The 144179-nt window shown below is 36.3% G+C and overlaps 6 protein-coding genes across 10 annotated transcripts in view; 5 read left to right on the top strand and 1 right to left on the bottom strand.

Moving 5' to 3' along the window:
- The window catches only part of LOC140156014 (protein rogdi homolog), a 26203-nt gene extending 7143 nt beyond the window's left edge, over positions 1–19060 (top strand). Inside the window, exons 3-12 of the mRNA XM_072179102.1 lie at positions 1137–1170; positions 5730–5781; positions 7126–7183; positions 7831–7914; positions 8934–9029; positions 10159–10257; positions 12266–12379; positions 13302–13345; positions 13978–14104; positions 14966–19060. Of these exons, the coding sequence (XP_072035203.1) occupies positions 1137–1170; positions 5730–5781; positions 7126–7183; positions 7831–7914; positions 8934–9029; positions 10159–10257; positions 12266–12379; positions 13302–13345; positions 13978–14104; positions 14966–15007 (750 nt within the window). The 3' untranslated portion in view covers positions 15008–19060. The remainder of the gene's footprint in view (positions 1–1136; positions 1171–5729; positions 5782–7125; positions 7184–7830; positions 7915–8933; positions 9030–10158; positions 10258–12265; positions 12380–13301; positions 13346–13977; positions 14105–14965) is intronic.
- A 9784-nt stretch (positions 19061–28844) lies between these two features.
- On the bottom strand, positions 28845–31020 carry LOC140154336 (protein ANKUB1-like). Its single transcript, XM_072176907.1, is given in 2 exon segments — positions 28845–29259; positions 29262–31020. Coding segments are annotated over 2 exon segments (2004 nt in total). The 5' UTR covers positions 30886–31020; the 3' UTR covers positions 28845–28879.
- An 8560-nt stretch (positions 31021–39580) lies between these two features.
- LOC140154335 (uncharacterized) lies at positions 39581–46658 on the top strand. Its single transcript, XM_072176906.1, has 4 exons — positions 39581–39698; positions 40164–40302; positions 42897–43103; positions 45168–46658. Exons 1-4 carry the CDS (start codon positions 39584–39586, stop codon positions 45292–45294), a joined length of 588 nt encoding a protein of 195 aa, XP_072033007.1. The 5' UTR covers positions 39581–39583; the 3' UTR covers positions 45295–46658.
- A 7412-nt stretch (positions 46659–54070) lies between these two features.
- Positions 54071–60770, top strand: LOC140154334 (EGF-like repeat and discoidin I-like domain-containing protein 3). Its single transcript, XM_072176905.1, has 7 exons — positions 54071–54156; positions 54395–54505; positions 56234–56356; positions 57037–57174; positions 58337–58585; positions 58915–59016; positions 60023–60770. The coding sequence occupies exons 4-7, from the start codon at positions 57165–57167 to the stop codon at positions 60229–60231; spliced, it is 570 nt and encodes a 189-aa protein (XP_072033006.1). The 5' UTR covers positions 54071–54156; positions 54395–54505; positions 56234–56356; positions 57037–57164; the 3' UTR covers positions 60232–60770.
- A 9037-nt stretch (positions 60771–69807) lies between these two features.
- Positions 69808–138831, top strand: LOC140156016 (uncharacterized). Of its 5 annotated transcripts, XM_072179105.1 has the most exons (27): positions 69808–70480; positions 85383–85641; positions 86577–86650; positions 88023–88082; positions 88505–88594; positions 89191–89292; positions 90768–90860; positions 91640–91735; positions 92764–92880; positions 93596–93709; positions 103361–103498; positions 105151–105273; positions 107377–107496; positions 108360–108473; positions 112641–112766; positions 113823–113933; positions 114714–114824; positions 115350–115460; positions 115808–115921; positions 131438–131554; positions 132854–132970; positions 133149–133256; positions 134021–134128; positions 134786–134917; positions 136613–136729; positions 136975–137106; positions 137974–138831. In XM_072179105.1, exons 1-27 carry the CDS (start codon positions 70234–70236, stop codon positions 138153–138155), a joined length of 3333 nt encoding a protein of 1110 aa, XP_072035206.1. In that variant the 5' UTR covers positions 69808–70233; the 3' UTR covers positions 138156–138831. The 5 variants fall into 5 exon arrangements, with proteins under 5 accessions (XP_072035206.1, XP_072035208.1, XP_072035207.1 ...); XM_072179107.1 differs by lacking the exons at positions 92764–92880; positions 93596–93709 and adding an exon at positions 100978–101094; XM_072179106.1 differs by lacking the exons at positions 92764–92880; positions 93596–93709 and adding an exon at positions 98210–98335.
- On the top strand, positions 121284–128665 carry LOC140156017 (uncharacterized). Its single transcript, XM_072179111.1, has 8 exons — positions 121284–121768; positions 122615–122728; positions 124963–125076; positions 125376–125489; positions 125771–125890; positions 127075–127188; positions 127465–127584; positions 128176–128665. Exons 1-8 carry the CDS (start codon positions 121522–121524, stop codon positions 128319–128321), a joined length of 1089 nt encoding a protein of 362 aa, XP_072035212.1. The 5' UTR covers positions 121284–121521; the 3' UTR covers positions 128322–128665.
- Positions 138832–144179: the final 5348 nt, after the last annotated feature.

Here is a 144179-nt window from a genome sequence, read left to right as displayed (position 1 = left end):
CATTACTGCTTCTAGATGAATTGCGGGTTATGGTTTGTTGAACTTTGCTCCTTCAACAAAATGGTACCTTACTTCAGTTCTACATAATTTGTCTCTTTTTCCACATTGCTTGTAATAACTATCAAACAGTCATAACTCTTGGTCATTTCAAATCATCCCTAAATCAACAAGGTTCAGGAATGTCCTTGTTATACATACCTAGACAAAATACAATGCTTTGTAACCCACCACTTGAACATGATTTAGCCAAAGCAAACAAAGACAATAGCTTTTTAAGAATTCTATAGACATAGGTAGAAGCTTAAAATATACTCTTCAACAATAGGATTATTGATTGGTTTAAAAGGTTTTGTGACTGGCACTAGCCAAATGAGATACATGTAGCACCAACCTGAGGAACCTATGAATATGACCTTCATGCACATTTTACACTGTAACTCAGAATACAATTTGCCGACTTTTATGGCTCATTCATGGCGTAGGGTCACATAAATACAAATTTGATGACTAATGATTAAAAAATGATTTGGCCCTGCATGTAAGAAATTAATAAGAATTGTATGCAAAGTGAAACATTGGATATCATTGATTCTGGTGTGACATTTAAAAAAGTTGTGTATCAATATATTTTCAGCAGATGTTATTGCAAGCAATCAGTTTTAATGTGTTTTGGTAAAGCTGATGAAAGTCGGGTCCCAGTTTTTTGTTACCCAACCCGGTCCGGGAAAATTGTTGGTCATTCGGTCAAATGATGTATTAAATCCAAAGATTTCATTATTTGATATTTTGTCAATTTTTAAAGAAACAAGAACTGTTTGAAACTATTGTTCACCAGGAAAAATTTAAGTATCTTTTTATGGGTACATAGGGGTATAAATGCATTCAACTGACATCATGACGACCAATACATTGATTTCTTAATATGGTTGTCACATGTTGGTTCAGATATGTACAGTATTTACTGTGTCACATTATATGAATGATGAAAAAGTCCCTACTCAATCTTGAAGAAAAAAATGTGACAAGAAAAAGGACTTGACTTTCATTAGCGTAATGTTCAACATGCATAGTCCAAACAGTAATAATGCAGCATGTGATCCCTAATGACAACTCCTGATGTGTGTTATTAATTACAGGAATGTAGCCGCCGATTCAACTTACCAATATCTAGTAAGTATCTCAAGTTATATGGAGAGGTGCTCAGAATAATATAAATGTAAATTTGTACAGAGCAGAGTTGTTAAAAATGTTTGTATTATGTGTTCTAGGATCTATCACTCATGTGATATGCATGATATATGTGTGTATAATGGCTGCAATACCAGCACTTTCGGTACATGTACATGTACTTCCTAACTTTATTTGCTTCCGATTGATATTTGCCTGTTTGCTTTTAGTCTTAAACAAACATGCATACATTTTGTACTTTGTGAAACAGCACAGTACAGTATTTTCCCTCATAATTGGGCTTTTTTATTTTTTTATTTCTGTGTTTTTTATTTTTACAAGATATCACACAAAAAAAGAATTACAAAGCAATCAAAACAAATCACAAAGATCACAAAAAAAAAATAGCACAAATTTAACACCAATGATACAATCCAGCAACAAATGTTGAAAAATCATAGCATACCTCATAGCATACAATGTAGATCATGCAGCCTTTAAAACAAGCTTTCTGCCCATTTCCGTAAATGGAGATTTGATTTGTAATTTTAGCTGTATCTATTTTATAATTGGGCTTTTTTGTGGGGGTGGGTGATTAGGGTTAGTGTTCAAAATACATTGGGGTTTAATTTCACAAAATAGTTCCTGTGATTATATTTGTCAATGGCAAATGGAAGTACACATACATTGTAGTAATAAAAAACCAAATGAGTAACTTGTGTTTTTAGCACAGTTTGGATAGAGGGATCAGTTGTGCATCATAAATTATGTTTTCAGCTAGAAAAAGCAATTCTCAAACAATACTAGCAATCAAACTCAATATATTATATTTTGCTACCCAGAAAACTTCAAGTACTGTATTCATTCCATTAACCGCCCCATGCCCCTGTGAACGCCCACCTAGTTGACAACAAGCAAACTGTGATAATATTAACTGCCCATGCAAATCTAGATGATGATCTGAAACATACGGCATGCACACTGATGAGGACAGATGAATATTTTGGGCCATTTTAAAGTATGCAATTATGTAAACATGTAAAAAATAAATGCCCACCCAAAATGACTGTTAAACAGCAGCGTAAATCAATTTCATATGAGGCTACATTTTAATTAAAATTTGACAACAAAATAAATCTAATAAATGGTAACTGATTACACACAAACTGAACCGGAATCATTTACAGTTTTGTTGCTACTGGATCATGAGTAAATGCCTCTTTTATGCAAATCAATTAACCCACTTGTCATATGTGATTAATTGCCGGTAATAATGAATATTTCTGAATTATAGAACGTGCACATGATATAGCACTTAATACACTTGAAGAAGGGAAATCAAACATTTGCTATCTCCGTAAGCTAATAAGCTCATCTTGGTGCAAGATAAATGTCAGTAAATTAATGTGAGATAATTAAAGATGTCAAATAGTGACATGTTACATGGCGGATTCATTTTTAATTTGTCTGCAGTCAATTCAGACTTAACCCAGTCATGTGTAATGGGATGTGAGTGAAAGCTTCACTATTTTCTTTAGCTGTATAATTTTTGTAAATGCAACTTTTTTTCCAAACATTTTGCTTGTTTGTAATATTTCCTTTCTATTTAATATTTCAAACTTGATGCCCAATTATATATATTTTATGTACATATTTTTTTTAAGCTGAAGAGAAAGAATAGCTCATGAAAATAGAGCACAATCAATGTATACCTACATAATTATGTATGTGGTAACATCACAGAATTACAGGCATGGAGCAAAAATTGGGGTATTCAGTTTCCCTCGGAATGAGCTTGAGGCATTCATTGTTATGCAAGCGCGACATGGATGATGGGTGCATTTAAGAGACGCACTTGATGTGACTTGCATGCAAGTACAAAGACGCTTCAGATGAGACACAGAATTGTTTTTGTTCGTCTCCGCGCACCGTTGGTAAGAACCTGAATACCCCCAATTTTATCCCCATAGCTGACGGCGCGATTGTATGGTAGCTGTTGCAGAAATGAACCATTTCTGCTTTCAAAATCCATGTGTGTTTTTTAAACATGACACAGTAAATACAGAGATGTAAGTCTTCACGGAATTCCGGAAATGTAGCAACAAAAAAAGGGGTGATACCTTTCGTCTCAACCCTGCAACATATTCCCGGACAAGCCCCCTTGCACTTCCAGAAATGTGGCGAGGTGCTCACCTTAGGCTCGCATGTTTTTCAGGAAGTGGATCGTTACCTCACTTACATCTCTGTAAATAAATTGTGTAAAGGTACATCATTGCCAGCTGACTTGACACCTACTATGTATACCTATAATTATTTCACAGCATTTGCTTGTGCATAGTTACTTGGTAATGTTGTAAAGGAAACCTTGAATAAACATGGTAATTAAATGACTAGGAAAGAAAAGCATGTACAAAATGTATTTCACCATTGATAATGCTTATAAATTTTATTTCTGTTTTTCAAACACTACTAAATGAATTTACAGATATAGTTGAATGAATAACTAGGCTATTGATAGACTCTTGCATGCCAAGGTTAAAAATATAACTTAATTAATGAAATCAATACAGCAGGTAGCTGGCATTAAAAATTGATTGATTTCAATAGACACTGTTGGAATTATGTTGAGGTATGCAATACCTGCACTCCACTGGTCTCTATGCATATGATACTATTAAATAATAAGTAACACACCGGTACTATGCATAATATTTAATGTGCAAACTGAAATGAATTATCAATCATGATACAATTGACTTTTGGTATACGCTTATACATTGTATACATTGCATTTGAAATACCTTACTCATGTACTGAAAATGTCTACAATCCTATAATATTATAAAATTTAGCACAGAATTATTTATGAATTTCACATTTTTATTTGATCTTAATGACCATTTGCAGTATACTCAGTTCAAGTGAGTACAATTAGAATCATTCATTTGTATACTAGAATTATATTTAGCACAGGTCAAGTGCATAAACACTAAAACAAATGCCACAGCATGCCAATCATATTTTAGGAGTGTGGATGGGCGTTGGGTGCGTGTGGGTTGGGGTGTGTGTAAGTGAGTGCGGTGATAGGTTTTCATTTGTGTTTCTATTTTTGTATTTCCTCAAACAATTTTGAAAACAACACAGTTACAAAATCTTTCATATATTTAAACAGGGGTAGAAATAAGGGACCATTTCCTGATAGCCATCCGGGCTATCTAGCCATTTTTTCTGATAGCCCTGAAGAAAATTCAATAGCCCTGAAAAAGACATTGTTTTCGCACAATTCAAACCAATCGTTTGTTCAAATATTCAGTTATTAGTGAGTAACCCTTACCCCCATAATCAGGGGTAGCACTAGAACCCTGAACCCCTGAAAGTGTTAAAATCTGCGCTCAAATCCTAAAATGAAGGGTTCTTAATCTCGAATCTGTCAAGTATTGAATGTACCGTTTTAATTAATTGGTATCAGATTTTGTGATTTTGGTTACAATGATGTGTTACCGGTATAGATTCATGGTATAAATAGTTAAAGCCCTGCAAAAAATGTGATCTCGCTTTTCACGCCACGATTCTCGCCTGTAACCAACTATCTCGCTTTTTAAGAAAGTTCCCAAGCAGTTTACTTACTATAAAACTGTTGCTTTACGCCATAAAAGTTCGCCGAATTCCACAAAATGCAGTAACTTCGGCAAAGTGCAGAATTCAACACCATTGGCACCACGTGGAACCCATGCATTTCTCAATAAAAAATGACATTTCATTGCAAATGAGTTCAAGTTTAGGCCAAATATTATGATATTTATTGAATTACTGGAGTATGATGACTATAAAACATAATTCAAGGGCAACTTTTTGTCATTTTTTTTTCCTTCTACGGCCGATCATTGTGTCAGTATTTCACCGATGGCATATCTCTACACACCACCCACAAAGCATTTCTTTCCGATCCCTAGAATTAGACAATTTTCCAACTCATGTACGTGTCATCATTCAGCACTGCAATAACTTAGCAGCAGTGGTTCTAGACAATATCGCAATCTGTGTAATTATGCCGGCGGAGTGTATTTTATTTCTATTTTTAAATTATGTTACAATGCTACGGTGACTTCACTTCAACAAATGTCGTTATATTGCATTTTATGTTACATAATTTCTGGACAGGCCGTAAATATTGGAGATCGAAGCTCTTTCACATGTTTTCATTTTTCTGTGCGCATGAAAACCCCTGTAGCCCGACGGGCTACATGGAGATAAAACCCAATAGCCCGACAGAAAACCTAATAGCCATGGCTATCGGGCTATCGCTTATTTCGACCCCTGTTTAAAATACTGCTTTTAACCTGTAAGGCAATATTAACCCCATAGAACTGAGTAGCTTGCATACACTGGTTTAGTCTGAGAATTCTGATTCCTAACTAATAGTTCAGTATAGTGGAGGTTTTGCATAGTATTGTTTCAGTCAGACTCCCAGTCATTATCATTTCCCCATTCTAAAGCATTTGTGAGAATTCAAAGAAATTTACCATCTGGTATTCTGTTTTGTTTCTTCCTCTGTATTGCAGCTGGATTGCCAAAGCTAATAAAGCCTGAAACATTTGTACTGTCCAGTGCCAAGTAAGTCACTTAATTTTGTTGTTTGATATTATTTTATAAATGGATCATTAATACATAAATCATCTCTGTTTCTGTAATGTAAGAACGCATAACTGAACTGTACAACTCTTAATTTTGGTGAAATATGTAAATTCAAGAATCAATCTAGGTAAATGTAGATGATGATCATTGTTTGTTCTCAAGCTAAATGATGTTGACCAGTTGATTGCTGCGGATGGTCAAATTTAGACACCAGCAGCAAAATACTGTACATATCATTTTTCATTTCAAACAATGCAGGTTCAGTGCTCTACTGTAGTTTACATGCATACTCTCTGTCCAGACTCCATTCTAGCATTTATTGAACAGGATATGTTAAAAAAAATCGGTCCATATGGTGATTCTCTGACAGGGAAAGTACATTACCAGTATTATTCCATAAAATATTCCATAAAATCAGTAATAAACCAAAAGAAAAATAGTCCATAAAATCAGTATTAGACCAAAAGAATTGTTTTACATATAAGAGTATTACTATATTTATGAGAAAATAAACATGATTAAGGGAAATATAAATCAAGGTGACATTATATTTCACAAAGCATAATCTGGTTCATGGAGGCCAAAGGAGGCATGCTTGAAAATTGAGTTACTATAATTATAATTTTCAATACATTAGGCATCATTCAAATACTGAAACACTAAAGGTTTAGCATACATGGTTTTAACGTTATGAAGTTTTGTGATGTGTATTTTCTTATGTATTTATGTTTTTGTACTCCATATTTTTGCCTTCATCTCAATTTCAAATTTGCCACCTTTGGTCTCCATGGATCGTGTATGAATATGCAAAAACTGATATCTCAACTTGAGATATGTGACACGATCTGGTCCATGGGGGCCAAAGGAAGCATTTTTGAAAATTGAGTTACTGTAATTATTACATTATACATACAATAGGCTATCATTTACTGAAAACACCAAAGGTCTAGTATACTTGGTTCTAAAATTATGAAGTTTTTTGATGTCTATTTTCTTATGTATTTTATTGTTTTTTACTCCATATTTTTACCTTTTTCTCAGTTTCAAATCTGCTGCCTTTGGCCACCATGGACCAGATCGTGTCACATATAGGCAAATGTAATTGGTCAAATATAAAGACAATGTTGAAAAATATGTGCTGTGTTGATCATAGTTTCTAAAACTTACCTTGGAATTGTTAAAGTAAGGTGTCAACTTAAAGCTAGCATCATAGGGCAGATGTGGGTAGCCATAACTCAAACAAAGGTTTTGCATCTGAATTCTTCATATTGTTATAGCAATATAATAGAAGTTGTAATATTATATGTCTGTTTGTTGTTTCAGTGGGGCAGATTTAGCCAAAGGAGTTGTCACCCTGGTGGCTGATAGCATATGCAGAGCAGTAAGTAATGCAACACATTCTTTTTTTAATGATTTTGATCATTAAATAAATAACTTTTATTTACAATATTCAGATTTACAACCGGACACCCATAACATCCATGTTGCACCTTGAATGGCAAGGGTAAAACTCTCAATTGCCTAGGCAAGTGTAAAATATGAGTCCTTGTGCACATTACATTGCACATTACTGTGTATGTGTATATGATTTTCACAGTGTCATACATATAGCATAAGCTTCAATTATGAACCAGAGATGTCCATATGGCACCAGCTACTTTCTAGGGCATATAAAAATATTTAAAAGCATACACACACTCAACATGAAAGCAAAGTGTAGTTACTGGTAACAATTGCTGTTGCACTAGCAATTTAACCAAATGATTCAAATTGTTGAAAAAATATTTCTGTTCCCTGTGCCTGCCCTGTCAGATTTTAGGCACGGGTGAAAACAATTTGGGCAACCATTTCACAATAAACTCTTTTGAAAAAAAAGGGGAGCTTTCCTTTATTAGATCTGCCTGCTTGCTACTCCTTCTTTTTCACCAGCTGCTCTGAAACTTGGGGACATCCCTGGGTGAACATCTCATTTAAAATAATTTGTCAATAGTTGGTTGCAATAAACAAACTTTTTTTGGTTATTCTCAGGATCTGAGCCTCAAAGTACACAGGCACACCAGTCAGGTACTGAAGACCTATATACGTGAAGACATTCCATGGAGACTCCAGCAGGTAAGTCACTCCAGCTCCAATGATGGGTTGTCATAGCAGACAGAGAGAAGAAAACTGGACTGAAGTTTAACATTAGAATAAGATTAACATTACTGAAGAGTAACTTTAGAATAGTAGTCGGCACCCTAATCATAATCCTATCCTTAATCCTTTAATCATAATCTTCATCCTAACCCGAACTGAAACACTAAAACCTATGCGTAATTTTGATCACTTGGGCGCCCACCGGTTGTGTAACCTTTTCTGAAAGATGAATATTATTATCAAATAATGTCGGTGTATGTGACGGGTTCGGGGTTCCACAAATTTATTATGCAATAATTGGAAATGGTTGTTTTCATGCTTTGACATTCCTATATGTGTATTTGGGACATCAAGGGTTTTTGGGATACCGGAACTTTGTGAACTGAAATACGTTTGAAAATGTTTGATGTTGTTACTCTTGGAATAATTGATCATGAAAAGTAATGCCTTAGTATTATTGATATGCTATATTATGTTGCGTTACAGGTGCAAGATGCTGTACTGGCAATCATTTACAGTCTGCTTTGGATAGAGTTAGTGCGTTGGTATTATTGCTATATTATGTTGTGTTTCAGGTGCAAGATGCTGGCAATCATTTACAGTCTGCTTTGGATAGAGTTAGTGCCTTGGTATTATTGCTATATTATGTTGTGTTTCAGGTGCAAGATGCTGGCAATCATTTACAGTCTGCTTTGGATAGAGTTAGTGCCTTGGTATTATTGCTATATTATGTTGTGTTTCAGGTGCAAGATGCTGGCAATCATTTACAGTCTGCTTTGGATAGAGTAAGTGCCTTGGTATTATTGCTATATTATGTTGTGTTTCAGGTGCAAGATGCTGGCAATCATTTACAGTCTGCTTTGGATAGAGTTAGTGCCTTGGTATTATTGCTATATTATGTTGTGCTTCAGGTGCAAGATGCTGGCAATCATTTACAGTTTGCTTTGGATAGAGTTAGTGCCTTGGTATTATTGCTATATTATGTTGTGTTTCAGGTGCAAGATGCTGGCAATCATTTACAGTCTGCTTTGGATAGAGTTACCAGTAAAGATGTAGACTATGAATTCAGTTCAGGGGAAGAAGTCTTAAAGGTAAGCCAACATGCACCAAATACATCAGGGCATCAGGAAAGGCCTATGCATGTAACTTTTTCCTAACTTCCACTTGAACTGTATCTATAACAGTACTCCCAGCTGTGATGCTAATATAAAACTTGGTTAATCATTTTGAAACCTATACTCCTCTTGTATTATGACATTACCTATATTTTCCACAACTGGAGTGAGTATTTCAAATAGAAGTTACCCATTTGTCTATTCTATTCAAAACTCATACTCCCTCTGTGGAAGACATTAGCTAAATCTGGTTGTGGATGAAATAGAAATTTTCAGACTAATAATATGGCGAGTAAGCTTATACTTGTTATGTTGCTACACAGCATTAACACTGTCACAGTGGACGATTCATAATCGGGGGTGTTTGTGCGAGTCCACTCGCATCTTTTTCTAAAACTGGTAAATGTTTGAAATGGATACTTTGTTTAAATATAATTTGTGGTCTTTAAACCCTCGCTATAGAACTGCTATTTCAAAATATGTCTATTTTGCTGCATATAAATTTTTTTCCATAGTTCCTTTAGCCTAAATCTTAATGTTATTGGCACTTTGGCCTCTAAGAACTATTTTGATTGGTTACAAAGAGGACTATATGTGATGCGATCAAGTAAAATCAGTCGGAACTCGGAAATATTAAATTTTCAGTTTCTTATAGGATAGTAAAAGCATTTACAAAGCTGCATTTTGTAGAAACCCCATTAAAATTGAACAACCAGTACCATCAGAGTTTCCAAAACAAGAGGAAACAAAAGGAAATATTACCTTTGTTTGGCTATATCTCAAAATCAATATTTCTGAGCTCCGACTGATTTTGGTTGATCGCATCACATTATTATGTATTTAGCCATTCAGTGATATGGAAAGAATAGTCAGAAGAGCTGTCAGGGATTATTGCCGAGACTAAAGAAAGCTCTATTTTAATTGGTTAATCCAACAATTTTCTCATGTAATTGACCAACCAGGGCCTCTGTAAGAAATGCAGTAGTGGAAATGGACCAAAGAAGATGAGGATGAAATGACACAAGAGTCAATTTAATTTCTCATGGTGATCCTGATCTAAGTAATTGATTTGGTTGCATTGAAACTTATTTTCTTGTCATTACAGCTGATGGATGAAATCATGTGTCAGTTAAAGAAAGGACGACAGAGGCTACTTAATCCTTCTATTCCTACACTACATGAAATATATACAGGCAGATATATGGTAAGACCATTTAATGTAATTCTAGTCATATGTACAGATAGCCATGTTAATTAATATACAGAGTAGAAATTGATCTAGATCATCATTAAGTATACTTGCTGTATGCTCCATTTTTATTGCAGAAAATTTGTTTGCAGAAAATTTGTTGAATTGTTGCAAGTGTTCGGAAATTGTGTTCTTTATTATTAAGTCCAATTAAACTTTAATATAGAATATATTATTATTATTACTTCACACCTCCATATATATTGACCTACAAAAATTTGTAAAATAAAACCCTCGGGGAAAATAAGCAGTGCATTGTGAATTGCCAGGCTGTAATCATACGGCAAGAAATATGTGACATGATCAAGGGGAATGAGTCATATGTCAACCCTGGTCAAAAATGAGTGCTTTCAGAAATTGAAAATGCCATGTTAATACAACTTTTCATTTTGATGTTACATCAATTTATCAATCGTTGAAAACAATATAAAAGAAAAGAATTTTTACACTTTCTTTGCTAATATCTCAAAATCAATATTAGCGACATCCGACTCATTTCCCTTGATCGTGTCACATATAGTGCCTAATTGTGGCATAAATTGATGAATTATCATAATGGCTCATTCATTTTTCATAACACATGGCTACAAGTAACTCCTGTAGTTAGTTGATGGCTATCCATGTATCAGCTGTGTGAGATTAATGATGAGCATAGTGTTGGAATTCAATTGTCATACCAATGTGAGAATGAGAGTGTATGGTTACCTTTTATTTAATTCTGTGTACACGCAAAAAGGTTCATTGTGCAATGCACATGTAAGATATTATCTAGATTGCTTCCATTTTCACTGTGCAAGGTTTACTATAAGCACATAAGTGCTTGTAAAAAAAAGTGCCAAAATTGATCTGAATTCTGGTCAGGCAAATCACAAATTTCATGTGCCTAAAATGTTAGCTTGATCTTTCGGAATAATTCTGGTATATCCTGCGCACAAGTATAACCCTAACCCTAAAACACAGGGTGCGCAGGGTAAACCAGAATTGTACCAGTGTTTGATACTAGATAGACCAGTGTAAATATCCTTGTAAAAACAAGACAAGTATTATGTATTTAAAAAGTTTTTTTGTCTCAAACCGGAAATGGCCCCTTAATGACCTATGACCCCAAATAAAAAAATACCATATATACATTGGGAAAACACAATTCATGTGTGAACATACCATCACTCTCCTATGTTTTTCTTAGCTAATAAAATTTTTTGAAAATATTTCGATTTATACCGAAGTGACCCCTTAATGACCTTTGACCCCAAATCTGTGTACACCACATTGACACTGGGTAATAACAATGCATGTGTGCAAGTGGTGTCACTGTCCTACGTAATTTGTGGGAGAAGATGCATTTTAAAGGTATTTCGCTTTTATACCGGAAGTGACCCCTTAATGACCTTTGACCCCAAATAAAAAAATACCACATATACATGGATAACTGCAACTCATATGTGATACCGTTATTGTCCTATGTTTTCCTTAGATAATAAAATTTTTTGAAGGTATTCCGTTTTATACCGGAAGTGACCCCTTAATGACCTTTGACCCCAAATCTGTGTTTACCTTATAGACAGCTGGGTAATTACAATGCATGTGTGCAAGTGGCGTCACTGTTCTACGTAATTTGTAGGAGAAGATGCATTTTGAGTCGAAATCACGCTTTTGACCCCTATGACCCCTCGTGACCTTTGACCCCACAAGTTTCATGTGACATGTAGGGGCACGGTCAATGATCATTGTGACCAAGTTAGGTCAAAATCGATGTAAGCATGTGAGTGCTAGAGCAAATGTAATGGTTGACAGAAAGAAGAAAGAAGAAAGAAAGAAAGAAGAACCTGTAAGAAAAAAGACACAGCCGTGACTAACGTCACGGCTGTGTAAAAACATTTTTTAACACTGGAATGCATGCATTTTCCAAGTTTTTTTTTTTTCATTTTTAGATGATTTTGACATATTATTTGTTTTCTTTCAGAAATGTTTAAACCCACCCTTACCTCATGACACCTTAGTCAACTTTCACATTCATGGCAACAAACTTATTATGTGTACATACTATCTACATGTTGTATCAGCGCCAAAAACACATGTAAGTATCACCAAACATTGTGATATAATATTGTGTAATGTATAGAGTCCAATCTCCCTTATCCGGACCTCTTTTATATGGATCTCTCTGTTATCCGACCATGTTATCTTCATAGGAAATTGCCTTCTTAGGTTGTTTGAAGGAAAAGATCTTATGGCATCAGAAGGTTTTGAAATTTGTCTCACATGATTATAATTCATGGTGTTCACTACCCATATCTTAGTACCACCCACATGTATCTGTGACCGACATCCCTATGTTAATGCTTTTTATGTCTGAAGCATTTAGAAAGTAACAATACTTGCATAGCATCTTATAGTGTTAGTACACACACTGAAAACTACACATTATTCACTGATCCGCCCATTACATGGTCCCATCATGGCCGGGTAAAAGATGATGGAATTAGAGACTTCAATTCAAATAGAAATATCATAAGTATATTACAAATTTTAATCAAATTAAATCCTACATTTTATAAGGAACTACCTAGGGCTTAAAATCGATCAGTCCCGTTGTTGCTATCGCCTCCGATTGGTTCAAATAGCGAGCACGCCGTATCGCGTTGATGCACACGCTGACCCGTGTGATATCGTGTCATATCACACGGGTAAGAACCAATGAGATTGCAGGAACGTTCTCAAGTGTTTAAGAATGTATAATGTTACCTTGTTATGGTTGTGTATGGGTCAGTGTGATTTAAAGTCATTTTGTTATTTTAAAAAGTGTTGATAGCATGAAGCTATTAGATGCCTGTTTTTTCTAATCATAACGTAAAAAAATCTGTAAAATATTTAAGAGACTGGCTAACATACTATAATTAATGTATGTAGTAATATATGATGTGTGTGTAGTGCATGAGCAGTATTATAATTGTCAATATTGGCAGTGAAATATTTGTCTAATGTCTTTTATTTTATAGAGACCACCTGTACCATCAGCTGCAGACACCAAGAATACAACACTGTAAGTTAGCCATGTTTAAATGGATATCCATACTGTCATTTTTCCAGCCAAATAGATTACAGTTTTGGCATTTATTTTTCACATGATCAAGCAAATTACCTGTGTTTCTTTTTCAGAAGTTAAAAACATGGATTTGTAAGAACATGGGTGGTGTTTTTGATCATAAATACTTTGTCTTGAAAGGGGGAATAGGGTGATACATGTTAAAAGGTTGCCTTGAAAATACCTGGTCATATTACTTGTACAATGTCATGCTTGAGTGACTCCACTGGGAGAACAGTAAGATGAAATCAATACAAATAATTATGTAACCCATCACATCAAAACATGACAGTTGTCGGAAACTCACATTTAGATGATTTTGACCTGCTTTATTTTTAATTTTCTTTCAGAAATATTAAAAGCCACCCTTACCTCAGTGGCTCTTGTGTAAAGCAGTGCTTATTTCACAGATCTTGGCTATATGCTACCAACACCACTGTGTGAGATATCAAAGCCAAAAATCAGTTCTTTAACCTGGTCAAGAAATCTACATTTACATTTTCAAAGACAACTGACATGTTTTGGTCACATATGTCTGTGGAATAATCAATTAACCAATTATTATTTCATCATGTCTCTTATTGTTTCAGTGAGGTGGGACCAACTAAGTATGAGTTAACAGGTCAGCATTTGGTCACATGTCCAGTGCCATGGTTGGCTGAAGTATTAACATTCTTTACTGTAGCATTGCAGATGTGTCAAGAACTGAAAAATAAGGTACATTCTATATATGCAATCTTCTATGGCAGCAACTGTAGAGTAGTGGTCACTATCCCAACCGTTATCTAACCCCAATCATAACCTTAACCCTAACTTTAAGCCTAATACTCTAACCTTATTCCTATTCCTGATCTCTTAGGGTTGGGGTAGGTGTCATCCCATTAGGAGATCTAAACTTCAGATGCATGCCATAACAAAATAAAACTGGTTAAACTTTTGAAATGGACTTTTTAGTGGTTGTGATATTTTAATTTCAGAGTATGAGCAAAAAAATCTTAAAAACATTTTTTATATAAATTTGAGATTGGAGATCTGCATTGCTTTTATTTTGGGGAATTGTATTTACTCTGACATCCAAAGACCTGGTAAATTATATCATATTTTCAAATGTTTACATGGTATAAAAACAAATTGGCATCCCTTTATAATGAGTTTATTTACTAAATCTTACTACAAGTCAAGATAAGAAAAAGGAGGTTGTTGACATTTTGTGGAAAATGTCAAAATGGAATTTGACAAAATTGGTTATTGTTTGCGACAATTATAGACCCTATGTAATACAAAGTCACTCATCATTGAAATACAATTGTGTCCACCAGGAGGCCTCCATGGGGCAAGCCGCATGATAATATATACAATAAAACAGGTGACAGGTAGGAATGATTGTGGAATTGCACTAAAGACCTGTCCCTCTGTCATCGTACAAATGTCCACCAATATGGGCTGCCATTCAAATGTTATACCGTTCCATTTAGGTTATTGCATAATGTCTATACTGTCTTATCATGAAGTGGTAACTTCAAGTTTACAAATCCTCTTGTTTAAATGTATCATAATGGTATCTGCATTATCTCCCAGGTTGCTGTGTTTTCCACCTACTGGGAAGAAACATCATCATGAAGAGAAGGTGGCACATCAGCCAAGAAGGCAAGCAGTAAAGAGGTCAAGAGGTCAAATGTCAGAGGTAACATCGATGCAAATCACAACTAACTACTTAAGCCCAACTAGGCAGCTAGTATATTAAATTGTTATCAGTACTGTAGTATGTATGTTTAACATGTTTGTTCCCACCACCACCATCATGTAATTTGTAAGTAACAACCGACAAAATTACCAACTTTGTGGATGCAAAATATATATAATTATGTGATGAATGTTTTGATTGGTGCCATGATAATGCCGTGGACACTCAGTGATTTGTAGTTAGTTTAACAAAAGAATGGTTTGATGGATTTAGCAGAATAAGAAAACATGAACTTTTTGTATGTGCCCTTGCCCTCCTCAAAGTCCAAGGTCTTGGGAAGGAAGCTATTAAAGAGTTCATTTTAAAATTGAGTTTCCTATTTACTATCAAGTTGATTGGAATGGTTTTTTTTAGTATTGGAAGATGAAAATAGGTTCTGATGGTGACAGCATTTGTGTTCTGTGAACTATTCAAGTTGACATGGGTATGTGGATAATTTTCATTGATTGAAATACTGAGCATATTAACAAGGATCATCTGTAATAGCTGTCACCATTTCAAACTGCTAATGTGTCCCAGTAATGGCACACATAAGTGTGTATTATGTACTGATTTGAGTAGGATGTAGTCCAGCTATTGTGACCAATAAAGAAGTAAGATAAAACTTGGATAATTTCACATAGGCTTCTTTGGTTGGTAGCAGCCGACTTCATCAGTTCATTCCATTTCCACTGAGATTTATCCAAATCATAATTTCAGTTTAACAGGTGCAGTTATAATGGTGCAGAACACTTACTGAAGTTATGCAAACTGCTCCCTATTACACTTGGGTGATGTGAGGAAACTGAGGTAAAGCACCTTATCCAATGGGCAAGTGTCAGTGATCATTGCTGCAGACATTTAAACCAATACAAGAACTACAAATGTATGTTACATGATATAATGGTCATTATCTGTCAATATGTTTAGGCAAAACTTGGGCACAGTTTTTGGTACGTTTTTTTTCTGGAATGTTTGATGGTACATTGTAACTTAATTTAAACCTGCAGGTTTATGGATTCATTATCACGATAGTGTGTCTTGTCTCAATTCGAAAGTAACGCCATGTTGGATTTCACAGTGGCAAGTTCATATTGCGTGTGCTAACCTAATCCTGCAGGGTGTATTCATACGCGTAGAAGGGGGCAATTTGTCCATACACTAGTGATGCCACTGCGTAATGCACTGATTCGATCATGGTGTTACTCTAAACTTGAGACACACTATAGGTATGTGTAGCATTCCTTGCCCATGATCAGACCTTGCATAGGTATCATGATAATCAACTGTTTTTTTAACCATAGCAAACATCTTGACACCTGTGTGGATGTCTAGTCCTTGATAGTGTATCATGTTTTTAATCAAAGATCTTTAGTTATCACTGCTCTTTAAATCAGCATTGAAACCTCACAATTGTTTTGACACATCTCATGCCAATGTGGGCTGTGATTATATTGTGCATTTGAATTATTGTGTGGTTTAAATGGATCAATTCATTTACCTTCTTATGTCGAATCGAATGTGTTCTTGAACCACAACAGCTCTCTATGTCCTCCTGTCCTGCATGAGAGCTTCCATGTCAGATTGATGTATGCCAGGGATGAAGTGACTTCCATATATAGGCATTCAGTTATATTTTCAAAGTCCATGAAGGTTGATTTTATGGCTTGTGAGAATGCTCAGCTGAAATATGGTAAGCTTCCTTTACACTGTTTAGACTAACTTTCTTCTTTATAAACCTTAGTAAAGCTGAGGTGAACTTTGCCTGTACAAAAATCTTTTATTTTTAAATTAAGTATCCAAGGATACTCTGAATCAATAGGTATGCCTACTATACAGAACAGAAAAATCATTGCTATCCATTGATCAAAAGTATACTTGTGTGTATACTCATGCATTTAAGCAAGCTTTTTTTATTACATTTATCATTCAAAAGTGAACTTGAGTGGATCTCCAAAGGATTTAAGAATACAAAATGTTTCTTGACAACATGGTACACAAGTATCTTTATAAAATGAACATTCTTTTGAAACAGTTGCAATGACTTTGGCTAATCCAGTTGAAATTCATACACCCCCCTATGACATTAAGACATGACCTTAATCTTCTACACAGGGCATTTGGATTTCAATTTGGGTTACCTGAATTGGCAACTCCGTTAAGCCAATTCAGACATGACCTGAATTTCCCATCCCACACAGGGATGTAGATGTCAAATTTTGAAATCGACATCACTGTGTGGGGTGGGAGATTAAGGTCATGTCTTCCATAGGGTAAATGGAATTTAACTGGAATAGCTCATTTAAAAATGACTTCAATTAAATATTATCTTATTCTATTCCTCAAGGTTGCTCTAAGACTCTTTGCATGACTGCCTGAAAACCCACAACAAAGCTCTTTTGGCAAAGTTGTGTGTTATTCAAACCCATGCTTTAATTACCACATATACTTTATAAAAGCATTCTAGCATGTTGAATAAATGCACAAGAAAAAGCCCTAAAACTAAAATGCCCTTTGCATGGAGACATTCATTGTGGTAGCAAAATGGTGGATCCTGGCAAAGGATCAAAATTATGTGATAATGTCTTGTATATGATGACACATCCATCCCCATGTAGTAAAACATGTTGAGTATAATTTCTTAAATCATGTAAGTGTTAGTGTATATAAAATTGTATGACTATTCAATGACTTGTTCCATTGTGTTTATATATGACCAAATAATTAGTCTTTCCATGACAAATTTATATTGCACAGTTATATGTGTGTGTGTATTTTGAATTTTATTGAAACTACTTTATAATTTGTGATTAACAACTCATAGAAGAGAAATAGTTGTATTTTGCTACCCTGAAAGTGTGTTTTTATCTCTAGGGTAATATTGGGTAATTTCACTCCTCTGGAATGGCTAAAACAGTTCAAAAATCTATCTCAAGATTTTTCAACTTGAATATCTCAGTTTCTCTGCATGACAGCAGATAGAGAGAGGGTGAGTATATGGACATATCAGATAAAACAGATTGGTGAAAATACCTGAAACTACTCTATAAGATGTTAATAATAAGTTTTAGTTGACTCACTTTGCTCTATCTGGCATAGTGTGCTATATGTAGTGTTCTGCTCTCTGTTCTTTTTCTTTTTAACAGCTTTTCCTGATAAAACATATTCCTGATAAAACAATTTTCTTTAAATATATTTTTTAAAAAGGATTACAAGCTTGTTTGTAAACTCTAAAATGAGTCGACTCTTGATGGTGATTGTTTAAGATTGGCAGAAAAGCTGTTTCTGCTCTCAACTAACAGTAGACCTAGTAGTGCTGTAATAAGTTTTCTGATGTCAAAAGGTATGTACCAATCAACATACCGCTGTTTGTCATGCTTTATATTAACAGCGATGGTGCTATATTATAGGTCATATAATTTATTTGCTGTAATATTGTTTGATCAAAATACAGGTGGGAAATACTTTTTTGTTACCTGGTATTTGCACCTCAAATATTCATGTATTCTTGAATTGTGCAACAAGCTTGAGTTTGATCACCCAGGATTAGTTTAAAATGACAAGTGGTTTAAGAACTTTGCAAAATACAGCATTAAGTTGTATGACATAAAATAGTGATATGACTTTTGCAGTATTATATATTTAAGAAGTAAAAATAGTAATCTTGCATTTATGTTTATTAAGTAGTAAAGAAATGCATTCCCAATCAGTGTAATAGATGACAAAATGGCGATTAACTTCCTTATTAATGGAAGGTCTAAAGATGTAAGTGGAATATAGATGTCAGAATTAGTTGTAAATTGTAAATGGCAGAGAAATTAATATACTGTAGGTAAACCGATCCAAACAGACCAAAGGCGACAATTGTGAAATTGAGGTGCAGGCAAACAATGCATAACAACATGCCTAAAAATGTTATTATAAGAGTTGATAACATTGCAACCAAGTATGTAAAGATTTAGCAGCAGAATTGTTGGTAGCTATAAAATTAATTCAACTTCATTTTCAAAGTTGCCTTCTTTGGCCTGTTTGAATCCAAATCATGTCACAGATAATTTATTTACAGCTCAATCAGTTTTGTCTATTTTGCAATCATGACTTAGAGATGTGTGATGGAATATTAACATTTCATCCCTTTATTTGTTGACACAGACCCACTATATGAATGTACAGGGTGTAACAATAAAATTTGTACAATTGCATTTTGACTTCTCAGGAAAAAACTAAAAGAGTTACGGCACAAATGATATATGCAATAGAATCAGTAATATCTTGGCTAAAAGAAGACGTTTAGTTGGTTTCTTTACTAGCTTGGGTTTAAAAGTTATGTCCGATTAATTAAATCGTCCAGAAAACGTGTTGGGCCATTTTTGCGCCATGTTAGCGTATATCAAGTTTGAACCGCGTAGATTGTGCTTATCGTGCATTGGACATCAAAGAACTGACACAAAATAATTATAAGTGGTGTTTCTTCATATAATTAACATGAACTTAATAATAATATGATATTTCTTTAAAATCTATAAATGAAGTCATGAAATTTCTTTCAAATTATCTTATAAATAAAATAATTTCTCATATCCCTGAGATATCATTGGTAAAACTGAGAACAGTTTTTGCACCCATAAGTACAAAACAATCAAAATGTGAAATTAAGTTCAGCTGGGCTTCTAGCTGTTCTGGGGCGACCACTATTACCAGCATTTCTGTCAACAAAAACAAATTTTTACATACTTCTCATAGTTATATGTAATTGTATGCCTTGAAGGAAGACGTGAGTTTGGAAAATGAGCTATAAACAATCTTATGGTTTCTACTTGACTCCATGTGCTACCGAATGTCACAACCATAAAAATACGCTCTTCCAACGTGAATTGGGGTTGAAGGTGTTGAGCTGCAGCCATGATTTCTAGTAAATGAGGTTGTTATGTCAGTGCTTAGTTGTGACTTTCAAAAACTCAAGGAGATATTCTATTATGTAATCATTTCTACCACTTCGAATACCCCATTGTTTAAATCGACCTATCATAAGAGGACCGTCCAACTGGTCCATGGTTCAACTCTATGCAGTCACTTTTGTAACACTTAGACAAAAGTGGCCCAAGCGGTTTTAAGACTAGGTTACATAATTGGCTATATCTTCACTTGTATACCTACGGTGTTATTGGAACAAAGCTTATCTGGTGGCTAAAGAAATTATCTTGATAGACATATTAATAACAAACCATAAAATAAGCGGCATACTTGTGTCATTCTATTATCAAAATTGTACAAATTTTATTGTTACACCCTGTACATTGATTATATGCTTGCTAGGATAGTAAGTACATTTGGGTTGGAGGGATAAGTGTGATGTGAATTTGTTATTTTTCAAGTCATACAGTAAAACTGCATCTAGAAGCAGTGGCAAAGTCTGGTGCTGTGCCAATTCAGCTAATGTGATCAAGCCTCAATGTATGAATTGTTACTTGTGGTAAATAAATAATTACTCTGGGTCTGACATCTATAATCTAACTTGGTAATTTCCATTGTACCTGTTTCTAGCAAGATATTAGTTGTGCTAAAAACTATCTATAATTTTGCCAAATAGATCTTTTTGTAACATAATATGCATGTTATTGTAAGATAAGCAAAATGTAGTGATGTATGTGAAACTATTGACACAAAGAGCGTGTTTCTACAGAGCCAAATACCGTTTTGGAAACGGTATGGAACCGTTAATCACTCCTGTGGAAACAGCCTCCAACGCCTTTTTGCAACACCTTTTCAACGCCAACGGAAACCTTGTTGGAGTAGGTTTTTGCCGTTGATGAAGCGGGTTGATTTTCTGTAGAAACAGTCCGAAGCGGTAACTTGCCGTTTATTGAGCAATATCAGGCAAAATGGCTATTAATCAACAGATAAATAGGACGGACGACATGATAAAAACCTTAATAATAACAGCCTGGGCAACATAACAAGTCCAAACTATTATGTAAAGCCACAATTTCTCTGTGATACGGAAAAATTCACAGAATTCGGGGTTTGCTCACGCAAATTTATAAATGCCACAAAATAGTGAAAAACTGTGTAAAATATCGAACTTTTCTGTTGATTTGCAAAATATAACAAAGAAAATGATTATTTAGCAGTATAATCAACCATTAAACAATCCATTCTGGCATTAATTCTAGGCCTACGATGCAAGATCTTGGCCATACTACGGTAAAAGGTAAGACAAAATACACTTTTAAAACATGTTTGATGCAAATAACTAAAACCAATATTATATGTTAGGGTGTAGAGGGACATCACATGACATCATTCAGCTTAAACGGTATGAACACGCTAACTGCAAAAACCTGTCTGTGGAAACAGCAGGTTTAAACGGCAAGATAACGATAAGATACCGTTATCCATTTAGCGGTAACTTACGGAGCGCCTGTAGAAACACGCTCAAAGAAAAAAATAGAGCCAGGTATGCTGACTTAATCTGGGGGAACTAGCACATCAAGGAAATATTCAGTAAATGTTAAATTGTTCAACAAAATACAATGTCATGCCAGGTTGTTTCAATGATGGTCAAAGAAACAAAAATGATATAAGAAATTGTTATTAAATAGGGCAAAATTTATTAAGAAAGATATGAATCCCTAAACCTTAATGGAGAAAGTTAATATAAATCATCTAGTTAAAGGAATTTCTTTTGAAGATATAAAGGTGTTCATTTGGAACAATTTAAATGATGTATAGGCCTATAATGTATTGCAACAGATGAGCTAGGCTGTCTTACAGATCCTACACTTAATTGCTTTGACATTCACGTTAACATGCTAAAGCTTCTTGAAATTGCTGATTGAGTCACAAAGTCTGGTTTAATGTGTTAGACTCAATCAAGTCAAGATAAAATAATTGTGTATGCATGATAAAATTGATTACACTACGGGTGTATAGGCTGTATTATTTTGTTTCCCTTTTTTTAAACTTCTTGTAAAATTATGCCTATAAATTGCCAATCCCTCCAGTAAAAAAAAAAAAAAAAAACCTCTGCTTCCCCAGGGGTTGAGTTTTGTAGACCAGCTGTATATCACACTCCTGAATATGATCAGGAGAGCTGTCAGGGGAAAATGACATATTCACTTCTTTGCAAGATGATCTGAACTATGAGGGGATAGATACCAATTTTGTAGTGATGATTTCTTGACTATGACATCAAGGGTGAATCAGAAAGTGCTCAAAGAGGGCATTGCACACCATATCTCAGAACTCAACCCCTGCTGTTAATTATGATATAGTAAAAAATGTCAGCCATTGCATGGTTCAATTTTGATAAAAAAACATATATAAATATTATATAAAATATTAGATTGTGATTATAATGTAGTTATAATAATATTGTATCTATGAGTGTCATATTTTGTTAATTGTTACCACTGAAAAGTATTCATTTTATAATTAACATTGTAAATTTAGAAGAAAAAAATGTATCACACAAGATGTATTATTTCAAAGGTTGTAATATGTATAGGATAGAAGAAAGATATCCTGATGTTTTAGACACCTACATGTAAGTAATTTATATAAAGATGTATACTGTCAAATTTCTGGAAATGTAAAGTTGTAGTAGGTAATGAATTAACAAGAAACAAACAAAATAACACATTGTTTGACCCTTCAAATGTGGATAGCTGAATCTTTTTAATTTCCAATATTGGGTAAAAAAACAAAACCTCTACTCAACTACTTTTTTTTATGTTGGGCATACTGTTCTTTTTTAAAAACAAAATAAACAGATATGTTTATTTTTGTATTGCATTACTTTGACAATTTTAATTTTAAACTTACTCAAAATAGGAATATTTGAGTTCAAACTCCTAATACAGTTATTCCTGTTTTGTGTAAGTTTAGCCATTTTATGCATACAAATGACCAATAGCCTAAGTTGGGCCATTTACTTTAAGTTAAGTTTATTTGTTTTCATCTCAATTCACAATATTTGAGAATGAGACAGGTAAACAAACAAACAAAATACTATGACTAAAACTTACCTGGTCAGTTAGGTTAAGCATAAGAAAATGCTTACTTCTAAAGATGTTTTCTTTATGTTCTATGTAACATTATTCAAGCAATTACAAATGTGTAATGAAGATATTGTGGTGACACAAATAGGAAGTCAAAATCAGCCATTTCTGACCAAGTAGTCAAAATGAGATGTTTATATTAATTATGTATATCAAAAGATTAATATTTTGACCCTTACATAGCGATTTATGTTTGTTAATCATACTTTTAAGGAGAGATAAGGTAGTTTTAAAATCTGGGAAATTAAAAACAATATGGAAAAGGAAAGAAGGAGCAGTTAAAATGACAGGTTTATCTTAAAAATATTTTATAGTCATTTATAAGAAATGATAGTTATAAGGCCATCATAATTAAATCCTGTGTCTCAAAGCTGCCACGCGCTAGTAAAATCTTGCGCATAGTCTTTGAAAATCAAGAAATTCATTTTTTATGTCTCTTGATTTTTTAACAAAATGGCAAAAATAAAACCCAAAATTCATATTTGATAAGTTTCAGATTTTTTTGCAAATTTTGGACATGAAAACAATATAAGAGAAGAATAATAGTTTGTAGCAGTGACTTTATTTGTCTACTATTCCAACATTTGCAACATTGAATAATTTGTGCACAAAATTCTTGTCCGAAATCCTGAACAGACACATAGAAATAATACAATAAAAAAAACCGCATTCCGCATTAGGTTTTCTATTTCTCACAAGATTTAATTAAGTTGACCTGAGAAGTCAATGTTATTTTCAAAGTTGGCATTATGTTTTAGACGGTGTACTTGAAACAAGAATTTGTTGAAATGTCAACATTGAGAAAAATAGGTCGCTTGTGTTTTACAGAATAACTCAAGTTGGTGTGAATGTGTGAAACCACTATTTGGGTTATGCATGCAGACAAGCATGTTGCACCAACTGAAATTAGTAAGCCTCATGATATCCTAGAGTTTGTTATATTAATACATGTATGTATCATCCATATTTGATACCCAAAATTAGTGTTGTATCCCATTGTGCAATTATGATTAAATATGATTGTAAGAATAGAACATGTGGTTTCTCATTTTTATTCTAATATTTGTGGCATTTAGATGACTGCAAGAAATCACATCCTGATGGTTGTGTAACTGCAGTGCATCATAAACATCTCAAAAGAAGTAACTGACCCCCTTAAATAATGACCATTATTCAAAAACTGGTGATTGTATTACAAATCTGTAAAATGCGTTGGAAGCAGAATTTATTTCTGCACATTTTGACACCTCATTTGTAGCAATTGACTAAACATTGACATCACAGCTTACATTTAAATCAATGTAGCCCAAGATCTGAAAGTTGCAGTAAATTCTATTGATTTTGCATTCAGTGTAATGGAAGGAAATTTGTGTAATGATATCTGAGTGTTTTTGTATTGTAAAAATTTGTATGTAAGTGCAACTTTCAAATCTGGACCTCACTACATTAAATTGACCGGTGTTTTATTGTTTTCTGGGCTATCGTATCAAATGAGGTGTCAAAATGCGCAGAAATAAATTCTGCTTCCAATGCATTTTACAGATTTGTAATACAATAGCCCCTTTTAGAATAATGGCCATTATTCAAGGGGGGTTAGTTACTTTTTTTGAGATGTTTACTTCTGCATCGATTGCCATTCCATTTATAGAGGCTAAATGTTTTGATATTCCATCTAGGCTATAGAATAAGCCTACATTCTGCGAATATCTGGACTTCGCCGCATTACAAAAGAAACTAGTTTGTTTAGTGGAAAAGAAGCACACTCTGCGGTTCAACTTCATGCAGTGCCATAAGTGAGCGTGGTTGCAGGTTTTTGTTCGAGTACTCCCGAGTTTCCTTCTGCATTTTATAATCCTGACCTGGTCGGCCTATTCCCATGCAGTTCTCCATGCTGTGTTGTACTGCTTTGAAATGCGCGCCATAACAGATATAGCGCTCAAGGACCATGCAGACTTTCTGTACAAAATGAGACGATTTCTTGGCTACATACGACCAACAACCACCGGGCTTAGTAGCTTGTCATCCTTAGACAGACCTCTGTAAGCAGGAGGATTAGGGCCTACGTTCCAAACTACAAATTTGATTATAAGTTTTAACATTTAAAAATGTTCGTGTTAATGTTGACTACTACTTAACATGTTTAAATACCGCGAACCTCCCAAACCGTGCAAACTTAACTAGACTTGATGACCTACATTGGTTACTGGTAATTTGACTGACAGACACGATCGACAGATAATTAAGAGATATTTGTTCACAGTAGCCCTTATCATTATTTTTTCATCACCTGTGTAGACTAATTGATTATTGAATTTGATGAAGATACGAAAAGCTTTTAAGTTATTGAGCGATTGTATCCTTGAATAGTGTGCAAATAAGCCAATTAAATGTTGAAATAGTTGATAAGACTATGGCTCTCCAACCCCGGTCTCGAACCCACAATGTTTGGAAGGTAAAACTTATTTATATGTCCATCTTTCAATCGCCAAAATAGGCAAGCTTAATACTGGCATGGTTGATTTTGTGCAAAAATATGATAATTTTAATACATTTTTACCTCAAGTCTTGTCAACCTCGTAAAGAAGAACCTGTATAGGCCTAAAGTTATGTAGTATCGAATTGAACTGTGATGCAGCATACATAATTGTAAAACGATCCTCGGGTAACGCAAATAACAATTTTCCAATAATTGTCGAAATCGGTGTCGATTAATTGATCAGTAATCCCATTAGTGACTACAAAGTTAACCTTCCTATCTGATGACAAAAAGCAGACGACACGATCCACAATAGCAAACTTTTTCTTTCTGCTTTTTGTTTTCAGCGTTTCAGTTCAACATATTCGCACATATCTGCTATTAAAACTGGTCAAAGAGGTTGACATGGCACATCCAGTCATTTCAATTGAGGAAATGTTTTTCTTGGGGTAAAATATTTCACATTTTTTGATGAAATTTGCAAGGAATTTAAAAAGAAAAGAAGGAGCAAAGAGGTCAAGTTTCAATAGCCATTAATATTCGCTTGGATGAAGAATTTACTATTTTAAGCATGATGTGAGCCCCTATGTTTACTAAATTTTTTCATGATGGACTTGTCGCAAGTGCTGGTTGAAAAAAAGTGTAGAGACAAATGCTTCCAGTTTTGGAATTTTTGGGACAATCCCAAGGTGTTAGCAAAAGGCGACAAAAAAACAAAAACATTGAGTTTGCCGGAAATTGCTGTAAATCTGCTGTTTTGGAGGAAAATTAGATATATTTTGACTGAAAAATACACACAAGCGAAGCGAGGGAAAAAAATGCAAAAATATTTAGATTTCTGTAAAATTTTCAAGAGTCATTTGCTCAAGAACGAACCAAACAAACGCCCTACCCTCTACTTGAAAGTCCGCTCTTAAAATGTGTTCGTCACCTGTTGCCGATTTACAGACACAGACAAATAAATACACCCTATATTGATTTATATATGGAGTCCAAATAGTCCAAGGCAATCAAAGATCAAGAAAAGTAGACCCATGCATGATGAGCAATGGACACGGAATATTTACCAACAAATGACAATTCATGTAGAATGCATCAATATTCAATGGTTATTTGATATAATTTAATTTGCATCGAGACATGATAAAACATGCAGAAATAAATGACATGATGACAGTATACAAAATAAAAGTTTACTACAATATTGTAACCCCCATCTACAAGCATATGCCTCTAAACGAGTGCTGTTTTGATCAAAGAGACAAGCAGACAATATACACTAATACCAATAATAATATTATGCCTTTCGTTAAAAAAAACCCTCGTTTAGAGGCATGCTTGTAGATGGAATTCTACCGTGTTACCAAAAAATTTGTCATTGTATTTATGGAACATTTTGTATTTACACAAGTAAATACAATACCGTAAAACCTCGTCTACAAGCATATAGAGTGCTTTTGATGAAAGCTAGATTAATTCAGACGCTATCCATCGACAAAATTCTAATATTATGTAGTTTGAGCAAATTAATTACCGATACAAACATACAAACAAGTACTATTGTAAAACCAATCTATTGTATTGGCATATTTACGGCTGTCTCGTTTTAATTTCGCTTTCATCAAAAACTATGCTTGTAGACGAGGTTTTACGGTATAATTATTGGAGTATAATCAAAATCTTATTAAAGTACGTTTTCTTAAAAGGGCATTTCGTGATCAGCAGCCTCATCCCCCCACTTTTCTCAAAAAAAGTTGTACCACTGGAAACCTCTGGCGACATAATGTTTATGTACAAAATTTGAAATTCGTTCTGGTATACTATAACTCACAAACGCCAATTCGGAATCAACTGAAATTGTTGAATTAAGTTTTTTTCGTGGATCTACTGAAAAAAAGTCATAAAAAGAGGATGCTAGGATCACGTAATACTCCTTTAAAGGAATACTTTTATTCTGTTAGCCAACTTATTTGTTGCGAAATAAGTAATACAAAAACTATTGCCGGTGTAGATCATGCAATTTTGAGTTGAGGACAGAAATGTGTTAAATGGTTTTTAAATCGTCTTGATCTAACAAGAAACACTACGACCCAATTATGTGTAAACTAAATTACTATGATATGAATCATAAAATCATCAATCAAGGACCTACAATTTATTGTTATTGTTGATGAGGTTTTGCGGCGGCTATTTTACTTATTTTTAAGATGTTTTAAAACCCTTTATCAGCTATTTTGAAGCAAAACTGGGGTTTCTTCATGACTTCATGACGCACCACAATGCTACACTCTAAATAAAAAATGTATATACTCAATGTTGCGCAAAAAGGACACAGAGCAACAAAATGAGTTATATGGAATCAATATTGATATATATACTTAATTTGAGTACAAGTTACTCAATATTTAGTTCCATTGACCCATTTTGTTGCTCTGTTCCCTTTTTACTCAACGTTGAGTTTTTTTATTTTTTATATTGGGAGTGTTATAGAGTTATTTGTTCGGGTTGGAGTCAGGGTTAAGATTAAGAGTATTATAGGGTTATAGATAAGTTTCCAACAAGTAACTAATTGCGTTATTTGCGGCACAAATCACTTCTTGGATTCTTGTTTTTGGGAGTTTTTTCGCGGATTTGGAGAATGCTAGAATCAAAGAGCGAAGTTGTAATTTGTGTTCATATGAGGGACTCTCGAAATCCACATCAGAAATAATAAAATCGGAAAATCGACGTGCTTTTCTTGGCTTCCAAAATCGCGCTTTTTTCGGACCTAATAATAGTCAGTGGTAGGGTGAAGACGAGAGCTAATGTTGGGGTGCACCATGAATTTGTAATAAACGTGCAATATCAAAATACAATCTTTCCTTCTTTCGTTTCCACAAATGGTAGGCTTATCCCAACAAACACAAATGAATGTGTTTAAAACATTATAAACGTGTGTTATAACGCATTTTGGTCAAAACATTTTACATGAAAAAATACTACAACAACATTTTACAAATGTCAAAATGTTATTGCAAAATATTGTTTGCAACATATTTTGTCAACACTTAATAACAGTATGTTAGAGTGTTTTGCATACAGTTATAATGTTGTCAGAATGTCATTAAAACGTTAGGTCTATACCCATATAACCCATAATAACCCGACATTTAAACGTTTTTGAAAAACGTTACGTGTTTCCTGTGATACCATTACCATTATTGAGTCACTGTTCAAAAGTTTTCTGCAATGTCTTATCCAGAAACTGGTGGAATGTGTCGATGCCTTTCATCGCGCTCTTTCCTTGGACTAGGCAATCTTCCTGGCGTTTTCAGTGAGGCAAGATTTGATGCAATGGATTTCTTCTTACCCGCGTTTTTCACATGTGCCTTTGACAGACTCATAGCCATTCTAACTTGAGATAGCCATGGCTTCTCTTTAAACGTTGATGCAATGGTTAAAGACTCTATCGCTTGTTCCCATGTGGTACGTCCCGTAAGATTTTCATACAAATCAACAGTTAACCGAGGAAGATTCTTTTCTTCAGTCACCTTATGGAAAAATGGTCGAGTCGGGTTGATATCAATACTGGATGACGGTAATGGTATAACACTGTCCATACTTGCAGCTCTTTTCGCTTAGTTCTTTCTTTTTCTTTTTTTTCAACCATAAAGTTAAGATCACCGTACATAGTTGTAGAAGGTGCTGCTAAAGACATAGCACGACTAATACCCCCTTGAGTGTTGGACTTAGCTCCTCCCATGGTACGGATATAGGTACTTTTAACACTCTTAGTCCTACGCTCTGATTCATGCGTGAATTCAAGCACAGAGTCCGTGTCACTTCGTAAATATCGCGGCCTATGCGACTTAGCAGACCCTCCTTTTGTTTTAGAGGGTCCTTGAAGACAAGACTTGATTTGCGGTAAAACAGGACGAGATTCAAACACTCCCTTACTTCGAGGTCTTGCCTCCGGTAAATCATCGTCCTCATATTCATCCAGTCCGTATTTTTTGTTTTGAATTTTAAGTCTGTATTCGTTGACTAATGCCGGTGTTCTTACCCCACACATTCGCGGTAGTCTCGTATCGGCGGCCGATTGCAATCGCGCGCAGCTGGCGGCATCGTTGAAGGCGACGTTCTTCATTTTTTTGGAGTTCATGCTACTTTTTGTGAAGCCGTCAACATGAACACCTTGTCCGCTCAAAGCACCCGGTTGATTCGTTGTGTTCTTGTACCTAGTGCTAGATTTGGATGGTCCGTATACTAAGAGAACTCTGTCTTTTGCACGATCGCACCATTTTCTCACTTGTGCATATATAGTCAATGGCAATGTAAGTGCACTGAATTGTACATTAGACCACTGTTTTGTGAGGAGATACAGGGCGACTTCTCTTTTTTGTTTCCGTAAAGCGATATTTAGTCCTGTTAATCCGTTGCCATCTTTACAAGTCACGCAACAAATGTTAAAATGTACAAAGATCCTGAGAATACTGATCTTGCCGTGTTCGGCGGCTTCATGAACAGGTGTCCGGAAAGCTTCGATGTGCGGTGACACACACCACTCTTTGCTCGGATGGTCTCCAACAGCTTCATCTGGACGAATTCCTTGCTTCAACACAGTTGTGGCTAAATCCATGTGACCGTAATGCGCTGCTATAAAGAGCATCACTCGAAGTTGAAATTTTGCGACTGCATCATCATGAGATAAATGATGCAAAGCATGGCGTGACATACCCAAGAGAGTGGCTTTCAGAAGTTCATTCCACCCATCCCAAGTCTTCATCTTAACAGTCTCACCAAATTTGATTTGATATTGTTCCATAGTATTTGCATCGAACATTTCTCGACCATCGCTTGTGACTAGTCTGTACACGGTTACTGGAAGGCCAATCCTTCGTGTAATCATACACTTCAATAGAGCTACAGTTGTCTGTTCAAAGTCAATCTCCTCCAATATATCAATGGTTTCATCATTGAAAGCACAATACACGTGTAATTTAGGTTTGATTTCAGCTCGTAGACTTACTCTCAGCGTAGCACCTACATTGATACCCACATCCTGCAGGATCCAGTCGTTATCAAGTTCTGAGCCTTGATAAGTAAGAACGATAAATTTCTTCTGTCCTCTGTCGTTCGTGTCAATTTGAAACACATCTTGGACTTTGAGTTTCACTGAAGTGACAGTGTCAGTGTTCTCAACGTCAATTAGCTGCCGTTCCTTGTTGTAGCAGGTGAACACACGGATTGACGTTGACATGATTGTTGAATCTTAAGAATCCTTACACCAGAATACGATTGTTGAAAACAGTTGTAATTTGTAATCTTCGAAATTCAGTAAAGTTCAGCAATATTTGGTGACACCTTCATTGTTATTTTCACGTATACGCTTATTGTCCTTAAAATAGACTGTACATCTTCAATGTACAATGTACTGCCCAGTACTTTATGTGTAAGATGAGAGTCAAAAGTCAAAGAAGAAATTATAGTTTTCGCTGGTGTTGTTTTAGATGACTTCCATTGGTGCTTAATCTTGTGGATTCTGCTAGTCAGTCAGTATACATGTAGTGTTGAGAAGTACCAACTCAAGTCAAAATTCAAATTCCATTGTCATGATTGTCGTAGGAAGTCATAAAAATGATCATAAACTTTTCCGGTTTCTTAGCGAGATGTGTAGACCACTGTACTGTCAAGTGTATGAAAACAAACTGAGAGAGTCGGCCGGCGGTGATACGAACAGATCGGTAAACATTGAAGCGCAATGATAAACAAGTCATTGGTCTCTAAGCTCCTGTCAATAATCGATCAGAACCTAAAATGGGTCGATCATTACTTTGTATTTCGTACATTTTACCCCCGGTTTGATGTCTTTGATCAAAACAACCTATACTTTTCACCAATGGCACGGCGTCGGTGCGTTTGCCGAAATTTGTTGGCATATATAAATTGACCAACATTTAAAGAATAAAGAAGTTCTTATCAATTGGCAAAATATTATTTTAACCATGAACGGCCATGTTTTGACTTATGATTTCCGGTATTAAATGTATATGTATGTGAGTCACGTTTCCAAATCCAATGGTTATAATATATTCATGATTTTTTTTAAATGAATATCATATCCAAGTCTATTGCCGGGGTCTATTGTCACTGTATTTTATCATCAAAATTTGTATTTACAACAACACTTATCACATGCAGAACGACGTTTTGTGACCTTTATATCCCATTTTTTAAAACGAATAGCGATAACAAGTTAAAACATACCGTTATCAAAAAGCTAATACTAAGTTGTTTTTTAATCTTGTCAAGTGCTTACGAATCAGAAATTAGGGACAAATTTTCACCGATGCAAATCGATGGCACTCCACACAGTGGGGCATTTTACAACAAAGACATTAATGTGAAATATAACGGGACAATGTCCCGGGCTGAATCTATACATATATTTGAGAAGATTCTCGGGTATAATAGATGTAATCAGGCATATGATATTTTTGGAATGCAAGGATTAAGTTTTACCAATCCCCCTGGTGAGATATCTATCTGTTTGTACTTTTGTTTATAAATGAACTAGTTATTAATTTGAATTGTTAAATTCCATTGTTATTGTGTCCTTAATGAGTGATGAGTAACACTCAGTCGCTTACTCTACCATGTCTACTGGTTGATGAACATTATAAAATTCGTATTAGAAATCCCACGGCACATTTTGTTTTACTCTCAAATTCACCAACTATCCATCTTCATCGCTTGTTGCCTGAATGGTCGTATAATATCTTTTGAAAATTTATTTAAGCCTGAGACCATAATACCTTTAGAAAGGTATCTTAAAAGACCATGGTATTATGGTCTCAGATTTAAGCCGATTATTATTGAATCATAATTGTCTTTTAAGAAAAAAAATGCAATGTGACGTCACTGGTGCTTTCAAAGTGATTCGATTAAAATGTTTAACTTTGTAGCACGAGAAATTAAGTGAATTTTAAATGAAGATACTTCAAGATAATCGGAAATAACAAGAGTATTCATAATTAGTCGCGTTGGTCAAAACTTAAAATCGCTCAATATAAATACTGATTGTGTTGTAGGCGCCCGCCGATATTCAATTAGGTTAAATCTATTGTATTCTATTGAATTATGGAATGAATAATATATCAGCTTTAAAGACGAATAAAATATAAAATTATCATAAGGATGTTGGCCTAGAGGTCCGAACTAATCCGGTTTATCCTTATTGTACATGTTGTAAGAGAGCACGAAATGATTAGGGTTAGGGTTAGGATTAGAGTTGGGATTTGTTTGGTATTCTTTTACACGAAGGATACACCACTAATCCTAAATACTCTTTATTATACAATAGGAACACGTAGACATACAGTACATAAAAAACTATCGGGGTGCACATTAATAACAAATTACATAAAAACAAAACAACAACAAAACACATCTGCTTTCAATTTCTGTATACAATTTTAATTTGGATGGCACCCCAGAATGTTGGCGTAAAGATATCAAGTGCTCTGAAAAAGATGGTAAACAAGCCCTTATTCATTACTGTATGGTTTATTCAGAAATCCTAACTTCCCCAAATTCCATTCTCAATTGAAACAGCACCCTGACGACGAAACCCAAGCAAATAACGTCAGAGAAAATGTGACAGCGTTTGCTCAATAGGTCAGTGGTTCATGTAATGGTAACCACAATTTTGTCTTGCCAAATAAATAATAAAGACAAACAAAAGAGAGAACGACAATTAATTTGCGTGTGCTATTAATTTCTGGAAAGACTTTCTCCCATCCAACGACTTCTGTGCGTCATTCACACGTACTCGTCAAAAGTAGGATTTCGTGATCCTAGCATCCTCTTTATATGACATTTTTCAGTAGATATCCACGAAAAAAGCTTATTTTCAAAATTTCAGTTGATTCCGATTTTGCGTTTGCGAGTTTATGCATGATTAAGTGTATTACACTGCTCCATAGGACACTGTTGTAATTTCGTTCTGGTATACCAGTCCAGAACGAAATTCAAATTTGACGATATTTTCGCTAAACCTGAGACGATGTAGGTCGTCTCAGGCTAAACGAATTAATCTGCAAGAACTTTTTGGTACATAAACATGCAGCCAGAGGTTTCCAGTGGTCGAAAAATCTCAACTGTTTTTGAGAAAAGTGGGGGGATGAGGCTGTGGATCACGAAATGCCCTTTTAAATCCATAGAAAGGTCAATGTGCAATACATACTTTCATGGGAAATTGAACACTATTTTCCTGTTTATACGATCATGCAAACGGATGGTAGGTGGTTAAAAATGTTACCCCCATCCCCTTAAAAAAGTTTCCCCCTGGTAGCAGATAAAAGGTTCGACTGAAAGTTACAACGGAGTCCTCGTCTTGCTGCGCATAACCGCTACTGATTGTAAGATGGGATCAGAAGGAATGTCGACAGGTGAAGCGACAGTACTACCGTAAACGTTCGCCTAATGGCGCTTTTGGATTCTTAGAAATGTGAGAGCGCCATCCTTGTAAAATCTCAATAGCATTAAGGATACGTGTATGTTAAATTGAGGAACCTAAACATAATGCCTCGGAAAAAATATCGTGACAAGACCCAATACTTTAGGTCACAAGGTTAGTTGCTAGAGCAGCAAATGTTTTGGGGTTTCTTCAGGTATTCTTTCTTAAAGTGCCATTGGACTTAATTTGTAAATCAATTCATACGTTATACCTAACTCATTTCAAAAATGGTAAATCTTTTTATAACATTGTAATTTCTTCATATTTTTTTAATATTCTTTAGTTCAAAATTACACCCTTCTATTGTCTGACCAGTTAGCTCAGTCGGTAGAGGGTGCGCCTTGAATGGTGAATGGTACTTGTTCGAATCTTGATTTCTGCCCCCACTTTTATGTGAAGAAGGGTCCAGAAATGTTTTTGGATTTTGTCCCCATTTTACGAACGAATATTGTGATTTTTTTAAATTTAATTTTAATTTTCTTATTTTTTTAAAGATAAATAGACACTGTGAACAAACGGCAACAAAAACCGCTGACAAAATTTGCTCCACCTGCTACCTATCAATGCGTGATTTATTCCACTACATTTAACAGTTAAATGACCTTTGAAAAATGGAACGGCCTCAATGTTTCAAATTGTGTAACTGCATTACTTTATTCATTTATGCATTATAAATGATCAGCTATTTTTTCTTTTCTTAAAAGGATCGAAGCCAAGTAGATCAGACCATTGATCATATAACTATCAGACCACGAAGTAGTTACGTAACTCCGTGATGGTATCGGAACCAAGCACTGTTTGTATGGCGATCATTACGATCACGCTATTTTGGTATGCCTTTTTTGTGTACTGATTGTTTCGATCGTGGTTCATTACTTAAGCGCGTGATCCCGTTGACATGGTAACATTACGTAACTTCGATACCGGGCTTCGATACTGAATAGTTGTTGAGTGCACATAATATGGAAAGCCATTGGGGTATTGTATGCCTTCCAAAGCGCCTTATAACATGTTCTCATTGTGTTGTGGAATCCTAGCCAGTATTCAATGATAGCTATAGAGGCCTTGCGTTTATCGATTGGCTCCAAACAAAGGATTTGAACCGGTTTCGTCACCGTAATCATGGCGCAGTGCAGTCCATTCAATCAAATGTTGTCATCAACCTATTTGATCGTAGTGCATTTTGTTATGTGTGTGAGACGAACTGTCGCGGTAGATGCAATCATGCTTTTGTTGAATGCATTTGAGTAGATCGCCATATTTACGGGATGATACGTCATATGCGCAGCCTCTATTCAGTTGGTCGTTGTATGATTTTGTTCGTTCACTCATTCAAATTTTATTTATATCATTTGAAGACTGAGCCTATTATGTTACATCCTCCGTGGAACAGTTTCAAACAAATATAGCTAGGGATTATTGGGGCAGAGGTTATCTTTTGAATTCTCTTAGAGGGCTATCATTTTTTTTTCGGAAGGGGGGTCCCAAATTTACAAAAAGTCTGCATCAATAAAATTGCGCACCCCTATTTCGGCAACAAAAATTTTATGATCCCAAACCCCAAAATTGTATTGAAATCAGTCTTTTTAAATAAAATAACACACTTTCTGTGGTCATCGTGTGACTCCCTACATTTTGGTCCAAAAACATTTTTATGACCCCTCCTATTATTCTTTCCAAGACTTTATGACCCCCGTATATTTGGGACCCCCCCTTTCGAATAAAATGATAAACCTCTTATGACCACTGATGCATAGGCAAGGACGCTCGCGCGAATTGAAAGACTTGTAGCACGCGACACATAACAAATGCCTATACAATCAAATAGGTTCATTACAACATTTGATTGAATGGATTGAGTTACTCTAAAATGAAACGATAAAAACAAAGAATCATGAAAAAAGACGCATACAAGATAAAATAATACAATTATATAAACAATGTTAAAGATAAAATCAAGTAAATAGAGAATAAAATTTCCTCAAATCAGAAAAAAAGCAATGACAGACATCATAATCTGTCAGAAATTACTGCATGAGATTCGAACCATCAATCTTCTCCACAAGTTCTCTTTATCCTCGCACTATAGTCTAATGCTCTGCTCACTGGGCCACAACGTATCAAGTGAATGATTACCGCATTATCATGAACAAGTTTGTTCGATCTTGTTCATAATTGTATGTGTCGATAGGTTTCACTCTTTAACTACACGTACCCTTAATGATCAGTGATAATAGTCGGCTTTTACAGGGATGGCGCTCTCTCATTTCCACGAACTCTATAGCGCCATTAGGCGAACGTTTACGGTATTTACATAGTCATGATAGTTGTCTCACGACGAGCATTCATCCAGCACTCATCCAGTTCTGATGTGCCTGCGCCACCTCCCTGTCACAACCCCGGGTCGCAACCTCCGCCTTATAATGTCGATGTCTATGTTTGACACAGCTGATTGGAACCAACTGCTGGAAGACATTGGTCCGCAACGGATTGGAGTAATTGCTTCTCAGCGGGTGATGCCTCATCAGCATGGGATTCCATCATAGTAGTATCATGTCGACCAACTTGACATCACGAAGAAGGAGTTTAAACTTAAGGTCAGCTCTGCTGTCTTATGTCTATAGCAAACGTGACCTGTGCAGCTGCCGATAGAGACAACTTTTAACGTGTGCGTTGACGCAGTGGAAACAACTTCCCCAACAGAGGATACTGTCACGAGGCAGTAAACATGGTAAAGGAGGCCAGGGAAACTTATTCAGTAACCAAGAGAATTATTGGCAGACTGCAAATGGGGAATAACTTAGTTAGTCCCGAAGCTTCAAGTAAATGCAGGGTAAACAACACATTGATATTGCCAAAGGAGAAAGCGAGTTCCTGAATAAAGGCTACTCTGAATGAAACAAGACATTGCCAACTTTTGAATCTCGCACAGATACTGAACTTGCCACTGAGAGGTACGACATACCAGGCAAGCTTTGAAAAGCAACAAAGTAACAGGCCCAGATTGGATCAGTGCTCGAATTTTGAAACACTTTACAGTTTACTTTCATACTGCTCTTCAAGTTGTCCTTGAAAACAAGAACATGCCCTGAAGGTTTGAAGCAAGCCAATGTATATAGGCCTATGTGACGTGTCATGTCAAAAGGAGACACTTTTGGGCAGGTTATCAATTTTGAGGTTTTTACATATCTTAAATATAGAGATATTTTGCTCCACAATGTCGTTTTCCCCAATGAAATCGGACATTCCTAAGCGAGGATATTGAGTTCGTAAGTTATGGTATTATAAAATTGGAAATTGAGATATCGGCTTTTAAAAATATTATTGACCATGTTGAGAGTAGGAATTACCTAGAAATATGTCTAAAAAAATACAAGATGCCAGTTATATTCCGGTCTGAAACTATCAGACAATATTTTAAACATTAATAACATCACAAATTCACAACAAACCCAAATTGTGAAAAATCTCCCCCGAGCGGATGTTTGGCTATTTCTCCATTTACGATCCTGCCCAAAAGTGTCTCCTTTTGACATGACACGTCACATATAGTTGCAATCGTCAAACAATGGAAACGCTCGGAAACAGTCCTCAATAAAAGAATCCAAGCTCATCAACACACAGACATGTATCACCAAGGCATGATTTGCAGTCCAATAGATCAAAGATGGATCTTCTCTTGAATATCACCAATGCTGTGAAAATACAACTGATTGGTCGGGAGAGGTCAGTACTGTTGCATTCCATGGACATCAGCCGAGCTTTTGACAGAGTTTCGCAAAAAAGCCTTCTATACGAACTAGCAGCATATGGGTTCTGAGGAAACCTCTTAACAGACTGCATGCAGCCTCCATGAATGAAGATCTCCAGATATGCGGCGAGCTGGGCTTTTAACTGAGCGGGGTGGGCAATCCGCATATAACCAACCTAATTAATCTGGGTGGGCACTGTGGTAAAATTTCCTTAAAGTGGAATTTTATCTACTTCTCCTCTTTCAACTTCTTTCCCCTTGTTCTCTTCCTTCACACACCTCTTCCTATTTTTCCTCCCCTTCTCTGATAATTCTCATCTATCTCTTCTCTATTCCCTTTCCTCTTCCTCTCTTTTTCCTATCTTCTTCTTCTTCCATGTTTTCTCCCCTTTCCTCATTTTCCTCCTCTAGGTACAAGTTGCTCAACCGAGAATGAAGGGCTAATCTACGGCTATGCCACTATTCTTGAGCATATGGCGAGTCAGCAGTTGTTATGTAGCATATTTATGACCAGATCACATGCAGATCTTTTTTCCCAGGATACCTACCTACCAGTCAGCGTCATGCATTTCTGCACCTGCTGCCTGGCTCAAGAGATGCTTCCAAATCCTACGGTCCATAGCTGCAACCTCAGCCTCCTCTACAGTCCATCCCAGGCCCAGCCTCGAGATGTCTCTGTGAATGACGTCTCTCCACGATGTCTTTGGACGACCAGGTCTGCGTCTCCCATGGGTTGGCTTCCAAAGGTATAGCCTCTTGGGGATGCGATCTTTACCCATTCGCTGCAGATGTCCAAACCACTGTAGGCGGCGGTTCTGGATGACTGATGTGAGTTGGGGCTGTTTGGTCTTAGATCTTATATGGCTATTAGGTATATACGCGGTAGCATAAAACACGACACACCGCAGATGTTGGCCAGAAATACAGACTTTCGATATTATTGGCGTAAATGGAGAGGATACGAGTTTAAACAGTGTATGGGCGTAATGTACTAGTACTCTATTCCAGAAACTCCTTTTAAATGAGTATTCCGTGATCTTGTCATCCTCTTTTTATGACATCACATTGTTCAGTAGTTCTATAGATATACAAGAAAAAATCTTATTTCCAAAATTTCAGTTGATTCCGATTTTGCGTTTGAGAGATATGCATGATTATATGCCACTGTTGTAATATCGTTCAGGTATCGTAATTCAAATTTGACGATATTTTTTTCTTCACGAATTAATCTGCAAGAAATTATTTGTACATAAACATTATGTATCCAGAGGTTTCCAGTAAAAATCTCAACCTTTTTTGAGAAAAGTGGGGGAATGAGGCTGTGGATCACGAAATGCCCTATTAAGTCTCGACCGTGACTTAAAATAATTTAAGTCTTACATATTTATTTGACCGGTCTTTTGATATGTTGGTAGAATATGAGCCTTGAATAGCTGTACCAATATCAAATATTTGAAGAACGTCTTATAAAATCAACACAAAGTCAAGCATATCCCCATAAGCATACCTCCAAATCAAACTTACATTGTGCCTATTCTATATTGTTTGGTACTACAACATCATGGCTTCCAATCCCGGCTTCCAATATCATATACGTGTCTATGTTTATTAAGTATCTGATGTTTCAGTGTATAAAACGTCAATTAGTGTTGTATTCATCTTTTTAAATTGAAGTTAATAAAAATGACAATGGATTTTTGTCAACCTTCAAAGCAGTTGATTTGCTTGCTGATATTAATGCACCAATGGGCAGTAAGTTCTCCACAAAGCACAGTTACGCCACCAAGCAGTGAAAGTAACAAGGGTAAGCAAGGACAAGAAATTAATAGCTAATTTTTCTAACACAAACAAAATAATGTTGATATACATATCTTCTTGTTATTATTCGGTTTAATATGGTTATATCGCATTTCTAGGATCTTTTTGTTTATCCCTGCATGCAGTGACAGCAAGGGAAACTTAAAATGGATATGTTTAGCTAGTGTGCCGAAGAATTGCCTTCCACTACTTGGTATTCTGGATATAATATGTCACTACAGTAATCATTCTTAGACTTATTTTTTCGAAGCAAATTAATGTTAAGGGACGTATCGTCGATTAGGACTCAGGCATCCCATGACCCATTCGACGAATTTCAGATATACACGATAAACAAGCTTTTATAATAACCCTTGTGCCATTTCTGAAAAAGTAGACAAAGAGAAAAGATGTAAACTATTTTCATCTGAATCTACAATATTTTGATTGATTTCCCCTATTATTTATTTAGGAGAGGGTGATGACATGAAGTGGTTGGTGTATTCCATGGGTGCATTGGTAGGAGTATCCATCGTGGGTATCTTAATACTTCTCATAGTTTGCGTACGTCTACGGTATAAGGAAAGAAATTTGAGTAATATTTTCAAATGGTAAGAACTTTAAAATATTTGTATTATGCCAATTGGTGCAATATATCGTCATCGTCGTCATATCATATCATCGTCATATCATATCACATCACATCACATCACATCACATCACATCACATCACATCACATCACATCATATCACATCACATCACATCATATCACATCACATCACATCACATCACATCACATCACATCACATCACATCACATCACATCACATCACATCATATCACATCACATCACATCACATCACATCACATCACATCACATCGCATCGCATCACATCACATCACATCACATCACATCATATCACATCACATCACATCACATCATATATCGTCATCGTCGTCATATCATATCATCGTCATATCATATCACATCACATCACATCACATCACATCACATCACATCATATCACATCACATCACATCACATCACATCACATCACATCACATCACATCACATCACATCACATCACATCACATCACATCACATCACATCACATCACATCACATCACATCACATCACATCATATCACATCACATCATATCACATCACATCACATCGCATCGCATCGCATCACATCACATCACATCACATCATATCACATCACATCATATCACATTACATCATATCACATCACATCACATCACATCACATCACATCACATCACATCACATCACATCACATCACATCACATCACATCACATCACATCACATCACATCACATCACATCATATCATCACATCACATCACATCACATCACATCATATCACATCACATCACATCACATCATATCACATCACATCACATCATATCACATCACATCACATCACATCACATCACATCACATCACATCACATCACATCACATCACATCACATCACATCACATCACATCATATCACATCACATCATATCATTACATCATATCACATCACATCACATCACATCACATCACATCACATCACATCACATCACATCACATCGCATCGCATCGCATCGCATCGCATCGCATCACATCACATCACATCACATCACATCACATCACATCACATCACATCACATCACATCCATATCACATCACATCATATCACATCACATCATATCACATCACATCCCATCCCATCGCATCACATCACATCACATCACATCACATCACATCATATCACATCACATCATATCACATCACATCATATCACATCACATCACATCACATCACATCACATCACATCACATCACATCACATCACATCACATCACATCACATCACATCACATCACATCACATCACATCACATCACATCACATCACATTACATTACATTACATCACATCACATCACATCACATTACATTACATTACATCACATCACATCACATCACATCATATCATATCATATCATATCATATCATATCATCCTCCTCCATGCTTAGCATCCTGTAGCGACATCCTATATTATTTTGTTGAGTTGTACTTGGTCTTTCCATCTGGTAGCCGGGCGACCTGGTGGTCTAAGGACATGGACAATGAAGTTGTTCTGTAGGCTTAGATAGACAGACGGTAGTTGGGCATACGGACAGCATGGTCAAACCATTTCATCAGTCGTACGTCATTGGCTAATTTGTTACGTTCATCCTGCGTCTGATCTCTCATCCTTTATTTTAACCATAGTAGTCTATGGTCAAGGAAGAACAGATGATTAATTGTGCTTTCAACTGATTGAGTATCCCAGGTTAAAGAACAAATAAAACAAACAAACAAAAGTCTAACAGCAAGAATAGACCGATGACATGTCATCTCGAATACCAAGTTTGCTGTGATCTGATTTGCGCAAAGGCCAAGATTCGAGGATCATTTTGAGTGACCTTGAGATGTCACCAGATGACACCAGATAGTGCTTTTTAGTCTCACAAACTACTGCCCAGGCTGCTAATCTGGTACACCGGTTGACATCCACCTCTACCATGTCTACTGTGGGCACATTACTACCCACAAGAACCTTGAGAAAGTGTGTTTGAGGTCTTTTGATGTACAAGCTTTTGCCAATTAATTGGCAGAAGCATTTTGAATACACTGTCCATGAGGGTTGTATCATCATCAACATAGCGGATGTTGTTGCATGTCGACCATCTGGATTCTGCCATACCTTGGTTCTGGACTTCTTTCATCACTTCAAGATATATGTTGAATAGGCTTGGAGAAAGGAGGCAACCTTGTTTCACACCAGTTACTACATCAAGCCATTCAATGATCTTGCCATTAACCATAACTGAGCATTTGGCCTGCTTGTACGGTAAAGCAAAATCTTATAGTCTACTCCATCCAATGCCCGTATACATAATTTTCCACAGTGCATACTTCTCGCCAGATGATATCAAAGTTAATGCTGCCTTGAAATTCCAGTATATCGGTATACGCATTTCCCCTTCCGTTTCAATAATTTGCCGATCAACAAACATTCTGAGAATCGTTTGTATGCGGTGTCACGACAAATATTTGTTTGATATTTTACATTTACAAATTGGTTTTTACACAAGAATGTTATTTTCATGAATATATTCAGTATCAGCATCAGAAAATCGTTTTTTCGTTAACAGGGAAATAAAGCATAATGCTAAAAGTGGTCAACTACGCCCATCTCTACAACACAAGACACGCGAGAAAGTACCAGCACCAAGGAACAATAACACTATGAAATTAAGTAGACCAGATGCATCTCATCTTTATCAGCTTCCGAATCTCAGGGAGGACTTCACTGGTCATCAAAACCGAAAACAATTTGTGGGACATAGAACTATTCCCATGTAAGTATTGTGAAGGACCCCACCATTCTATTGATATACAGGGTGTCCCACAGTAATCTGTACCGAAAGATGGATTTTGTTAGGTAGGAATAGCTCCGGGGAATAGCATTGCTATTGGTCACATTGTTTCGAATTCTACATATATTTAGCTTTCCTCGGAGTTTCAGATTTTTAAAAATTCCAAGTTTTGCCAAAACAACCTATTTTGAATATCTGTAAAATTACTAATCGTTCAGCTCAAAGTTAGCTGGAAAACGTTATGCAGGTATTTCGGTTGTGTCCTATTTTCCAATAAATATAATAGCTTATAGTCGACATCTATTGTTTATAGATATTATAGGAATAAAGGATTTGTTACACTATTCTTGGCGGCAGTTTTGAAGTCATTGCAGTGTGTAAGTTTGATTTGTCCGAAGTATAGAGATGATTTGTCCTGAATGCCGCAATATGTATTTACGAGGGGCAGTCAGTATGTTTTAAGAGTTGACTCGTGACGTCATACGTGGATTGTTTTCATGGCATTTCTCAATGATTACATAAACACTGTACCTTTGTCTTTCAAACAACACATGTAAAAATTCTATCACACACATGATTACGTAACAGCATTAGCATAAAATCAATGGTCTAGAGTCACCTGGTGAAATTGAGTCGTTTTTGTTAAGGGAAATAAGAGGCTGAAATGGGGTATTGTTGTATTTTCTATATTTTTTCGGGAATTAAAGAATGGAGAATGCTGCCTTTTGGAACAGTAATAGAACACAAACTACCAGTTTATTAAATCATGTTTGTTGGGCTGTAAAGGTTTTAGTTTATTTAAAATGCGTGGTCAAATATGTCTTATTTTTGACAAAAACAAGGCTTTTCTTTCTTTAAAAATCTTGATATTGCCAAAAATAGCAAACGTGGAAATTTAAATTTTTTTTGCCAGTTCGGTTAACTAATCTCCAAACATTTAAACGGGAGTCTCCCTAGAAAATATTTGAATCCGTGATTGAAATATAACTGTTAATGTACCATTGTTACATTTATACAAAACGTAGAGAGGGGCCATCGTTTGAATGAGAAATTTATTTTTAAAACTTTTCTGTTCATTTCAGGTTGAGATCATCGATAAAAATTCATATGAATATTTAAATTACAATTTTCATAGCATTTTGTAATATTGTAGGCCCTATTTACATGGAATTTAGCAATTTTCGTGCATTTACACCATGTTGTATCGGTAATCCCACCTGCGCATGTGTTGTTTCATTTGCACCAGTTATCATCGCACTGAGTACCAGCTCTCACACGTGACCAGTCATTATATTTTAGTCTGTTTCATTTTTGAGATAATTAATGTCATTTGTAATAACTGCTTTTTCATTTTCGCCATTTTTGCAGAATAATTTTGCTTCCATTCAAGCCCTAAAGTTGTTGAAGTTTCCAGACGTCCCATTTCCACCAAAGTTTAATGGCAAGTCTCATATTTTACCAAATGCAAACGGAGGACCTAGTGTTTATTCTTGCCCAAAACTAGTCATATGCACCTTGTACTTTTGCTGTTTTGGGATATTGTAAACACGTGTTTTTTCTCTAATTTAAAATGCCCGCCTTTTTGCGTGATTTGGCAGTGTCCATAGTATATTGATTTTATGCTAATGCTGTTACGTAATCATGTGTATTATATAATTTTTACATGTGTTGTTTGAAAGACAAAGGTACAGTGTTTATGTAATCATTGAGAAATGCCATGAAAACAATCCACATATGACGTCACGAGTCAACTCTTAAAACATACTGACTGCCCCTCGTATGTTCACAGTATATCGGCAAGTCCGCAGTCACTTAAAGGTGAAGATTAGCTTTGCAGCAAGGGTTCCTTGAACTAGTTACTTTACAACCTGTAAAGTGTGCTGATGCTTGTGGATCAACGTTTGGTGTTGTGCCTACAGGTGCGTAGCGCTTATAAATCACTGTATTTTTAAAAATATTTATTTACTGAAATAAGTCAATCGCGAATCCATGCGTTATACCAAATAATATCTTTTTGTTTTGCCTAAATTTGTCTTACACTTACAGAGAAGAGGACGACGCAGCCTCCATAATCGCTACAGCTGGGTCAGTTTTTGCCGAACCTGGATCGGTTTTAGTCGAAGCTGGAACTGTTTTTGCCGAAGCTGAATCTACCGAGGAAAGTGGATGCTGATCTCATAGACTCATCCCCAGTGGCATACATCAATAACCTTCATTTAACTATCATAGTCCAAAGGTGTTACCTCAAGATGTGGAGGTGACGTTTTGTACCCAACATACCGTATTCAAATGTCAAATTATCGTGTACTAAATTAATATTATTTTGTGTTCTGATATTATCTCGGTCACCATTATACGTGCATCGTGATTTAGTTGATAATGAGGAACAGATCTCGAACTCTTCTTGATTTGATTAAAAATTCTTCACATTCTATAATATTCTGTAGGTCGGAGTATTATCATAATTACTTGGATATTCTGTGGATATTCTTTAACCTATCTGTCACTGGAGTGAAAGATTTTTATTGTGGTTAATGGAAAAAACAGCAGCCTCATTTTTTCATGAAACATTTCCAACTTCAATTCACAGCAGGACAAACAAAATCTTACCCGCTCTCCCCGTGGCTCATCTGGTAAAGATTTAGGGTTAAGTGTTACAAATGATAATAATATATTATGATAATATTTGACCCATCTGGGTCTTCTACTGCATTTGGCTATGATAACCTGTTTTTGTGGTTAACTTATAATGATAGATAGGTACCTCAAAGGACACTTAAGTTGTGTAATGACAAATTTGTAAGGCAGATGTAGCGTAATGGCCTATGTCCAATTACCAAAGACCACTGTTATATATAGCTATACTTCACACTATTCATATTTCTGAATACAATCCCTACTTATTTATTTTTGATCCTGAACTATTTGTTTTGATGAGGGGTAGTTCATTGGTAGATCAACAGCGTGGTCATCTTCGGAGTCTAATTTCACCCTTTTTAAGATGAGCACTCCTGGTGTAGTTCTCTCTTGACAAAATTGGAAAAAAATCACCTTGTTGGAGTCTAATCTTCTGGAATTTCTATTGTTCCGAGGTCTCTAGGTTTAGGACCAGACATAGGCATATCGATAGATACAGATAGATATATCGTTCATTTTGATTATGTATATTATCACGTATTATTTAAACAAGTAACTATTTAAATTGAAAAAATGTCCAACTCATTATTTGACAAAATTATCCATTTTAATTTGAAAAGGTTCTGCTATATCCCCCTCGGAGAAGACAAACTATTTTTTTATATTTCTGTTTTTTGTTGATAAGAACCTATTCATTTTTTGACAAGAACCTATTCATTATTTTTTAAATGACAAGTCATCTGATCCAAATTTCACGAGTTTCTTGTCCTTTTGATGAGAGAAATCTGCTAAATTTGAAGAGAAATCTGTTATGTCCGCCTTCGAATAGTCATACTTGTCATATTTGAATAGATTGTATTCATTTATGAGTAGTTAAATTTTAGAGTGTAGCATCCAGTGAGAACAAAAACGTTGCAATATGCTTTTGTACTTGCTATTATAATAAATAATTCATGAATTGAAATGTCAGCGAAGGAAACTTAAAATAAGTTAAATAACCTTCTGTATATTTTGTATTATTTTGGTCATCTTATTCGTAACATGAAGACACACGTCTTCATTATCAGGGTGTAGAAGCACGAAGTTCTACCGGTACTGATGTACTAGTAACAGTACTACGCAGTCAAGCAGTTAGCTAGCTCAATTAATAAGGTGTTCGACTATGGTGCGAGAGGTTGCGGGTTCGAACTACGCTCTCTTGGAAATGAGTTAGTTTGAAATTCCCCTGGACAAGGAACTTACTGCTAATTGTCTCGTTGTAACCCGATGTAAACACATCCATACTTGGACGTAAAACAGCCATTTTAAGAAAAGGACAACTCCAATTTTTATGCAACTTTCATAAATGGGAATTCTAGACATCAATTACATACAAATCAGCACCAACAGATTTAGCCATTTCTTTTGGCCGATTTGGATGAAAATGGTGTCAAAATGCTCAGGAGATCATACTGTATCAAATAAGCCTGTTCCCTGAGAAATATGAAACGTCACCCTTTTTAAAAGGCTGTTTAACCTACCCCTACTATCATCATGATCATTCTGGTAATGTACGAGGGCTGGTCAATAAGTTCCCGCAACTATGGTGTATCTCCGCTCATGCATGACTTGGATGGCTGTTACCAGGGGGATGACACTCTATTCACGTGGTTTCTTTTCCAACGCTAAAAGATTACGAATTTTGGTGGTTTCTAAATGAAAAGTGTCCGCACTATCGATTGATTACGTAACTGTTATGAATAATTTATTAGTTTTTCAATGCAATCGCCTCGACCCATTAATACATAATCTGTATTTATCAAAGTACTTGGAATAGCAATCTGGTGAGTTCACTGAACTACGCCCAAATACTGATGGAGTTTTAATGGCGCTAATCCTCTCCATACACAGATGAACAAATACAATAGGAGAAGGTCAACACATATGACCTCCTATATGACATGTTATATGAGATGTACAACAACCTGAATATCATAAAGATCAGTGTTCGTTTGTGCATATGAACTGCATATTTACAATACTAAATATTACTCGTTATATATTATGTCAAATATTGGTATTATGACAACACGGTATATACATTGTATATAAAACGACTAATAGATCCTACTATCATGGCGTCAGGTCATTGGTTCATCATATCCCGTATGTTTCTTAAAATGCATTCATATTTGAGACAAATTTCTGTGCCCATTTTATAGGCGTACAGGTGGATCCGGTTTTTTTTGTCATTTTCATTTCTTTTTGATGAAAGAATTAAGGTTTTCCACTGCACGGAGGCCACTATGTGATACTAATTTAATGCTATTTGTAAATGAATGCGGATTCCCGGTTGTTGTTTTTCCACAGTGTGACAACTGTCCACCCATCCAGACAACATCATCACATAATAAAACGTCTGTATTTTTACGATGAGTAAATACTAAACTGAACTTTGCCTTGGAACATTGTGTAAGACGGTGTAAGATTTTGTGGGCGCCCTCAACATTATTATCCTCTTTGTATCCGTAAATGGCATGGCATAGACTGTGTGAATTCTATGAAGACTAGGGGCCTACTTATACATGGGGTCATATCCATGGACACAAGTAACGATAATTGACAACACGATACGCGACTGTATTTAGGGAGGCTAACCACTAATAATTAATAATGCCGGGTAGGGCCTACTCCTGGGCGACTCGTGTGGGCAAGGACGCTTAGGACGGTGACCAAATGAGTCTCAAATGTCACCGGGGAGGGGCACTCAAGTATGATAATGTAGGCCTATACGCATGTGTGGCCAACTTTTTTAAACACCCCCCTAAAACGAGTTTTACCCTACCAGCAAATTTAGGATCAATAGGCCTAAGCTAACTTAATACACTAAAGGAAGTTTTGGATGAGAAAACGGACATTTTGATGAGAAACGGCCAAAATGGTGAGAATTTAACTTTTCTCATTCTTTTGGATGAGAAACTTCCTGGTGTGTGTGTCAATCATTATTGTCTTATTAAAATCCGGGACTTTGGTTGACCTGTGCTAGACTCCAGCACATGTTAATGACGCAAAGACAGTTGTGGTAACACCATGGTCGCAGACCTGCAAAAAAAGCTCAAAAACAGATAGTAATGAAACCAGTTTTTATTTTCCTTGCTCTAGCGAGTTCACAGAGAAGGTGTTTCTAGTACAATGCAGCGTCGGACTCTAGCTGAGAGCGTAGCCTGAGGCCAAACGGACTCCAAGAAGGGCTCTCCATACACAAATGAACAAACACAAAGGAAAGTAGTCTCCTCCGTGACCAGCTTGATTTCGATGGAGCGAAACCAAATTGGCTGCAGAGGAGACGGGTAATTTTGCCATGCAAATGAGGTGAGTGCCCTCTCAAGAATAACTACTCTCTGCTGTTACTTACGCTAAATTCAAGTTTGTACTTTTGTCTTTCAAAACGAACATGTATTAGCGATGCTGAATGCTTGATTACGTAATGACATTAGCATAAACACAATAGCGTATGGGCACTGCCTGATTTATGGTGAAAAGTAGTCAAGAAAATCTCGCGCCAAATTGAGGTATTGTTACATAATTCCAAATATCTCGAGAATAAAAGTATAGAATCTGGCACGGTTTTTGCAGCTTTATAGACCGATAACATAGGCATGATGCTGGTCTCTTTTTAGACATATACCATTTTTATTAAAGAAAAGAAATCGTGTTGAATATCTCCAAGTTTGAGTAGGCTTTATCACCCATTGTTCTTTACATAATAAGAGATAGAAAGATTAATCGATGACAAAATTTAACCAATGGTACCTGGTTTGATTGGGTATCTACTGATTATAAAAAAGGGAGGTCCCAGTGGTGAAACCATAAACATTTCTTTCTTAATGAACCCTTACATTCAAAAGGTCTTGTTTTTGTAATTAAAGTAGCACACCATAGAGAGGCTCTGGATTGAATAAGAAATTTGAATTTCGAAAGGTGTGTCTAATTTTAGCATAAGACTTGGTATAGCATGCAATTCACTCACACAGCTACTGTTCCGCAAACCTTGTATTAGTCATATTTTTAGCGCGTTTTTGATGAATTTTTACTTTTTTTTATACATTTTTGATACTTTCAATAATGCATACCATCAACGCATGCGCATATTTATATTTTTGTTGCAACAAATTCTATTGTCCTGACTATGATCTCTAATACCATACCAATAACTATATTTGGTTTTGTTTTATTTTGGAGATAATTTGGATTCTTTCTTCTGCCGTGTGGGCTCTTTTTCGCGATTTTCACACCATTTTTGCTTGTTGTTATAGGCCTATTTTTGGTGAAGTTCAAAGACGGTCCCTTTCCTCATCTGTTGACGGATACATTTCTTCTTTCACAATTATCAATTGAATATACTCAGATTACCTCATACCAAAAATAAGGCTTGTAAACTGCTTTGGTCCTTACTTCTGCTTCTTTTTATTACACGTTCCTCAAAGCCAATTCAAATTTCTCGCCAATGTTGACAATTGTCAGTGTACATATAGCAATGACTTTATGCAAATGAGATTACATAATTAAAGGTACTCTGATACTAATTGTTGTGCGTTTTGAAAGACAAAGGTACAAACTTAATTGATCGTAAGTGTCAGTCATCTAAGTCATGCATGAGCGGAGATAAATAATGGTTGCGGGATATTATTGACCAACCCTCGTACGTAATGGCATGATAGTTGATTTCAGCAACGTCCATAAGATTGAATTTGTGGACATTTGTATCTATGCCTAAAGGGTCATAGAATCAGATTATCAGTAGCATTAAAGATAAATATATAAAGTGATATATTTTGGTAGGTAGTGAAAAAAAGAGAAAGCACTAAACTTGATAAATAATGATTTGTTGAGATATTTCTGGTGTGTTGTTGTTACAGTACTTCACGGTAGGCCTATAGAAATTATTGCGTAGACTCCGTAAGGGAGTCTTAATGAATTGAATATAATAAATGGACATAAAACACTTTATCATAGGTAATAGTTGGAATAATCATCATCATAAAACAAACCGCTTAATGGTCCTTTTGCATTAAGGGTTAATAGATTTAAGGAAACGTGGTAAATTCTGTCTGTTGTATGTGCATGTTATTATTGTATTGTTGTGTTGATGGGTGGGGTGATCGTTTCCATCAGCATGCTCAGGGTATTCATTCAATATGCGTCACCTACATGCCAAGATGTTCTTACCTATTTTGTTACCTTGCACTACAAATCCTGACAAATGATGTTTCTTTCGTGCATGTGTAGCAGTTATCCTCCATGTTCCCTGTATTTCTTACTATCAAAATAATTTTGTGAATAGTGAAAATAGGTTCAAAGTTGTACAATGTTAGTTTTTTATAATGTTTCTTGCAATTGTCATGCCCATGTGTTTTTGTAACATAGTTTATTATGACAACTTGCTTATTTGTCATGTTTATTTGGCATAGCAAGCTACATTTCCAATATTCTAACAACTACGTTGATTGGTTAATGTAGTATATGATACGTAGTGATTAAAATCTTTTTATGTGTAATTTGGTCATTCACTTGACGAAATATAATGTACGACCAGTTTTTTGCATATGTTTTAGAAAAGCGAACTTATTTTTCAGATCGTTAATCATGCCAATACAAGCTTTTATGCTAATAAATCACAACACTGTAACTTCTTCGGGGATATGGAGTTGAATTTACAAAACGTACCCTTAAAGTCAAATTTTAACGCCCATGTTGACATGAAAGTAAACTAAAGCTACCAGAAACGACTATACAAAATACGGTAACCTTGTATCATATTTACACCTTCTGACATCACCTTATCGTACCGATCATGAATATCAAAGTCTCGTTTTACGTTATGGTGATGGTAACATATGTCTCTTTTCTTGGAGTCTTTGGTCAGTCTCGTCGGCTTTTACAAATTTGTGATTATTTAGACAGCGCTAAAGTACTGAATTATTCCCGTTACAACGCGGATATCCGTGGCGTTATTTTTCCGCCGTCAACCGGACCAGGAGGATTTTATTTTACATTATCGTCTTCACCTGATAAATATACAACAGATGAGAGTGTAAATGGTAAGTAGTGAAAGTTATTATACTTAGATCTCTGGGTTAATATGATGAACAAAGTTTAATCTTCCCCAGAGTAGCCAGTGCACATAAACGTTGAAAAAAACACAGTGCATCCGGCTGGATTCGAACCGGCGACCTTCGTAATTCTAGAACGATGCTCTAACCAACTGAGCTAAAGAGGCACGTTGGAGAAGAGCAGAAGATATAAATCTATAGGTAGGTTCGAATGACCGGATGCACAGGTTTTTTTAACGTTTTTGTGCACTGGCTACTCTGGGGAATGATTAGAATTTGTTCATCATATTAACCCAGAAATCTAAGTATAATAACTTTCATATTTATGTGACTTTAATATTTATTTTAGCCTATAAATATGTAGTTCTGTTGCCTTCTGCTAGGAATGTGACGAACACCATTCGTTCTGTTGCCTTCTGCTAGGAATGTGACGAACACTATTCGAACCTAATACCTAATAGATTTATATCTTCTGCTCTTCTCCAATTTGCCTCTTTAGCTCAGTTGGTTAGTGCATTGTTCTAGAATTGCGAAGGTCGCCGGTTCGAATCCGGCCGGATGCACTGGATTTTTTCAACGTTAATGTACACTGGCTACTCTGGGGAAAGATTAAAATTTGTTCAATGGTATTTAGATGTTGTCTTATCTTAAAATAACACTGAGTATGAATTTAAATAATGGTGGGTAGCGAACAGGCAGACGTAAGGGGCATGGACGTGAAGCACGCAGAAAAGTACACCATAGTATTTAAACAATAGTACATGTAATCTATTAAGAGGTAATGGTACGCCAGAGTGGACAATATCATATTGAGGAAAAAAACACATTGAGAAAGAAAAAAATACACCGAGAACAAAAACCAGCAGTTAGTTCCTTAATACCCAAGTTTTCAAGTTGCTGTTATTCACGAGAATAAGCAGAGATTGCGCCGGGTTCTAACTCGCATCGTCAAACACCAAAGACTAACGCCCGCCCTACTTATTGAGAGCGAAAGTGAGAACATCTAAACTTGTTTAAAACTAATTAATTTTGATGGTTTCATTCTCAGCAACATTGACGGTTTATAATCTAGACGACTCTCTTATGATCATGAGTTTAATGATCCAAACATTTGATGCAGCTGCACATCCCGGTGATCCTATCGGAGAATGGAACCCGGATCTGGGAGGGTTCTTAGCGAGGTGTCTTGAAGTAAACACTAATACTATCTATCAGTTCGGTGGATTTGTGGGCTCTGTAACGTATCATTGGATAGCTACCGACGTGAAAGTGGAAAGTATTGTTTTCAGGTAAGGTGCTCAATTAAATAATATCTTATCAATGTTTTTAAGGGGACTGACTCTTTTGGTCAAAAAGTGTCCTAAAATTTGAAAGTTCTGTGATATGAAGTATCAAACTGTTTGCCTAGAAATAATCTTCGGAAGCAGTAAAGTCACAGTGCATCTGAAATATGAAGGTCAACCGATTATTAGCAGTGAGCATATAATCTTATAATATATATATCCATGGGCACACCTGATGTTGAAATCACGTTAAAATTTCGACGTCGAAATCAGGTTGAAATTACGTTGTATTTGCAAATGGACTTCAACCTAACCTGATTTCAACCTGATTTCAACCTAGAGGTCAGTTGGAATCAGGTTGATACAACGTTGAAATTTCAACTTGATTTCAGCTAACCTCTATGTTGACATCAGGTTGAAATCAGGTTAGGTTGAAACTTCGACGTTGTATCAACGTTGATTAAACGTCGAAATCTTAACCTGAGCCCACTGGGTATATTCTATAATATTTCAATCATAAGTGTACCAAATGTTAATCAAATTAAATCCTACACTTTACATGGAATTACCCAAATCTTAGAATCGATCAGTCCCGTTATTGCTATGCGTCTCAGATTGGTCAAAATAGCGCGTCACGCGCTGAACCGTGTTATATCGTGTCACGTAACACGGGTAAGAACCAATAAAATTACAATAACATTCTCAAGTGTTTAAGAATTATGATAAACGGGTAAAGTAAGGAAAACCCCGAGACAGAGCTAGAGCCAAGACCGTGGGCAGTTCCCCGGAAGGTCACTCACTTTGAGTGCTGACTTACTACGAATATATATTTAAATTTATTTTATTATCACGATCATTATCGAAGCTGAATGCCATTAACTATTGATTACAAAAGATAGAAGAATCTGATTGTTGTTCTTAATATGTTATTATAACATTTCAGGGGGACAGTGGAAGTCCGCGACTCAGCTAATGATGTCAAATATTTCTACTTTGGTGTGCAAAGTAACCCAGTATTAAGACGTAAGCCATATATTATATATTGTTTTGAAAGTAATATACCATGCCTACATTTCTCTTACTGCTCCTCATGTGTGTCACCTTTATTTGTCTCAATATTTGAATGCAGACACCGCTATAGGTCATTACTCCTTTCGGACCCGCCTTAGTTGTTACCATGTGTGTTAAAGTCAATTGTCATACTTCGTGCATCTTGAAAAGTTAAAATTGAACAACTGATCTGCATACAATTTTGTTTCAGTCGTACCATGTGACTCGAATCCTTGTCTAAATGGCGGTACATGTTCATCCACAGACGACGTAACATATTCATGCGCATGCGTAAATGGATGGACAGGACTGACATGTCAAGGTAACATGCACTTTCACATTTTTTCATTATAAATACTATGTTTTATTTCAGTTTTTTTTAAAATATAAAATGAATCGGCGATATTTGAATGCATTGGTCTCAGTGCACATTTATCTTTGTTCCTTGTTCCTTATTAATGATAAGACGACCAGAGAAAACATGGTGATAATGACTTAATATGGCGAGCGTTACCCTTTACAAGAGAGCAGCGGACATCCACAGCATGCCACTATAATTGGATGTGGATACCGACTCATTGATAGTAGTTGATAATAGTTCTTGTTGATAATAGTTCACCGTTTTGAGTGTGGTTTGCCATTGCGACAAACGCTACGGCAATCATCAACATCCTTCGGCTGTGGAGCAGGAAACTACAAGATTTCTTCTGGGAGATTTTTCCACACACAGTGCGGATCTTTGGCAAGTGCGACTGTCTGTTCTGATTGAATGCCTTCATCATACCCTAGCACACGTTGAATGTAGGTCACATAGGAGATGTTTGGACGTCCCGGTCTTCTATTCGCCAGCGAAGTGTTACGTGTAATCCGATTATCAGCATGTCAACTGGATCACGCTTTTGAGTTCTACAACACGATCGAAATGATCGCAACAAAAGGTCTATGGCATGTACTACATGTATCAATTGAGAGCGCGTGAATCCAGTTACTAGGGAGTTACGTAACCACTTCGCTGGCGAATTGCCATGAGTTGCTAGTAGAGAGCATATCTTCTAGCAGACTCCTCCTCCGGTAGACAAATGTCGATAATAGTAACGATCGGAGCGGCGAGGATGTGTTACAACCCCTGAGTCAAGATCGGAGGTGGCAGAAAGTCTACTGACACTAAATAGGAATGGAACCAGAACATCACACTGCAAAACCATGGAGGCATCAAAAGGATGGGAGATGTTGCCATCCACCATTGTCGCACCTTTTAGTTCTTATAGCAGACATATAGCGTTGAACACACCTTCTAGTATTATTTTCCATAATGTCGCATTGCTAACCTTCCTGTTGATGGAATCAAAGGCCTTCTTACAACCTATAAATGTGATTATAAGAGGAAGCTGGTAATCTTGGAAACCATACATGAACCTTCTAATAATATGGATCTGCTGGCACGACTTCTACCTTGACGAAATCAAGCCTTCTCCCTTAAGAAATTCCAGCCTGATTTTCCCTTAAAAGTTGGGTCAACGTGATCTCGGACTCTATTAAAAATAGCAGGATCTTATTATAAACTTGTAATGTTTCAAACAGTTCTCTCAGCATAATAGTGACTTACTTTAATTTTTCATTACCACATTCGTGAAACTTCATCAGAATTGTGACTGGGGACTTAATCAGAATTGTATTGGATCGAGTAATCTTGTTGTAAACTTTGACTGCAATTGACATTGCTGTGGCAACACATCAACATACCCACCATTGAATGCCCCGGACAAAGCTTACCATTTGGGCAACAAATCGTAGTGGAGAACCGATTTATCAAAGAAAATGCATTATACTCTGTAATATTTCAATACGTCACTCAATTCTAGAGTATAATTTTCTACATTTTGCTTAAACTCAAGACCTTAATTCATAAACTTGTTGAGTTAATTTCCTGCCATAAGATACGGCTGCATTTATGAGATAATAAAATTACAAGAAAAAGTTCATACTGACGCGCACTAATTTTTACACATGGTGCACCAAAACTGCTTATCGATTATTCTGTTCAATCCAGATATTGACGTATGCAAACCGAACCCGTGTAGAAATGAAGGAGCATGTTTCTATGGAGAAGGCGATCTACCATTTTTATGTGTTTGCACAGATACAGGAGGACACGGAGGGAAGCTTTGTGACGGTAAAATGATGAAAACATTATGATAAGACTCATGAAGATTATTCTTCGTGCGACAAAAACTATATACCACACCTCACATCCATACCCACACTAACGCCCTCCTCATATCCACTCACACCCGCACAGCCGCTGACTCACCCCACCCGACACACACACCCTACGATACGCACAACCCACATCCACTCACCCTTCGCCTCATCATTATCCTTGAATGACAAATATATTTTTTGTATTTTGTAAAATGTTAACAGGGTCAGGAATTGTCAATCACTTCGGCTTTCATGTTGATCAGTTACAAGAAATAATATGAATAATCATCATATTAAAAGGGCATTTTGTGATCAAAAAAAGTTGAGATTTTTATATCACTGGAAACCTCTGGCTACACAATGTTTATGTTCCAAATATTTCTTGCAGATTAATTCGTTTAGCAAAAATATCGCCAAATTTGAATTTCGTTCTGGCATACCAGAATGAAATGACAACACATTGTCTATGGAGCAGTGTAATACACATAATCATGCGTAACTCGCAAACGCAAAATCAGAATCAACTGAAATTTTGGGAATAAGCTTTTTTCGTGGATACCTACTGAAAAATGTCATAAAAAGAGAATGCTAGGATCACGAAATCCTCCTTTAAGTATGATACTATTGGTACTATTTTGCTTATGATTATAGAACAATATTGTGACTCAAATCCATGCGGAACACACGAGACCTGCGAAATAGATCATGACATTGGAGTTTATCCAAATTACTTCTGCAGGTGTTATAATGGAACGATTAGAAGACCACAATCTAACCAGATGTGTCCGGGTAAGTGCACGTACGTGTATCAGGTGTACAACGTCAGACGATGTTTTGCCCCGTTTTGATAAATGCGGGGTTTTCGGTTCTTCGTTGGGTGCGACAGTCGGTTCTCTGCTACGTTTTCAGGTCTAGCTTCGCTGCAAATATCTGCTACGATTTTTGATTCTCCCGACGATTTTGGTTATGCGTGTGAATGTCCTTTGAAATGATAAGCTTTGTTCAGGGCTCTTTGGCCTCTCGACGTTTTGTCGCAGCGGCAGATATCCGTAAGTTTGCGTGTCTTCAACTTTTGTCGCAACAGTAAAGCGTACACAGGACGTTGAACCTTGTGAATAAATAATCAGGTGGGAATATCAGCAGTCGTTGATGATGCCCGGTGCGAACCCCGGGCTAACGTGTTGCGACCTTGCTCAAGACACTTTATCTCGCTTGTTCCACACAGATGTATAATGGGGAGCGGTTAGTCACCCAGTACCTCCACCGTTGTTGTTGGCAGCCACATGGTGAATTATCCTAGTGGCAGCCGAATAAATTTAAAACGCTGTATATTAAAATATATATATAAAAAAATACTGAAATTTATTTATTTGTACTTTTTATTCAAATGTAACAATTACATTCACAAGCTAGAGCCATAATATAACCAATCCAAGACAAATTTTGATATGATTGTTTAACATAACACATTATTTTGACAATAAGAGACATATGAGTGAGATGTGTCGGAATTGTGACGTGTCCTGAGTAATTTAATTTGATCCTTTATGTTTGTTTACAATTGAAAGCTATTTCATGAAAGTTGGGAATCCCCTTTGTCATGTAATCACAGTAAATAAAGTCAGGACTATTTATGGATTGGGATGTCGAATATAAAACAACATGTGATGAACCCTTGGAAAATTGTTTTGCAGTTTTTCATCTCCAAAATATGACACAATAATGACTTTAATGGAATATTGTTAATAGAATTTTGTTTGTGAAAACTTATATGGCATAAAGTTTGCCTTTTCCAATTCCGTCACAATAAACTCCAAGGGCCTCAGGTGAGTTGAGCATTTCCATGGTGAGTTGTTCCAGTCATCTTCACCCTAAAACACAAATGAACACATTTTACAGGACACGCTTCTTCAATCTCTTTAACAGATTAATGCTATACTATGTTTCACAGTTTTGAAGGAATGTCCTACTAACCCCTGTCTGAACGGAGGTACATGTTATGAATTGATTGGGACTGACAGCAATATCTGCGAGTGCCTTCAGGAATTCACTGGTGATGACTGTAGTATTGTCAAGGCCAAGTGTGTCAATGATATGCCATGCCAGAATGGAGGGGTCTGCGAGAGGAGAAGGGATGGAGTGGCTGGATATATGTGTATATGTCATGCTGGATGGCTAGGTAGCAACTGCCAAACTAAGGGTAAGTTTACTTTCGACTCATACCGCGAAATATATAAGTTACCCTTTACACACCCGCCTTTTAGTGATAGGTATACTTTCATTTTCGGAACTGTAATAATATATTATCATCGAACTTTTTTTTTTTATCGGAAAAATAGTTTATTATTTTATCAAAATATCATGGCGTTGAGTCGACCAAGCGCAAGTTTGAAGACTGATATGATGCTACTAAATGGTAATGTAATGGGTGTAACCAATTTCGACTTAAGAAAGGCCTTTGACACAGTTTTTGAGAAAAAACCCCACCCATTATCTTACATATCGCATTTAATTTTGGTTTAATTCCAGCTATCAACGAGTGTAAATCAAGTCCATGTAAAAGTGGAGAGAAGTGTATTGACTTAGACGACGGTTTTATGTGCGCATGCGAAGACACAAAGTGTAATAACAGTAAGTATAGGTGAAAAGAAAAGATTATGAAAGTTTTGAGTCACCCAGTAGTTGTTTGAAAGCTGTGACTTAGTCACTTGATCATGGTGATAGATAATCAGCGCATTGCAAATGATTTTAAATCACATACCATAAAACAACCATAAATGTTTAAAAAAAAATAAAATACGTGTTTATTTATAAACTGCGTTCGGCAAGCTTTCGTAAAAGTTGGCAACAAAGTTATTATCGTTAAATCAGGATATACTGATTTCAAATCTGCCATGTCAAGCTGTATTTGACTACGCCATCATTAAGAAGGAGCCTGAAAACTCCCCATATTGATATATATAGGATCACACCAAGTGCGGATCCAGATGTTTGTAAGGGGGTGGTGGCTAAAAAAGATTGTAGGGCCTAATTGGTTATAGATGAAGTGACATCAATGTTTATAAACAGAGACGACTGGTTTATCGATATTGAGGGAACGGAATGCGACTACTTCTCTTGTCAATTGCACCAACTCTTACACATGACGTGAGCAGTCATTATTTTCCTCTGTTCATTTTGGAGATAATCAATGTCATTTGTAATAACTTCCACCCAAGTTTAATGTCAAGTCTCATATTTCACCAAAAGCACATCCATGACCCAATGTTTATTACTGCCCAAAACTAGGCATATGGACCATGTACTTTTGCTGTTCTCGGCATCCGCTGTAATTTAAAAGGCGCGACTTTTGCGTGATTTGGCAGTGTCCCCAGTTTATTGATTTTATGCTAATGCTGATACGTAATCAAGTATATGGTATCTTGTATACATAAGTGGTTTGAAAGAAAAGGTACAGTCTTTATATGATCATAACGAAATTCCACCTATATACGGTATTCAATACATGGGGTCAAATGTCAACTTTCATTACATACTGACCAACACTCGTAGTTATGAGTTACATGGTAAGTAATAGTAACAACACAAAAGTATGAATTCATCCATAAAATTATTCTCTCCATATTTAAATTCACAGATGCAGCTACAACACAACTCTCTTTGGAACCATGGTGGGTGGCACTCCTCTCGCTTATTGGATTTCTTTTCCTTATGTTCATCATCTTTATTATTGTTGTACAGTATACTTTGAAACGAAGTGACCGGAAAAAGAAGGCTCTTCGTTATACGGTGAATGAAAGGCAGGAAAAAGAAATCTCTGCTACTTACATTAATACGAGTTATTGACATAGGCTACCTTTAAAATGCTTCTTCAGTCTGACATTGTAATATTGTGAAGCTGGTTTTTATTTTGAATGGCAAGTACCGAATTGAACAGTTTGTGTACAAAACGTATAGGCGCTCGTTGTGTTGCCCATTAGGATCGAATTTTAGATTTTCCATAGCGATAGTAAAAAGTGCTTCTCTTTCGCTTACAAATACGTATCGTCCTGCAATTTTCTGTGAATTTCTAGAAAACACATCTCCGCAACCTAAGCCTTTGAGTCTTTGAACCTCTTCTTCAACTTGAAGAAACTGATGTGGAAGGACTGTGGTCCAGACATCAGCAATATCATAGAAGAGACTGTGCACATTACAAGGACCCACCAAGTGAAAGGAGGCTTAGTGAGAATGTTCGCGAGGCCTGTCATCAAAGAAATAAAACCAGGATCACCATGATGAACAACCCATCGACGCGAAATAACAAATATGCCAAACTGAATAGACAGTCAAGTATGAAGTGAAGACGTGGAAGAGCAACTACCTGTAAGAGAAGTGAACGAAATGGAAGTACAAAAATGTTCTTAAAACGTGTTCTTCAAAACTTTGTAATAACATTTGAAATGTCGTGTTATATAAAAATGTCGGGTTATAAAATATTTTGGGCAAACATTTTTGCAAAATATTTTGGGCCAACATTTTGTGCAAAATATTTTGGGCAAACATTTTTGCAAAATATTTTGTCAACACTTAAATAACGTTCTGTTAGAATGATTTGCATCACGTTTCAAAAATGTTTTATGAATGTTATTAAAACGTTTTTATACCCTTTATATAATCCGACATTTAAACGTTTTCTGTAAAATCAGTTTTTAACTTTTATGTCCCAACCCAGATTATTTTGAATTTCCAAACCAAGTACCTTCATGTGATCGACAGTTTGAAAGACCTCACCACCAAGAGAAGGTTGTGGGAGTTGGACAGGATTTTTCAAAAAAATTACATGCAAAACATGACATTTGGCTGGCTTCGGCAGCATATCGTTGACCTTGCACAATTATCTAAAGCATCTATGGTGTTGAAGCTTTTGGTACTTTGATTTTGTTTTGGCTTCAGTGTTAGTGATCTCTGCCAAGATGAGATCATTAACAAATTTCCATCGATCAGAAGTAGTTTCGGCAGCGTCATTAACCATCACAGTAAATATACCGGGTCCTAACTTTGTTCCCTGGGGAACGCCACAGGTGATGTTTTTAAGGCTACAAAGCTGACCTCTGTATTGAACGCACTAGCGTACGGTTTGCCAAAAACTACTGATCGCAGGGATTATTGAAGGTCTCACTCCAGAAGAGATAATTTTGTTTACAGCAACACTATGGTTTATTCGGTCAAATGCTTTTGTAAAATCTATCGCCACTAAAGTAGCATAAGTTGATGTTTTTCAACACCAGAGATAACCTTATGCAACATGTCAACAAGATAATGAGTTGTACTTGTACCCTTCACATTGCCATACTGCTTATTGTCAAGAACCGGAGTAACATCATCCCTTAACCACTCGGCCAAAAATGACTCAAACACCCTCACTACGATTTTATTTTTAGTCAAGGCAATTGGGCGCAATTCATTTGCCGTCAACGGTTTCTTGACTTTAGGCACTAAAATAATTGTAGCAGTTTTCCAAACAGATGGAAATATACCTTCCCGGAGACCAGCATTGAATATTTTAGTTAGGGGGTCAGTCAACTCGTAAGAGAATTCCTTAATGATCTTAATAGGAATATCTTCTGGATGGCCAGCCTTGGAAGCATTGAGTTTGCTTAACCTATTTTGAACCTTCCAAAATGGATTGTTGGCTGGTAAGTAGGAAGGTAGAGATTCCAATCTGAGTGGTGGCAATTGGCAACAAACATTAAAAAAGTGTTCATTCGGCATATTAGTTTGTTCACTAACAGTGTTACACAAAAATGACAAATCAAAATCACCAGATTTGAGCAGAACAAAAACTAAGGTAGACACATTTTGGTGTAATTTATTTGCCATTTAAACCTTAATCTGAGGTGGATAAAAAGTCACAATATAAAAGTCTTTTTTATTTAGTAATGTTCTGATTTTACAGAAAACGTTTAAATGTCGGATTATATAAAGGGTATAAAGACGTTTTAATAACATTCATAAAACATTTTTGAAACGTGATGCAAATCATTCTAACAGAACGTTATTTAAGTGTTGACAAAATATTTTGCAAAAATGTTTGCCCAAAATATTTTGCACAAAATGTTTGCCCAAAATATTTTGCAAAAATGTTTGCCCAAAATATTTTATAACCCGACATTTTTATATAACACGACATTTTAAATGTTATTACAAAGTTTTGAATAAACGTTTTAAGAACATTTTTGTATTTGCTGGGATATTATCTCAAGTTCTCATTTAAGTGTCAAGTGTACAAAGTTGCATTCAAACACTGTAACGACGTAACATCCTGTAATTAAATGTTGCAAAAATATATCACAATAAACATGATGAAAAAAATGCATGATCAAAATGAATGAAACAATCTGGGTTGGGACATAAAAGTTAAAAACATGATATCTCGAGCAAGTAGACGTTTATTCATGCTCTATGCTCTTCGTAAAGCGGCGATGATGCTGCTCCAGTTGAGGATATGCTAGCCATTTTTCAGACCTATACCCGACCCATTTTAGAATATGTTTGTGAAGTTTGGAATCCAGCGCTTACTAAAAACCAAAGCCACCAGATCGAACGGATTAAAAAACGCACTTGCAAAATCATCCTTGGCAATGACTATCAGGACTACGAGTCTGCTCTTCGTGAGCTTAACATCAACAGTCTTGCCAACCGTAGGGAAGATCTGGTCGTGAAGTTTGGCCAGCAGGTCCTCAACTCTGAAAGACACCGCCACCTACTTCCAGAGCAGATATTTTCCTGAACCCTTCTGTAAAACAAACAGGTTTCAGAATTCCACCATTCCGTTCATCATCAGTAAACTCAATTCGGAAAGGAAGTGTAATCCTATGCCTCTGCTGGTATTTAACTCCTCTGCATGTATCTCTGTTTTCGTTTTGTTTTTAAGTAAATTGTTGAGTGTATATATATTTATATATTTTTGATGTGTAAATTGTATTTTGTGAAGCCGGCGCTTTTCAGCCTATGCTGCCTGTCGGCTACGACGTATTTGTATACCGTGAATAAATAAATAAAAAAATAACATATACATTCTAGACATTTCAAGATTATCCAATGTTGTATTTTGAAAAAAGCAGTCTTTTCAATAAACATCAAAATTGATGGGTACCAATCATTTTGATACACCCTGTATAGACACATACGTCAATTTTGACAGGGCTAATGTTTTAACTAATAACATGTGAATAGACGTATTTCTCATATACTAAACCCTTAAGCAATTTCTTATTTATAACAACTTTCTTCATAATTTCAATTTACCATTTCTTTCAAATCAAAATAAAATGTTATACCCAGCGATTTGAAACTCGTTACATGCCATTTTTAACTTACCTTAGATATCAAAACTGTTTTGTCATTTCTTAGAGTTCCAATCTTTATAATTGCGGATTTGACAAAATTGATACATAATTCAGAACAATTTATCAATTTATTAAGTATTTCAATTACATTGAGCAACGAACAATTCATACCATCCAAATATATAGTGTTATCCGCTTATTTTTGTTTCAATATTATTAATTTTGAAACCCTTACACGCAATATTCTTTTCTCACAGCAGTACCTAAGATTTCTACTGCCAAGATTAAAGTATGGGCATAGAAGATCACCTTGCCTGATCCCACGAGATATTTCAAAATAAATTGAAGAGTAACCATCGTTTATAATACAACTTTCAATATCAGTATAATAAAGCTTGATCCATCTACACAAATCATCTATAGTGTTTAAAACCCCAATTATCTCTAATATTATTATCCCTCTAATTTATCAAACGCTCTTTCGAAGGTTATTGAGAAAATCATATGCACATTTCCTATTTTCAGTATATTCTATTATATCAATAGTTTTTGAAATATTTTCTCCAAATGATCACGATAACAGTGAATGATTTTGGCAAAACATTCTTTATCCGATAAGCAATAGTTTTTGAGGCCAGTTTATAATCTGTATCTAATAAAGTAACAGGCCGCCATTTTTCTTTATAACAGGAGATCTTTGTTTATTTTGTTATAGATGGCTAATGAGGGTTTCCTGGCCAAAGTTGCGGATTATATTAAGTTCAAGCGCCATCTCGAGGAAAAAACACACTAGAAAACGACCTGTTTAATTATTATCGTGTCAGTTGTCAGTATTTATTCAGGGCCACCATATTTAGATTATAAATTCACCAAAATATCCCAGGTTCATAACCACAATACTAGGTCCAGTCAGCATAATTTTTATACACACAAAAACAACAGCTCAAACTCAGGTTCTTTTTATCAAGCTAGCATTCATGATTGGGCTGATCTCCTAAGTCAATCAAGGAGATAACTGATAGAGTCAACTTTAAATAGGCTGTTAAAGAATATCTTATGCAAAATCTTACTTTGTAGCTTTCTGGAAAGGCAATTCCCCTATGTACCTGGGGGAGGGGGGGGGGGTTGATGTGCTTTTTTGTGGCTTGTTGTGGTGGTTGGGTTGGTGGGGTGGGGTCTGGCATTGAATCCCAGTTAATCATGGTGGACTTGCCTTTTCATACACGTCTGCAATATTGGCTTTCTGATTAATATTTGTGCAATAATAATTTTTTGATTTTTGATAGTATCATATTTAATTGTTTTGATATTTTTGATGTTAATGTGTGCAATGTTTAAAAATGTTAAAGGACCCCTTTGGAAATAAGCCCTTTTTAGGGCTTAAAGGGTTATCTTATGCATATCTGCAATTGTATTGTATATTGTAATTTTAATTGTAATTTTATTGTCTTTTTTATATTCTTTTTTATATGTTTTTATAATGTGAACTCTGTAAATTGAATGATATGCATGAATAAACTAAAATAAAATCAAATCATATTGTGCAGTACTTGTATTCCCAATTCCCATGTAATATAATGTATTTTTTAAAGATTATTTTTGGAATTATATAAATCTTTAACAGGTCATATTACTATTTTAACACAATGCGATACCCGTTTCTGTCCTTCAGTCATTTTTTTCAGGTCATTTCCTGGTTGTCAATCCTGATTTTCTTGAGGCCGTTCGATCGTTTTAAAAATACAATTGGAATAATTACTTGTTTAATGTATATTGAACCCCTTTCGCTCGCTGATTATATCACAAATTAATACTGTGTTGATCGAGTGATTGATTAAATTTTTACCGACTCTTATTTTGGGGATGTTGCAATAGTTCGATCAAAGCATATCTAAATTAATTGCTTCACTGATATGTTTTTTGTCTCTCGTTAAAAAGATCCCAAGGCCAATTAGACCATTAATATACTCCACTAAAACGACGATTTGAAAGTGGTATCATTTAGCCATCCGCTGCGAAGACAAGAGATCGCATTGGCCTAGTCATTAAAATGGTAAAAAGTTGTTGGCAAAACCGGTTCATTGCAATTTCATAATGACAATGTTTCACTCGATTAAATTTGAGTTAATTATTATCTAAAATAACAGAAATTATCTGTCAATATGTGAACTGATCTGGTATGGATTCATTTACCAAAGTATACATTGCGTTTAAAAAGGTTGACGGTCCCAAGAATCGGAGGGCACTGACATCCCAGGAGGGAAGTTTTGAGAGGTGTGAGAGGCCAGGCAGCTGAAAAGGATAGCATTATTTTACCATGTTTACAGGCTCGCAGTTTTGTTAATGAACCTGATAGGGTGCAACAGTAGGGTACAAAATGGCCTATCAGCTCCTATCGCATTCTACATGAGTGAAGTAAACAAAATCATATGCTATCTACAGTAGAAAGCGTAAAAATGCATCGCGGTTGGTAATATCCTAGTTGGAACGACATGTAAATATACCAAAGAAAAGCTCAAGTTCAGGAACTTGGCAATATTATTGGTATTGTGCCTATAGCTAAAGCTATCTTTTACCAGGGTTAAAGTGTCACATCTTAAAAGTATAGTCTGCAAACATGTTCCGGGCTTTGTGGGAACGGGTCACAAATCCATATCAGACCTTTTATGCTATCATTAAAAATAATGTATTTACCGTCAGAAGTACGTTCGATTAGTCAGTGAGTGACGTTGCTATGATTTTAATCGGCACAATGATCATTATCTTTTTAAGAGTCAATGCCATGGTGATCATGGTGATGCATGTTTGAATGCATGACATAAATCTGGAAAGTAAACTTACCGGTACGGTTTAAAATAATTTTATATAACTATTTTCATAGGATAATGATATTCTTTTTTTTTTAATCCTGAAATCCTTATTATAAGATTACTTGTTATAAAGAGAACAAACACGCAAAATCGTAAAGAAATGAATCAAAAATGAACAATAACAATATTAAACAAAACAGAACAAAGAACACAACACACGTAATCAAAATTAATGAAATAAAAAATAAATAAACTAGAGCGGTTCTCGGCTTTCGCGGTTCTCGGCATTCGCGGTTCTCGGTAGTGTGGGTTGGTCCGTATGTGACGTTTCTGTTCAGAACCTTGTGTGACCCTTCCCCCCAGAAAAAGATCATCCGCCACCACTGGTTATAACAAGGGCCTTGTAAATGCAACTGGTGAGACAGAGCCTCGAATGACGTTTGTGTTTTCAGTCTGATTTCAGTTCCCTAACAGGTACAAAGTTTACGCATTATCATTAGGCCTACCAAGTATTGTATGTCCTATAATCTCTTATGTATGACATGGATCTTTACCATGATTGTGCAAGAAAAAAAAATATCATTTCAATACCCCAAACATGCGTTAAAAAAGACCATGTTTTACACATGCAACCTCAAGTTTAGACATATAATTTAATTTTCCCTAAACCCTCATGCACGGGAAAAATCATGCCGCCACCATTGGTTATGACAAGGGCCTTTTAGGGTGCACACCAGTAAATAACCCCTACTGACTTTCTGTACAGACAGGGGCCGGGAAAACAACTCAGTTCTTCAAAACTTCCCCTTTCTGCAAGCAGAAGGTCAGATGACGACATCCATTGTAAAAATTAATATATGGATTTCAGGATTTAAAATATTGTAAAAAGTTCAACCTATAACCCATACAGCTAACGCCACCTCACAAACAGCTTGGTGTTTCTGAAATGTAACACATTTTGAAAGTCGTCATAAAAAGTCGGATCCTGCTAAATTTACACAGACAATCTAATTTACAGGCCTAAATGATGATTAAATATGAATCAGGGCCTAATAGTTGCCTTTTAAGCCTTTTCTAATGTATTACATTAAGTCATATTGCACATTTCCTCGTTTCAAATACTGTTTTTTTCCCTTCCAGGGTGTAGCTAGACTTCTCCGTACTCCACTTGCCAATTGTGCTTCTGGCTATTGCATTTAAGCTTAAAACTCTGATTATTATTTGTGCACAATTGATAGATTTTCACATCTAATCTTTTCAGTCACCGTACGCCCTCTGTTTGTTAGCTTCCCAAGTGGACTACTGACTTTGGATTGCGGATAACTTTTTAACACGGGATTCTATGGAGAGTTAGGCCAATTTCTGGCCTAACTAAAATTGGTCATGATGTAATGCATCTTTAAATGAATCTGGCTTGTGATTGGTCCCCCAGATATCGTTATTGATTGAACAAATTCATCAGGATCGGTAGAGTAAGAATGTAATGATATCAAATAATTTTGATTTTTTGAAATTCGCAATGTAATACACATTTTATGACAAATCATTAAAAATTGATATTTTTGATATATAACAGTCCTCGAAGTAAATTTTATAAATTTAATGATACATTCTTTAAGTATATGTAGCTGGGAGGAAAGGCCGACGATCTATTGAAAATTTTGACATAACTGTATATATTGCAGGGTTGCCAAACCCGCGATGTAATAGGCCTAGGTCAATAGGATGAGTTTTGAAGATTTTCCTCGCGACAATTTCCTGTCCTATAGACACCAATTGATGGTTAAGAAAAATATTGCATGACTTTTCAACATTGGCTTACGCGACTTCTGGTAGTTTTTTATCTCATAGAAACCAACGGTTGATAAAAAAAATATTGGGCGACTTTTCAATGATTTGACCCGCGGTTTGCCCTCATTTGTTTGGCAACCGTGGTCTGTGTTAAGTGAATATATTTCGGTAAGAAAATAATTATCATAGACCATGTAGACAGAACGGACAATAGTCATAGGCGCTCTCCTCCATTTTGAGAAATATACTTTTACACACACACTACATTTAATGATCAGCCTTAAAGTTTTACCTTTTAGTGGGTTAAGCCAAACCTAAGTGGATGAAATATAAATCAACACTTCTGGCACTGATTGGTTTCCGTAGTTGTTATATGGAATACGAGCTGTCTGTAGCTACAAAATTGTCTGCAAATTGGCTTTTGCCGGGCCTCTCTTTTTCGGCGTTTTTCTCATTAAATTAGGGTCCCGTTCAAATAAAAAATAAACTGGTGTCTAGATGTAATCACAGTTAACACACCAGGAAAATTATAGAATATACAACAACCTAGTTACACCTGTAGACTGCGAACAAACATGCACCTGGCCAGACCTGGCCGTAAAACAAAGTGTTCTCCCTACGGATACCCTTAAGGGTCACACAATAAATAAAAACCCCAAAACACGCGAGTGTTTTACCAAATTTATTTAAAAGTTAAAACAATATTATTTGAATAGATTTGTCAATGGAATTTTGAATATAATATTTATTAGAGTTTTCGATTACAAAAAAAAAACGTACTAATAAAAACCATAACATTAATTATTAATCAATTTAATATGAAATTTCCACTGATGTTGTATTTATATGGCGACATGATCATATAATTTGTAACCGAAAATGTGGAATCATGACACGGTCGACTTTTTAAAAATGACACTAACTCGTTCTTTGAGACTGCTTTGAGACGTAGACCACAGGAAGACTCGGAAAAAGAAAATAGGGCATTCATGTGACGCCCAGCCCTTCGGTAAAATTGCCTCAAACATTAAACATGCATGCAAAGTGCAAACATTAAGTTCAAGTTGATAGTTAAAGTTGACGAATTATTTTAAAAACCATATACCTGATGAGTCTCCGGCCCGGTAATGCATTTCGGTATTAAATATTTTTTTAAATCCATAGTGTTGATCAATAACTTTACTAATGTATTGTTATGGTGGCAGTTGTTTTGCTTCTTTTTCTTTATTTTACATGCCAACCAAGTTGATAAAAATAACTGAAGTTGTTGATACGATTTCTTATTGATAAATATATCACTTACAGCAGCCCGGGACAGCAGCATAGAAAGTCTTAATACCCAACTCGTCTCTATTTAAACTCATTGACCCGCGCAGTTAAGTGACCTATCATTCTATTGTTGTTGTCTATGACTAAGTACTAACAAAACTGTACATTTGGTAGTATTGTAGTACGTAACAGTCCACACCCATTGACACGGAACACTTTAACTTGACGCTCAGTGACTCAGTCTCACCTTATTTTGATGTAAAATGTTTGCCTGAATTTTTTTCCAGTTCAATGGTGATATTTAACTCGCTGTATAATACGTGGTCTATGGAAAACAATATGAGAATTGAGAATACAACACATCGGTGGTACACGGTACATAATACAGGGAAGTAAACTGACACATCGAAATCATTAAATTGTTTCTGCACACTAAGGATAATTTACATGCGTAACGATTATACTTCTTGTGGATAAGTCACTTTTGACGGAAGCTTTTTAGGACTGGAATTGGCTGATGATTTTAACTCACATTATGGAAACACACTTATGCTGATTTTCTGTTGTAGGCCTATTTTTTTGGAAATCGTGATAATACTTTTTGAACCATCTTGGAAACAATTTTTGTATCAACTCCCGGAAACAACATGGAATACATTTACAAGGACAGCCTTTTATTATTACTTCTTGTAGCCTTTTTAGGGCATCTGTCTTTTACAGAAGTTGATGGACAGACTTTGCCTGTATGTGATTATTTAACTGAAGATGATGTTCAGAACCATGCAAATACTAAAGCGAACACTGAGTTTGTACGAGCTGGTCCTCCTGGGCCTGGAATACACTTTACGTTGACACCGGAGACATTAACATATTCGACCGGCGACATATTAACAGGTACGTGAGTGTTTTACAAGACCATCCATAGTTTGATTTGACAATTTTTTTTTTTTTTTTTGCATAACAATAAATGACAGGTATAGTTTTTTATATTAAATTTTTAGTGCATTTACATGTACTGGCTCTAAGATTAGTAAGAAAAGTCGATACCCGGAGGCGTCACTAACATTCAAAACATTGAATGGTCCATATACATACACCCATTGATAAATTTGTGACTATTTTTGCTTTTTTCTCAAAAAATAATACCACATTGGTAACAAAAGTTACGTATATTATAGGGGCAAGAAATCCAGTTACTACATTGGAATTTCAGTGACAAGACAACGGTACGTTATTTATGATAAGAAAAGAGGTACCGCTAGAATGTACCTCATTTCTTAACATAATGAACCACTTGTCTTGAATCACTAAAATTTCGGTGAAGTAATTGGGATTCCTTGCCATAACTTTTTTTTTACTAGTGTGTAGTTATTTGTTGAGAAAAATGCCAAATTAGTCACAAAATGTATCAGGCGTGTAGTATCACCGTAAAAGGTTAGGAACTAGTAAGCTTTGGCAAAAAATGCATTGATCATTTCATAGCGAGTGTGTAGAAGAATTCAAATATCACAGATACAAATATACTTTTGTAAGTCCTGTGGTTCTTGAGTTATGTTGTAAAGAGGGCCGAAACAACAACACTTTTGTAAAACGTACATCATAACTCATTAACAACAAAACAAGCAAGTTTTCAAAGTATATGATTTGTAGAATAAACTTTTGCAAAAGAGCATTTAAAGAGCCATTTATTATGTAATTCATTATAAATCGAGGGTTGACAAACAGAAGGCCTTAACTCACTTTTGGCCATTTTGAGATTTTGGTACCAAAATAATCTGTAATACCCACAGATTCTTAAAATCATAAAGCCTTAACTCAATCAACTTCCTATTGCATCTATAGCACAATAATAAAGAAATAAAATAAAGAAACACATAAGGGGTGAAATAAATAAAAAGCATGACCTTATCTTGTCAAGCATGATAGGAGAAGCATGTAAAAATATAAGGGAGCATGCCCCCACTACAAAATTAATCTGTTAATTAAATAAATAATTAAGAATAAAATAAAGAAAAACATAAGGGGTGGAATAAATAAAAAGCAAGACCTTATCTTGTCAAGCATGATAGGAGAAACATGGAAAAAACATAAGGGAGCATGCCCCCACTACAAAATTAATTAATTGAATAATTGATTAAAAATAAAATAAAGAAAAACACAAGAGGCGAAATAAATAAAAAGCAAGACCTTATCTTGTCAAGCATGATAGGAGAAACATGAAAAAATATAAGGGAGCATGCGCCCACTACAACATTAATTTAATTAATTAATTAATTAATTAATTAATTAATTAATTAATTAATTAATTAATTCGAATCTGTTGTCTGCCAAGCAATATTTTGAGACCGTGATCCTCAAAAAGACCCCCAAATGACCCCATAGGATCGCATAGGGGGAAAAATTAATTTTATTCCAATAACACTTTCAAACATGTTAAATTACGCGTCTGTACCCATGGATCCCAGAAGTAATGTTTGTGCGTGTACGACCTATCGTTGCCAACTTTTACGCGAACTTGCCGCTAGATGCTTAAAGGGCAGGTCTATTGCAAAAACAACATCATATCATTGGCAAGCTAATATTATGAGGACAATGAAAATAACTCCTTTTTTGAGAAAATAAGACGTTTAAAATTGATATTCCGCAAAAACCAACTTAAGCGGTGAGTTCCTTCGAACGAGACAGATTTGGCCTAGAAAAACGGTGACGTCATGAAATACAATACAATACAATACAACCAAGCATTTATATAGCGCCCTCCAAGGACCACAGCGCTTTTCAGAAAAAAAAGAACATATATAATAATAATAAAACAAAAATCAATGCATTCTACATAATAAACATACAATTACCAGATAAGCAAAGAATTAAACAAACAGATGAGTTTTTAAATTGGTTTTGAAAATGTCCAGTGTTTTGGCCTGCCTGATGTTGATTGGAAGTGAATTCCATAGACGAGGACCTGCGGTTTGAAACGCTTTGTCGCCGGTGAGAGTCCTGGTTTTTGGAACAATGAGAAGTGTTCTGTCAAGTGATGAACGAGTGGCGTACTTTGGTTTGCGAAATGTGATCAGTTCTTGTAGGTATTCCGGAGCTTGTGAGTTGACACACTTGTATGTGATTACCAATAGCTTGAATTCGATACGCTTACGGATCGGTAGCCAGTGAAGATGGCGTAACAGAGGGGCACTAGATGTATCACGGCCAACCATCATTATAAGTCTCGCGGCTCTATTTTGTAGGCGTTGCAGACGAGTTAGGTCATATTCAGTGGCTCCAAACAGTAAGGCGTTACCATAGTCTATGCGAGAAAATACAAGAGCTTGAACAGCCAGCTTGCATGTGTCCAAAAAAAAAAAACGACGAATCCTGGAAAGATTGCGTAGGTGAAAACTGACGCACTTCACAACTGATGAAATCTGACTAGACATGTTTAAAACTGGATCAAAAATGACTCCGAGATTCTTCAGTGTCAATGTAGGCTCAATGATGACACCATCAAGATTTAACTTGATACCCGAAAGATTACTTATGAATCTCGAAGACGCAGCAATATAAAACTCAGTTTTTTCCTGGTTTAGCTGCAACTTGTTTTGTGACATCCAAGATTTTATTTGATGTACACATGTCTTGAGTCTGTTGAGAGCTCGCGCACATTCATCAGGAATTCGCGGGTCGAATGAAACATACACCTGGGTATCGTCTGCATAAATATGAAAACTGACATTGTTCCTGCGCAAAATGTCCCCAACAGGATGAGTATACATTGTATATCCCCTGGGTCCTAAGATGGATCCTTGCGGCAGGCCAAAATTCAATACATGCTCGTTGGAGAACTGTCCTGAAATACAAACACGGTTTTTCCTGTTTTTAAGGTAACTAGCAAACCATTGTAGAGCGCAACCCTGAATATGAAAAGTATGACAAAGTCTGTTGACAAATATGGTGTGATCGATTGTATCAAATGCAGCCGATAAGTCGAGCATGACGAGAAAGACTGCATTCTTGTTGTCAATTGCTGAGGCAATGTCATTCTTTACCCTAAGCAGGGCAGTCTCGGTAGAATGCAATGGTTTATAAGCAGATTGGAACGACTCATTTAGGTTATTTTGATTGAGATGCTCAGTTAACCTACTAGAAGCTACCATTTCAGCAACTTTAGCAACAACCTTGATATTTGAGATGGGCCTGTAGTTCTTAAGAATATTAGGATCCATACTCTGCTTCTTAATAACGGGTGTTATGATAGCATCTTTCAATGAATCGGGAAAAATACCTGTATTAAATGACACGTTGACAATTTCAGCTAAAATTGGAATGAAAAGAGTCGAATGGTCTTTGAGAAGCCACGTCGGTATCGGATCGAGCAGACACGATTTATTAGAGCACTTCTTGAGAATGCGATCAATCTCCTCAAGGGTAGCCGGCTTCAATTCATGAAGCTCCGTAACATCATGACTCTCAATAGATTCAACTCCTTTCATATCATCAGACAGATTGTGAAGATTACAAGTCACATCTGCACCATCAGATATACACATATTATTACTGTCGATGGAGACATTATTAGAAACAGCTAAGTCACTTTCCATGTCCAGATTCTGTCTAATCGTTTGGATTTTGTCAACGAAAAAATCAGCAAATCTTTCAGCCAATTGACATTCAGAATCGGAGACAGGAAGTAACTTGGTATTGTTATTAAGCAATGAATTAAGAGTTGCAAATTGCTGTTTGCTGTTGGCAGTAAAAAGCTTGTCATGAAAATAACTACTTTTTGCTTTTTCAATCAAGTCCTCAACAATGTCCTTTTGCACAATATAACGATCTTTATCAGTATTCAACCTGCTTTTTCGCCATTTATTTTCTAAACGCCTACGATCGCGCCGAGCCTCATGTATAGTGTCATTGTACCAAGGCATACGAGGCCGAATAGTATAACGTCTTGTTGTAAGCGGACAATGTTTGTCAACGATGCTACTGAGAGATGTTTCATAATGTGCAACTAAGTCATTAGCGCTGACATCAGTAGGCTTCGCTTCAAGAAGATGTTTATTTAGGTCACCTATAAAGGTATTCGTGTCCATATTGTGGTAGTCACGTGAAGACTTCATTATCTTTACAGGGTCAGGTTTCTTCCTTTGCAGAGTACATCCTACGAAGAAATGATCAGAAAGCAGAGTATCGGTTACTTTCCATTCCACAATTAAGTTGTCTTCTGGACGGGCTATCAGCAGGTCGATGGTATGACCATCCTTATGAGTCGGGACGTTAACGGATTGCTCTAGACCTGCATCCGAAATGAGATGTGCCCGCTTTGAGAAAAGGGACTATAAACGCTCTCAATGGACAGAACGTATACTGTTGTTGTTCACAGAAAAAAAAATCCAAATTAAGTATTACAAATTTAATGGTTTTTAAACATATGGATAAAATCAGCCACTTCTTTTTTATATATAAGACAATTGTGATATTACGACACGGAAAAACAGTGGCATGATCGACGGGAATATTACGATTCATATGTATATCAATATCATGAGAAATATTAGGCCTAAAAAATAAATACGTAATTTGAGCTTAGAATTTCATCTGAGACTAGCATATAAACCGTGTTAAGTCCACAAACTCATGTATCTGATTTCCCTGTATATTGCAATGCTATAGTTTCAGATGGATGAAATATTACAAAGCAATCGCATAGTAACAATACTGTGCTTGTTTTGTTACCGAAATGAGAACAATGGTGTGCATATTGTTATGCAGCATTGTTATGGTAAGTGATAGTACAACTCTTTGTTGCTAATGTCAAACTTGTCAAAGTGATTGTGATTGTATGATGAGAGCGTGATATTGTGCCCGCTTCATTTACCTACGTCATCAGCCAAACAGGGGGAGAACACGTACGCTTCAAACGGGGAAAGAACACTTACGAGGCTGAACTTTACCCACACAATTTCTCCTTTTTCAGGAGAAATACGCACAAAAAAATTGCAACAAGTGTCAACTTGTAATGTAATAATTATTCTCTTCGAATAGAGATAAACTTGTTTTTGCTATAGACCTGCCCTTTAAATAAACACATATTTCCAAAATAGAACCAGTCTAAACCGTGATGCGATCGCCCGTCGTGATCGGCCGTGTGTTTACTTCTGAACTTCCATTGCTTTATACATGGTGTCATGCTTCAACGAATCCGACTAGATGTTGAATGCAATAGCCTCGAATGTGAAGCTATCGGTGAGCAAATTCGTGGCTAGACTTTTGGAGCAAGTGGGGCAGACTTTCGGTACCCTTACTCCTGTAGAGGTCATTGACAGGGCGCACACCGACACCGCCTGCTAATAATTATTTGGTGGAGCAGGGTCACTAAAATGAATACACGGGATCGATACACGTGAATTGCTATGCACGAATCAGCACGATTTTAATATCAGACGAAAATCTTCGAATACTGGGTTAGAAATTGATGAATATCTCCCGCAAATGAATTTTTCTCAAGAAACCAGATGTGGTCTCATAAACTTGAAAATACATGTTGAACAGATATGATAGTCGCTAGAATGCGCTTTGAAAATTGGCCGTGCGCTTTGAATTCAAAATCTGACCATTTTATATTGCGTTGGTCCTGTAATACCATGTATGGACTACAGCGTGTAGTACAGCTGCACTCACTGTAGGCAGTATAAAGTCGATGACCATTGACCTCAATGGGGTATACAAGCTTATTCACGCACAACCAAGATCAATTACCCGGCTATTTGAGTAGCCTTAGTTATGTCCCTCGACTAATTATTAGTTCTAAAGAGCTTTAAAGGTTTGAACCAAATGGCTAATCGTGGCTGTGGATTCAACCTACCATGGCGATTCCTCCCATGAAGATATAGGCAAGGATTATTAAATCAGGATGTGACACTTCGTAATTTGCATGTGTCCAATTCATATGTTAATAGCATATTGTTATTAAAATGATGGTCTGACCTGGCTAGAGGGCGTTAATATAATAGACGTTTGATCAAGGGACAGAGCAGTTTCCGTTTGTATTTTTTATTATTATTATTCAAGGTTTATTAAAATGCATATCGCAGCCAAACAGCTGAATTACATACATTGCACAATATAAAAAACAATTAAATAGCATATATAATACAATATGACAAGCAAAAATACAATAGCCCATAACAAATGAAAACAGTCTGACTGACTGACTGACTGACTGACTGACTGACTGACTGACTGACTGACTGACTGACTGACTGACTGACTGACTGACTCACTCACTCACTCACGTGCACCCCACTCACTCACTCACTCACTCACGTGCACCCCCACTCACTCACTCACTCACTCACTCACTCACCCCCCACTCACTCACTCACTCAATCACTCACTCATTCACTCACTCACTCACTCACTCACTCACTCACTCACTCACTCACTCACTCACTCACTCACTCACTCACTCACTCACTCACTCACTCACTCACCCCTCACTCACTTCCTCAACCACTCCCCCACACACATCCCAACTCACTCATTCACTCACTCTCTCTCACCCCTCTCTAACACTTTAAATAAAGAAAAATAACCAACTTCTAAATACATGCGCTATTAAGCAAAAAATACAAAACTGAGCCTGAGTGCCACCAAGAGATGCTAAAAAAGAAGCAACTTCAATCAAACCTTTGGAGCTTCCTGATTCCACAGCTTAACCATATAAGGGATTGGACTGTTGGCGTACCTCTGGGTTCGCACCCTGGGAGTGGAGAGGAGGTTGGCGTTGCGCAATGCTCTTCCATTCTCTCCACGCAAACCTGGCAACCAGCTGCGGAATTCAGGAGTCTCCAAAAGTGAGTTTGCAAATTGAAGGCATATTTGATCACGTCGAGACCTGAGTTGAAGTAACTGGCATTGATCTAAAGCATCCTGGTAAGAAACATAGTTGTTATATCCTAGCATAATTTTGCACGCTCTCTTTTGAATACGCTCGAGAGCTGAATGGTGATGCTCAGTGAGCCCCGGATGCCATGCTGGAACGGCATATTCAACAAGAGGCCTAATGAACCCAATATATATGGTTTTCAAGTCTTCTAGTGGTAAACCAAAGCGCTTGAGAGTGGTAAGCATGAATAAACGCCCACTGGCACGTTTAACAACATTTGATATGTGCACATCCCATTTAAGATCATTCGTGATCTGAACCCCAAGAATCTTGACACAACTCGTTGACTGCAGAACCTCCCCAGACAACCTCAATGGGTCAACATTTGGTGGATGCTTAGCGAAAGAAACATTCATATACATACATTTTTAGGATTTAATGTCATTTTGTTGGTGGTAGCCCATTCGTCAAAATCATCCAAGTCTCCTTGAATGGTAGATGTCTTGTTAACAAAAGTATTTTCAACTAATGTCAAATCATCGACGTATTTGAGCACCATTTTATTTTCTTCCGTGGTCAGAGCAGCATCATTTGCTTGACCAACAAAAGTAGCTGGACCCGTCAGAGTGCCCTGAGGCACACCTCCAGAAAGCTTAAGCCAAGAGGAAAGAGCATTCTGATATTTGACACACTGAGATCGTTGAGATAGGAAACTACAGATCCACGGGATAATAGAAGGTCTAGCACCCATTTGGATTAACTTTGGAATGGCTACATTGTGATCTACACGATCGAATGCCTTGCTGAAGTCTGTTATTACAATCCTAGACATACTCTTGCTTTTTTCAGCATGCATCAGGATGTTATTAATCAACTTGACAAGGTAGTGAGACGTGGAATGCCCTTTACGATTACCAAACTGGTTAGGATCGATTTGATCTTCAATGTCCTGCATAAGCCATTCAATAATAAAAGACTCAGCGACCTTAGCAAAGTGATCCGTCAGGGAAACAGGCCGTAGCTGGTTCCAAGTTGGCGGACTGGACTTAGGAATGGGAACCACTATGGCCTGCTTCCACTGTGGGGAACTACCCTTCTCTAAAAGATGTATTTAATATGTCAGTTAATGGTTTACTTATTTCATATGCAAACTCGCGTATTATTTTCGCGGAAATTCCATCAGGTCCACCGGCCTTGTTCTTTTTGATCTTCAAGAGCTTTTGATGCACATCCCAAGGATATATTTCTGGAACACAGGCTGGAGCTGGGAGAAATGCGGGTAATTCCTGCAAGATTAAAGGGCTTATGTCGCGTTTGTATCGGCTACCGAACAATAATTATTATGCACATTCCGACAAGACTAGCTTTGTCAGGCAGAGTAGGCCATGACGCGTAGGCCTATGTGCCGAACGTACATTTTAACAAAAACAATATTATTTGAAGTTTTAATTTAAAAAAATTACCATATTTTACTAAATTACCATGTAAATTAACCGGTAATTTACCGACTCACAACACTGACATGAATACAAGTTTTAGTATTATTTAATAATATTATTTCCTCTATCGTTTGATCATGGAAGTAATACTTCCATGGTTTGATGTACAATGGTACAGGTTGGGGGGGGGGGGCAAAATAGTTTTGTACTTTTAAATATTAAATTATGAGGGTGGGGTCATAACAGTTTTAGGTCCATTAACTTGTGAGACCGGGGGTCAACAAAGTTTTTGGTTCACGAAGAGGGATGGGGGTTAAAAATTTGTAACACGAAAAATATATTGTCACCCCACCAAAGTATTTCTGAACACTCCCTTAACTTAGTTGATTTTTCAGAAAATGTTATTTTTCAGTGAGTTTTGCTTTTATTCTGTGTTAAATTATGGCAAACGGAAACAATCAAAATATGATGTAGCTAGGAAACAAATACTATAATCGCTCCTGGGTGTCGATGTCACCACCCATGCATACTTTTTAATGTAGGCCTACCGGTATAGGGGCCTATTGCCAATCACAAAGTTTGAAATTGTTTAATGTAGGCTACTCCCTAACAGAATACGTTTATAGGCACGCTGGCGAAGTGACGTACTTAAATCGGATTAAATACCATAACAATAGATGAATACAATTTTGACTATATCGCTCGCACTCACGTTCATGCAGTAGGACCTACCGATGCATTGAAACATAGATGTCAAAGAAATGCTAATCACTTGCACCTGTAAGATTAGTCTCTAAAGAACGGTATTGTATTCAATCTATTATATGATTGAAGCAAAGTATTCTACAGACGGCTTGACGTGAGCCTATGATTTTTTTTCTGGGGTCTTGTGGTGTACGCTGGTTATCATCGATGTTGAAGTGCCTATAATAGTTCAATGTAAGAAAATGAGCCAATAGACGTGATGAATAAAGATCGGATTTTTGGATTATTAGTGGCGGTATACAATTAAATGTCAAAATTACGGTGCTATTCTACTTTTCAACAATAATTCATACTGGCAGGTTACACCAATAAGTGTATTTTATAGTGCAGATTGATATTTTTCGGGATACTTTTCCACAGGGAGGAAGCACATGGCAAAAACTATTGCCGCGGGTGCCATTTTGGAAGGTCACGTGAAGTGTCAAATGATTTTTTGACTTCCAAATACTCACTGTATTTCATATCTTATGCTTGTCGTATATTTCCTTTCTATTATCGATTGTTAGTTTCAATTTCGACATTACTATATCAACAAGACATTCCCTTATCAAATTAAAAGACTTTCTTGCAGAAACAAATCACTGTGGCCTGATGGGATCATAGTAGTTGACCCACTTCCGCCCGGTCTAACCTTACTTGGGGGCGCTTTTTACTATCTTCAACAGGTTCGATTCGCTAAACTTATAACACCTTTATGTGGTGACCTCAATCACATGGGCTGAGTAAGAGTTGATGTGAATTATTCATAACCGATCGATACCTTGCCTCACTTTGTTGAGAGCAAGCCAACAAAATTTGTCATAGGTTTGCGTGGCTAAACAAAAGCCGTGAATTTAGTGTCACCCCCCTGATATAGGGTCGATGACACTGTGTGGCGTAGATTTCTTTTTGACATTAGGGGGATGGGGTTGGAAAAAAATTCTTGAAGTATAGTCAATTCAGCACCTTTTGTCGACAGAAGAAGTTTATGGTACAAATGCGCGCGAAAAATTGCCACTAAACTGTTGAAATATGGCGGAAAAGTGGAAAAAATTAAAAAACCGACACACGTACCTGATGTAATTTCAACCAAGAATTTCACTGTTGCGTAACCCGATAATGCCATTGACAATACATTTTACCATTAAAAAAATGTTTTTTTACCATGCGTTCAGCGCTGACATTGTATAGTCGGCTGTGTGCTACCATTAATACTACAGCCATGGACGGTCCATTTATGAAAATATCAAACTCACTCGATAGTATGAACCATAACGTATATTTGAACCAAATTTTGACATCACTCGGGTATTTTTCCATGTACCATGCAATGTTCATAAATATTGGTCGGAAACAACCACTTATGCAAATTGATCATGCATGACTCATGGCGCAATTTGCCTTCTGCTTGGCTGATCGATATTGCATAGCATGTACACTAGGGTGATTCACAAAAAATGAAATTGGTATTTTTCAACGGGACACCCCCTCATTTTGTTCATTTTGGTAATAAAATCATACCTGCAAAATATGAAAAAATTCAAAAAAGTTTAGGGGGCGCTACCGGTCAATGAACTTTTGTACACAAAGTCAATGGGATTTTTGTCAAAATTTCAAACGCTTATTTCAGGGCCTAAAAAGTCTACCAGGCTTGCAAAACTGAAGTAAATGTTCAATGATATACCTAACTTTGTGAAAACATGGGTTTTTACCAAATTAAAGTTCATAGTTGACTGTAATAATAAAAAATGTTTCAAAAGTGACAGAGGGAGTGTAGCTCAAGAAAAGAAATACCCTGGGATATCCCCTGGAATCCCACCAGGCACCCCAAATTTATACCTTATTGAACTAAACTGTTGATTAAAAAAAAGATTAAAATTCTTCACATATTAGTTTACCCCAATGGTGATACCAGCTTTTGAAATCTTATGTAATAGTAACTATCAAAATCCATACATCTGTATCAGGGGTGGTCATTATGGCCATACCTGATGAAGATGTGTATTGTTTGAATTGAATGACCACAGGAAGGATTAGATTCACCATGGTTGAAAAGAAATGTATATAAATTGGGGTCACAACATTGGATAGTGGCCAGTTCAAAACTACACCTTGTGCAAGGTACTTGTGACAAGAGCTAGAGTGGCTAAGACACATTTACTACTGGATTACACATTACACATTACACTACACTTACATAAAATTACAAACCTACACACATTCAACACTTGAATAACATAATTTACAGTTACAAACCTACATACATTTCAATCATTTTGACACATCAAAAACACATACAAATACACAACTTCCTACAAACAAAATACAATATAGGAAACATAATTATGATCAAGTAAAAACAAACAAAACAAGACAAAAACAAAACATAACCGAACAAAAACAAAACAAAACAAAACAAAACAACACATAATCATGATCAAGTAAAAACAAAACAAAGCAAAAACAAACAAAGAAACAAAAAAAACAGAAAGAACTAGAGCCCCATAAACACAACTTTATATTAGCCAAGTACCATAATATTTTGGCTGTTCCAGCAACTGCCTTGCCCCAAATGTAACAGTTTTCACAAAAATGCAATTTTCTGGAAAGCGGGTTAACATTTTTACAATTTTCTTTAGCATTTATTTTAAGGACATTACTCACACTATGATCAAATATTTTTGGCACAATCAGGGAAAATTAACATGGCTTTTTTGTGTTGTAAAGAAAATGGCTCATAAATCCCATTGACTTTGTGTACAAAAGTTCATTGACCGGTAGCACCCCCTAAACTTTTTTGAATTTTTTTTCATATTTTGCAGGTATGATTTTATTACCAAAATGAACAAAATGAGGGGGTGTCCCGTTGAAAAATACCAATTTCATTTTTTGTGAATCACCCTAATGTACACCGTTCCAACAAAGGATTTGAACCGGTATCCTTCACCGTAATCAGTAGCGCAGTACAGTCCATTCAATCAAATGTTGTCCTCAACCTATTTGATGGTAGTGAATTTGTTATGTGTGTGAGATGAAATGTCGCGGTAGATTGCAATCATGCTTTTGTTGAATGCATTTGAGTAATCCGCCATATTTACGGTATGATACGTCATATGCACAACCTCTATAGCCGTGCATGCGCAGGTCATTGTGTACAAAAATGTACATTCTCATTCACTCCTCCTTTCGCCATACATAAATTCGCCCAGTCCCATTTCCCAAATATGAAATTTAAAAAAAAAGTGAATTTCAGTTTGGCAGAGGTGGGCCTCGAACTCACGCCGCAGCTGCACACAGAATCCCCAGGTCAAGTGCGCTAACCCATTAGACCACATGAGTCAGTTGTTGGTAGCCAGATTGAATTTTAAACATATAGGCTATAGGCAACTCCAACATTTCTCGGTTATAGAATAGAAATACAACAATACGTGTATTGTGCTGTTGCATAATACGATTTTGACTGCATCGTGCATGGTCATGATGGTATATCGGTCCGTGCAATGTACAGGGAGACCGCCATTTTCTTGTAGGCCTATAGTCGCCCCGCACGCGAACTATTTTACCGTAGTTAACATTTGAATAGGGAGCCCGTTTAAGCAACTGTATACGTGGTGTCCCGCCTATTAGGGTTAGGGTTAGGGTTAGGGTTAGGGTTAGGGTCTTAGGGTTAGGGTTAGGGTTCAATATTGATCGGAGATAGGGCCTATATACGTATTAACTAGTAATATAGTATATCGTGTATATACGATTTATTCCGTAATCAACAAGTATGATAGAAAGACGGCTTTCTGGCAGAACTACTCGTAGCATAGTGGTATAGCGTCTGACTATGGATCGCTAGGTTGTTGGTTCGAACCCCGGTCAATCCTTGGTAGTATTTTAAATATAATATAGTTCGTTTCTTTTTGTTAAGTAAGAAGAAATACTTAGTAATAATGGCATGTGGAATCTAGCCTCATAATACATGTAATACTATACATTATGTATTATAAGTTTCTCCTATTCAAATGTTAACTACGGAAAAAAAATTCGCTCCCCGGGGTATAGACGTTAGGTTCCCCCAGTTTATACAAGATTTTCGCATAGAACCCCCAAGATGTTTTTAGAAAATGGAAGATTAGATTACCATAAACACGATACAGTAATCTTTATCGGGGTTCTATGTAAAAATTACATAGATTTTTCAGCATTTTTTGAGCGTTCATTTTCACTAAATTCAGAAAATATTTTGACGTATATAAACTTGAAATAAAACTCTCACAAAAAAACAAACAACACCAACTGTACCATATACCATAATTGGGTATCACGAATCGTTCTACATGTTGTGCAGTATAAATATTCATATATTCCTTTATACGTAGGATGCTTCAGCTTTTACACAAAATATTTTTTCAGCGAAAACCGTGCGGGAGAGCGTGGCGCAATGGTTAGGGTACTTGCCTTTAGTGCATGAGGTCCCGGGTTCATGAGGTCCCGGGTTCAATTCCCGGCGGTGGCGATTTGCTGTGATATTGACTTGGAAAAAAAGTCTGAAATTAATTGGCAACATCTGTAGATTAAATTCAGACTTCCGCTCTCCCCATGGTTCATTTAGAATTGGGTAAATGAATCATGAAAGTACCCCGTCCTGCGGAGGGGACGTTAAGCCGTCGGTTCCTTTTGCAGAGAGCCATTACTGTACATGTATTGCAGCCAGTTTAGAAAAGAGTAGGGTGTTAACCCCTGACTGTTCCCTACCCGTCCCGGTATTCAAATGGACCCGAATGGAAATAAGCTTCAATAGAGGCTTTCTTGGGTTATCCAGGGTTATCAGTAAAAACCCAAACAAATCAAATCAAATCAAACCCGCCCACTCGGCTATTTTATAAAGATAATCAGACTTCCCTAGAACATGCAATAATTAGCATTAAAACCAAGCTGTTTTTACGCATTTTAAAAACACTTTGGCCCGATGGCGAATGCCGCTGTGATTCTCATTTCATGATCATCCTCTCGTGGCAGTGTATGCGGTTCTCATGAATATTTGGCAAACAGGCCAATGGTGCTCCAATTGTATTGGTTGTGGACGGCGATATGTAAATTGGGTGATGATGTGTCACAGCTCATTACAGTTTGTCACTCGGTCTGTGGTAACCTTGTAATCATGTAATGCACTGAGCAGAGTGCATTAGTCAAGATATTGGCACGAGACCATAGAGTTATTGCATTTAGCAAATGAAATAATTCCACGATTAAGTGCGATTATCATGACGAATGCACTTCTGCGAAGTAATTATCCTGCATAATTCTTTCGAGTGCATCAGATATAATAAAACAATAGGCAATTAATTGCTGTATTGATATTTTAGTTTGAAAATTTGAGAAGTAAATATCTTAAATTAAAAAACGCTGTCAGTTCATTGACTTGTTAGGAAAATCAATGACTGCATAAGCTAACTACCACTCGGTGAGGTTAACTACTATTTGAAATTATTTGGTAATCTAGGTCGGTAAATATGAGTAAGATTTTTCTTTCCCTAGAGAAGTCCTTTTCAGTAGCTATTAAGCGAGAGTCACGTTGTTTAAATGAAGTTTCCTTGTGTTCTTTACCTTTTAAGTGTACAACCATTTTTATACAGAAATCTTTTAAATAGTGTTTTCCCTGTTTTGGAACATAGCAATAACAGCAACCATTGGAAGCGTACAATGCATATTATTTTGAGCAGATTCTTTAATTTACTTTTATTTACAGTCACTTTAACACCAAACAATCTCGGAAATGGGCTGATAACAACCGTGGTAGTCCAGGCTTTTGAGTTCAACAGTCGTGCAGTTTGTGCTTCGCCGATCGGTCAATGGTCATCTGACGAAGGAGTCTATTTATCGCAATGTCCATCGGTCTCAGATACGATTTATCTCTTTACCAACGGTATAAGAGTGGCTAAAAACTTCAGGTTTCAAGTGATGGGTGCCCCGGGGATGGGTGTAGCCGGGATCAATATTGAGTTCAGGTGAGTAACATCAACAGTCTATAATATCGAATTGATTAATTCGAATTAAACAATTCATCGAGTGGCCATGGGCAGCGCCATTAGACATGTTACAAGACTACCAAGTGACAGGTGATGGGCGTACCCACACAATTGAATAGGCACTTTTTTGATAATTTTCACCAAGGTTACTCAAAACTTACCTAGCTAATTTATTATACATCAGGGGTCTCTGCCTTTTTAATATGTTATGAAAAACTTAATTTTAAAAATATCTACCGACGGAAATAAAAATCCAACGACGGATAGTCTTGTTATGCTCTCACAAACTTAGAAAAAAATCTGAAAAATCCAACATTTTGGTCTAAAACATGCCCAAGGTTACTGCTGTCCCATTCAAAAGTACAGGAAGACCACCTACAGCGTTGAGGTCAACTTTCTAGACTTCCTGTCTACTGGCAGTAATGGCTACTACCCAGTGCTAACATCAATGAATTGTTTAATTCGAATTAATCAATTCGATATTATAGACTGATCAAGAAATGAAGCATCGCATTGATAGAAGAGGGCATTAATATGTACTGTATGTTCAACATTTGCAAGCTTGATGGAGAGGATATTTCAGGGTTCTGGGCTTCCTGATTGTCAACGAGGGTGGGAGCTCTCAGGAAATTAGGCGTCTTGGTATATAACTAAAGCACCTGCCATTTGGAAAGATCGACGAATTTCTAGAGCCATAATCCATGTTATGAATACCCCATTTCCTAACTCTCCCTACATTAAATGTGACACAACATCCTTTTTCAAGGAATAAAAACAGAGACCAGCTCTCAGTTTACATCTAGAGACCAGCTCTATAAATCCCCTACATGTCTACTATTCCAACGGCCCATTGCGGAGATTAAAAAATGATAAAAACAAGATAACATTTTAATTATTACCACTTTTGTTTACAGAGCAACAGTTGCAGTAACCGCCAATGGCATTGAAACACTCTATTATGGAGTAACAAGTAGTCCAGTTTCCCCAGGTATGTGCATGAGTTGAGTTTCAGGAGCACGTGTGGCCGAGTGGATAAGGCGCCCGACTCATAATCCATAGGTTGCGAGTTCGAGCCCCGCTCGTGCCAACGTGTTGTGTCCTTGGGCAAGGCACTTTATCCTCATTGCCTACTGGGGGATGGGTTTGGGTTGGATTGGATGTTTGTATAGTTGTTTGTTTCAATGTTGCAATATTGGCGCTGATTAAGCTGCTGCCTGCAAATTGCATTGTGTCTGTTTAGGTAAGTTAATGTACAATTCTAGCAATTTGACCTGCGGGTCACCATTAGAGTTTGAAATAAAACCTTTCTTTTTCTTCAGGCGAGTCGAAACAAACAGCCGATTTTAAAAAAGAAACTGAAAGGGGCGAGTTGCCTCACGTAGTTAACCTCTCGCGGGCCTCCCCACGTATGGTATATTTGCCCGGGTGGGGTACTCAGTACAAATGACCATATGGGGACGTGCCATATAGCATTTTCGGCCTTTCGGTATATCAACGACCCCTTTAGTTCAAAGCCTATTTTGGTATATGAATGGGTCCTTTTTTCAAAATGTTCTCATTTTTTTCGGAAAATAGCCCAATTTTCCCTTAATCTATCCAAAATTTTCGAAATTTTCCCAAAATTTTGGAAAAATTCGTAAAAACTAAGACAATTTGGGTTAAATTAGGCCAAAAATTTTGACTTTTGGTATATCAATGAGTCCAAATTTCTTGAAAAATTGGTATATTTATGGGTCCACTTTCAAATTCTCAGCGGCACGTCCCTACCAAAACCAAACTTGAGTATTCCCCCCCCCGGGTATATTTGTCCCTATTGTTGAGTAACAGAAGAGCTGACAAGGCCCAAATTTCCGAATTTCCCTATAATTTGGCAAATTTACTAAATTCTTAAAAGAAATAATTTCGAGTTTCTTTTTTGTAATATGTTGTATATTTTTAACGTAAATTCAAAATCGAGAACTCTTCGGTGTAAGATGTTTTTCTGGTATCGTTGTATTTTCACTTTTGACATATTTGAGGAAAATGTATTTATTTGGACAAATTTGATGATTGTTTTAGTGCTTTCTGTACTTGTATAATATCCCCAAAGGCAATCAGACCTATTTTGGCTGTTATAGATGGGAAATTTGCTCTTACGGCAATAGATTTCCAAATAGCTTTTTTGGCACTTAAAATAAATCCGGCTATGAACTATATAATAATTCGCCCCGTGAATTGGCAGACCTTATCTCTGAATACGAGGGACTTGCTCTGCCTAACTCGCCTTTTAGACTTTCTGTATAATACCCGCCCTATCTTATGAAAATGTTTTAGTCAAAATGTTAAAATATTTGAATTTATTATGTCATTTATTGCTGCAGTTTCATGTCCTGGAGTAGCCTGTCAAAACGGAGGTGTTTGTAACAATGGTTTTTGTTCAGGTACAAGTATTACAAGTACAATCTTTTGTTTAAAATCATATTTTTTCCCTTTTTATTCAGAGGAAAAAAACATTTATTCAAGTTAAACTTTAAACAGAGGTAAACATTAATTATACACATGATACGCAATGATATTACATGATACACATGATGAAATATAATTTCATATACACAGAGTCAGAGAAGCTCTCACACAACGCTATGCAAGTATACAGAACCTCACATTACGAGGTTCTGCCACTACACATCGCCATGCAAAAACCTCTCCGCGTGTATGAGGGTCTAAATCTTATTCTCTACAAAATCATATTTTATTGCAAGTGTATCTCAGTATCTTAAAACGTACACACATGTAAGTCTTAGTCAAAATAGAATCGCATCTTATACTCCAAATTCATTTATCATTATTTTGTTTCTTGCAGTTCCATGCCCTGTGTGTCAAAACGGTGGTTTTTGTGCTTGTGGTGTTTGTAACTGTGTCAATGGATACTCTGGAGACTCATGTGAAAGAGGTAAAAACAATCTGCTCAAGTAAAAAGAATTGTGTCAAAAAACAATTCCTACATTGTACACGGGTCTGTGGTCAAACTATGTTTTAGATTTTTCTCACACACAATTGTAATTCAGCATCGAAGTGGTTATTGGTTACCGGATCACGCTATTTTGGTAGGCCTTCGAGTGTCATAAACTTTATGTGGTGATTGTTTCGATCGCGGTTCATTACTCAAGCACGTGATCCCGTTGACATAGTAACATTACGTAACTTCGATACTGAGATACTGAATTGAATCGCTGCATCTTACTAAAAAAACATGATGAAGTCTTTAGTCAAATTAGAAAATGATCTTATAATACTCGAATTTTGTTTATTGCAGTCATCTATTTGAAATAATAACAACCGGTACCCGACGTGTGGCTTATTTTGAAGATAACAAATGCCAAAATTGAATAGATTTTGATGAGTGTATTCATCGTATGCCAGAAAACCGTTGAGTGATATGAAAAGACTTTTATTTCGTTGTATTTTAAAAACACAATCACGTTTTCTAATAGACAATTAAAACCTTGAGTCTATAAATCAATTTCATTTATCACCTGTTTCTTGCAGCTCCTCAAAATCCATGCCCTGGAATCTGTCAAAACGGTGGTTTTTGTTCGAATGGTGTTTGTAGTTGTATCAATGGATACTCTGGAACGTTATGTGAAACAGGTAAAGTATAGGCAAATCGCAAATGTATCTCCGCATCTTTCAAAATAATATTCAAGTTTTGGATATTAAATTATCGATTATCGTATCTTATGATTTCGCAAACAATTGAAAAATTTAAACACTTGGACACAAATGAATCAACTTCTATAGTGATCCGTTTGCCATTGTCGTTACAAGTTGCATTGTATTAAGATGTGGCTTAAAGGAGGATGTCCCATAGCAGTCACGTTAGCTCAATCGGTATGGCGTTAGACTCCGTTTTATTGGTATTATTAGGCGATTTGAGTTGAGCCTGGCGCAGTCCCCGGCGCAGTCCCTGTTTGTTCTCGTGAAAAATGGACCAACTTGAAATTCTCCTGGGCAAGAACATGAAGGAACTAAATGCTGACAATACTGTCTCGTGGAACTAATTCTGGTTGCAACAGATTGTATAGGACGTGTTCTTCTCAGCTGCAAGTCCCATTATTACTAAATTGGGTCACCGTGGCCAGCGAATTCTTGTTAGGGGCTGTGCAATAATTATGAGCCCCCCGGGGGGGGTACAATTTTCGAATGGTTCGCCAAAAATTGCTTGCCCTCCCTCTCGGCTCGCCAAAATCGCTTGCTCCCCCTCTCGGCCCGCCAAAATTCTTTGCCTCCCCTTGAACATGCCAAATTTTTGGGATCCCAAATTCCAAAATTTGCATATTCAAGCGTTTCCGTACCGTTTTCCTAAGCCATTTGAGAGCGTTTTATTAAAAAGGCGCCCGTGAATGCGTGCCAAAATTGCTTGCCCCCCCCTTTCGGCTCGCCAAAATTTCTCCCCCAATTTTACCCTCCCCAGGGCTCATAATTATTGCACAGCCCCTTAAGTGTACTAAGGCTTGTGGTGTATGCCTGTGTGTAGCGCACTATAAATCACCGTGACTTTCTTTTTCTTTTTTGACAACCTCATCCCCTTCACTCATTGTGCCTGCTTTAAATGAAATACACTGTAGGACGATTCTTCCTCACCCGTTGTTGCTGCTACTTCTGTTCCTCTCCCTAAGTCTCACCACGTTATCCTCTCTTATAAGCGGATATACGTCTAATTTGCTCCTAGAAGTTTTGATTTTGATCAATTCAATTGGTATCAATTTATTCCGTGTCCATATTCAGTATTCAGCTTTCCAAAAATACTTGTCGTTTGGTGAGATGGTGTTCCATAAAAAGCGGGCCCAGCGCATGTTGTGATGTTTCAAAATGTTTTCACCAACCATTCAGTATTTGAAAGCTCCAATTTTAGCTATCAAATGCAAAACAGTTCATTTGATCAAATTGTTCTGAAGATATCATATCGAATGTAAAAATGATGTGCGTATTTTTGCCATAAAACCATCGAGTGATATGAGAAGACATTTATTTCGTGGTATTTTAAAAAACATAATCACGTTTTCAAATAGACAATTTAAACCTTGAGTCTATAATCAATTTCATTTATCATCTGATTCTTGCAGCTCCATGCCCTGGAATCTGTCTAAACGGTGGTTTTTGTTCGAATGGTGTTTGTAGTTGTGTCAATGGATACTATGGAACGTTATGTGGAACAGGTAAAGTATTATAGGCCTACTGTTCAAATAAAACCACATTAATGCAAAATCATGTTTGATGTTTTATTAGCGCAATTGCAAATGTATCTCCGCATCTTTCAAAATAATATTCAAGTTTTGGATATCAATTGATCGATTATCGTATTTTATGAATCTGCAAAAAATTTAAAAATTTGGACACTTGTTTACATAAATGAATCAACTCCTATTGTGATCCGTATTTTGTGGTTGTGGTTACAAGTTGCATTATAAACATCTCAAAAAAAGTAACTAACCCCCCTTGAAAAAAGGGACTATTGTATTACAAATCTGAAAAATGCGTTTTGACACCTCATTTGATACGATAGTCTAGAAAACAATAAAACACCGGTCAATTTAATGTAGTTAGGTCCAGATTTGAAAGTTGCACTTACATAAAATTATTAACTTATTATTACACAGATTTCCTTCCATTACACCGAATACAAAATCAATACAATTTACTGCAACTTTCAAATATTGGGTTACATTGATTTAAACGTACGCTGTGACGTCAATATTTAGTCAATTGCTACAAATGAGGTGTCAAAATGTGCAGAAATAAATTCTGCTTCCAACGCATTTTACAGATTTTTAATGCAATCACCCGTTTTAGAATAATGGTCATTATTTAAGGGGGGTTAGTTACTTTTTTTTTAGATGTTTATTAAGATGTGACTTAAATGCGGCTGTCAGATTTCAAATAGACAATTAAAACCTTGAGTCTATAATCAATTTCATTTATCATCTGATTCTTGCAGCTCCAGCATGCCCTGGAACCTGTCTAAACGGTGGGGTTTGTTCGAATGGTGTTTGTAGTTGTGCCAATGGATTCTCTGGAACGTTATGTGAAACAGGTAAAGTATATGCCTACTGTTCAAATAAACCGCATTTATGCCAAACCATGTTTGATGTTTTATCAGCGCAATTTCAAATGTATCTCAAAAAAGGTCATTAAAAAAATCAGGTATTTGCATTTAAAACATTAGTTGTGCTAACATACTGTGTAATTGATAAGACCATGCGATTTAACAATGTCGCTTCTTGGCTGCTTGTTTTCTTGTTTTAATAATAAAAGTACTTAATTAGAATTTCATACAATTATTCTTCGTTTAAAGCTGTTCCAACAATGTCTAATATGTAACGTTTTTGTAAGGATCATTGATGTCGCCTTTAATTTGGTATAAATCATACAGACGTCAGTTAAGTGATACATGATTTCAAAACCACAGCAGCAGATAGGTGTATCCCATCATGCTCTGAAGTACCACAGTAGAACTGCACATGCCATAGAAAGTGTGCACAAAATCCCTCACTTCAACTTCCAATTACTCGCTTATATCAGGGGAGTTAAGACTTTTGTTTGAAAAAATATGATCTCCAAAATATTGTGAAACTAACCATAGCTCTCAATATCTAAGCCGCTCTTACTTATGTTTTGTATGTATTTGCTATGGAGCAAGCAGATGCATGATGGGATACTCCCTTCAGCTGCTGTGTTTCAAAACACTTCGAACTGGAATGAGAAAAATAGTGCATTATAATTATAGTTACTACTATCATATAATCACGGTAATGTTGTCCCAAAAATGGTTCACTGAGCATAATTAATTTACCAAGTCGGTGTAAACCCATTACCACGTAAGGTGACCTAGACCCATTACATACATATCTAGGAAATTATCAATCTCAATACCCTGGTGAAAAGGCAGTAAAAGAGGTTGCGATTCTTAGGTGAACTCTTACTTCTACGCGTACGCCAGTTAAATCAATTGTTGAACATCAGTAGAGTGAGTTTGAATTGATTTCACTGACGTAGGCGTAGACGGTAGTTTTGGCGCAAGGAATAGCAATTTGTCAACTATATCATAACTCTTCACTTCAGACTTCAGATTTAATCCATGTTTCTTCAATCCATGTCTGAATGGAGCCACGTGTGTTCAAACTGAATCTTCGTACATGTGTCTGTGTACGGAAGCCTGGATAGGGGTACACTGTGAGGGTAAGACCATGATCTATCGGAATCTTGTTATGTTCAGTAGTTTAAAATAGCTTGTCTTTGTTGAAGGTAGATGTTATTTCAAGTTTAGGCCGATTATCTCTTCTAAAGGTGCTTTGAGATATTTAAGCCATTGTCTGTCTTGCTAAGACAGTTGCTGACATCAACCTCATTTGTACCTATTGCCTAACAGTCAGTTCTGATTTTGTGATTTCTTACCATAACACCAACTCCATCCTGGGACGATTTATATACCATAGATAAGAGGGATAGAAGTCTTATGTCCCACAAACACAGCACCCTGTGTGTTTTTGTTTAAAATATGTTCTATGCACTTAATTTGGGAAATCAGTTGTATTTTGCCTGTATTAGTCCGAGCTCAAACGCGATTAAAATATCTCCATTGTTTGATATGTGACGTTTTTGTTTTCTCTGAACTCTATGTTCTTGTTTCATTTTGCCGTTGTTCAATTTGTTAGATAATATTAAACATGTTTACAAAAATGGGTCCTGTTGCGTAGTGCTCCTCATCTCTCATGTGTACATGGAATGATGACTTCTCATTGGCTCGTGGATCCAACCAACTGGATCTATTAGTGTCTCGCAGATACAATTACCCTTTTAACGCAACTTTCACTTCGTAACATATTTTCTTCATTTTTTACATTTCAAATGTGACATTATCTTGTGTGTGATTTATTGCCGTTCACCTTTTCAGTTTTGGCTAATGCGTGTTTAAGCAATCCATGCTTGAATAATGGAGAGTGTTACATGAGTGGACCTGACTTTGTCTGCCAATGCCCACCTGCCTGGACCGGAACAGTTTGTGGAAGTAAGAGCAGAGAAATCTGGAAATTGCAAACTGTCATTAACACTTCCTCGTCTGCTTATTTGAAGCTATAGTTGACTTCGATGTTGTAGTTGTTTGTTCTGTTGTTGATTTGGGTAATACATTGTCTTCTATACATATTGTGTTACTTTCAAGCTAGTGTCAGCCTATTGAGAAATCTTAGTGTATAGCTCAATTATTATGTTGATTTATATACGATAAATTATTTTGCTTGTGTCTAAATGGTCTTTGTTTTGTTAATTATACACACATCGATTTACATCCTTGTTGCAGGGGATACGATTGACCATATTTGATTCATGTTATTTTTAGTAGTTTGTATTTTAGTATCCTATAACTTGCTTATAGTTGTTTAGACTTTCAAAACTTAAAGGGTCCGTCCGCTCTGATGCAATTTACAATTTGCTTGGTATATGTTATGTTGCAGCTACAAGCGGAGTCAGTTGTTGGAACATTGTCTAACGCATGTTGTTTGTTAGCGTTGCTACTTAACATGCTTAACTGTGCTATTCTCTGCCTCGTCTCATTAGAATCTGCTCTAAACCATGACTGTCTAAAATAAGTATAACTACAATGTGTTGGGACGATTTTGGATAGGGCAGTGTAAATAAGCCCCCACTCCCCCGATCAATGTTGAATCCCTATTTGGCACCAAATAAACTTCTATTTCAGTACGTTGAAAATAACGTAAATAAGGCCATAATATTGTGCACGTTTCCATAAGTGTCCCAACACATTTTGACGAGGATTGTAGCTGTGTCCCACCATCGCCTAGAAAATCCAAATATCGTCCGTAGTAATTCTGACGCTTATTTGAAAAGGTGTGTGGTTAAATCCCGTGGTTAAATACGTAACATTCGATAATCATCTCCTAGTTGCTTATTTATCCTAAGTTATGTAATTTCTACTGTTTTAAAAACCAACTTATGTCTCGCAGTTTTAGCTACAGCATGCAATCCGGATCCCTGCCTTAATGGAGGAGTGTGCTTCATGGCCGCACCCAATAATCTGGCTGATTTCTATTGTGCATGTCCGACTGCATGGACTGGATCACGGTGTGGAAGTAAGCAGAATATGTGTCTTTCTGTGCAGGTTGGGGAACGCTTAATGTATGTTTCACGTTTATGGATATTACGTGGTTTATGTGTGATTTTTAAAGGTTGTCAGATCCCGGTGGATGCTTATATGTCCTTATTCAAAACTTGTCAAATTGAAGCACCTTTAAATGGATGGTTTTTGTATTTTAACGGGTTGTGATGATGTACCTGTGAATAATGTTGTCCTAACTTTTCCAGGTGACGTGCCAACGCCCGGTACCGTTAACATGGTTAAAGTCTCGCTATATGTAGGCTAGGATCCTGTGTCATATACTGTGGTACCCAAAAAGGTGGCTTTGTTACATTTTGAAGTGCAGCTTGGATTTCAAAACACTGTCTCTTGAGTATTCCTTCACTTAGAAGATTCAATTAGGTCTTAAATTGAGACTAATTTATTCTAGATTACTCATGTTTTTATCCTGTTTTAAAATATTTTTAAATTATTTTCTTATGACGTTTGCCATGAAATGTGCCAAGGGTGGCCGAGGATTAGGGGGAGGGATTCATATCGTAAATTTGATTTAAAACCCCATTAAAATTTGAATCTAGTAAAAAATGTCTAAATGGACTCCCAGACATCTAAACCAAGTAAATAAATACAGAAGTTCATTTAAAAGACCAATACTTGCTCAAAATGATTGTAAATGTGGAAAAAAGAGGTGGGGTTACATCCTCCCTACTTTGTGATTGTTTTTGCCCTCACTCTCTCATTTTTTAAACGATTTCCTTAAAAAATGTGTCAAAATGCTCAGGAGGATGAACCACTTCAAATGAGATGTGTAGGTAAAATGTTGGAACCATTTAATTTTTTTACTATGTAACACAAAGGTACCCCAGGTTGTGACACAAGACCCTATACATTATATAGTTGATGTTGTAGTTAATTGTTTGTTGTTGTTGTTGATTTGGGTCATATTGTTCTTTATTAAATCATTTTGCTAGTGTCCAAATGTTCTTTGTTTTATACACATCGATTTACATCCTTGTTGCAGCGGATACGATTGATAATTTTGATTCTTGCCATTTTTAGTAGGCCTAGATTGAGGCCTATAGCATTGTATAGCGGAGTGTTGTTCGAAGTGTTGAAGATCTAACATCGTCTATAACGCATGTTGTTTGTTGACGTTGCTACTTAAGCATGTTGAACTTTGCTATTCTCTGTCTCGTATCATTAGAACCTGCTCTAAAACATGACTGTCTAAAGGCATAGGTTTAAATACAACATGTTGGGACATTTGTTAGGGCAGTGTAAATAAGGCCCCACTCCCCGATCAATGTTGAATCCTACTTTGGCACCAAAGGAACGTCTATTTCAGCACGTTAAAAATAACGTATAAGGCCATAATATATTGCACATTTCCATAAGTGTCCCAACACATTTTGACGAGGATTGTAGCTGTGTTCCACCATCACCTAGAAAATCCAAATATCGTCCGTAGTAATACTGACGCTTATTTGAAAAAGGTGTGTGGTTAAATCCCGTGGTTAAATACGTAACATTCGATAATCATCTCCTAGTTGCTTATTTATCCCAAGTTATGTAATTTCTACTGTTTTAAAAATCAACTTATGTCTCGCAGTTTTAGCTACAGCATGCAATCCGGATCCCTGCCTTAATGGAGGAGTGTGCTTCATGGCCGCACCCAATAATCTGGGTGCATTCTATTGTGCATGTCCGACTGCATGGACTGGATCACGGTGTGGAAGTAAGCAGAATATGTGTCTTTCTGTGCAGGTTGGGGAAACCTTGATGTATGTTTCACGTTTATGAACATCAAGAGGTTTATATGTGTGAGTTTAAAATGTTGTAAGATCCTGTGTATGTCCTTATGTAAAAATTTGTCAAAAGTGATGGTTTCTGCAGTTTTTGTACGAGTTGTGAATATCAAGTTTCCCAGGTGACGGGCCAACGGTACCGTTGAGGTCTTAAATATAACTACATGTACAGTATATAGCAGTGCCTGTGTGTGTTTTAACGGGTGTGAATATGTACCAGTGGATAAGATTTTGTCTTTAAATATCAGAAGTTGTCTAGGTTAAGTACCATTTATGTCTTGTCTGAAGTTTTCTTTAAAACTTGTCAAATTGTTTTTAGAGTCAAATAGAGATTATTATCTTGGTTACCCACCTGTTGAACATTTTGAAACTGAAAGTCAAGTCGTTTAAAACTGAATCTGGAACATGGAGTAGATGATCCTTAAATCAAGCACCATGTTAATTCTCTATTACCTTTGCAACACAGTACGGACTACCTGATGAACGAAGTAACATTAGGACATGCGACGATGTAGGTCATATTTTTCATATTTTTCATAACAAATGCAGTAATCAATGGTAATGGGAGGAGGCCACGGCAGAATATTTGTGAAGAGGATGCCACATTTGGCTTGCATTTAGCATTGGAATATCGGCCTGCCTGCCGACATATTGAACATTTCTGTTTACGTTGGATTTCATTGCGATACTGATTTACCTCAGATTTTAACAAGATATAATTTCTACGTTGATTATGTAGTTAGGGAAGCAAAACATATCAAATTGTGTTTGTTTACCAAACTGGAAAATGCATGTAGCGAAGCAGAAACACGCCCTTTGATTGGTATTACTTGTACTAACCTCTGTGGGAAAAGGCTAACTGTAATTGTATGCCCACATTCAAAGGAAACTTGTTGTAATTGGCTTCATGTTTTTATAACCGCTACTGTATGGTTTTGGTCATTTATAGCCATTTGTTTTAGATTTGCTAGTCCTTTATACAAAATGAAAAAATTAACACATTCCTAAAAGTTACTAATTGTGCATCAAATTTCAATTAGGTAACAGAATGATGTTCTTTACACTATGATGCCTCAGGTGTGTCAGTTAGTTTCAAATAGCTGTCATTTAAAAAGTTCTTCATATTGTCTCTTTCTATACAGTACCTTGCTGAATTTTTTTCTTGCCTTCCATAAATCAGTCATACATAGAAATTATGTCATGATGTTTTCATGGTTTCGGTTCGCGTATAGCTTTTCACTGCAACTTTGGAATCTGTATAATTAATTTGTTTTACATACAAAATATTCAAAAGGTCGTCATGTCAGGTAATTCTAGGGCTATGACATGAAGTATCAAAATAATGTACAATATAATCATGATAATCCGGTCTCTTTCTGCTGTTTGGCATCATTTGAGTTTTAAAAATGAATTTTTAATCAGAATTATAATGCACGCGTAAGTTGAGTAATAAAAAGGGCGGGTAGTTACTTTTGTGTGTGATTTGTTAAGTAGGATGCAGATATCTTTGTCTTTGGTTGTCTGTTTTTCTTGTCTGAATGAAAATTGAAAGAAAACTATGTTGTCTGGTTTAGTATCAAATCACACTGACATTTTTATTTGTTTCCAGTTTTATCATCCGCGTGTGACCCGAACCCATGCTTCAACGGAGGGATATGTTTTGCGAATGCATCTGATACTCGAACATCTTATTTCTGCGAATGTCCACAAGCCTGGACGGGATTAGTATGCGGATGTAAGAAGACCGTATAGAATGTACATGTATAGGCTATAGCTTCTTGTTGCAGTTGTTGGTGTTGTTTCTGTAGTCACTGTGAAGGACACTTTGATATGCATGGTCTTTTTCAAGCTTTGCTGTTGTTGTCGTCGTCGTCTTGGTTGAGTTGTTTTACGTGCTCCAAAACACATTGGTTTGGAGATTTTGAATTTGAAGTACATGTTGTTTTCAAAGTTGTCTGTCACGTTTTTCAGTCATTTTATCATTGATTGTGTTCATTGAACTATTCGTTAACTTGATTTATGCCTTTGTTGGGGATAGAAATGTAAATACATTCATTTGTATGATATGCACTGTGCAAAAATATCCTTTATTTTGTGGAGTACGTGTAGGCTTATTTCTTGGTGTGAACATTATATATCTTATAGCGTTCATTTGTTTCCTAGTTTTTTTCCTGCATTATTGTCATGTGAATGTGATGTTGTTTGAGTACCTGTCATTACACCATCTTTGTTTAAGAACAAGTTCACACTATTTGATAGTCTTCACGATTTTGTCACAGAATATGTTCTCTTTTTAAATGTCTAAATTTCAGCCAATTAAGGATTCTTTGTTTCCACACAAGTAGGACTCAAGTTTTTGCAAGAAAATGAACATATAAAATTATGAAAATCGCAGCAATTTAAAAGCAAACCAAAATAAATCACCTTAAAATATACCCTAGTTACCTGCACTGAAATGCCACCCACCCACTGACAGTAGGCATGGTCCGTCAAAAACAGTAGTGTAAACTTTAGGACCTTGTTTAGTTTCATGTTCGTCTCCCGGATTTCCCCAGAGTAAAAATCTGCAAATGCTCCGAGAGTTTTCCAAAGGTTGCGCGTAGGCTTACTCTGTCGAATCACATACCCTGGTCTAATAAGGATACTGTATTTTATACAAGCCATGTTTCTGAATTAATTCTATTTTATGAGCTGATTAGTTTCCATAGAATCCTTGGTGATTTACATAAATGATATAATACTAATAACACCGCAGATCAGTCATTATATCAAATCACTTCCTTGTTCTGATTGCCACAAATGGCTTGTTAATGGAAATGGTAATAATTAGCTCAAGCTCATAGACAAATTACTCGTTGGAGGTTGCTTTTATTGGGGTGGGGTTCCCGGCAATATGAATCTGGTAGTGATGTTGATAATTGGCGACGATAGAGATAAAGATTCTACAATTCCACATTTAATTCAGATGAACATTGACCCAAATGTAGATAATTATATTAAAATCTAAACTGATACATAAACATTCTGTTAAAAATCAAAATCAAAGATGAACATTTTTTTCCATTACATTTGCCCCAGAGTGTACTATTAAATATTACCTCTTTATACGTCAAGAATCAATATTGAATTAACGAATTCATGAATTGAAATGCATTTGATGCGAATGAATATATTTTTTTCATGTGTGAAGGTAAGGTTAATATATTATTATAACATTGTTGAACAAATTAAAACGGCTTTAATACGACTATAACAAAGATTTCGATAATGTTACGTACTATACACTTTATGCTTTTTGTTCCATGTGTTTTCTTTTAAGCCTCCCCTCCTCCTCCTTCTCTTCTCTGCTCGTCTTCTTTCTTTCTTCTTCTCTTCTCTCTTCTCTTCTCTTCTTCTCTTCTCTTCTCTTCTTCTCTCTTCTCCTCTCTTCTTCTCTCTTCTTCTCTTCTCTTCTCTTCTCTTCTCTTCTCTTCTCTTCTCTTCTCTTCTCTTCTCTTCTCTTCTCTTCTCTTCTCTTCTCTTCTCTTCTCTCTCGTCTCGTCTCTTCTCGCCTCCTCAATTCTTTTCTCGTCTCTTCTCGTCTCCTCAATTCTTTTCTCGTCTCGTCTCCTCAATTCTTTTTTCGTCTCGTGCCTTCTTGTATCTCGCCTCACCTTGCCTTGCCTTGCCTTGCCTTGCTTCGCCTATTTATTCCTGTCTTTCACTCTTTTCCCACGATTTCTATTTCATATCGGTTTCTCAATCTGGGTAATCGGTAATCTTCTTAATAAAGGTACTTCTTTCCTGCTGCCAGCAATCCCAGGGGGGGGGGGGTACTCAAGTTTTGTTTTGGTAGGGACGTGCGCTGATATTTTGGAAGTGGACCCATAAATATACCAATTTTTCAAGAAATTTGGACCCATTGATATACCAAAAGTCAAAATTTTCGGCCGAATTTAACCAAAATTGTCTTAGTTTTTACAAATTTTCCCAAAATTTTGGGAAAATTTTGAAAATTTTTGCTAGATTAAGGAAAAAAATGGGCTGTTTTTCGAAAAAATTGAGAAAATTTAGAAAAAAGGACCCATTCATATACCAAAATAGGCTTTGAAAAAGGGGTCATTGATATACCAGAAGGCCGAAAATGCTACCCATGTTTGCGGCACGTCCCCGTATGGTCATTTGTACTGAGTACCCCCCCCTGGGCCAGCAATGCCTTGACTGAAATGAGCAATGCTGTATATAAAGCTAGTATATGTGTAGTGATGTGGGCAGAGACTGAAAGAGGGGAGCGTGTGTATGCTTGTAAGTTGGGGGAGTGTACGAGAGTAGAGGAGTTTGCACTTGCTTTGCATTCTAAACTAATTTGTAATCCGCTTGTGCGCTTTAAATATGTAGTGTTGTCTGGCTTGTGTGATCCTAACCCATGCGCTAATGGAGGTACGTGTTCAGTAAAGGGAACGTCTGCCTTCGTTTGCAACTGCATGCCCGCCTTTTTAGGACCAACCTGCTCATGTAAGTAATTTAAAACTAATAACATGAAAAGGTAATATCCATCCATAGAGTGTCCTCAACTGGCTGATATTATACTCCACCCTTTAAAACATGGTTCAAGTATATGAAGAGCTTTGTTTCAAAACCCCTTACATCCACTTGCCTAATTTTGAGAACACATCAAAAAATCATCAAAATAATCACTAAGGTGTTTTTCAACAAAGTTTTTGGCGGGATGTTCATCCTATACCCAAGCCAAAAACTGCTTTTGTTGCAAACCCCCAAATATCAGTGATTTTTTGATGATTTTTGATGTGTTCTCAAAATGGGCAAGTGGATGTAAGGGGTTTTGAAACAAAGTCTTCATATAGTGTGCAAAAAGTTCGTAGAGCGTCATCAGCTTTTGCCCTCAGGATTACTTGCTATGAATGTTCTTAAGGCATACATGCTGTAAAAATTATCTAGGCATTTTGCATTTCTTGTAGTGTGGACAGACATGTGTCTTGTGGAATTTAAAGAACCACAAACCTCAGTGAATTTAAAGATGGCGTCAGGTTATAACGCTTTTGGGGGAGGGGCGGAACGAATTTATTGTACACGGTCTAGAATCTTAATGTTCTTATCATGCTGTGCTGTATAATTAGTTTTAGAAAGAACTTAAAAGGTCCGTTCAGTGATTTACTTATTACTTATACTCAATTTTAATCTTTATTGACACTTTCCCTGGGATCACTGAATGGACGAAAGAACCATTTTAGACATCTAAAAGGTTCGGTAAAGGTCACAGAGGGCTCTTGTAATTTCCTAAAACCATGTCCTCTTTGAGTTGTCCTGTATAGAACCTTTTTTTGTATTAGATTCAGATTTCAGATTCATTTATTTGGTTCCATCTCAAACATAGAAGTTCACAAATATACATAGAGGAGGGAGTCATTGAAAATGTGTTCCATTGGCAAGAAAACATGGTTCGATAGACCTTATTTTAATAATATTTCATTATTTCCGTTCCCATTTCACCCAAAATCTTAGTTTTACTGGGCCAGTTCGTTGTAGGATATTCAGCGATTGCGATATCTTATACGCCAACGCCAGTAAAATAATTTCAAAATCACTTTTTGGTGTCCTCTGTGACTGGCGTTCGCACAGGAGTTATAATTAAAGACAGAGATAAAAAGTATTTATCGCGTCTGATGATGTCACTGTCAATTATGATCCTTGATTGGTTTACACAGGTTAATCAGCGCGTAAAAAGAAGACCGATCTATCTGGTGCTGATCGGAGAAAAGGAATAGCAGCAAATGGCAAAAAATTACGTACTTTTACAAGGCAAAAAGCAGTTTTTCTAGGCATTGTGGACATGGTGCCTTCGCGAAAGAAAGTTTCCTACTATAAAGACCTAACTTTTGAGATGGTTTGCATGTCGAAAGGTGCAAAATTAACAATAAGGCGCCCGGTTATAAATCCGCGTTCAGCAAGTCAATCATCACGACACTTGTAAACAAACCGTGCTCGAGTTTGATTGACAGATGACGTCAGACGCGATAAATTCACTTTATCTTTGTCTTTCATTATAGTAAGTGGTCAACTTTACTTCAGAAGTTGCAATCACGTAACTATCTAGTCACTTCTGGACGTTGCAAATAATATGTTTGAAACTTTCATTATGACGGGTTGTTTATTATTGAAATCTGAACATTTTGAGGTACATTGTAATAATACTGTATACATACAGGGTGCACAACTTATAAGTTCCCCCAAAATACTTTTTAAAATAAATCGAAAAATATTTGACTTGTAAAAAGACATGTGTAACCTTATTTGTTTTACACCTATGGGCCAAATTATAGGGTCACACGTCATTGCGTTCAGTCACAATGGTTCATTATGTAAAAAAGAGACCGTTTTAAACTGTGTTAAAAGTTGCATCTGAGTCTACAGAAGTCAACTCTCAAGCAATACAGCAGGCCAGGCCTATTCATGCATTTGTTAAAGAAAACCTGACTGCTATGGGCTCAGATGCGATCTTTAAAACGGCGTCCCCGGGACGGCGTCTTTTCTTACATAATTAACCATTGTGACTGAACGCAATGATATGTGAGGCTAAACATTGGTCCACAGGGGTAAAGCAAATAGGGCTATACATATCTTTTTACATTTTTACATTTCGTAAAATATTTTCCGACTTATTTGAAAAAGTATTAGGGGGAATTTAGAAGTTGTGCCCAGTGTATAGATTGTCCATTAACCATGCTAACCTTTTTGTTTCGATTGTTTTAAAACCAAACAGTGCCGGAGGACGCGTGCAATGATCCCGATAATCCTAACGTATGCAATGGTGGCGACTGTTTTATGAGTGAAGCAGGGATGTATGTATGCGTTAATTGCCCAGATGGATCGATGCCTCCAAACAACACACCCTGTCCAGGTAATGATAATCTGTCATAGTGATATACAAACGTCGTTCACCCATCAAGTCAAATACAGACTGTAACAATAAAATGTATAAAATTCCAATTTGGCTTTTTAGAAAATATAAATAAAAGAGATCATGGTAACAATGTTACATGCAGTGGAATCAGTAACATCTTTGCTAACAGAAGAACTTGGTTTCTTTACTAGTTTGGGCTCAAAACACTTTGCTCAATTAACTAAATCGTCCAGAAAACGAGTTTGGCCACTTTTGACATTTTTACGCATATCAAACTTGCATCGCGTAAAATTGACTTTCATGATTACCAATAATAACAGTTTGCTTTTTATGGCGTAAATGTGATATGCAGTATAATCAGTAATATGTTAGCTACTTCAGGTTCAAACGCTATACACGATTTTACTTAATCGCCCGAGTTGGGGGCACGTTTTGCCATACGTAATTTATTTGAAATTGATAAATAAAAAAAACACACTTCAAATGCCATTGTTTAAAATTACCCATCTTAAGAGCACCAACCAGATGGTTCATGAGTCAACTCAATTAAGTCACTTTTGCTACACAAAAACACGAAAGTGGCCAAAGCTGTTTTAGGACTAATTTACACAATTGCCCATATCGTCGTTTGTAGAGCACCGGTTTTATTGAAACAAATCTTATGTAATAGCTTAACAAATTACTAGTAAAATTCAATACAAGTAATAAGTGACTTGGTTGCCTAGTACTATTTTGTAAATTGTATAAACTTTTTTGTTACAACCTGTAGACATACCTTGAACGCATGTTTTCAAAATGAAGGCTATTTAACATGTACATGTATAAATCTAAATGTCATGTATATTATTCAGCCACCTTTGTTTCTTATTATCATGATTATGTTGTTGTAGACAGAGAAGAACATTTGTATGAAGCATTATGTAAAGCTACAGCTTACTATGATGATATTGTGCTTATTACATAGGCTTAGAAAGATTTTAAACGGGGGAGGGGTGGGGAGGTCTGATGCCGGCCTCATCGAGGAGCGAAGCGCCGAGGGGATGGGTGCGGGAGGTACGCGGAAGTCCTGAAATTTCTGATTTGCATGTTGACTTTAACAAACAAAATTGTGTCCCATTAGGATCCAAGCATGTTTCACATGGAACGATCGTAAAAAATACAAAAATCAATCTATAAAAGCAGCAATGGATGCAGGGCTTCAAAACGGAACAAGAGGGAGGTACATGTAGGCATAGTTCAAGTGAGGCTGCATTTTGATTTTGATACAACTTGAATATAGGCTTATTGAAGGCGGCGGCCTGCCAATGATACGCCTCGGTCAGGAAAAAAGTTGCAAGACATCACAAATATGGCTCTCATTAAATGAAATGGAATTAAAGTTTGTCAAAAAAACAAACCAAAAAACCAAAAAACACCTAACAGTTACGATTCTCTTAAAATCTTTAAATAATTTAAACCGAGGTAATTATGACACTAAATGTAAACACCGGCACATTTATTTTCTGTTGAATTTTGCACACGATGCTCCAAGATAGAGTGCTTAATTCAAATATTCAAATGACTCTTGAAAGAAGAAGAAGACGGTGATGATGAAGTAGAAAATGAAGTACTGATAAACACAAAATATAATTTTCCACTCGATCCTCTAGGAAGTCCATGTGATGGCAATCCATGCGAGAATGGAGAATGTACTGTAGCCGGTGCCTCTTTCACCTGTATGTGTAACAATGGCTGGACCAAAGGAGACAACTCTGAGATATGCAATGTACAAGGTAGGGTTTATTTAGCTGATTGAATCATGTACAGGGACCTTTTACATGGCAAAAGGGCGTATTTCATTATTCACTTTCTACGTCAGACTTGATTTCCTTTGATATCGCTTCATTACAATACGATTATACATCGGTTTGTGGTATTACAAAATTAAATTGTTGAAGGTTTTTCGTCGTATAGCAACACGCTGAAAATGTGCGTACGACAAATTACGCGTGCTTTCCTTATGCTTATACTTAGTAGGGTCTATCGAGTACGAAACATTTAGAAATATAGAATAAATATTTAGAATAGATGAAGAAATGCCTCTCAATAAATGAAATGGAATCAAAGCTTGCCTTATTTAGTCCAATCTAATTTACCGTTTTATTCAATGCAAATTATTATGGCAGCATGTTGCATAATTATACCAAAAGTTCTCGGAAGTTTGATGAAGGAAAGCAAATATCAGATAATATCTTTTGCCATTTGTTTGCATTGCCATTCGTTGTCTATTATGTGATGTATGATGTATCCCGGAACTGTATCATAGAATTAAAAAATGCAATTAAGGGTATACGAGGTATTGTTGGTCGAAGCAGCCAAAAAAAAACAATTCGATTTTCATTATCTGAATCAATATATTACTGAAAAATAACACTTTGGTGTTTTGCAAAAGTTCATTCTACAAATCATATATTTTGAAACCTTGCTTAATTTATTGTTGTTAATGAGTTATGTACGTTTTACAAAAGTGTTGTTGTTTCAGCCCTCTTTACAACATAACTCAAGAACCACAGGACCTACAATATTTGAATTCTTCTACACGCTCGCTATGAATTGAGCAATGCAATTTTTGCTAAAGCTCACTACCATTCGTAAGATACCGTGAACTACTTTTTTCCCTGCTGCTTCGACCAACAATACATCGTATACATACCCTTAAGAAGCTACCGGTACAGTCCCGGTAAATAGCATACAGGTAAAGGTACCATAAACATGATCAAGCAATTTAAACAACCACCCACACAATCACCACACAAAAAGAAATATAAATACATGCAATACTTGTTACACCCACTCCGCCAACCCCACCAACCCACCCCACCCAACCCACATACCTTACAATAAGTGCAAATATTATCTCACCATATTAAAATGGATACCAAACCATTGTCAGAAATCTCGCACTTTTATGATCAAACTAAGTGAATTTTCTTGCAAAGTACTAAAATGGATGACCGATAAAAGTATCACGTTGATTTGTGTTTCAAAACTGCATTTATGTGTGATTATGTGCTGCTCTTGTTGCTCCTCGTTTGAAAAAGAAAGTACATGAATTTGTGCTGCTTAGAACGATCATTATGTGCCATAATTATACCCACTGTTTTTGTGTGTGTACAGTGTGTTAATTCATTGAATGATCCTAACAAAATGCTGCCTTATCGGTTTTGTATTGTTATGTTCACTTTTAGATTACAAAAACACATTGGTCTTAAACCTGGCATTATGGAAACTTTTGGGCCTCATAACTGCATAATTGTTGGTCTAATTATAGAATGTCACAGACTTGACGAACCCATCTGTTCTGTCAAATTTGGGCAACAATGCAGAGTTTATGAGAAAATCACAACAAAAATTTTAACCCAAATTTTTCGCGCAACATAACAAAACAATTCATCAGAGGCCCAAAGGTCTCCATAATTCCTGGGTTAAGACCAACCTTAAACAAATCAGTCATACCTGATCAACCTTAGAAGGGTGGCATTCAATCCTACAATCTGAAATGATACAAAATGCTTCAAGAAAGTCACCTGTTATCTAACTGTCAAGATTTGAAAACAAATTGCCTCAGGTGAAGGTCAATTTCTGGAAAGCTGGACTGAACAATGCTACGTGATGTAACTGATTCCCTATCACCACGGGTATAACAATGCTACGTGATGTAACTGATTCCCTATCACTACGGGTATAACAATGCTACGTGATGTAACTGATTCCCTATCACTACGGGTATAACAGTTCATTGCAGGGACAGGGAAATACTTACTTTGGTAACTAAAGAAGGACATGTAGCCTACTGAAACTCGATATTTAGATTGATTTTCTTTTCTATTTCAAAGGGAACCCATGTGATCCCCCAAACACACCATGTGGTACAGGGGAGTGTTTCCAATCAGTGCTCGGAAATGGTTACGTTTGTTCCTGTCTTGATGGAAGCCAGGGATTATCGTGCCCGATATGTAAGGCTTTGACAAAGACTAATTTTCACTGTAGAATATAAAACGAACTAATCCCAAATAGCTTAGAAAAAACAAACTCCAAAAATCGAGAAAACAAATGGAATCAACTAATATAATCGTAATTATCTGGATTTTATCACTCTTTGTGAAGTAGAAAATAAATGAGACTGAGAGATATATAATTCAAAAACAAAAGTATTTTTTGGTACAAATTTGAATATTGTAAAAACTTGTAAATTGGAGTCAAGTCGTGACTCGTAGCTCGATAAATACAGTTGTGATGAGATTACAATTTTCAAACCTCCTCATTGAAATTGCATCTTGACTCTACTGACTCGGCTTGGCCCGAATCAGATGATAAGAATCTTTGTATGCGTTATATAAATTCTATTAAACGGGGGTAATAATAATCGTATAGCATTTAGTCCTCATGGAATGTTACTATAGAAGTCTAGTATAACACGTTAAAGGTATACTGTCAGTGATTCGACAAATCAGAAAATCAACAAAAATCAAAAGTATAATGTGTACTAACATTATAAGCCCGAAAATGACCTAATACGGTCATATTTTAGTTGTGTCATAGGAGGCTGTCCATACGAACACTAGTAACTATCACAGATATTGGAACTAATATCTGTGCACCTATACAGCCAATTGAACTTCATTCATCAACACTGCATACCGTTTCCTTGCTTTTTTCATATGAAAATACACGTAATGGCAATTTTATTGACTTATTCTTCACTTTTTAAGCCATTCCTAAAAATGATACATGTTTACTCCTTTGCAGGGATCACTGATAGTGCCTTGAAAAAACCCCAAATATATTATAAACTTTTGTTTCTTAACACTTGCACTAGTGAATCCATGTGATCGTGATGAAGACTATCCATGCGGCGATGGGGACTGTTTTCAAATAGCTCAAGGATCTGAATACCGTTGTCTATGCCCTGACATGTCGGAAGGGCAATCCTGTAAGCCGAGGATTTAATAAGTAGAAATATTAAGTAATCACCACCCAAATTTGAGCGCTCAGCGTCAGTTTAACGGTTGTCAGCACTTTTTTACTACCTGTTCACCTTACATGGCCGCACATCGGAGTGATTATTTTGGACAAACGTGTTTGGCAAATGATTGCCAATTACTGAATGTATTACATGTTTGGGTTAAAAATTTATGTTTGTGTTTTAAATGTATGCAAAAACATGTTTATTAACGCTGTCAATATGCACTGCTTGTATTACTAGTATAAGTATATTTCGACGTTTGTTGTGATTCATATGTCAAGTCATCTGCTTTGAAAGCTATTCTGTTCAATTAATACTGACACTAAACAATCTGATACTTTTCCCCCAAGAATAAAAATGCTAACCAATTCACAGCTATTCTAAAATGATACTATGGAAGGACCAATAAACTTCACACGAACTCTTGATTGCAATTGCATTGCATCCTTTCAACCTGTTTTAAATGAAGAAGAATGCATGTCTCAAGCAGAGTTTGCGAGCTCCTTTAAGACGACGCGATCTTTTGTTGCTCGAAGCAACCAAAAAAAACGATTTTCATTGTCTAAGTCAATACATTATTGAAAAATAACACTTTAATGTTTTGCAAAAGTTCATTCTACAATTCATATACTTTGAAAACTTGCTTGATTTATCGTTATTAATGAGTTATGTACGTATTACAAAGTGCTACTCAAGACCACAGGACCTACAAAAGTATACCTGTGATATTTGAATTCTTCTACACACTCGCTATGAAATGATCAATGCAATTTTTGCCAAAGCTCACCACCATTCGCAAGATGCTGTGAACTACCAAATCGCAACAGTTTAAAATAGTTTCTAACCTTAAATAAATCCTTTTAATAAAAGAGAAGGGTTACTATCATTTGGGGATAACAATCTTATATACTTTTCCCCAAGAAAAATAATGCTAACCTACTCACTGCTATTCTAAAATGAAACTATGTGAAGTTTCTCAATGTTAGTTTCCAAGGAACTCTTCACACTTCACGCATCTTGATTGCATTGCATCCTCTTGAAATTATACGATCAAGAAGGAAAAAAATAAGTTGGCAAACTAGATTGTTCTTTAAGATGCTATATGAAGCTTGGATTCGTAAGTACAGCAAAACAAATAACCGTAATAAAACATCTGAGCATGTCATATGCACTTGCTATGCATACACTCACAAGCCACACACACGTCACAACATGCATGCAATATAAACTGCCGCACAAAAAAATCCCCATCACTTGCAAAATTCACCCGCTTTATGTATCAATGTTCATGAAATCACAATAAAATGCTTTGATCAGTTGCCAGTGTATACAGTAGACAGCATTTATGATACTGTGTATAGTTCTTCGGTGATCAACGTATCCTAAGAACTACAAACTACACTTGACACATTGGCCAAAAGTATTGTAAGAATAATTCGGCAAACTGCATCAAATATCCTGTCGTCACATTACGTACAACTACGTACTTGATGGCAATGTTAAGATAGGACAAGTTAGATTTGGATAATCAATGGTATGAAAGGTGTGTCACATAATGGTGATTTCATATGCGTATAATCAGTCCTAACAATAGCGGATAGACCTAAATCCGTTTGAATGCAAAGGCGAAGAACTTAAAGGTATGGGGAATTCAGAAGAAAGATCACTTGGCTATCCCATAAGGTACTATGTGACCTTGAATCACACCATTGTCTTGTGTGCTCAGTGCATGTTAAAATGGCATGTCCTTTACGGAGTAACCACGTGATCTTATTATTGCCATTAAATTACCGAGTCTCCCAATTCTTACAAGACGTATGCCAATGCCATGTTTGACTGTTATTGTCATTAGAACCATCTCACGGAACTGTTTTCATGATACCGTGAGACCAATTAAACCATTGGCGATCATTCTGGCATGTGGACATTTGTGGACTTCTTCGTATGTGCGTTGATGTCACCACAGCACAGGGGCACTGAGTCACACCTTCTATCTCATTGATTTAATAGCATAATCGTACTTATTTCATGCAAAGAACAATACCATCTAGTAGTAGTCGTAATGTGCATTCGACAGCCCGGGTTCGACAGGTTATTTGATGAATGTTAAACTTTAATACAATTTGCCGAATTATTCATTTCATTTGCGTGTTTTTGTTTGTTTGTTATTATGTTGTAACCATGCTGAACACAGCTCTTTTATGTGCTCGGATAGAGCAGTCATAGTCTATACAATGACAATGCATCATATGATTTCCAAAATGATGCCAATTCTGAAACGGTCATTCAAAGTTTATCCTTGGGCTTCTTAAACCTTATACTTTGCATGCTGTTATAGCTATAGCTAAAAGGGTAATACGCTGAACTATCATTCAGAGGCAAGGTTATCTGCTTTGCTGTATTGTTCTTATATTTGCAATTATATTGCTTGCTGTTCAGTGACATATTTCTTGCTTTGTGTGCTTGTATTGTGCATGCTTCATATTATTATTGCTTGCTTTTTTTGCTCTGCATGTGCTTGCTTTATGCAGAAGTAGTAACCAATCCATGTCAACCCAACCCTTGCTTTAACTCTGGAACTTGCTTCAGACTTCAAGGTACTGCTACAGACATTGTATGTGTCTGTAGCGAAGGATTTACTGGGCAGCGGTGTGAAACTGACGCAGGTATAGTATTCAAGCTAGCTTTATAATCCAGCCACTAGCGACGAGCGATTATGAATTGACCAATGAGGTGGATCGTTTCATGTTGCTCTCCAAATTACATCTAGTCAAAATCAATCGCTCTTCGCGTCTCGAAGGTAACTTAAGCCCTATTTTACTTAAAGATTAGCTCGTTTGTGAAAACACTTGCTAATAAGTAGCGCCAAAGTCGTCTGCAAGTCTTTACCAGCTTACGCTTAGAGAAAGAACACTGACATGTAGTAACTACATGAATTGGGTGGTGATTACATAAGTAAATACTTTATATGCTTTTTTTGAAGAGTATAATTTGCACTTTGATTATGTATAGACTGGTTCTATTTTGGAAAAATTATGTTCCAACCGGCAAAAGTTGGCAACCAGTTTTTTTTGGTTAATTTGGGTATGCTGAACTTTAATATGTTGTCTGCCAAACATAATTTTGAGACCGTGACCCTCAAAAAGACCCCCCCCCCCAAAAAAACACAAACAATTACGCGTCTATCCCCACGGATCCTAGAAATGTTATACTTGTGCGTGTACGACCTATAGTTAAGAAGTTATGGGGCACAGAAGGGCAAAAGTCGAGTTGCTTGTTGTGTATGGGTCAAAAGTTCAAGGTTGCTCCAATTTTCGTAAAAGTTGAGGCACATTGTACGCTTAGCTTAGAGGTTTCAGAAAAAGAATAGCTTGCACTATCTGCGATGTCTAGTTAGCATATTATACAGCAAAGAGTTAAAGATATGTATGATTCCATAGGATTCAATGGCGTTTGTATTAATCTATCATCTATCTTCTGAATTTCACATCGCAGATAGTAAAAATGATTATTTTCCTGAATCCCTTGAACTTGAGGAACATTTTGCATACATTTTTACGAAAATCGGAGCTACATGTACTTCATTTGTTCACTCCTGTACAACATGCAAATTGACCTTGGACATACGCGCAAATATGTTACATTTTTGTGATCCGGAGGCCCAGGAGAATAATTTGACCTGGTTTTAGTGAATTTGGAGCATGTTTAATTTATGCCCCCAGTATGATGATGTAGGGGTTTTGAGTGGTCTTTTTTTAGGGTCACGGGGTTCAAATACAACTTGGCAGACATAATTTTTGTGAATTCAGCATACTAGAATTAACTACAATAATTTGGTTGCCAGTTTCTACGCGAAATTGCCAATGCTTAATTAAGTACATATTTCCAAAATAGTACCAGTCTTATGAAGAACACACTTTATAAACCTCTTTAAATGTAGCCTTTTAATTTCATTTAAATAAAACAATCTAATTGTGCATGTTTGAAAACTAACTTTGTTACTCCAAAGAAATATCGTATTATAACAATTGTGCTATATTTCATCACAATTTTGTTTAGACCTAATGAAGAGGAAGAGTCCGTTCTCAGTCATTACCAAGAGCTAACTGTCTTCTTTAATATTTCTCATAATAGGTCCAGGTCCATGTGATGGTAATCCATGCGAGAATGGAGTGTGTACTGTAGCCGGTGCCTCTTTCACCTGTATGTGTAACAATGGCTGGACCAAAGGAGGCAACTCTGAGATATGCAATGTACAAGGTAGGGTTTACTTAACTGATTGAATCATACTTTTATTTTATTTTTATATCACATATAGTCCAACCATACCAAAAGGCATGTGTATTGAATGTGTGTCCGTTTTAAATGTTTGTGTACATATGTATTTCCCTTCCAATATCCATATAACGGGCCCTTTCATGTCACCATGGGTATTCATCTGGAGTCGTCTCACTCTTGCCAGTACATCCTGTTACTTAAGATAGCACCAAGCTACATATTTGACTCTGAATTTGTGCAGCCTTGTAGTGCTAACTATCTCTACCTCTATTCCTAACTGATTATGAGAATGCATTCTACATACGTTTTCAATAATTTATATACTTTAGTATAGCATCCTGATACCCTATTAATATTTTCCAACTCTTATCTTGTTTGTGCTTTTTAATACTACTTGTATGTATTATGTTTTACTAAAACTACATAACCTCTTCTTGAACAAATTCATCAGGACTGTTCATAGTAGAATTGTTAGTTGTGATTTCTTACGACTAGTCCAATAAAATATCCACTTACTTGCAGACGTTTCGGAAACTGTCAGTTTCCTTTATCGATGCTATTGATGTAATGACGATCTGTATACAGCTGATGTTGACTGCTGCTTAGCAACTGAGTTGCCAGTTGCTTTCTTGTCAGTTATCAGATCGTCAAAAACGTGACTCAAGTTTGGGCAAAGAGAGCAACAGATATAAAAGGTGGATCAAAGAGGCAATTACCATCAGAAAGCGGGGCAACACCATGAACAGAGACGAGGGGCAATACAACTTGAGTCACGTTTTTGACGATCTGATAACTGACAAGAAAGCAACTGGCAACTCAGTTGCTAAGCAGCAGTCAACATCAGCTGCATACAGATCGTCATTACATCAATAGCATCGATAAAGGAAACTGACATTTGCCAAACGTCTGCAAGTAAGTGGATATTTTATTGGACTAGTCGTAAGAAATCACAACTAACAATTCTACATAACCTCTGTTTTCAACCATGGTGTATTATGTCATCCACGTTATATCCTATCATGTCGTTTATGTCTATAGTGTTACCTTGTAATCCACCCTGTTCTGATAATGGTCAGTGTATCGAAGTGAGTGGTAGTTATATGTGTCAGTGTGTTAGTGGCTGGACTGGCCAAACTTGTGGCACACCAGGTATGTTTGAATTATAGACTTTATGAGATGCTATAGGAATTTTGGCTCACTTGCAGGTTCTGCTTAATATGGACCAACAAGTTAGCAGGTACGACGGCCAAAAATTTCCATAATTCCAGGGTTAGAACTGCAACCTAAAGATAACTTTTATTGTTAAGACCACGTTGTTTCCTGTTTTCATCAAGCCTTTTAATTATTTAACAAATTAAAACAAGAATACTTGTACCATCAATATGGGAAAATGATTTGTCAAAAAACCCAGTCTTTAACAAATCGACTCTCTGACCCACCTTATCTAAACTTGATAAATTGGTTGCCAATGGCAATGATGTCACTTCAATCGCTCTTACCACTCTTTACTGACGTCACGTGTTCATTCACCAAAATCTAGCCCTGTGTACTGTTTCCACTCGCGCCCAACATCTCACTTGCGTCACTGACTGACAGAAGTACAAAATATGGGCCAAACATGCATTTAAACATATTTATTCACTAATCTTTGCTCAAGAACAAATGATAATGATACAAATTAATGGAATAATCAGAATATATATCAAAATATATCAAAATATGATCCGATAAAATTAGGGGGATTACGTAACTGATGCATGCTTGAACCACATTTTGACATCCTATTAATTTTCCAGTTCTATCTTGTTTGTGCTTTTTAATACTACATGTAGTATGTTTTACTAAAACTACATAACCTCTGTATAATCATGGTGTATAATGTCATCCACGTTATATCCTATCATGCCAATATGTCATTTATGTCTATAGTGTTACCTTGTAATCCACCCTGTTCTGATAATGGTCAGTGTATCGAAGTGAATGGTAGTTATATGTGTCGGTGTGTTAGTGGCTGGACTGGCCAAACTTGTGACACCCCAGGTATGTTTGAATTATAGACTTTATGTGATGCTATAGGAATTTCGGCTCACTTGCAGGTTCTGCTTACTATGGACCAACAAGTTAGCACTTAGCAGTTACGACGCCCAAAGGTTTCCATAATTTCAGGGTTAAGGCAAATAAAGATAACTCAAAATACATTGTTTCCTGTTTTCATCAGGCCTTTTTTATTTAACGAATTAAAACAAGAATACTTGTACCTTCATTTCTACATATGGGAAAATGATTTTTCACTCAACTCAGTCTTTAAACAAATCGACTCACCTTATCTAAACTTGATTAGTTGGTTGCCAATGATGTCACTTCAATCGCTCTTACCACTCTTTACTGACGTCACGTGTTCAGTCACCAAAATCTAGCCCTGTGTACTATTTCCTCTCGCTCCCGACATCTCACTTGCGTCACTGACTGAAAGAAGGATATATACATAGTCACCAATTGTATCTATCATGATGTTTATTTCCCCCACCTTTAATACTTTCCAATCATTTTCATTTGTGTTTTTAGTGTCAACCTGTAATCCACCTTGTTCTGTTAATGCTCAATGTGTGCCAGTTGGTGGTAGTTTAGTGTGTCAATGTAATAGTGGCTGGGCTGGGCCCCCAACTTGTGAAATAGGTAGGTTTGAAAGACATGTTGAATACCATAATCTGCTATATCACATACTATTCTATGATATAAATGATCATCGTACATGACATTTTTGAAAACGCCTATAATTCAAAGCCCAATGTTTTTACTCTTTTTTTTACATAACCCATCTTTGAATTCCCACATGTATATTTCGGGTTTTTTTGTAACAGAGGGCTACAGAGGGCATCCTCTTATGACCTTATAACAATCGTGATCCTAATTTCATTATCCGATACAGTTATTTCATCCCCTTGCACATTGTTGTCTACTGTGCATGTATGTATTCTATGTCTTTCTGAATCATTTCCCGTTGTATATACCTCACCATTTAGACACCACGCCATGTGATCCCAATCCCTGCGTCAATGGTGCCTGCATGCAAAACTCAAACGGATTCATTTGTGAATGTGATGCTGGATATATAGGAGAAATATGTGATACAGAAGGTATGATAATAACGTTAAGCTTTTGCTTTATTCCATGATCATGATCACTCAATAACGTTAACCAAATTCAAACGTCCGAATTATCAGATAAGCAACACAACAACCATAACACTGTTCAATTTTATTGAACTTGCTTCAACTTTGTCAGTATCATCTTTCAGGTTTAATTTGCATGATTAGAGGTTAATGACTGCGCATCAGTTGTTTTGAGGGTATTGTGAAATATCTAAACATTGTGCTTTGGAACCGAGGAATATCCCGAGGGCGCAGCCCCGAGGATATTCCGAGGTCCAAAGCACAATGTTTAGATATTTCACAATACCCGAAAAATAACTGATGCAAAGTCATTAACCTCATTCATAACTTCGTCACTTTTCACTTTATTTAATTCAATTTACGGCACATTTTCTTCTTTTAATTTGAAAACAGAACACAATTTGAACTTTATCTGTCGTTTTCCCTGAATAAAATCGAATAGCCCATTAAGGAAATACCGCTAGCGACCAATCACACTAGCACGCAATCATGCGATGTCCAAATACGGCGGCCAGCATTCGCGTAAATTGTTCGAACGCGTAACACGTCACATTACGCGGTCATTGTAGAGCGTACTTTTAGCTACGTCACGAGACGCGGTCATTATACTTTTTCAATGACCTGCATTTGCGTCCGCGCATTTAAAAGTTATTATCTGTGATTGGATCGCACTTGCTGCGTATATTAATGAGGTTATGAATTAATCTTAATGACTTGCATCCTCTATCCATAATATTATACTCTTGTCTACGTAACCCATCTTTTCCATATCTACTTGACACTCGGTATTTTTTCAAAGTCTTCTCCCTATGATCTTATAACCACCGTAGTCCTAATTATCCAATACAATTCTTTTCACTCCCTTAACATCTTGTACTTGTTGTCCACTATGTATGTATTCTACAGGGTGACCCATAAAAAGTGGTTTTAACGAATGTGGTGATAATCTAAAATGTGTTTTCTACCATGCATTCAGCGTTTACAAATATGAAAGTCACGTCGTTAGCTAAAATTAGCAGAAAACCAGGGCTCATTTTGGATAAAACTGTTTTAAAGATATAATCTCGGATGTAACCATGGTAACAAAGGTTGCAGGATAAGTTTTGCAATTTTTCTGTTGACTTCAAGTCGCACCGATTGATTGGACACGCACAATTTCTCACTCAATGGGGAGATTTTGCGGACTTTCGTTCATCCGTTTGTGGCTCAATTAGTTTTTCAAAAATTGACACGTGTTTCTTACAGGAAATAGTCAAATGGGACTTTAAACATTTGATAGATTTTACAGTTTTTGAATGTCATTTTTATTTTTGAAAATTCCAAGATTATTTCTATATACAGCATGCATCACTTGTTTATATAAAAATGCTGATTTTTGATAGAAATAGAAAATTGATCCACGCATGAGCTCGCATGGATGCAAATAACCCGCGCCCGCACAAAAATTGCAAAATTTATCCTGCAACCATTATTACATCCGAGATCATAATTATCTACAAAACAGCTTTATCGAATGAGCTCTGGTTTGTCTACAATCTATAGCTAAAAGAAGAAGCTTTCACATGTGTAACATTGCATAATGGTAAATAACACATTTTAAAATACCACATTCGTTGGAAGTCACTTTTTATGGGACACCATACTTTAGTATTTCTCAACCATTCCCCTGTCGTCTATTATACACTTCACCAGTTAGATACCCCACCATGTGAGTCCAATCCCTGCATCAACGGTAACTGCTTGCCAAACACTTACGGATTCACATGGTGAATGTGATAGGCCCCATGTCACAGGGGAAATTGCCCAAAGTTGTCAAAAATTGTCAAAATAGTATAAAGTTGCTCAAAGTTTCACATACTTGCTTAACATTTTCTCAAAATTTCATAAACTTGCTACAAGTTTCGCAGAAGTTTTTCCAAAATTGCCTGAAGTTGTTGAGAACACGCTCAAAAGTTTTTTTAAATTACTCAAAATTGCTTCACCCTGCGTACAAAGACAAAGTTGTCCGAAGTTGTCCAAAATCTTCCAAAGCGGTCAAGACAATGTTATGCAGCTTTGGGCCACTTTATGCAACAATATATAATGTTGTGAAATGTCAGACGTTTTTGGACAATTTGGTCAACTGTGGACAATTTCACCTGTGACATGTGGCCTTGTAATGCTGGATTTATTTAAGAATTATGTGATGAAGGTATGATGTGATAAGAACGTTCAGGTACAAGGTCCTGCGTCAATGCCCGATCACTCAATAACTTCCAAATTATCGGGCAAGCGACACAACAATCATTACACTGTTCAATATTATTAACTTACTTAAATGTGTCCACAATCATTCAAGTTTAACTTGCTTAATTAATCTTCAATAGGACTTGCACCCTGTATTCATTTGCAGCAATATTGTAATATGCTCTCCTTTTTATTTGGTACAATATGAAAATATCAGAAGCTGTTCTGTACAGGACTATTGAAATTTCAGTATCATACTACCGCCGATATCGTCATAAAATCGGCATAAACAGGACGCAACACCTTATCGTTATGCTTCTTATATGATATACTTCTTCTGTAGCACAGCATTTATTTATTATTATGCATTATGCATGGCACGTATCCTTGCACATCGATTCGCTTGCTCTCATTTCATTGCACTCTGTCTATTCCTATATTATATTCACCTCAGAACCATCATCTCTGTGTGATCCTAATCCCTGTAAAATGGCGGTTCTTGTGCCCCAAGGGGAGACGGATATATGTGTACATGCACCCCTGGATGGACTGGTATTAACTGTGACACAGGTACGTCTCTCATTGCAACTATTTATTCTTACCCATTCTTACTAAAACATACCCATCGGAGGATTAGATCTACCTTATTAGTGTATTTCAATAGACCGATGTTTTGCTACTCACCACAATTTTATTTCCGGAATATGATTCTAGATCAATTCATTACTAAAGTAACATATCTGTATGTACCTTAATATAACTATTATTATATCGTAAGTGACCCCATATCAATATCTAATACCTCAGGAGTTCGGCTACACCAGGAGTCTTCTATTCCAGCACACGTGCCGAATGGGGCATGCAACAACCTTTCCATCTGATGACACATTCTTCTTGTAAAACTGAAGGATCAAAGGACTCTTTTTATGTAAACTTCTTCCAACAACATATTATTCATAGGCATATGATTTTGTTGCAGATCTTGCACATCAAGCATTATATTATTTTTGACCATGCTGACGTAGTTATTTGTTAATCTTTTAAAAAAATATATTTTGAACTAATTTGAACCATTAATGTTGTATATTACAAGGAATAACCAACATTTACTTGGTCTTTGTTTCATCCATATTTGTATCTTAATTATGTATGTAAAACGCTAACATTTTAAATATTTCTAAAACTAAAAGAGTCGTGCGAAACAGATCCATGCTTGAATGACGGGCTTTGCATAGTTTTGGATGATGGCAACATCACGTGTAACTGCTCGGATAACTTCAGAGGAGAGTTTTGTGAAGAACCAGGTATTCGCCATGTGATGTTCAAGCTTAAGTAATATTACTGCTACGTCAATTAACGTGTACCTATTATTATGTTACTTTAGATTCCCGCCGTTTCATGATGTTTTTCTTGTCATGTACCGCACTGAAGAAGAAGTCATTCGTCATGTGAAGCAGTCATTATTTTGTCATGTTATGCTTTAATATGTTCTTGAGTAGTTATTGTGTGATGACTATACTTGCTATTACTTGTCGCAAAATATGTGTGATATTGTTTATGTTTATTTGAAAGAAAAAGTTAGTGGTATTTATCTTGATGTATGAATGAAACATGTAGCATCTTATATGGTAAGGTCATTTTATACATGACATGAGGTGTTCGTGTGCTTGTACTTGTGCACACAATAAGCAGATTTGAACAGGTGTTTTGTTGATCTACTAGTATTCGTAGCTTTGCAGGTAACTGGATTGTTTTTGTCGTGATTGGTTTCCTCATTTTGTTCTATATTTAGCCTATTTAAAATCTTGTATAGCGTGATATTTATGTTTGTTTCTGTGGAACATGGCGTCTGTATCTGGTGAAATTTGCGTCGCTGTTCCCTTGCTTACACAGTTTAGATGTTGTTTGTTTGCTTTATGTTTCCTTAGTTAATTAAGATATCATAAATAAAGTAAATTATAAGTAGCCTGATAACACGAATAAGAGGAGTGGACTAAGTGAGGAATATCATAAATCACTATTTAGATAATTGTTTAGTAATTTTACCGATTGTCTTGGCTTCCTATCTACCAATACCAGAATTTATGATTGTATTTACACTTGCTAATGCCATTTTGCAGTTGATCCGTGTCAAGATCACACTTGTATGAATGATGGAGTTTGCGAACCAATGGGTCCAATGAACTATAGTTGTCAATGCCGGGACACTCATCGTGGTGACTTTTGCCAAGAAGAAGGTATATCATTTTCACGTAATGGTGTCTTCACGTTATTGTATGAAGTAGTTTTGTCACATTCAGTTATTGTATAACTGCTTGGGCGACTTGATATTATTTCGTTTTTGTTCTGTTTAGTATTATGCTTTGATGTTTGTAATCGAGTCGAACTTGTGTTTTGGCAACAAAAGGGAAAAGTGTTTTTAACGTTATTACTTATGTAAATTTGTGATCTGAGACTGGGCGTGACATTTTACGTTCATGTGTACACTCGGAACGCTAGTCACTCGCTGGCTATTGTTGGCTCACTTAGCCATTTAATTAGGCAAAGCATCGATTGAATTTGGTGTTGAAATCAGCTACACATTTTCAATTTAAAATAAATGTTCTCGGCCAAATAAAAAACAATAATTTTCATTCTTTCAGTAAACATGTGAAAAAAACACACCCTATAATGCTTGATGCTATTATTTTATTGTAAATCCTGTTGTTTAACTTGTTTAACTTGATTTCAACATGAATCGATTGACTATGCATAACAATCGAGGATGGTCAGTAGCGTTCTGAGAGTGTATGATGATTTATAAAAAAGAAGAACCTTTGTGAGTAGACGCGTCAGTGTTGTCAGTTTATTGGGACTTGAATTCACATATTATTTGATCTTTTTTACATTAAATGATACAAAATGTGGACAATTGAAGTATTTATCGTATCCCAGTGATTAAACGATATAGAGTTTGATGTATTATATTTTAACTGTATTTTTTGCATTTGATAATAACTGTTTGGTTGATGCAAAATTCATGTACTTTACTTAAATATCGATGATCATAAATAGCAGGAACATGTCAAAATATGTTCGAAAATTAGTGGTTTCTTTGGGTGCCTCTTACGCGCTTCCTGCGACTGTGCTTCAATTTTAAATAAAATTGCAAGGATTATGCAATCTTATTACAAAGATCGTATATATTTACTGGCTTGCATTTGTTTCCCGTAAAATGAATGAACGAGTATCATGCTATTTCTATCATAGTTATAAGACAACAAGTGTCCTTTTAAGACTCCTAGGCTACTCTTTACTATTACGGTTTTTTGTTATTAAAAAAAATAATAGCTCCGATCATGGAGTGTGCATTTACTGAAGCGTTACATTTTTCCATACCGATTTCAAGATATTTTGATTACAAAATATCTTTATCCACGCTACGAGAGTTAGTGATTGTTTTTATGCTTAACAATGGTCATTTTGCAGTTGATCCGTGTCAAGATCACGCTTGTATGAATGATGGAGTTTGCGAACCAATGGGTCCAATGAATTATAGTTGTCAATGCCCGGACACTCATCGGGGTGACTTTTGCCAAGAAGAAGGTATATCGCTTGCACGTTATGGTGTCTTCAGATTGCTGCTTCCAAATGGGGCTTTCATTTTTATTTTGTCATAGTTTTTGCCAACTTGCTTTGCTTTCGAGAAAAATTAAAGATGTATTGTATATGTACTTATTTTGTTGAGCAAATAGGAAGAATAGGTATTTGCCTGTGTTATATCGTATGCCTTGGTCCCGCTTCTTGGCAGTGACGATAAACTGCGATATGCAAAACAACATTCCTTATAGAGACGACCCGTCGGTTCTGCCTGTTGTTTGGTACTTGAACATGTTGAATTTGTAAGCTTTTGTGATAGTTTGCTTGAGGTTTTTCCGCATTCATTAGCGATGTTTGCTTATTAAATATCTTCAATGAGAAGTACATGCTCAAAATAATTGTTTGAAGCTAAATTTTGCTATTCGTAAAATAAAATTCATAAAAAGGGTATATATCAATTATTGTACTAGACTCATCTGGATGGTCAATAAATCTCGTTGATGGGAGTTCATACTATCAAATCCATTTTGTCAAAAGTTCATTACACACAGACTGATTACCTTTTTGCTTCTTTCTGAAGTTGCTGCCGTTTTTGGCGCTAGAAGCTGGTCGAAAATATTTGGTAACACTTACCTCCCTAATCTGTCTGTTGTTCCTGTTGATCAACACTCCCTCAGCAAATGACATGACTGTTTGAAACTGACTGTAGCAAGGTATGACACCAAAAATGGAGTTGATACAAGTATGAATTCTAATCAAGCATTATCGATTTTATGTTTAAGGTAAAATAAATAACCGTATACTTGTGTATATCTTAAAGTACTTTCATTATAATCACGAACCTTTTCACAGTAAATCCATGTGATGAAGAACCCTGTATGAATGACGGAGTATGTGTTCCAGATGGTTTACAGTACACATGTCAATGTCTTGACACCCATGAAGGTGTCAATTGTGAAAAGAGAGGTATACTACGTCATCAACTTTGGGTGTCAAATGTGCATTTGTCTTGGTTGCTTCAGAGGTTGTATATGGCTTTGAAAAAATAGTGCCCATCCATCAAGTTGCTTTTTGATAATGTTGTTTGCGTCATGCTCACTTCACATGCAACATGTACTATGAATATAATCAGGTGGTGTATGACGTGCATTCCCTAAATTCAGTAAATTTTCATCGTCAACCGTGTAATTGAATGGGATTATTTTGAAATTTTAAAACGCTTGAAATATCACAAAAAAATAGGCCTATGTTGATAAATAATATAAATACAAGCTAAAACCGTTGGGGTTCGATAATGAACCCCACAAAACTAACCGAGTATATGGAAAATGCCATACGGCCGGGCGGTTTCACGAGTTGCCGGCTCGATCATGTCATCCGCCGCCTGAATATAATTAAGGGGCTTGCGTATGACTTGGGGAAATTCGTGTCCATGTTTGCTCTATTGTCGACAAAGAGTTATGAATGTTTGTAATTTGTAAATGGCTTGGATATATCATAATCATTCATTAATTTGCTTTTGATGATGTTCGTTGCATGTCCATTTCACACGGTACATCAAATATTTTGTGTATGACTTGAGAAATCTGTGTTCATCTTCGCGCTACTCCCAACCAAGTGTTGAATGTTCGTAATTTGATGGTTTCGTGCTCATTCATCAAGGTGCTTGTGATGATGCTTATATTTCACGTCCATTTCACACTTGTGAATTGTCCATTTTCGCTTTAATCGTATTTTTAAAACACCAAGAGTTACAAATGTTTGTGATTTGATTCCTTTTGGTACACGGCATGAAAATATCGGCGTGATAATGCCTTGATAATGCTCGTTTTATGCTTATTTTACACCATGAACTATGAATAAATAATTAAATTGCTTGTGTATGCATATGGAAATTTGTGCCCGTGTTTGTACATAGCTTGGAAATATTGCACCCATTCATTAATTTGCTTTTGATGATGTTCGTTTCATGCCCGTTTCACACGGTACGTCGAATATTTTGTGTGTGGTTTGGTCAATGTGTGTCCATGTTTGCTTTTCTCTCATTTTATACCAAGAGATAGCCTTTAGATGTTTGTGGTTTTCTGTGTATGGCTGGGAAATATCGCAGACATTCATTAAGTTGCTTTGGTTTGATGATGTTTTGTTTCATTTTATACGATTTCATATATGACTGGACAGTGGATAAACATGGTAAATCTGTGGCCCTGTGGAAGAGTTACAAATGTTTATAATTCATGCAAAATTCATGCTCATTCATTATCACGATATCTTCATATCAGTCGCGCTGTTTGGCATGTTTGGACTCGTTAACAATTTTTATGTTGCAACGGCTTAAATAAAAAAAAATCGGCATACTATTTTAATCTTGCTGCTCTGATCGAAAAGCATAGGTAGATCAACTTGATAATGAAATCTCGTGCTTGCTTCATGAATCAAATAACTCGTTCAATGAGTGTTAATTGCAATCAACGTCAATAGCTCGCGTTGGATTCCAAATTCAACAGCTTTACTTGGGCACCAATAACAGTACGTATAAGTTGCTTTCTTGTTTCTCATATGTACAATTTAAGTTTTTAAAATGCTACACTGCCAAAACAGTGTTTAGCATTTTTAACACTTTCTAAACACATTCTTTCCTGAGAAAATCACTGATTGTCCCTTTAACGAGCTTACTGAATTGAAGTTCCACAAATTATTTGACAAATATGTTTTACTCTGCGTTCCATTATTTGACACAGTGTTTATTTTGTTTATTTCTTCTTTACTTTGGGTCCATAATTAGAGGGAAATGTAAGTATATTCTTCCATACGGCCCAGCATGTTTTTTTTATATGGCACACTAGCGTCTGACTAACTTTGGTCAATTGTTATTTAAAAGTTAATTAAAAACTTTCCATGATGTGATAGCCTCAATTTGTTTGGAAACATTAAAAAATTGTGACCACTGTAAAATTTGATAAACTTACTTCTCCTAACTTCTTTCAACACCTTGTAGTCACCAATGTCAGCCACAAGTAGTTCCTTTCCAAAATTGAACCTAATCTACCGAAAATACTTGGCAATACTGAGGGATGCATCTAGAAACCTGGCATATATAAATATAATATTAAAGAGAACACACCAAACTATCCAAGATTTTGATATTGAATCACCAACAACCAATAATGTATAGCTAATGTTAACCATGATTGTTTCAGTGGACCCATGTGAGAGCAGACCATGCATGAACAATGGAGTATGTTACGCCAGTGGCACAGAATATGTTTGCCAATGTCCTGAGACCCATGAAGGCAATCGATGCCAGAATGAAGGTATTCTGATGATACATGTTGTGCAATTAGTGTTGATGGTATTTCTAGGTGTCGTTAGCATAAACATGATTGTTTTGTCTTATTTTGCAGGCTTCAAAGCCAAAATTTATGACTCAATGTAGACTAAGCCAAAAAAAGAAACTTACACTTTTTCACAAGGTCATATAATCTACAAATCCTGCTTTAACTGTAGTATGTAATGAGTGGGTTACGTTTCTTCTGCCGCAAACTAAGTGTTTAGTTTCACACGCTGCCATGATATTATAATGGTATTGGTTGTTTGCTTTTGGATATTGCAGTGAACCCATGTGGAGAAAGCACCTGTTTGAATGGTGGAATGTGCATGCCCAGAGGATTGCAATTCAGGTGCAATTGCCCTGACACTCACGAAGGAGATTTTTGTGAAATTGAAGGTATACGAAAAATGTTAAATGAAGATGGCATATAGCTACATAACTAAATCACGTCATTTAAATGACAGGTTATATCGCTTGTTTTTTGTATAGCTTTGTAAGTTCTGTATTAAGTTCAACTCCATCAAGAATTATATTGTAAAACTCAAATTATAATTATAAGAAAGGTACTGACATGGAGACGTAACAATTGCAAATAGAGACCTCTTTTTCCCGATAGAGTTTATGCAATTGTTATAAAGGATATACACTATTTATCACATATTTTGCCTTCTCAACAGTGAATCCATGTAGCCCAAATCCGTGTCAAAATAATGGCCGTTGTGGCCGTTTAGGTGGGTTAGAATACTTCTGTGATTGCGGCACATCCATGTATGAAGGACGCCATTGTCAAAATAGAGGTATTTGAACTAAATGGCGACATAGTGCCTCGTGTTTCTGCAAGTATTTTGCCTATCTTATGTGAAAATATGTATATTGTTGTCATGGCTGTAAGAAGTGAGATAGCGATTTAATATGTCGATATATCAGTGTTATAGACTAAGTTTTTAGTATTGTGGTGGGTTCTATCCAATATGTTTAAGTATCATAATCATAATAATTAATATATCTTAATTCTGTCTATTCAGATGTTGGAAGTGTGTGGATGCTTCCGTTCAGTGTTAGATATGCTTATACTAAGCTTGTCTTTTTAAATTTCTTGTTGGATTTTAGAAGTATAACTTACTATTTGTTTTCCGTCGGTTTCTTTACTAATATTTACTTGCTCTCCGTTGTTTGATGTTTGTACGAGCTGAAAGTATTCTGTCAAAAAGTATTCAGTTGCAAATATTGTCGATTGGTAGCTGTTGAACCCGAACTAGTAAAGCAACCAATTTAAATTTTTCTGTTAGCCAAGATGTTACCGATTCCATTGCATATAACATTGTTGCCATGGTCTCTTTATTTTTTTTCTAAAAAGCTAACTTGCAATTGTATAATTTCAATTGTTACAGTCTATACAAAGTTTTGTATTTTTTTCGTTTTTGTACATTGAATTTGAAACTGCTAAAAGCGGATTTTTGTCATAATTTAGTATAAACTAGATATGACCTAATGTTTTATTTGAGCTATCAGCTAGTCTATATTTTATTCCATATATTTTTTTGGTATGGTGTGTAAATAATGTCCTGGAGTAAACTTTCTGATTTATAAATCGACTTGTCGCCGTTGTAGCTGTTCTTGTCGCCGTCGTTGTTGTTAAAAGTTTGTTGCATTTGGTAAATGTTTCGTTTGTCAACGCTTTCAGTGATATTGTAATTACCGCCTGTTCATGAAATCATTGTTAGTAGTTTTATTATTTTGGTACTCGGATTGTCTTGACTGTCTTAATCATATATTTTAGTGTAGAAGGTGTTGCTTGCTGTATAAGGTGCTACCGGTTACAAAATGAAATGTTGGCCAGAAAATGTCTGTGAGAATGAAGTGATTGCCAGCCTTATCATGCTTTAACTGTAGTAGGTAATGAGTGGGTTTACGTTTCTTCTGCCGCAAACCAAGTGTTTAGTTTATAATGGTATTGGTTGTTTGCTTTTGGATATTGCAGTGAACCCATGTGGAGAAAACACCTGTTTGAATGATGGAATGTGCGTGCCCAGAGGATTGCAATTCAGTTGCAATTGCCCTGACACTCATGAAGGAGATTTTTGTGAAATTGAAGGTATATTATGAAACATGTCAAATGAAGATGATATATAGATATATCACTAAATTATGTAATTTAAATGGCAGGTTATATTGCTTGTTTTTGTATAGCTTTGTAAGTTCTATATTATGTTCAACTTTATCAAGGATTATATTATAAAACTCAAATTATATAAGAAAGGTACTGAAATGGAGATGTAACAATTACAAATAGAGACTTCTTCCCGATCGAGTTCATTCAATTGTTATAAAGGATATACACTATTTATTACGTATTTTGCCTTCTCAACAGTGAATCCATGTAGCCCAAATCCGTGTCAAAATAATGGCCGTTGTGGTCGTTTAGGTGGGTTAGAATACTTCTGTGATTGCGGCACATCCATGTATGAAGGACGCCATTGTCAAAATAGAGGTATTTGAACTAAATGGCGACGTAATATCTCGTGTTTCTGCAAGTATTTTGTCTATTTTATGTGAAAATATGTAGACATATTGTTGTCATGGTTGTAAGTGAGATAGCGATTAAATATGTCGATATATCAGTGTTATAGACACTAAATTTTTAGTATTGTGGTGGGTTCTATCCAATCGTTTAAGTATCATAATCATAATATATAGCTTATTCTGTCTATTCAGATGTTGGAAGTGTGTTGATTCTTTCTTTGTAAAATTTGGATGTTTCCTTTTCTGTTTCAAAAGTCCTTACTTAATCGTGTTGCGATGTCAATTGTTTTTTAATTTGTCTATATTAAGGAGTTTTGCTATACATCCTTTTGTCTTTTGTCTGGTTTGATAATAATTGTTTTATATCAAGCTTCCGTTGAAGTTGTTGTTTTCAGCATTAATTTTGTTCGGAGTTGTTCGCAGTTGTCACAGTCTTGTTTTATCCATGTTTTATTGTTTTTACGTTCTCTTACTGGTGATGACGTTATGTTTTCCTGTTGTCAGCTTTTGATTTGTGAATCAATCATGATATTTCATTATGAAACAACTTCTATTTCAGTTGATCCATGCGATTCGAATCCATGTGTAAACCGAGGCACATGTAATACGAGAAACAATGGCAACAGTTACAGGTGTAATTGTCTTGAAACATACACGGGAGACAGGTGCCAAACAGAAGGTACTAATGCAGTTTTGTTGGTTTGATTTCCACAATATCAAGTTATTTATGTTAATTTATCAACCATTGCGTGTACAAACACAAAGTATTGGAAGCATTTTGAAAACTTGCGTTGCTGCCATGTGTGAGTGAACGTAAGCGTGTATATGGTTAAGTAAGTTGGGTCATTTTCTATATTATATTTGAATTTGTCGGACACTGGTTCAGTTCAAATTTCATTACATAACAAAAGTTTTTGTGATGTATTTTGTAATTCTCCTACTGTTAGATTCTACCTTAGATACTATCGCAATGTTATGGTATGACGACACATTAACAGAAACGTATATCAACTATTCCATTTTCAGTGAATCCTTGTGAACCAGAACCTTGTATGAACGGCGGTAGGTGTTTACGTGGGGCAGGCTTGATATACACGTGCGATTGTCAAACCACTCATGAAGGACCACGTTGTGAGACAAGAGGTTTGTGTAACTCACTACTCAAGAGCAGTTGCCTGGTATGCGAAGGATCCGGGATTGGTTCTTTGGCATTCTGTCAAAAAGTATTCAGTTGCAAATATCGTCGATTGGTAGCTATTGGTAGTTGGTTTTATTATGTTCGGTGTATTGGAATCCTTGTTATTGTGGACTGTTTGTAACAATGTTAACAGCTCATGTCTCTGTTCTTTTAAGGTTTTACACAGGTCAAAAAGAGTTTGTCGATCCACTATCAGGTTTCGTGTGTGTACTTGGTAATTGCAGTGACGTCCTTGATCAGGGAAAAAGCAGGGGGGAGGGGCAAAATTGCAAAGTAATTCTGTGCGAAACGATCGAAAATGTATATTTTTAATGCTTAAAGGTCCATTCAGTGATCCCAGCGCAGGTGTAAAGAAAAAATTGTTTATAAATTGCCTAAAAGTGAAGAAAAAGTCATTCAAATTGTCGTTGGTATTTTTGAATTGAAAAATTTGGCAAAAAACGAGGAACACAGCAGTATTGACAATGTTGAAGCCCCATTCAAATATATACATGTAGTTCATTTTTCTACTTAGCTTGAGTATAGAAATTACAAATTCTGGTAAAATGTCTCTTGCCAAAATCTGAATTTGATGATTTTTACGAACCGCCTGATCAGCAAATCACTTAATGGGCCTTTAATACAATGCTAAAAGAAGAATACAATGACCTACAATAGCCTAAATACCGGTATTTCGAGACGGTCGGTGCCGCTGTACCGATGTACTTTTGTGAGTGATCCAAACCAAAATTCAGAGTAGAAATGTTGGTGTCTTGAGGTTGTTTATGTTTGAATTGTTGAAATAATTAATGAGTATTGGTTTTTGAGGCGGAAGCTTGAGGGGGATGCAGGTAGTTGTGTGTTTGTGGTGTCATGCTATTATTTATTGACACTGTTGGTTAAGCAGTATCATTGGCTGTATAGGGTGATGCCTTCAGGAAACTATAGCGTACTAATTTGTCAATTTGTCTAACTTGTTTACCCTTTATTACCAGAAGTAAATTTTCTATGAGTATTTGGTGTATGTGTTCCCGTTTCTTTTGCTACATTTTCTTTATGTATTGTATATTATTTTCTCCTTACAGCAACCAATAATTAATGATTTTTTGTATCCTCGAATTAATGTTTTGTATATTTGTTTACAGCAGCTAACAATAATGTTGCTATCTTTCAACGTTGCTTAAGGGATCGGGCACACCATATTTCATTCTGAATACGAGGAATGGCCTTCTGATATCAAATAATTTTAATTTTTGGAAATTCGCGATATGATACAAATTTTATAGCAAATTATTAAAAATTTATATTTTTGACATTTAACAGTCCTCGAAGTAAACTTTATAAATCTAATGACATGTACATAAAGTGTATATAGGCTGCATGGGTGAAAAAGCCGACTATCATTTGAAAATTTTGACCTTTCGTATTTTAGATATAGGCCCACCCCCCAAGAGACTTATTCCACGTTTTTAGAATGCAATTTGGTCTGTCTGATGTGCTTTAAAGTCCCACGGTAAATACTGTGTAAACCTTCGCTATCCGATCCCTTAAGAAGGGCTACGTGTTTAATTTATTGTGTGTTCAATATCGATTCACAACAACTTTGTTATCTTCGTATTCATGGTTGTCTTAATTGTGAATTTGTTTTACATTTTGCTTACAGCAATTAACAATTGCTATTTTTATGTTTCATTCATGCTTCAATGTTGAGAATGACCATTTGTTTAATTTATGAGTGTATGTCCATATTTATTATTATCTGTCAGTCATAAACTACAAAATTGAGATTCCGTCAACATGTTATGCTCCGAGAGCTTTATGGTATAAATACCAAGCAAGATTTAAACATTTTGGGGTGTGGCATCCATATGAGCTCTAAATCCGTTGGACGGGTACGGGAGTTCGCGCGGAAGCCTTTGAAATACGTGAATCTTATTACTGGGGGCCCTAATGTACTTGGCTCCTCCTGGGGGAGGGGGGTATTCCATGAATAGCACCGCCTATTGGTTAGCAAACAAGTAGTGCACTAGGAGCACTACATGTTGATGATATCTCAAATATTCGTTATTATTTTTATAAATAAAAAGTTTTGTGTTTGATTCACGTTTTTATAAGCAGAGAAGAATAAGATACTACATGTATGACTATGATAAGATCCTCGCAACTTTGGGCAATTGGAAGCATGGATTGGTATTTAGCTAGAAGTAGCGCAATAATATTAATCACATTCCATATTTTCCCATTTGTTCATACAGTGGCGTAGCGTATAGGGTCACGGGGCACGTGCCCTCAATCAATTGCAAAATTTAGAAAATCCCATAGGAAAATTACCGAAAACGGCTTGTGCCCAACCCAGTCAGACCCGGTACCCCCATCATGGTCGGTGCCACCTCCCCTATATGATGACCCACGCTATACGCCACTGTATTCATATAAAACTGTCTTGTACGCTTATAATTATTTGCTGACTATTGTTGGATAAATATAACAAACAAATGGCTTTGCAATCCTAGTGGTTAATAAATCTAATGTGAATGCTTTAGGATCTTTGATGCTCACGAAAGCATCAGCGGCATCATTATTCAATATGGTATCCAATCATATTGTGATAACTACATGATATTTGATTTATTTTCCATAATAGTTACTTGTGAGAGTGAATCCTTCGATTGCGGTATAGGTGGAACGTGCCAGGTTTCAGGAGGAGGACGACCCTTTTGCATTTGTAACGATGGGTACCAGGGAACGATGTGTGAAATTGGTGAGTACTTAATAATTAATCCAACTATCATGCACCATGCACTGCGAAATTATTAATCAAACGCCACCAATACCCGGCATTATGTACACGCCCTGTACTCATGTACTCATAGAGTGAGCACATCATTCACATAGTGACGGATTACAACCACCCCCGTCCCCCCCCGCTAGTTACGCCATTTCACTGCGTTTAACCATTGTGGATTAACCACATACACCCTAACTACACACCCCATCCCTCTACGCCTACTACTCACCCAATACTGTTGGATAGATGGAGCCCATATTTATTGGTCAAGCTATGAGTTTGAGAATATTGGACGAGTCGCAGTCGAGTCCAATATCTTAAAACTCATAGCGAGACCAATAAATATTTGGTGTTAAACATCCAATTTTATCATTATTATGTGTTGGATCCAATATTTTCACACACCTGGATTCATCAAAACATAACAAATGCATGATATTAATTCATACTAAAACACAACAGTCCAATATGATATCTATCATGGTAGATGACACTAATGATGGTACAATTATGCTTATCGTAGATAGCATTTAAACACTGTGGATAGCATTAAAAGACAAAATTCCAACTACGGGCGGTACCATTTAAACATGCAGTGCAATATGCTATCTACAGTAGATAGCACAAATAAAACACAATTGTCAGCACTAAGTTATCCATTATGTTACAGTAGATAATAATCAAACACAGTGATCCAATATGTAATCTACAGTAGATTGCACTAAAATACAATGGTCCAAAATGAGTTCAATTAACCATGTTAATACACCCACACACCCCAGACACTTCCCCCACCTGCATTCACTTTAACCATAACTATAACCGAACCAAAATTCAAAATCGAAGCCGAGAAAAGCCCAGAAAAAGTTTTCTGTTCTTCTCCTTTCTTTCGCCCTTACTTCTTTCCTTCCTCCTCGCCAAGAAGCCACTGGTTAGGTTAGGGTTAATATTTAATTACATGAATTATGGGAAAATAAAATATCTTGTATCTTGAAATTACGAAGTTTTGCCACATCTTTCAACATTATTGTGTGACAGAAAAATTCAGAAACATTGTGTTGTTTATTACTGTATACATGGAGTGCTCTCCATCAAAGTGATATACCGTAGGCCTATATATACATTTAAATATGGTACTCGATTTCAAAATAATGATGGAATCGTTTGCAGCAATGAATCGTGAATGCTACTCGCAAATATAACGATGCAGTACCAAGGATCATTAAGATTAATGGCAATGTTAATTTTTTTTTAATTATCACTTTTTTACAGCCCCATGTGATAATAACCCTTGTTTGAACAGAGGTACCTGTGCGCTGGATACATCCACACGGTCTGGCTATAGATGTCAATGTCGAAATGGTTATTACGGACGGGACTGCGAGAATGGTAAAAAGCTTGAATCATTTTCTTTCAGTTAAAAAAATTAAGTAAAATTGAGATAAATATCTTTCCTGGAAAATTACTAATGACCCATATCGATTTCCCTTTGTCCATGTTTTTTTTGCCGAGGTGCCAAGGGTAATAATCATTGTCAATAATATTCAAGTAACATTAAAAATTTCAGATCCATGCACTAATTACAATTGTGGAAGCAATGGAAATTGCGTACTTAATGGTATCCAACCCACGTGTAGTTGTGACAACGGGTATACTGGACCGCGGTGCCAAACGTGTAAGTATAATACTCCAAGGATTAGTTCGGAGAGCCGTTCTCTTTTAAACCTTCCATCCTGTCGCAAAAGTATGTCCTTCTCCCGGGGATCCCATTCACTAATACTGGTCAGGGGCGGATTTAGGGGGGGCACAGCCGGCGCGCGCCCCCTCTAGGGCGCCTTAAACTTTAAAAAAAAAAATGAAATAAATAAAAAAAATGAACAAATTCGGCCATGAACAGCAAACAATGGGCCAAACCTGTTGAGTTTTCGAGGGGTAACCCCCTTAACAAATTTTTTTCGTCGTCGACCAAAGGCGTCCCTCTATCAAAATTCCTGGATCCGACCCTGCTGGTAGGGTATGTGTGACGGTCAAGACCCCTTTCTTGTTCAACATACCCCTGCTCTTGAATTAGACCCCCGATTAGACCTATCCCCAGTTCGTCATGTTCCAGTTCTTTGAGACGAAATCCTGCAAAAAATATCTTCATTTTTTACTACACCTCTTCAAGCTTGTGATATTTCAGCTCAATATCTAATTTACCAGATTTCTAATTTAAAAGGAAAGCCTTTGTAGGTCTAGAGCTTGAGACCCCAATAACTTGAGACCTCTAAATTAGGTCTTTAAGACCCGCATTAGGATATCATGGGCAAATATCTCTCTCCTAGTCTCTCCCCTTGATCTCCTCTTCTCCCCTCCCATCCCCTCCCTCCCTCTTTCTCTTCCCTCTCCTCCCTTTCTCTCTATACTTTGATGATTTTTTCTTATTTTTCTTATTTTTAGGGAATTGTGACGGATTTTGTGTAAATGGTGGTACTTGCGAAATAAGACCTAATGGCATGGCAGCATGTAGCTGTCCTAAAGAATGGAGTGGTGAAAAGTGTAGTGAAGGTAACTTGAGGCAGCTGTCCTAAACACCCGAAATAGTATAGACCTAGTGCTGTAATTGTTATGCAGCGAACTCAATAAAGCGATACTACAAATCAAAGATAGGATAATATAGGCATATATGTGTTAGATTATATCAATAGAAGACAAAACAAATTAGATGTATTAATATTACATTTCGGCAAATAAGTAGTATACTTCAAGCTTTCCAATACATTTAGGTTTCTTCACTCAAATTCAATAAACAGGTAAACTTTCAATTTTGCCTCCCATTTTATTTTTCAGTTTTTGTTTCTTATATACCTGAGCAAACATTTCCAAAAATGGGTTCTACTTTTGATTAAGGTCGTCTTCCAGAAATTAAAAAAGAAACACAATATCTGGAGAATAGCCCTTTTTTTCTTCTTTTTTTCCCCCCATTTTTATTCCCTGTACTTAGATCTGGTGGTGGGAGAAAAACATGTGTACAAAAAATGGCCTATCCACCAGACCCCTTCAATGTAAATTTAATAGACAGTATTCAATACATAGCTACATAAAAAAATATGTATCAAACTAGTGAAACCTTTAAAAACAGGGTAAGAACAAAGACCCAAACCCTAGCCCTTTTTTGTACCGAGGGTTAACTTTATTTTAAAAACTCGTTATTTTTCATTTTAGACGTAAATGAATGTGGGTCCAATGACGGTAAGCAAGATCCGATAAATTGCAACAATGGCATCTGCAGAAACACTAATGGTGGATTCACGTGTACCTGTTTAACAGGCTTTGGAGACCGATGTAATAATACAGGTATGAATATAATAAGCCAAAGCAAAGACTGTCTTCCTCTTATTTAATTTTGTTCCGATGTTTAATACTAGGACATTTGCGCGCAATGCATAAAATAAAAAATTCAATTTCAGACTATTTTAGCGCCAAATCAACATAAATGTTGCTATTTGAAAGACCGCGAAGCGCGGAAAATGTTTCAATTTTTCCCTATTTTGGCCAAAAAAACATGTTATTGGGGTTATTCAGAAAGATGCATAGGGCAATTTTGGGGCCCTGGACCCAGCCCCATCTGGCCCAATGGCAAATCCGGCCCTGTTTTGAACATTATCAGCCCTTATTTAAGTTTGCTCGGAGCCCATGGACTTCGATTTTTGGGCGTAAATGTTGACGTAACTGTATATTTTCAATGTGAAATCTAATCCAGAAAGGACAAGCAGCAGGATGGGAACTGAAATACTTCCCAGTAGAGGTGGGATCAAGAGGATTCACAAACAACACACAATGGATGTTATGTTTAAAATTATGTTATCCTTCATTTATAACAATAAATGGTTCGAAAAAACATTGAAAAAAAATCAGATGGTCCCGGGTTTCGAATTGGTCCACAAAAACAAAAGCTCGGATCAGTAGTCTGAAGCTCTACCACTCTGCCACGGAAAAGTGCGATAGACCGATGGCTTAAAGTACCGTATTTATTATATGAATGGGTGCTGTCGTATTAAAGGAAAGAATAAAAGAATTACGAAAAACCTGATTTTTGGGCAAATTGGGTTCAGAAGTTTAATACAGTGTATCTCAGAATACGCTATGGTATATTTGAAAGGGAAATTGAAAAAATAGTGGGAACTTGATTCTTAGCTAGGACTGTAGCAGTCTTCCAAAGGCCATTTATTAGGAAAAGTGTAGTTTGCCCTATTATGTGATGTACCAAATCAAATGTCAAATGTTGAAACATGCTCGATTTTAATATAAATGGTCTCAAAGTATTGCTCTTTACATAGTGATTCATAATAACATAAGTTTCTAGGGTGCTTCATTCTAAACTTACATTGCAAAATATGTCATGGTCAATACCCAGCAAACACAAAACGTTTTCGACATCATTCGCAAAAGGTTCTAAAAGGTTGTCAGAAAACGTTTAAATGTCGGGTTATATAAAGAGTATAAAACGTTTTTATAACATTCAAGAACATTTTTTGCTAACCTACTGCAAATATTTAAGGGCTGTGCAATAATTATGAACCCAAATTTTTGGCGAGCCTAAAGGGGGTGGGAAGCAATTTTTGGCAAGCCAGGGGAAGCGATTTTTGGCACACATTCTTGGGGCGCCTATTAAATAAAACGCTCTAAAAAGGCTTAGGAAAACCGTACGGAAACGCTTAAATATACAAATTTTCCTGCTCGCTGTGCTCGCAACATGTATATAGACCATTTAAGGTTTGCAAATTGGGAGTCCAAAAATTTGGCATGTAGAAGGGGGGGGGCAAGCAATTTTTGTCGAGCCGGTTGGAAATTTTACCCCCGGGGTGGGGGCTCATAATTATTGCACAGCCCCTTAATCATAATGTTATTTAAGTGACAAAATATTTGGCAAAATGTTTACAAAAAATAGTTTACAATAACATTTTGAAAACATTGTTGTAGTGTGTTTTTATAAACATATATACTACAGCTCAATTGAAAACACCACTATACGTTTGCTTGTTATTACAGACGTAGACGAGTGTGCTTCCAACCCATGTCAGGGAAATAATACACACTGTTTGAATCTTGTTGGTAAATATGAATGCGTATGTGAAGATGGAAGAACCGGAATAAACTGCGATCAAAGTAAGATTTATGCAAAGGTGGGGGGGGGGGGGGCAATGGGGCGTGTCTGTATATGGGTGTAATGGGAATTAAAATGTAAAGATATATACAATTTCCGAAGATGACCCAGCGCCTGCACCAAGGAATACTCGACTGTCATATATCAAATCAAATCAAATCAAATCAAATCATATCTTGTATCAATAATGTATAGGCCTAAACTTAAACAATATTATTATTTTGAAGTACCAATTTCTTTTATATAGAGGACTTCTGTTATAACAATCCATGCGATGAAAAAGGAACTAGCAAATGCCTCTCAGTCATGAAAACGGAGGGCGGGGAGACACTGTGCGTGTGCAACAAAGGTTACAGAGGCAACACTTGTACTGAAAAGGGTAAGTATAGGTCTGTAACTATTTACACGTATTTGATCAGATAGCAGTCAAGTTAGCGCCATACATTCATCAGTAAGTGTGGTGCAGATTGAATTAATTGAGACCTAGATTTTTTTCTGGGTGTCAGTTTATTATATGGCAGTCTGCCCGATTGTTAATAAGCCCAATCGGCATTAGAAGTTTGCAATGCATTGTGGGACAGGTTTTGCAGTTTTGGGACACTTTGCCCTCTGACCTATTGGGAAAATTGGGTTTTTGTACGTACAAAAAATAATCTAAAATGTTTTACAAGAATGAAAACAAACCCCCAAAAACATTATTATTGAATAAATTAATTATTTAAATATTTTTAATGATAGCATTATGACAATAATACATTAATCCCAAAATAACCGGAAGTTATAATGGCGATTGGGCTTATTGTTGTTAGCCGGAGTATCCTTTTAAATAATTATACCTACTGTATTTGGTTGCGCAGTCATGACTTCATCAGCAATCTGCTGCAGTTAAATGTGATTCGATTCAGTTTGATGAGCACTAACTAGATCAACCATTTTGACTGCGCTGGTTCGATCCCAGTCATTTGTCCACCATCTCAATTAATTATATTTCAGTCCGCCCGAACTACCTCCCGCATTCTTAAGACTCAATAAGGTACAAAAAAGACTCTTTAAAAATAAAATAATATTAATTCCCACAAATCAGTTCACCTGCTAATCAGATCATTCGTACTAGCTGCAGTGAATAGAGCGCCGATTCAAGTGCACTACCGTCACTACAGATTCCTGCCACGCATCGGGATAAATTGTCATGATTGTATCGACAACGTGATTTTAAACTTGATGTATTTTTTTTTAATTTACACAGTCGGTAATGCTGGAACTGGTAAATCGACTAGCACACTGGATGACCTACCATTGGATCCCTGGTGGTTAGCACTCATTGGTCTCATCGTATTATTATTTATCATATTCATTATTATTGTAGTATGTACACAATGTTATAATAACAGTAGTGGATATGATGACGGCAAGTATTATAAGGCATAACAGTTGAATAGTTAAACCCACGTTTTGGTCAAATGTGGCTAATATAAAGGTTCAGTTATTTTACACATCCAATATTTCTTGGACGTCCAAGCATGACCATTTACCGTGACCTAGTGGTGGACGGTATCGCGATTCGACCAAAATATACCGACGGACGCTTTTTAGACTCACTGTGTTATTTGAAGGCGCACTACCAAATAACATCCCATTGAAATACATGTAATAAATACAAGAAATTATGTCCGTTTTTCTACCCAATGTGGCAAAGTTGAAAACGTTTCAACTGGATTTACTTAAAGTATAAACAATAAGACAGCTTTGTTGATACATATCTACATTCGGGTCCACTATTTTGACCATATCAACACTATGTTATGATCCTTTGAACATTGATCAATTTAATATCTCTAAATATTATTTAATCAAAACAATCATGGCTGATCATCTTGCTCACTAGTGGACATCAACTTGTTTGCAGTACCTATGTTTTATCTGAACTATGATTTACCTGTATTTTTACGTGTATTTCAATGGGAAGTTTATTTAGTGGTGTGTCCCTGCTAATACCTGGTACACATTGGGTCGGCGATATGACGCAATTATTCCGTCAGATTTTTATTTTTTGTTTCTAATTATTACGATCATGACTCTTTTGATAACAGTGGCAGCGCAAGGGGGGGGGGGCATATGTCCCCAGTCAGAACTCTTTCCCCATGTTCCCCCAGTAAAACTCCAAAATTACAAAAATGTTCAGTTTTACACCTCGGGAATGATAATAAAAGAAATGTATGAACAGGAAAATTGTCCACACAGGAAGTGTCTGACTGGCATTATTTGCGAGCGTTTTTTTTGCGAGCTTTAATTTGCGATATCGGCCACCACTAAATTATGGTATTTGGTTACGTCTAAGAATATCTTTGGCGTCTAAATTCTTAGGCGTCCAAGATTTCCTTGGTCGTTAAATGGTTGGTTGCTTGTGATTTCAGGCTCTGATTTAAGTCTACCGCGAAATTCTTGGACGTCTAAAATAACATCTTGGCAATCCATATGATTGCTTCGACGACCAAGGTTAGGCGTCATAACCTTAGGCGTCATTTGATGCTTTTGGGCATCCATAATCATGTATGGTTGACGCCATGATTAATAACATTAAAAATTGGCAAATAACAATTAAAATGGTCAAATAATAAAAAAATAGCCCTTAAGACCTATTGTTATCACAGCGTAAGTCCCCGGGCGCAAGATTTTAAACTTATAAAACATAAAGCAAAGACGAAGTTACGTCCCTGCATGACTTTTACAAAATTATTTGATACGTAGTGATATTGAGTAATGAATTGTGCTTGTTTATCCCTAGAGAATGAGCTATATATTCCGCTGTATATTTTAAGCCCGTTATAAATGAACGTAATGAAATTGCTGTACCTGTTGTTTCCCTCAAAATATAATCATCATGCTGTATGCTACACCGTGTGACTAATAGTCTGGATGGTTTATTTAAAGGGGTAAATGTTTTGCTTCACTCAAATCCTCTTTTTCTTTTAAACAAATTGAACCTAGATTAACAAACATGATCCACATCATGTACGACACGCGTATAAACCCTTTTATAATGGTATTTATGACTTTTATAAGATAATGTAGGTTGTGTTATTTAACTTATTTTTAAGGCCGGATTTATTTTTTGGGGGGCCATGGGCCAGGCCAAAATTTTGAGGCCCTCAAACTCACCGTGAGGATGGCGTGTGCACCAAAATTTTGGTTCAGGTATAGGATTGATGGATGCGGGATAAAAAATCAAATTCAGACAATTTTAGGGATCCTGGGCCTGGGGCTTTCTGGCCCAATGGCAAATCCGGCCCTGCTTATTTTGATGTTTAAAATATCCGTCGTGGAGTGTGTGTATTTTGCTGTATGGTATTAAAGGGGCTGTGCAATGATTATGAGCCCGGGTGGGTGGGTAAACGATTTTTGGCGGGCCGAGAGGGGGGAAGCGGTTTTTGGCGAGCCGTTTGGAAATTATACCCCCCGGGGGCTCATAATTATTGTACAGCCCCTAAACTGATACACACACCTCCATACTGAACAATGATAAGTGAATTGTCTTCAGTAAATCAAAACACATCTCTTGAGTAGTGTTAAGTGAATTATCTACAGTGAATCAAACTTTTTAAATCACGTAATGAAATTAATAATGAGATATGAGATAAGCTATCCTTCTACAAGCTTATGAATTCTTATTGACTTTTAGCATCGTAGCCTATTAAAGGGGTGTATGTATATAAGTAGCTCAGAGTTGAGACATTGTCAAACTGAAAACTTCACGATATAGTGCTTACACCGTTTTATATCCATATGTGTACCTGTCTATTCTTCATTTCTTGTGAACATGATGGTCGTTAAAATAAATCTTAATTTTGTATATATTATGGTAATGAACATTAACAGTACTATGAAGATTGTAATATAAGAAATATCATAAAATGCGCTGGTTGCACACTCTAATAGCTTATTTGTTATGTGTTTGAAATTTCCATTTGATTTATCGCGATACGTACCACAATACCTACCAAATGATAAAAAAAGGGGAGAACAACAGAATTCTATTAATCCATAACAATAAAAAAATATGATAATCACATTTAACATATCTGCAGCAATGATTTTGTGTTGTGGAAATTGTTGTCAGATCAATAGGATACATGTTTACATGATAAGATGTGACGCAATCTTTAAAAAAATTATGTATAATCCATAAAGGTGTTGCGCAATTTTGTGGAATTTCGCTCGAAATCGGCATGATCAAGTTTCATGCAATTCCGTTTCGTGCAATGTCAGAAACGATCTGGCGCAATCTCAGTTTTGTTTTTAATTTTCCCGCGCAAATCATGTAAACCTGGTCGTCATCTACAGGTGCAGTTCTAAGATAAATTATATTGTAAGAAATTAAAGTTTGATTAATTTTGACTAGTAACTACTAAATGAGCAGGCTAACAACGACTAATTTTGGTAACATTGTAGTATGTTGTATTAGGTCGTATTAATTAGCGTCAGTGTATTTACAAGTTTTTACTGCAATATGTGTTGTACATTATTTATCAATTAGCTCAGAGATCTTATATATTTTTGTCACATTATTTTTATATTTGCAACATGTTTATGTAATTCAAATGTAATCACGGTCCCTCACGGCAAGATTACTTTTGTTGAACACCGCATACAGACAGCCTCAAAATGATTAGTTTCAGTAAATGTCACAACCTATTTAAAATATTGCAGTTTCGGTTTTTGTATTGAATGAATGTGGTCTAGTTTCATGAAAACTGTCATAATGGCTAATAATTTTGGGGCACCCTGTAAATTTATTACTTGGTACATACAATGTATGTGGAAGATTAGACACCCCGGGAATGACACCGGGTGAACTTATATGTGTTAATCACGTGATCACACTTTAGACAAGGAAGCCTTTTGAATAATTTAAGGTTATAATGAAGGCCACCTAAAATGGCCACCTAAATCTAAAACGAAACAAAATGATCTCTCGCATTAACCCAACTGGTTCCCCAAGACTCTATGCACCCAGCATTCTGCACCCATCAACACACCATCCTTCCACTCATTCCACCCCATACGTCATCCACTCTGTATACACCTTTACCACTCAAGCACGTTGCACAAGCACAAACGTTCAAAAAAATAGAAAGTGACGTTTCCGTCAGTAAGCATGTTTAAGGTGTTTTGTAGATTCAATACTTGCCAAAATGTTACAAGTTTTATACATTTTTATGAAACTGCTCAATAAAGAAATTGTATTATGCAGAATACACAGTACTGTATCTTTTTAAATTTGCATACGAATTGTAGATTAAAATAAATTTAACAATATTAACGGATGGTTTTGTGTGATTTCTTAATGTCTCATTTTTTGCGGGACCAAATGAGAATATGTCCAAGATCCAAATAAGGTCCAATTTCTCGAAGCTTGGCCAGTGGTCAGGTTTCCTAAACAGTAGGCTAGCCCTAACGACGTGGATCTATTTTATTGATTTATGTACGATGTGAAATTGTAAGCACTGAAAAAGCCTGATAGCCAGACCGCTAGCCATGCTTCGAGGACCAGGCCCTATAAAGTTGCCGGCAGAGAAAACTCGGAATGTTGCGTCTAACGTCAGGGCAGAGATGCACTGTGATTGGCTGCTGACCTGCGCAGTGCGGTATATTTCGTCTACTTTGACAAGACCTCAGACGCAAAATTCCGAGTTTTCCCTGCTATAAAACTACATCTAAAGTGAGAAGGATTAATGATAATTCATTTGAGCGAAACTAGCTTGATATAATGCCACGTCCCGAGGTGGTTTAGTTGGGGGGACAATCATGCTTGATGTTCAGAAGGGTTAAGGTACATGGAAAAACATTGGCATGATCGGGCGGGAATTATATAAATAAACAAACTTTTTCACCGGTTCGCCGTCGCAAATGATAAAGGAGACAAGTAGAATAAGTGATCCCGCCTGAGAATCGAACCCAGGACCTCAGGTTTACGAGACCTGTGCCTTAACCACTCGGCCACGGGAGCTTCATGATTAGGCTGTTTGATATTCGAATCCATAAGCGGTCACTTAAACTTATACCCATAGTATCTAGGGCCGTAAATGCGAGAAATAAATTGCCAAATATTACATGGAAAAACAGTGGCACGATCGGTGGGAATTATATAAATAAACAAACTTTTTCACCATGTTCGCCGTCGTAAATAGCACCGGGCGTGAGCTACAACGAAATGGCTCAAAATTAGAGGGTGCCCGGGCCTCCGATGTGCTCATTGCTACGGAAGTAACTAAGGGCCACGTGAGTTCGCTTTGTAACGCAAGAAGTCAGGATCTTGTGATCACAAATGTATACTTCTTGTGTTCCTGACTTAGCCAGTTTGAAATAAAGAGATAGTAAAGATATCAAAATAAAGAAAAAGTTAAGACAACTCAGGATCTCAAGAACTCATGAAATCTGTTCAATTTTCACGGCGTTAGTAGTTTAATTGTAAGCCCATCCACTTAAGTTATCTCGAGATCCTATTTTCTTGACTGAAAGTCAAGAACTCGTGAACTCAAGCCACGCTTGAGTTCCTGACTTCCTGACTTCAAGTCAGGAACACATGATCACGAGATCCTGACTTCATGACTTTAAAGTCAGGAACTCGTGAACTCAAGCCGCGCTTGTGTTCTTGAGTTCCTGACTTCATGACCTTAAAGTCAGGAAATCGTGAACACAAGCCACAAGACTTTGAACTCAGGAACACAAGTACTGAAGCGCCGCTTGAGTTCACGACTTCCTGACTTTGAACTCAGGAACACAAGAACTCAAGCGCCGCTTGTGTTCACGACTTCCTGACTTTGCCTGAACTAGCCTGGACTAGCAGGTGGTATAGGTCACGCGACAAAGTCAGGAAGTCGCGAACACAAGCCGTGATTGAGTTCTTGTGTTCGTGACTTCCTGAGTTCAAAGTCAGGAAGTCGTGAACTCAAGCGGGTTCTTGTGTTCCTGAGTTCAAAGTCAGGAAGTCGTGAACTCAAGCGCGGCTTGTGTTCACGAGTTCCTGACTTTAAAGTCGTGAAGTCAGGATCTCAAGCGCGGCTTGTGTTCACGAGTTCCTGACTTTAAGGTCATGAAGTCAGGAACTCAAGAACACAAGCGCGGCTTGAGTTCACGAGTTCCTGACTTTAAAGTCATGAAGTCAGGATCTCGTGATCCTGTGTTCCTGACTTGAAGTCAGGAAGTCAGGAACTCAAGCGTGGCTTGAGTTCACGAGTTCTGACTTTAAGTCAAGAAAATAGGATCTCGAGATAACTAACGTGGATGGGCTTACAATTAAAATACCAACGCCGTAAAAATTGAACAGATTTCATGAGTTCTTGAGATCCTGAGTTGTCTTAACTATTTCTTTATTTTGATATCTTTACCTTCTCTTTATTTCAAACTGGCTAAGTCAGGAACACAAGAAGTCGGGATTTGTGATCACAAGAT

This window comes from Amphiura filiformis, chromosome 6 (assembly GCF_039555335.1).
Source record: "Amphiura filiformis chromosome 6, Afil_fr2py, whole genome shotgun sequence".
In the NCBI taxonomy this organism is placed as follows: Eukaryota; Metazoa; Echinodermata; class Ophiuroidea; order Amphilepidida; family Amphiuridae; genus Amphiura; species Amphiura filiformis.
Note: the sequence above shows the minus strand (reverse complement) of the source record. Positions and strands in the feature narration are given on the sequence as shown.

What these genes read in the sequence shown, in the direction of transcription:
- LOC140154334 (XM_072176905.1), top strand. An exon ending in TAGCAACTGCCAAACTAAGG is followed by an intron (nt 58,586 to 58,914) that starts GTAAGTTTACTT and finishes GTTTAATTCCAG; the next exon opens with CTATCAACGAGTGTAAATCA. An exon ending in AGACACAAAGTGTAATAACA is followed by an intron (nt 59,017 to 60,022) that starts GTAAGTATAGGT and finishes TTAAATTCACAG; the next exon opens with ATGCAGCTACAACACAACTC.
- LOC140156017 (XM_072179111.1), top strand. Translation starts at nt 121,522, where the DNA reads ATGGAGTGTGCATTTACTGAAGCGTTACATTTTTCCATACCGATTTCA. An exon ending in TGACTTTTGCCAAGAAGAAG is followed by an intron (nt 121,769 to 122,614) that starts GTATATCGCTTG and finishes ACCTTTTCACAG; the next exon opens with TAAATCCATGTGATGAAGAA. An exon ending in ACGCCATTGTCAAAATAGAG is followed by an intron (nt 125,891 to 127,074) that starts GTATTTGAACTA and finishes TGGATATTGCAG; the next exon opens with TGAACCCATGTGGAGAAAAC.
- LOC140156016 (XM_072179105.1), top strand. Translation starts at nt 70,234, where the DNA reads ATGGAATACATTTACAAGGACAGCCTTTTATTATTACTTCTTGTAGCC. An exon ending in AAACAACACACCCTGTCCAG is followed by an intron (nt 103,499 to 105,150) that starts GTAATGATAATC and finishes TCGATCCTCTAG; the next exon opens with GAAGTCCATGTGATGGCAAT. An exon ending in TGGACCGCGGTGCCAAACGT is followed by an intron (nt 133,257 to 134,020) that starts GTAAGTATAATA and finishes TCTTATTTTTAG; the next exon opens with GGAATTGTGACGGATTTTGT.
- LOC140154335 (XM_072176906.1), top strand. Translation starts at nt 39,584, where the DNA reads ATGGATTTTTGTCAACCTTCAAAGCAGTTGATTTGCTTGCTGATATTA. An exon ending in AAGCAGTGAAAGTAACAAGG is followed by an intron (nt 39,699 to 40,163) that starts GTAAGCAAGGAC and finishes TTATTTATTTAG; the next exon opens with GAGAGGGTGATGACATGAAG. An exon ending in TTGAGTAATATTTTCAAATG is followed by an intron (nt 40,303 to 42,896) that starts GTAAGAACTTTA and finishes TTTCGTTAACAG; the next exon opens with GGAAATAAAGCATAATGCTA.